Genomic DNA, 120,940 nt, shown 5'->3' with positions numbered 1-120,940 from the left:
CAGCCCAGGGAGGAATGGGAGATCTGGCCTGAACATGACGCTGACTCTCCCTGTCTTCATCTTGCGGCTGCTCACAGCATCCCTGCCTTTTTATCTTAATTCCTGTGTTTTTATCTCCATCCCTATTTTAACTCCATTTGGACCATGGCACTGCTCTGCACCATCCCTGCAGCCCAAGCAGGGAGGACGGGAAAGCAGCTCCTGGCCAGGGCTGCCTGGGGGCTGGTGAGCCTCTTCTTACACTAGCAGGGCAGATGATAGATAACCTCTATTTTCAGGCTTTCCTGAATCAGCTTAAAGCACTTCAGCCACCCCTTCACTGAATGTGTTGAGAAATGAGTAGCAACACTGGTGAGTGAAACACAAGCTGCAGCTGAAGGTAGAGGGAGAAGACTACAGTAACCCATCCCAGTAAGCCAGGAGGAGATGCAGGCTGGGAGCACAGAGGAGCAGGGAAGAGCACACAGAGCTGGTAGTAGCATGCAGCTCCTCACCATCAGTACATGCCAGCAGCTTCTCCGGGCCTTCACACCCCCATGCAGCTAAAGCATGGAGTGGGGGTGTGTCTCAGGCCCGCTCCCAGAAGAGACAATAGTGTCCTTGTGGCCAAGAGCCTGCTCCTGGGTGTGAATGTAGCAAGGGGAGGCCGAGCTGCTCTGCGTTTGTTTGGCCTTTTGCCTCCACCCAGGGTGATGGCCAGGGGGCACCCAGCTGCCCCTGAGGGCAGCACTGGGGACAGGGAGAAGCAGAGACCACAGGGAGAGCCATGTGCAGCCATGGAAAATCAGTGTCTTGGTGCAAAGATGCATCAGCACGTGGTAGCAAAGGTTAGGTCCAGGCTCACTGGGTGTCAGGGTTGTGCCTAATTATGCTCCCATACACTCCAGTCTCCTGTTCTCCTCCAAGCTGTGAGTAGGAAGGTTTAGTTTAAGGCTGCTTGAGCCAAGCTTGTGCAGCATCCATAAAACAGCATCCTCCAGCAGCAGATCCCAGGCAGACAGTGGCAGCGGTTGCAAAGCTCACACTGTGGGTTTGCCAGGTCACAAAATAAACTGGGACTGGCCCATTTCATAGAGGGAAGCTCATTTATAGCATGACTCCCAACTCCTGTGTAGGAGGCAAAGCATCCAGTGAGGCAGCCCCTTGGTCAATCTTTATCCTGAGGGTGTCAAGATGTGTCCCTGCACATGTGGGTATGTGCCTACCCACTGCAGGACAATGATATTGCTGCCTCTCCTGGCCCAAATCTGTGTCACATCATCTGAACTGGAAGAGGGGGCTGGAAATGATCAATTGCAGCAGCACGGAGGGAGACAAGCTCGCTCAGTGTTTGGTTTCACTTGCACTCACTGAGTTTGACTTCAGGCACAGTGAAGGTCAGGTGAGGTTTGCAGAGTAACCTGGGGCCTGGTGACTGTTCATCTGAGGAAGCAGACCTGGCTCCTGGGGGATGCTGGGGATGGCCAGCACATGCCTGTGGAGGAGCAACAGAGTGACTTGGGCCCCAGCACTCCCCACTCCAGATACAAACAGACTCAACATCTTCAGCTGCCACCATCCTTTTTAATTTTCTGTTGCGTATTTTTGTAAAGCTGACAAAGCCCAGCCCAAAGAAATTAAAGGAGCTGAGTTTCATCACTGCTCAGGGAGGTTATTGTGGGTGACTGAGAGGGGAGACTCGGGTGTCCATGGGCTAGGGAGGGGATGGGGGATTGTGACCCACAGATTATCATAAACAGAAAAGGTGGTTTTTTTATGTCCTCAACATATACGGCTTCTAAAGGGCAGGTGCTATTCTGCAGGAAATGAGGGACAAATGCACCTCAGCTTTCTAATTCATGTTCCAGGACAAGATCAATACTAGTAATTAAGGGACTCGGTAATTTTCAGCAATTCCCCCTCTGACGCAGAGATCTCACTGCTGTGAGCTATGGAATACACCCTTCCTCCATCTTTCCTCATCCTGTCTTGTGTCATCTCTGCGCAGCCACTGCAAGAGAGCTCACGCCCATGCCAAGAGCAGAAAAACAGTAAAAGCCAAGCAAATCAGTTTCTTAAAACTTATTTTAATATCCATCTCATCTGTTGGGTAGAGCCAAAACAGTCTGGCCTGGTTTAAGTTACAAATTCTTCATACACTTTAAGTAAATGAACAGTGTGGCAATACGGTCTGTTATTGGAAGTGAAACCCATCTTAACAAGGGAAGTGTTGCAGCCAGAATTCTACCAGGGTTCTTCTCTGCTATCAGCCCCAAAAAGCTGTCACTGTCCCCTGGCCCTGAATGGGTGTTGCACAGCAGGAATAAATGCTTTTGACACAAAACTAATCACACCCACAGAGATGCACACACTGGAAGGCCAAGAAACAATGGGACCAGGATAGAAAAAAACCCTTTTAGAATTCTCCCCAGTGTGGACAGATACCAAATCACCAGTTTCGGCAAATGGGATGAAGCACCAACCCTGATATCTCCTGACAGGGGCTTAATAAACATGTTGAAAGTCCTTGCTGGACAACTAACTTCTGGCTTAGAGCAGCAGGCATGGAAAGGGCTAAGGATGGGTGAGGATTTAAAGATGCAGTATTTCTGTTCTTGGTATAAAACATTACAGCAGTTTAGACACCACTCTAAATGCAGCTGCAAGGGAGTAAATCCAATTGAAAGCCCAAGAGTCACCACAAAAATAGTAAGAAAAATCAAAGCAGCAGAGTTCTCCACTTCCCTGGCCTGTTGCTTAATTCCAACAGACTGCTCCATTTCTCAGTTAACAGGTTCCTGATCAGGCTTAAGCAAAGTATTTGCAGATGATGGCTTACAAGGCAGACAAGTGGCAGTTCTGAGTGCATGATGGAGAACAGCACTTGCCAGGAGATGCCAGTGGGGTAACAGAGCCACCCAAACAGCCCACAGGCTGCCACAGCTGTGGGTACAATCCTGGAGCTGTCCCACAAAGGATCCTCCAGCCCACAGTGGTCCATGGACTGGGTCAGGAAGTGGGCACAGGTTGGTTTGTTTTTTAACCAGCATCCTCAATTGCAGTAGTGCAGGGCTTGTCTCCCCCCACACACCCCCCCCCCCCCCCCCCCAAGACAAGCCCTGCTCCTCAACACTGCATCTTTAAATATTTCTGGCTAAGAACTCCCGCCACATGTTAGGAGCACTCCAACCTGGCTGCCACATGTTCCATTGCTGCGCTTTTTGTGTTTTCAGTTTTCCTTCTGTAAGGGAGGGAAAAGGAAGCAGAGTGGGAGGCTCCCACTTCACAGCAGGCAGATCCAGCAGAAGGTACAAGACCCCTCCACGCAGATTACAGGAGGGAGACAACAATTAGGGTGTTTGCTCCTTTCAAGAACATTATCTCATTCCCTGCCATCTGAAATCGGATGCAGTGATGGCAGCAAGTTTCATGAGTCAGCAAGTTTGAAAACTGTTGAGGGAGAGAGGAAGCTTTGCTGCCAAGTCACCCAACAGAGAAGAGCAGACAAGGCTTCAGCTTCACAACACTAACATGAACAAGATCAATAGAGAGCTGTGTGGGCACAGCTCACACCTGTGACACCTGAGCCATACTTTAATCCCCACCTGCTCTCTGCCTGCCAGCCAAGATCAGGCTCACAAGTGCGGAGAGCAATATGAGCATGATGGGCTGGGTCTGCAAAAACAGCAGCACTTCAACACATTAAAACGGTGCAACCGTTGGGAGAGCAATGAAGCAGCAGCTGAGACCTTGTGGCAGTCTGAGCTGTGATCCACTCTGATCACAGAATGACGCAGGCCTATCCTCCCAGGGCTTCAGCACCCTCCTGAGAAGGTGAATAATTCCTAAGAGGCCATCCCAAAGGAGCAGAAAGCTGCACCAGCTGCAGAATGGACACTGCCACATACCTGCTAATACGGGTTTCACTGAGACCAGAAAACTGTTTTCTTCCAAAAAATTGTTATTTAAAAAAAATTGAAATTAATTAGGGGTAAAACACTAACTCTAGTGCCATGAACAGGCAGGATCAACTTTTTTCCCCTCCAAAGGGCAAAGAGTCATATATCATCCCCAGCTGAACCTTGGTGCTTCGAGCTTTTCAAGGAGATGTTACCTAAACTTTATTAAAAGAAAAAGAACAATGTTTAAATATCAACACTGGACTAGCCCAGTCTTTTTTCCAAAGTCCACATTCTTCATATGAAGCACACACGGCGTCCTGGATTCCCCAAGGCTGCATGTTCAGAAGTTCACAGTACATGGAACCATGTCTTTTTGTATTTTTTCTTGAGTTTCCCCTCCTTGCTCAGAGCAGCCACCCTTTTGTGGTCACTGACTGGATAAACCTCAAGCCATCTCCTTTCCACATGGCTCGGCCTAGATGCTGAAGGCTTTCTTGATGAGAGTTGATGTCATGCTCTATGGATGGAAAAAAGCAAGAGAAAAAAGCACCTGGTACAGGTTTCTTGAGACCCTTGTGGATTCCTCTGTTCCAAAGGTGTTTCTGAAAGTCTTTTTGCCGGTTTCTCAAGCAGTTTTTGGCCTATTACTCTGTCTCAGTTTGAAGAGCTGTTATTGGATGATCCAGAGGTTGATGCAATTGCAGCTCCAGCTGGGCTGCTTGTGGATACAGATTTGCGGATGTGAGGCAGCAAGTAGGGGTCACAGGCCAGCTGCTGGACATCTATCCGGTCCTCCTTTCGATAGGCCAGACACCGCCTGATGAACGCCTGCAGCACCCCAAAGCCAAAGTAAGAATTAGCTTCTATGATAGAAACAGGAAGCTTTTGATTCTTATGGAGCGGGGCCAATGTGACAACCCCAGTGCCAAAATTCCTTCCCTACACACAGCCCAGCTCTTGCACTAAATCTCATTTTGGACCAGCAGAAGCATGGGCAAAGGCACTCAGTGTTCAATGCTCAGCCTGACAGCTGCAGTAATCATGGAATCCCAGAATGGTTTGAATTGGAAGGACCTTATAGTCATGTCATTCCAACCTCCCTGCCATGGGCAGGGACACCTTTCACTAGACCAGGCTGCTCAGAGCTCCATCCAGCTTGGCCTTGAACACCTCCAAGGGTGGAACATGCAAAGCCACTGATGACTGTGTGATAGGTGAGCACTAAACACAGGACTCCTGCTGGCTTTATGAAAATCAGGAGGCTGGAACTGCCTGTGCTGCCTGACCCTCAAGCAGATTTACCTTTGCTTCTGGTGTGACTACTGGTTTTGGAGGGAACTGCACCTCAGTAGCTTTCAGGATTGTGTTCTCCTGCAAAATATCCTGTTGTGACTGGTTGTGACCGAAGGGCTATCAAAAGAAAGAAAAAGTTGTTAAAGGTTGGTGACAGGCATAAAAATCCCATAGCTCTACTGTTTATCATCACCTGACATCAGCATTTTTCCAGCCAAGCAGCCCACAGCTGCTGGGAAGGTGCTGCAGATGCCAGAGGACCAGGACACATTGCTCCCATGCTCAAATGAACAAAAGGGATCAAAAGCTGGAACATGCCTGGCTTGCCCAGTAGGGATCTCCACCTGCTTCCAGACCTTGTGGTCTGTTAGAGCATTTGTCATCCACCTGAGTTAGCAGAGATTCTCCCACTCATCTCTGCTGGGCTGGTTCCACGTGTCTGACTGACAGCGCTGAGCAGCACATGGGTGTCAGCCCCAGCTTTCACAACATTTAGTTACCAGGGACTCCTGAAAACAAGAGCCCATGGACTCCTTTCCCTTCTCTATCCTATCTTTCCTGTTGTCATAAAGCTGACAAATCACTTTTTCCTGATCCACGCTTTTCCCTTCCAAAAAGGCCATCCTAAAAACTCCTAAAGTGGGTCTACTTTTTATCCCCCCCACAGCACTTGCAGCCATCAAGACCAACAAAGACTCAAGGCATGGAAAGTGTCACAGACAAGACCAGACCAAAAACCTCAGATGACAAATGACACACCTGTCCTGCCCAAAGCAGCCTCAGTGGGAACATGCCCAGTGGAAAGAGATGTTCTGCAGAATGTCTTTTCTGAAGGCAATGCTAAAGTTAGAGCACAACACAGCCTAGTCTATGCTCCCCACTTCCATTAGCATGCACTCTGCCCTGGAACTGATGGCAAGGAGACAAGGGAGCACATTCTAAGTCTGTGGAGAAGGAAACAGAAGCCTGGGTTGCCTCCCAAAAGGTTTGGGAAACACCACTAAGAAAAGAAATTAAACACCTTCTTACCTTTCTGCCATACAGACACTGATAGAAGATGACTCCCACTGACCAGACATCAACTTTATTTGAAATCTTTGGAGGTTCTTTCCCAACCACAAAACATTCTGGTGGCAAATACCTGATTAGAAGGAAGTGTTAAGAAGTTATGAGCAGCAACTTCAAGTATTTTCCATGATTTCCTTTGGAAGAGAAAATTCTACGATCAGATAACTGGCTTGGGACTCAAGGGTCCCATTTCATTCCTGTACATCTCTGGGCCAAGATCACCAATGCCTACTCCTTCTGGGAACAGTGATCCCAAGGACTCTACTCACGCTCGTGTTCTGAGCTAGGCAGCACAGTCAGTTTCTTTTCACCAGACCATGCAAAACAAGCCCATTCACTTTTACCTTCAGAACTCATATTTGCTGTTGAAAGAGCTTGGCCAACAATTCCACAATGAAAAGCACACAGCCAAAATACATAGTTCTAGAAATACAACCCCAGATGCCATGCCCCAGTTAAAGACACTCAGTTTCACTTAGGGTACAGCTAGTTTAATTTTTAGGAATAAAACAAAGCTGTACAACACAGAATGGCCCAACAAATTTTGTTGCCCATGGTAACAGTTTGCAGCTTAGGTGACATCTAAGAGTCACACTCGGTGGCACTCACCAAGTGTCTGCTCTCAGCCAAGGGTGATACAGTGACACTTGGCACAGAAGATAAAGAATTGCTGAAAACATGACATTCAATTGAAGCTCTGGCTATAGACAACACCGTGAGATTTACATATTTTTTAAGAACTAGCTAGGGATCTTCACCTCCTAATTTCAGAGGAACACTCATTTAATCTCCCTGATGCACCTGAATTTCCAAATAGGTACAGTATTTCCCTCATCCTTGCTTAAGATGCAAGATGGAGCACTCTGGTTTGTGGAAGAGCAGCCAAGCCCTACTCCACAGCTCGCTATCTCAGCATATGCAGCTTTTCACCAGCCTTTTGAATGCGAGCTGGTTTTCAAACACTGACCTGTTGAACAGTAAAAAGCTGCCATCCTCAAAAGGAGCTATGTGACAACCAAAGCAGTTGCCAGGGTCTCAAACCTCCAGTGTGTCAAGCTAATAGCAGCACACACAGAGCTGACACACTTCCAAAGCTGTTTATAGACTGTTCTTGATCTTAACTTGCAAGTGTCCCTGGCATTGCTTACCAGTAAGTACCAGCCCCCTGCGATGTCAGCTCCATGCCATCAACTGAGTTGTAGCTGTCATCATCCATGATTTTGGAAAGTCCAAAATCTGTGATTTTTATCTCTCCACATGCAGTACCATTGACTAGAAGAATGTTACCTAGAGAGAGAAAGGAAACAGCCCTTAGGATACGCATTTAGCAAGAATAAAATTGCATTGAGCCCTGCACTGCACAAGGACAAGGGACCTACAGTGAGCTGCACCAGATGTTTTAACTCTCAAAACCCTGAACTTCAGAGACAACTTGGGGACTACCAAGCTAGAGCAGATCTGCTCATCTTGAATGACCTAATGACCTCATATTGCTTGGAGCCTCCAGATCCAGAGCCCTGTTAGCCAAATGAACTTCAAGCCCAGGCTTTGACCCCTCCCAAAGGTCTTGCTGGAAGGGCAGGTCAAAAAGGAGGATTAAGGAGATAAGTACACATACACAGTTATGACTCATTCTGCCCAGAAGTTTTGACTTGCCCTGTCTTCTCAACATGACAGAAACTCTCTCCTTCCTGACAGAGCTCCCCAGTGACTTTCTAAGCTCAACAAGGACAATTACTGCTTAGGCAAGAGTCTTTTATAAACCCATCAAGAAGTCAGATCATCACTGTTTTTCTCCAAGCCTACAATAAAGTAGCAAAACTGTGCGTGATGGCAGCAGATGAATCACAGCTCTAGGCAGCTGCAGGCAGAACTCAAGACTACTTGGGAACAGCCAGGGAGGAAATGGGGTCACTACAACCAGTGCAACAGCACCATCTCCTGTACACATTCCTCATGCTGATGCAACAAACCACATCACAAACCAGTTACACAATGCTGATGAGGTGCCACCAGTACAGGGAGACAAGCCAGGGATAACTGCCCAAAAAGATGGATGAATTTACTGGATTAGGAAAAAAGCTATGCAGCCAATATGCATCATCCCAAAATGAAGTATTTCCATTTTCTCCCTTGTGGCTCTGCCCCAGCAGTAGAAGGAAAATATACAACACCATTTGGGGAGGATCTTCTCCCTGGCAGATGTAACTGAATTAACTCAAAGGCAAACCTGAGCCGTCTGACTGTGCATCCTCAGCTTTGGGAGATGACACACAATATGAAAAACCAAACATTTCAGAATTAGCTTCTGCCATCAAATTCTCAGCCAGATGATTACAGAAAGAATAAGCCAGAAGAATGGGAACATGAAGCACACCAGTAATTGTGGGAGCCTTTATGAAGCAATAACAAGCTCTCAACAGCAGAATACAAGTAGGACATTAAGAAAACTAACACAGCCACTTGGTGGTTCAAGGTCTCATTCTTGAAAATGTTACACCTCCTTGTTATACATGTTACTCCTCCTTGTTTTATGTTCCAATTCTGGCAGAAAACACCCTTTACACATTTTCCAAACGTTCTATGCATTTTACAATTTTTTTTCTTGCTGCAAGTTAGCTTTCCCAGACAGCCCTGTTTTCTTTCTGTTTGAACAAAGGAAACTGCCTCATATTACCTGTAACCCATTACATTTCCTTAGCATCCTTAAGCATGCCAGCACAGCATACCTGGTTTAAGGTCATAGTGTATGATGGGAGGTTTGATTTCATTTAAGTATTTTAAAGCATTCACAATCTGCATGATAATGGATCGGGCCTCCTTCTCCGACATTAGCTTGTGCTGTTTCAGGTAGAAGTCCAGATCATTCCCCTCACAGTATTCTAAGACTGTACAAAACCTGAAAGAAAAACAGGAGTTGTTGCAATTAAGGCACCTGATAGAAACTAGAACACTTTGTTACTGCTTGTCTGTAACTCACCCATTTGGCCAATATATTAAATTAGGAGTCCTTCAGCCTATGAATCCCTTTCTAAAAGTAAGCTACCAGGAGCACAGGCCTCAATGCTCAACAGTACAAAGGTCAGAGATTCCCTATTAAAGACCCAGAGGCTGAAAGGAGTATCAGCTGTGGCACTTGCCCAGGGTCAAGAGCAGGATTTACCAGTAAAACACCACATCTGCGAGAATACACCAGATTAGTTCGTGAGCTGAAGTATTCAGAAAACCAGTGTATGCTGGAAAGTACACCTTGGTTATCTCTGCAGTAAAGTCTAACATCGGTGTGGACAACTTCTGGACTCTCCTGAAAAGTTTTAAATACTTTGTCTTTAGTGAACTGGTCAAACCATGGGAAAGGACAGAGCAACACAACTTACGAGTCAGTATCCAATGAGAAGTAGTCATATAGTTTAACTATTCGAGGGTGATCCAGTTCTTTGTGAATTCTGTACTCTCTACACGCATGTCTGAAAACAGCAAAGTCTGAGCATTAGTCATACAAGTGACTTAATTCAAATTTCTCCAGATAGTGAATCCAGACACACCACACAGCATCCAGCTTCAATCAAACCCATGCATGTTCCTCAGACAGCTTCAGACAAATCAAGTGAAGGAGGAAGTGCACAGAACAGCTCTTGAGAACCACAAAACTTCCAGTGCAGCTCCAACCCTGGCAATGCTACAAAATAACTCATCTTGATTAATGGTACTGCTTGCCAAAATAGAATAGCCTCAAAAATCCTTAAGAGATTCAAGACAGCTGAATACAAAAATCAGCAAGTTCTAGAATTCCATTATGCATAGCAGCCTGATTTCCAGGCTTCAAATTCAACTTAATTTGTCCCAGTGACTTGTTGCGGAATTAAGAACACAGCTTTATCTTGGAGAAAGCCTGGCTGTCACTCTGCAGAGCTGTCTAACCCATGGCATTAGGGAGCAAGAGCTACCAACAGCAAAAGGCTTCCAGTAAAGAATTTCTTCCTAAGAAGAAATTAATTTCATTTAACCCTGCTATTTTTCAGGCTGAAGCCATTCTTCCCTTGTCCTGTCACTCCAGGCCCTCTTTCTTGCAGGCTCCCTTCAGGTAGTGGAAAGCCACAATTATGATCACTTATTCAAGGAAACAAAGGGAAGGCTCCAGAGAGCACAATGCAGATGTGTTCCTGAAAGATCGGGAAGAAAAACTATTTCCCACGAAACTGCTTGAACATTTCAGAGAGAAGCCACTTCAGCACTTTTCTCAGAGAGCACTGATGCTTTAAAATGCAGAGGCACAGGGCTTATACACAACTTTGTGCACATATGCAGACATTTAAAACATTTCTAATCTGACCAGAATTTTTCCAAGTAGCTACTGGCATAGAAAGTGGCTTTTGAAATGTAGCAAAGATAGGAAAAAACCTGGCAGCCTGTTCACAGGCACTGGATAACCAAATGCAGGAGGAATTGGGAACATTGCTGGCTGCTTTACAAATTCACTTACTTGTGATAGTTTTCTTTCTTCTCATCCCTCCAGTTTTTATTTAACTGATGTATTTTCACAGCTACATATCTCTGTTCTGTTAAATCAAATGCCTGCAGAGAGAAGAGCTGAAAATCAGTAGGAATCACAGGCTCAAGTTAATACTGCAAAAGCAGACAAGCTCTAACAAACCAATATCCCCACACAGGAAATTAGCATTAAAAAAGTGAGGGAAAAGCAAACCCATATTTTGATTTGATAAGCTGCACTAATGAATTCAAGCAACTTTGAAAACAACTGAATATTCTGCAATTTGATCTGACCTTCCCCATGGGATCTAACTCACACTGCATTGATTTTGGCATTTTACTACCAGAGCTACAAAAGGACCAGAAAGACCAAATTACCAAAATATAGACAGTTTTTATCCTGGCAAAGATCCTGCTATGATTCTCCTGAGTCCAAAATTCATTTTCTACACTTGAATTAATAAAAAACAACCCTCAAAATACAGAAGATTTTTCGATGCTTTGTTTCAAACTGGTAGCTCAGCTCTCCAACTTAAAGCACAATGTTTCAGCATATATAAAAGCTGGAGAATTGAAGAATTTAGCAGAGCTGTGTGATCCTGTGCTTTATCCTTCCCTCCACTTCTTTATTATTTAAAGAGTCCTTAAAGAACGGACCTCTGAAAATGCACTCACGGAGCAATGCAGAAATCTTCTACCTTGCCTGAGGGCAGCAACAATAATATAATGATTTCCAGGTCAGGACAAAATGCTGTGGTAAGCAAACAGGCATAATGTGTGTTCATGTCAAAAGTTGTCTACTTAATTCCTAATGCTTAATAGATTGGCCAAGAAGAAGGGCTAAGCACTTCTTTGTTTTAATAACAGTTACAACTCTTAAAAGCAGGCAGGTAGGAAACACTCATTCCTTCTTGCTTTCATCTGTGGAGCCAAAACTTTCTGCTTAGTCAGCAAAGCAGTTCAAAGTACTTAGACACAGCTCACACTTCCCCCCCCCCCCCGCCCCCATCTGAGCAGTCTAGTCCTCTTAGTTTAGGTTCCTATTCTTGTGCTGCATCAAAACAATAAAGCACTATGAAGTTTCCAATATTTGCACTGGCACAATTATTTCCATTCTAGCCAAATTCAACATGAATTCCAAATTTATGAGTACAAATGGGGAATACTGAGAAGTGGAGTAGCTCTAAGTGTAATAGTCAAATAACAAGCACCAAAGTATCCCAGGTCTTGGCTGTTAAGAGTGTTGACACCAGGAATTCTCAGCTCTAAGGAATTCCCAAAACTACACACACACACAAACACACACACACACACTGCCCCCAGTCCGCTATTTCAGAGGGTAAAATGAAGGCCCAAGAAAAAGAGGCACAACAGCCTTATACCCCCAGGAAGTACAGGCTTTGCTCTTATTATTGGAGCTATTTTCACTTATTTACAGAGATGATCAGTCTTGCTGTGCCATCTCAGTAAGGCTTAGCCACTGCAGGTATTTGTGCGTAGCATCTGAAGAAACAAGTGCCTTGCTTCTCTGTCCTAACAAAAAATAAAGACTTGGTGCAATACTTTTTGACACTCATTTCAAGGAAATTTGACCCCTGAGGACAAGGCGAGCACCTGAAAATCTCAACTCGGATGTCTAATACAAGCCAGATGCACCATGAGCTTTGTACTCCTTTCTTCCCTCCATAACTTGTACAGCATTGAGAAAACAAGTATAAAAACTCTGCTTCCTGCAGATCCAGATTACACCAGATTGCCATTTCCAGGTTACCTTATATACTTCACTGAAGCCACCTCTACCCAGAAGATGTAGCAACAAATATCTATCATTTAGCGTTGGATGGTCTTTAAATCTGGTAAGAAAGACACAGTTTAAGAAGACAGAAATAATGACCTCCTCTGCACAATAAATTACAGCTACTGCACAGCTAAGAAATGATGTTTTCACTTTCAGACAGAGAAATATAATTGTGTTAATGACTGATAAATTTGATGCTATTTGATCACTCAGCACTAATGAAAGACTATTCAAGGGTACCATGATGAATGTGGAAGCCTGTCTTACATGAACTTCAAGCTATACCTGTACCACCCCACAATCAAGTGACTACTGAGTTATAAAATCAATTTTAAAAGGATTAAGTAAGAGATTATGAAAATATTGTTTCTCGTTATGAAAAGAACAAATAAAAAATTACTTCAAGTTCTTATCCCTGAATCCCATGTGCTTACTGTGAATTATCTTCATTGTGTATCCTTTTCAATTCCCTGATGTGCAGATTTCTAACCCTCTCTAGTCGTTCCAGTTCTGCCTGGATTTCAGCTTCTTCCTGCACAAGGATAAACCAAAAGGAAAACACAGCACTCTGTAAGGTACTGCAGGTAGTGTCTCCACCTGACTTACGGAAACACAAATGCAATTTTGAAGAGGTTATTGGCATAAAACATGTCTGGGAGATCAGAGAGATGGTCAGAGTCAATTTGCAGTCATGTGGCAAGTAACAGGAATGGAAACTGACTGGGCAGGTCTGTTCCACCTGCACAGACAGGAGGAGACACATCTTTACACCTCCTTGTTTATAATATTTTCTGTAATTAAGAAGACTTGTTGCTGTGGTCTTGCTCTTTCCCCAAATAAGTGCCATGCAGCTGTTTCTGAAGGAATTTCAGTTCTGGTGGGACAAGAGAAAGATGACAGCCCTCAGCAGTTAGAGCAGGGATGTCATGATGACATATGGGATGGGGCAGAATGTGGACAGGATGGGAAGTGTGAGAGAATGACATTATATTCTGCTAGTGGTAGCTGCTCAAACAGTCCAAGTGCTCCTCAATGCCATGTGGAAGTTCTGACAAAGTGTTTGTCTAGCTGGAAGATCTGGTGCCCTCAAAAATGACATGAGAATTCACATCACTCTGGCCAGGGCTGCAAACCTCAATTCAAACCTGCTCCCTGAGCAATACAATTTGTGTACGTGACTCAGGGGACACTGTTACCCATCTGTGTTGTGACTCCGCTCCTTCCCTTTCCAACTGGTTCTATTTTTAGACAAAAAGAATGAGCCAGTTTCCAAAAGTGGAGAAGGATAAGCACAGCTTCAGACAATGCCACGATCCCAACACATTACTTCATTTTCTATTAAGGTCCATTTCCAAATGGATTCCTCCATTCCAGGATGGCAATGCTATGCCAGCATAGATGGACCTGCAGTTAGAGCAATACAGGACCTGTAGAGCCAGCATGCCAGCAGCATTCTCTTGCCTGTGTCACATCTCTTTGTTCACAGGTCAATAAAGTAAAATGGGCAGGCTGCCAGCAGATTCTGGGCATGCAGTAACTTTCCCTTCCACAGAAAATAACAAGGAGTACAGACACATTAATGAGGCCTTGCATTCAGCTTGTGTGTCAAGGTTACAGGAAAAAAACCCTAAATGCAGAGCTCAAGCACCATCTGAGAAAGGAAGAGGCACTTCAGCAAGACATTTACTTCTTCCTTGGTTCATTTCCTAAAGAAAACTCCTTGACCTTAGCTAAGATCACAACTAACCAGGAAATGGCAGAAGACATTTACTTTTTTTTTCCCAGTATTTCATCTGTTGAAGTGTTCCAGAAAACTTATTTATAGGTCACTGCAATCACTTTCAAGGTAACCAACAGCTTATCTAAATATAACCTCACCTGCAGGTACAGTTTCTACTGAGGCCGAGGTATTTGAGAACAAATGTTCACTACCACTACCTGAACAGGACTGGTTTGCAACAGCCCAAGAGATTTTATTGGAGTGATAACACTGGTTAGTCAATATTGCAAAGAACTGTATGAGTCAATGACTTGCATTTTCTTGTTGTGTTTTTATAATTTTCTTCCCTTGGTCCATTCCTTACTGTTCCCTCAGGTTATATACATTCAGAGTCCACCACCAGACAGGTCACAGTGACAGAAGATGTATCAAAAAAGTAGAATTTCTGCATGAAATCCTAATTGTAAGGACAGAGAAAGCTATTTATTGAAGCAAAGAGCATCTTCTGTGAATATCACCGCCCCAAAAAAATTATTACAAAATTCTGGCTAATCAAGTGCAAAACCCTCTTGACTATCAAATGAGTAGTGACCTCTGCAGAGAAATGTTCTTGCTCACAGAATACTGCACAAAAAGCCTTTGCTGCAACTAGTTCTTACCTTTTTAAGATGACCTAGTCGGAGTTTGAAGATTTCCTCCTGTTCATGGTATTCTGCTAATGTTAACCTGCATGAAAAAGGAAAACAACACATTAGGTTTCCAAACGTCATGAAGTGAACAATCCACAGAATGCACATTGCCAGTGGAAGTAACAACTCCCCAGAGTACATCAACAGCCAGCACAAAAATTTTTAGATAAACTCTGCAACCTATATTTTTTAATAATCAGTCTAAAGGAGTACAAAACCTTAAATCTCAACAATATCCATTAATTTCAAATTCAAGTCCCTAATAACACCTATATAGGCTACTGACTGACTTTCAAACAAGACAGCTAAACCATAATCTAAACATAGAAAAGTGAAGCCCAAATATCCCACATCTTATTTTTCCATGTAAAGCTTGCTTTACTGACTCATTTTCAAATTTTTCTTTATAATAAAAGCTGGATAATTCAATCCAGCTATTCACTCTGAGACTAGAAGCACACCTGCCCACACAGCCACTGTGAACAGAGCAATGACCTGGGATTCAGAACTTTTTCCTGTTTCAGGTTCTGCCAAGTGGCTTCCAGGGGAACCTTTGGAAATTTACTTTATCATATTTTCGGCCTCACATGTAGTTAGGAGAAGCAATGGGATAAGGGGAATAATCCCTATTTTAATGATAGTAAATTATGTGCAAAATTTCTGCTCTAGGAGGGAGGCCAAAAGAAGTTTCATAATGTTTTTGACCTCTTTTCCATGTCAAGCATGCTATGTAGGACAAAGCAAAGCCTTACACTAAAACAGTGACAGAGCCCATCACTAGTGAAATGCAATGACACGCTGAGGTCTTTAGGACTAGAAAAATTTATCACTATATTATCCATCTCATTACTACCAACAAGGAATTTGGTAAAAGCATCATATGTGAACATAAAGCTATGACATGCTTATCAACTGCATCTGTTCACTCTGTAAACAAGACCTGCGTGTGACAGCATACAAATAACTTCTTCTAAACCTAAAGTGAGTTCAAAGCATATCCCAGGAGGATTTCTGCAACACCAATTATGCTCTACACAGTACACAGTACACAATACAAGGTTAGTGTAGGAGGCCTCTAGAGCATCAACATCTCAGCTTCTTTCAAGGGGGGACCGAGTCCCATGGTTGTGCAGGGAGACCTAACTCAGTAAATTGAGAGGTGAGAGCATTGAGCTCAAGTGCTCAGCTTGAAATGTCCCAGCTTCCCTCTGTTGATAATGCAGAGAGTCCAGGTACTTGAAACAAGGCCTAAAGCAATTATTACCTGATAAATTTAAGGAAAAACTCATAAGCCAGGCTCCCTATGAAAGAATCTTGAGCAGAAGGAACTGCTTATTACAAATAAAAGATACATAAAAAACAAAGCCAGTACCAAAGACTGTCAATGTTGTCTCATTTCTTGTAAAACTGCTGACAGTGCTGAGCTGGACTTGAGGATCCTTGGGAGTCCCCTCCAACTCAGGATATTCTGTGATTCCATGATTCTAACTCACACACACAGCATGAATTTTAATTAGATTCAGATAATCTAAAAGACCGTCCCAAGTGTTTAGGTCTTTGTGATTCTGTGATTCTTTGGTTGCTGTTGCTGTGTAAGGAAAAAACAGTAAACTGAATAAACCAGCAACAAGGTCTGCACATATGTTTGTGCACAAATAACAAACACCATCAGCCGACTCATTAGGGCAGAGATGTAACGAGCACCAGCAGGCTAACAATGCCCAAAATAGCTGTCTGTCCCAGCAACCATCACAAAAATCAAGGGGCTCTGAGACAAACACTGACCTGTTTCACAGAAACATGCTAGAAACACCCTATTTACCTCTAGCACAGCTGAAGGCTGCCGTAGTGAATCTCGACCAGCCCCAGTGGAATAATCTTCCTGAATGAAAACTCTTTTCTCATTCACAGGCTAGAAAACTCATTTTGGGAGAGCTTGTGTTTAAATTTGCATCACAGGATCTTCCTCTTCTTTTTAAGACACAGCAGCAGCCATAAACCACAGAGGAACCAAAAATCAAAAAGGAACTTGGCTGTCTGCTTCTCATTCAACTTTTAGAAACATTTATATTTAAATTGCCTAAAAATCAGCCTCTGTAAGAGTTCCACAATGAAAAGCCTCCCTCCAGAGGTCATAAAATTTTGTTCCTGATACACTTACTGGATAACTAATGATTAAGCAAGTAATCAGTCAGTCCAGTTGCTACAACTGACTTGCAAAAACCCCAGTGTTTTCACATAAGCTACAACACTCCACATGAACCATATCATTACCCTGGCAAGCAGTTTTTATCAAGTACATGACAAGAAGCTTTTCTAAACCATAAAAATATCATCCTAAAACATATCAGTGAAGAATGATAAACCAGTAAGAAACAGAGAAAAAGCCTTGGGAGCCCAAGAGGCTTCCTAACAGAGCACAGAAAAGCTGGATTATGCCAAGGCAGGCTCACAGCACAAGCAGAAGCATCACAGACATGACCAGGATTCACGAGGACCTGTGCTGCCCTGTCTCCAGAACAAGCCACGCTACAGCTGCACCAGACTGCTGGAGAAAAAGAAGCCCACAAAAACAGGGAAAGCTCATCCTGCCCTTTGGAAGCGAAAGGTTACCCCAGTGAATAGCAATATTTCAAAATATCCAAGTACAGACATTCCATTTGCTCCTCCCAGCTCAAACCTGGCAATAAAAAGGATGACTTTAAAATTTTACTTAGTTCTTTTCAGGCTCCCTTGGCCAGAATGAGGAGGAAATGTCTCCAACCAACTTAGTTATTTGCAGAAAGCACACAGTTCTCTCCAACACAACCCACCTGATCTGCAAGCACCTGTATCCCACTCTGGGGGCACAGCCCTGGAGCTTAGGGCACCCTGAATATCAGGATTCACATAGCCTTGTGCCATCTCTCCTGAGACTGTGAAGGCAGTGGGAGCTTTTGCTTCACGTGTCCTTTTAAAGATTAAGACCAAGAATTCAAAGGGCTTCTGGAACTTTGAGGTCAAGTCAAGCCCAGGAGATTTAATAATGAAAAATGAAAAGTGTCAATGAGGGTTACGATATTAGCCTACAGCAATAAAATGACGTCTATAAAGGGAACTAGGAGAAGGCAGGGCTAAGTCTATGACAATGTATTTCCAACTCACAAAAGCTTCTGAAAAAATAATGTTCTAAAGTTCTTTCAAGCCCCAGCTTTACTCTAGAAGACTATCAAGTCTCTTAGAGCATCAGTAATTTCAAAAGAGGCAGGGAAAAAAAACCAAAACATGAGAAGAGTAGTACTTCCACCATTTCCCTGAGTTGCCTATGTGTGAAGAACTGTTTTGGAAAACAGGCCAATGCTCAATGCACTGTCTCTATAGAGAGCATCTTATTGCTTCAGCATCCCAAACGAATTGTTTCAAAACTCTGAATTCTCCACAGTAAATATACAGAAATCAAGGCTTCTAAATGTGTACAATTTTGTTTTCCTTAAAGAAAATCACCATGTATACCCTGATACTGATATCAATTCTGAACTTACAACACTAAAGTCAGAGCCCACTTTTCAAACCTGACCACAACAGAATACTGAAAAAATTACTAGACTCATAAAAAAATAAAGTTAAGCTCATACAAAGTCTGGACTCAGCAATGATGCTTATTTTACTTCAATGAAAACTATTTAGAACTGAAGCAAGATGTTGCTGAAGGCCAGGCTAATTCCGCAACATTCATTGATGGAGTGAAGCCTGGAGGCAAGGGCAAGATTCTATTTCCCAGGAGATATTTTGCGCTCTAATCAAAGCACGTGGCTTTGTCATGCACCAAGAAGGCCACAGAACCTACGTTTCATTTTCTGCTCCATTGGTCTTGCTCTTGCGCTGCTTCTGCTCAGTGCTTGCTGGAGGCGTCTGGCCCATCGCGGGTGGCTTACGCTTTGCTAACATTTTTCGTTGTCTTTCTATTTCTTCCCGCTGGGAATTTATCCTTTCCTGTTGCCTGAAAAGCAGAGAGGGAAAAAAACATGACAGATAACTAAGGATGTGCAGTTGGTTGTCTTCAGCATCTGTTCTTACCAGATTGGACCCATGAATTTCAAATCAGTTGCACTTGTAAAATTTGTAACCAAATATTTTTGTACAGAAAAGGGAAATGTGCCAAATATGATGAGTCAGAATTTTAAAGGTAATTTGACGTAAAACGGGATTCTTTTCCTGGCTCACAGATATCTTCCAGTAAACAAAAGGTTTAATTCGTGCAGAGGACATCCAAAGCACTTGCTAACCCCATGGAAACCTAGAATCCATGGCAAGTCACTAAGTTTCCACACAGTTTTTCCTAAAAGCCTCTGTTCAAAATCTCAGATTTTCCTGTTAAAACTATTCTTGAAGTCTGGCACTGTCTGAGAAAGTATCCTTACACTTCAAAAGTACAGTTAAGTTGTCCTAAATTCTCTGGAATATAACCAACATCATTCCCAATTTCACTAAGGAACTGTCTCTCCTCCATGATGAAAAGACTATCTCAAACATTTTACAGTGACAAAAGCACTCTTGAAATTTCAAGTCTAAATGACCTAAGCATTTGCTTACCTATTTGCTTTTCAAAAGGGACTGAGACTGCAGGTAAGTATTCCAGAAGTATTTTTTCCATGATTTCCAGCATAAACAAAGGAAGAACTATAAAGTCCTTAATCTGTGCCTAACAAGAGCTGCACCTCCCTATCAGCCTAGAGAAGTGGTGTGATTTTAAAGGATCACACATAACTCTCTAGTGCAATTAATTTGCCAAGTCCTACTTAAAGGTCTAGGTGGGAATTGACTGGATATTTCCATTAACATCCTGCATAAAGGGTCTCTGATCTTCATTTCCAAGTTTCTGCAGCCCCTTTGATCACTGTTACCAGAAGGCAAAACAAGTTAAATAGTATGGATTTTCTGTTTTAAGCTTCTATACTTTCTACTAAAGGGGGAAAAGAAAAAAAAGAAAAAGTGCAAGCTAATTAGCCTTCTATGACTAATATATGCAAGGATGCAAATCAAATTGACTGACTCACAATATGAGATTTTGGTCCACCCCTCCACCCCAAGCACTACACAGCCAGGTAGGTGCACTGAGGATTCCTGACAGGTAATAACAGTTGCCCCAGAGGCCAACTCAAACCATTTCATTCCAGTTCAAGTCTCTGGAAGTTTCAGTGGAAATGGATTTCTCACTTCAGTGAGAAAAAGCTCCCCATTGTCAGGAGTTCCTATCTGATCCTTCCAAGCATCAGTCATTCTCACATTCTGACGTGCAAGACATCACACACAACTGCTAGGGTTGTTTTCCATTTCTGCCTCTGAAGTTAAAGACAATCCTGTTTGTCCTCACTTGATAAGGTTCTGGAAGGCATAGCCATCTGTCCACTGCTCGGTGAAGGATGCGCCGTGCCGCACCGTGGTGAAGTGCCCCAGCCTCAGTCGATCCTGCATGCTCTTATCTCGGCATGCCATCTTCTCCTGCTTTGACTGAAAGCAAAATAAAGCCACGTAAAAATACAAGCCATAAATTACTAGCCAAGGGCTGTGCTGCATTTTAAATCACCACCAATTCCTTCCACTTTCTATTATTTCAGTTCTGATTATCTGAAACCCAGCTGAATATCACTGACCAAATTATTGCTGGTGCTTCACACTGGTCTGGCAGGCATTTGTTCACCTCCATCATGACATTTCAGCCTCACTCTTCCCTCCTGATGACTGCCTGGGCAGCTCACCCATCCTATGATCAGCTGAGATCAGCCTGGCAGTAGGATTAAAACTGTCTCTTTGTATCAGTAGCCAAGACAGACTGCAGGCCCAGCTCTCACCAGACCCTTATTCAGGAGATGAAGAAACAAAATGTACCTTGAATCACTACCAAGACTAAGATACAGTGATCAGCCAGCTCAGTCCTTGTCTTGTACACCTCCAGAAGTGACACAATCTCAACTAGGTCACCACTCTGGAGAGGGGAGCCCTGCTCAGCCAAGAACAATCAGCTCTGTGACAAAATCAATTCAAACAGACGGCATGTCCCAGCCAGTACCTGAGTAGTTCGCCCATCCAGTACCCACAAACAATAGGTATAACTGGCCGACAGATGAAAGAGCAAACAAACCCCCACACACTGTTCAACCATCAGGAAAGCTGGAAATCTTTCCGTAATGAATCAGGCTGCATGTTGGTGAACCTGGCAATGTCCCCAGTGTGTTGTTTTCAGTGTTACACAAAGCAACAATCTCCAACTTTGCCATTTGAAAGGTCTAAATCACCTGCCCATGTCCCAGAGCGTATCTACAATTCCACTGCACAATGGGATATGCTCCTGCATTCCCAGAGCTGCACAACATTGCTTTTCAAGTGTACGGGCTTCCAAATCAAGCAATGCCTGCTGCATTTAGAGCTCTTTCATTTAAGCAAGAGATCACACTGCCACTGTGGAAAGTGACCAAATCTGAACATTGTGAACCGCTTCAGTCTTTGGATTACATTCCTGTTTGCAAAGAAGTAATTCAAGACAGAATTCCAGTTATCTTCTATCATTGAAGCAACAGGAGCAGGTTTTTACTGCTAAGAAGACAGAGATGTTTTCAAGGACATGAACTGTGGCTGCAGAGATGTCCTCTGCTCACCTTTTCTATAAGAAGCTTCTTGCTCATCGTTACACATCGATTCAACCGCTCCTTGTACTTCTCCAGCATCTTTTGCTGCTCGTCTATCTGCCGTCTCAAATCACAGTTGGCCTAAAAGTGAACAGAGAACAAAGCCTGTGACTTCAAACCACTCAGAAGAGCCAAACTATGCATCATGTAAGAAAAAGTTTCTCCAGTGAGCCATGGGGATCAGATTAAAGGCACCAAACCAGCAGGATAAAAGAACAGGTTTTGCTTAGCAAAACATCCAAGATAAACTCTTAAATTTTTAACTCACTCACACCTTAACACCCCTCTAGAACAGGGAAGTTCTGTCATCCTGGTTTACACATAAGGAACTAAAGTACAAATAGACTGAAGACATGCAGAAGTATTTTAATTTTGCTTTTTCATTAAGCATTTAAGACCTTGCCACAGCTACAAAGTCTCAAAATAGCTTAGTCATTGCTGGACTATCCTCCCACTTTAGCCACAATACTGGCAGAGTAAAAGGATGGGGGAACTCTGTATTTTCACATAAATTCTTGTTTGAGTCACTTTCCATCAGCCCTTCTACACAGACTGCTCCCAGTGGCAGCTGCTGGTTCACACCACCACAGCAGGCAGCAGGACTGTATGTGCAACCACTTTCATTAACAGAGTTAAATGTAACCATTTCCCTTCCAACTAACAGTCTTGTAAAAGCAAAAATAGTAACTAAAAATCCCTCCAACTATTTCCTGCTTCACGGATTGTTTCCCACAAGCCCATGTGCCCCATGTCTCCAATGAGCTTGACTGAGCTCCTTCAGGTGCTGAGACCAGCCACACACAAAGCCTTCCCTCTACTCCCTTTAATGTGCTTTCTAATGCTTTTCAACACTTTACAAGAGCTGCCTCTCTCCCAGTTGGTGAAAGCTAAGTCAATTAGAACTCCTCCATTAAAACAAGATTTGATTTGAAGGTATTTATCTTTTACTGAAGAATACTAATGGGTCAAGGACTTTATTTTTTTGGTTTTGCCAAAGGATATTCTCATCTCTATACACGTCTCTGATTCTTCTCAATGAGCATTTCCAAACAAGACTTCCCAGGCTACTGAGAAGCTGGTGAACATGCTGACAAACAGAAGACAGAGTCAGCTCCTCAAGACTTAGAAGAGGGGAGTAACTGGGTGGAGGGAAAAGGGAGTCACCATCCCTGGAAATGTTCAAAAAACGTGCAGATGTGGCACTTGAGGACATGGTTTTGTGAGAACATGCTGCTGGTACTATACTGATGGTTGGACTTGGTGATTTTCAAAGTCTTTTCCAACCTTAATGATTCCATGATTCTGTGAATTCTGCAGAGAAACCTGTTAGGTTAACCAGCAAAATACACAAGCGTGCAACAGATCAAAGGGAGGCCAGCACTGATGAGGACACAAACCATTGAGCTACAACAACTCTGCACTGTACAACCAGATACTGCTTAGGTTCAAGCAGGCCCAAACAGTGTCCACAAGCCAGACAATTATCCTGCTGGTAAGGGATCATTGGATTTGTTTTACCTTGCAAGTGCTGGTTCTACACCTGGTATACAAGCCCCTGCTCTGCAGCCTGGCTGGCACAAGCATTTTAAGTACCTTTAAATAGCAGCATTCAGAAGAGTTGTCCCACTTTAAATACTTACTCTTAATAAGTCATCTATCCTCCCCTCCTTCTTCTCCAAGTCAGAGTTCTTACTGTTTTCTAGTGCAGATATTTTTTCCATTGTGAGGTCAGACTGTAGGGAAAAATCACCATAAACCATGTTTAAGACAAATGGATAATGTTTCAAATAGTCAGCACTAAAGTCTCAGTGTAACCCCTGCTGAGTCTCAGAAGAACTGATCCCCTGCATCCTGACATTCAGGGGAAGAATGTTCTCCATTATTCATTTTGTTGTTGCATGGTGGGCTCCTCCAGCACAGGAGGTACAGTCAGCCAGCACAGAGCTCTGAAGAGCACAAACTGGTAACTCTCAACAGCCTAAAATATCCTCTGTGTCCTGTGAATTTTACATTTATAGCTGAGTTTTGCATACTCTTTGGTGGTCTCTATGCAGGAGAGCTTACACAGAAAAAAGGCTTAAGGAAAAAACCCCAGACCAAATCCCAGTCCTTAGCAGGAGTATCAACTTTATGATCTTTCATGAGCACACACAACCACCAGCAGACAAAGACAACACCTGCAGGCTGTAAAGTGGTCCTGATAGAAAACACAGGTATTCATCTTAAAATATTGTAACAGACTGACAACAAGAATATTGGGCACAAGCTTTTGTTTCTGATAAACTGATGTATTAGTACCAACTGGGGACAGGAGCTTTATAGCTCTTGAGTGAAAACTATCTGGAAAGTTTTATGGGATGCAAAACATCTCAAATACCTTCAGTGAAGCAGTCTAGTGAGAGTTATACCTAAGAACAGGAGACACACGCTATATTCTTTGAATATTTCAGATTCAGCACTCCACTTAAAGGGCGGCAAAGGGGAAGGAGTCAGTATGTAACTGAACACAGAATCTAAACCAGCCAAGTCAACACAGAGGAAACTCTCCAGGATTGTACACACAGATTTCACAGTAGTGGCTGGCAGGCATCTATTCCATTTCCGAGTAGAGATTGCAGAGGCTTACCTGTGGAGTTCTTATATAACTATTGTCCATATTTCAAGCTTGCCTGGAAGCCAACACCATGGAGTAAGAGACAAACCTGGCTGACTGTTACTTCTCAACATATGCCCAAGCATGGAAAAGCTCAAACAGAGCTCCTGACAGCGTGGCACATCAAGCAAGATGGGTCTAAAATCCCAAGAGACAAAGAGGCGGCCTGGGCAGGTCACCTCACCTCTGACTCAACTTGGTGCATGCTTCCTTGCCTGCAGGAAAAGCTTTGCCATGGGAGGCACCATGCAGGATGTCTGTGGAGAACCTGGTACAGCTGGTGGCCAAACAGCAAAAAGTTTCTTCAGTAACTGTTATTTCACCTAGGCAAGGGCAGAGACATACTTGCCCCGTGTCAGATGAAGTCAAGATACAAACCCTTACATGTGACTTCACCCCAAATCACCTCAGAGCACTCAGGCCCTAGCACTAACTGAAACCACCAAGGAAATCATGCTGATTTGTTTCTGGCACTGCCACAAGTGATTCAAGCTGGGAATCACTGAAGTGTATCTATTTTTTAACTCTATCAACTCCTAACAGGCCTGGGAGGGAAAAACCAAGAATCTGTACAAGAGCTCATCACATCACCAAACATCTTCCTAGATTCTTTCCTGCACATATATGCCCCACCTAGACCTCTGGGGAATATCATGAAGCTGAACACTGGAAGAAAGATTGTTCAGATAATGTCTTGGTAAGAACACAGACCTTGTGGGCGTGTTAAGCACAGAAGAAAATAAAAACTTTTTGTTTTTTCCTCCAGGTGGGACCACTCTTTTAAGCATGGGTGTTGGGACAGCAAAGAGTGACATAATCTCAGGCAGATTCTTGAGTTGTGGCATTATTCGCACACACAGACCTCTCCATGCACTGTCAGGAAACAGGGATCTTCCCAAAACAACATTTTAACAATACAGACAACAAAATGCGACCCTAGTGGCAAAATAAGAGCCCAGACTTAAGCAAGTGAGTACCCCCAGAGGGGAGATTGCTGTCCTTGAACAGAGAACTTGTACCACCTGCAGGGTTAATCGAGAATGGACCTTCCCAGCAACAAAATAATCTCTGACAGAGACTAGTGTGAGGAAATGATAGTTTAAAAATTGCTCAAGGGAAGACACAGAGAGATCTGAGATGAAAATCCAAAGAAGACTAAAAGCAGGATTGGAGAAGAGATAAACCAGGTGCACTGCAGATAAAGCTGGGCACCCTTGTAAGCAACAGAAGACAACACAGCTAAAAGAATCTCAAAAGATAGCAAGTGCAGTCAGAAGAGCTACTCCTCTTCTTAACTCCATGTCAGTGAAGTTGCTGGGAAGCACCTTCAGGAATACACCATGTTCCACCTTGACAGGACAACTATTCCATGAGTGGCCTCTGCAGAGGTCAAAGAGCTGCCAGCAAGACTGTGGTGATCTGTACTGTAAGCAATGTGATGCACCCATGACCCAGTGCCTGAACAGACCCAGTGCCATTCACAAATATCACTCAGGTTTCCTTCTCACCTTCACTTCCAGAGAGAGGAAGAACAGTGAGGATACAACAGAGCAGAAACAGACAGAGCTGAGGTGTTCCTCTCCCAAGCGCAATCACACACAGCTGACAAACGGCTCACAGCACTGACAAAGAAAAGCCTCAGTAGCAGATTGGACAAACTCCAGCAGCAGCAACTGAAAACCTTCTTTACAGGATGAGGAACAAAGCTCAGAGCAATTAACTTCATTCAGTAGTTACAGATGGAGTTGGGAATACTGGCTCTTCTCACTGGAAAAATCATGTCCACTACCAGCAGCACCCTCTAGCACAGAAGACAAGCTGCATCAAGCTTCAACCTCACATCCAAGAGCTTTGTTGTCTAGTGAGCTATACCTGTGACTGTCTGTGCTGGATGGAAATCTGTTTTTGGGAGGTGCAGGAATGCTCAGTGTTCCCTGATCCGGTAGAAGATGGGCTGCCTTGCTGGGCCTGTAAAAGAAAGTTGTGTATTGTTACATGTCCCTCAGCATGACCACCAGTGCCCGTGCAGATACATTAATCTCCATACTGGAGCTGCAGTCTGGCCTGCACCACACTTTCATGCTCTGGTTTAAGGATGCTTAAGAGATACAGCTCAATAAAAGCAGTCGGTTTCTTCCAAGAAGCCTGGTCCAACCTGCTGAGGACAAAGCTTTTAAAAGCCTGATATAATTCACAGCAGCTGAGATTAAGCAAGGCTAATCCAAACACTTCTCACAACAAGACTATAGTTCAATCTTTTGCTTTTCTGCATCTATCACATTATCCCTCAGATGACATCACTTTGATCTAGGCAAGATTTTGAGCTGTTAACTTAAAACTCATGCCATTTTATTAAATAAGCAAAGCCTGGGACCTAGAACTCTTCACAAGGAAAATGAACTTACCAGAAGGTGACAGACTGGGGTCAGCAAAAACAAGGCTGCACTTGGGCAGAAAAACTTCAAATTCCCCATCCCTTAACTAGACACATGCCTTAGGATTCAAATCTTTTCAGAGCTGCTCACCGAGACAAAAGTAAAACACAGGCCACCTCCCCTCTGTGCCAGCTGCTCATTCTCTAGCCGCTGCTTCGCCAGCATCACCGACATCAGCGTTGGCAGAGCAGAGTGTTCCTCCTGCGGCTCCTTGGCTGCGCTGCCGTCTACCCCATACAGCGGCTGCTCCACTCGCCGCTGCAACACAGTCAAAAAACAGACAATGAACTACTTTTTTTTTTTTTTTTTTAATTAAAAGAAGTGATTCTCCGACTCTGCCAAAACTGTTGTCAGTGAAGCAGCAGCTCAGGAATGAGCAGGCAGCATGGTGAGGATCTGGTAACTCACACAGGACTCCTGCAGTCATTGTTCCAATAGCAGACACCAACAAGGAAATGAAGTTAACAATTGAAAAAAACCCTAACAAATGAACACACAGCACAGATTTCCTTGTCGGTTAACACATCCTCTTCCTTTGCAAATACATGTGCTTCAGAGTCAGTGGAGCAAAACAGATTACAGGTCCAAAAATCTACATTGGGATTGTGGTCACTGCATTCACAATAACTTTTTATGTTTCTTAAGGACTCATTTTCAAACAGCCAATTTCATGATACGCTGCTATTCTGGCAAAGTAAACTGAGTCAGAAGTGCTAAATGGTAGCAACCTAACCATGTCTAGGACCCAGACATCAGGGTATGCTCACTTCTATCATTACAGCTGGGGCACATCTCCTGCAAGGTAAGTGAAGTACTAATTCATTTCCAAAATCCTTTAGAGGTCCATTACATCTCTTAAGGGCCAGCTCCTTTGTCCTGTAGTAGATTAGTTTTTCAACTGTGGTAGAGGAACTGAGTTTAACAAGAAGAATCATCTGTGCTATATCATCACAGCACACAGCATCTCAATGTCCTGGCTTCCAAAGCCACACCATCACTACTAAAACTTGGCAATCCAGGTAATAATCATGCAAGTCCTTCCAAGCTGTAACTCCAGGCCAGGCAAATGCCTCAGAGAGAGCAAAGAGTCAAGTCAGGCTTCAGTTTTTCTTAAAAACCTAAATTGCAACCTGTTTTCTGGCTAACATTACCAATTCCAAGAGGGTGCTTCCTTCCCCAAAAGAATGCTTGTGCCTGAGAGTGGCCTCACAAGAGTCTAAGACCTGCTGATCATTCTAATCAAATGAGAAGTGAGGCAATTCAAGTCAGCCAAGAGATTTGAAGAGAAGTAGTTACACCCTGAGGCCATTACAATTTCTCTGCAAGTTCTGATTGCAGAAATTTTCCAGTACAGCACAGATAAATTCAGATCAGGAGGAGGTTTGTATCATGTGAAAGACATTTTAACACTCTGCTTCCTTCCAAGATCATTACTAACACCTTCAATGGGTAAGACTCGGGGTAAGATGCAGCGTCCTCCAATTTTCACTCAACCCCACATTTTTTTGGGGATTAGATCAAAGCATTGACATTCAGTTTGTAAGAAGAGGACAGATCCTGCAAAGGCCCAGAATAGTGTTATGAATAAGCAAACATCACAGGTTTAGCTGCAAGGCAAAGAACAGCAGATAACCACCTGTGTAAGGAGAGAGACAAAATGGCCTGGCTGAAACTAAATGCGACATCAATATTCATCAGAAACACTCTGTTCAACTTTTACCTACTCGACACATACAAGCATAGAAGAAAACCAAAGGAAGAATCCACTTGTTCCATTATGGGTTATCTAATATGCCGGAATAAAGAATTGTCCGTAATCCCTCATACAGCTGCAACATTCAGAGGTGCTATTTTTTCATTAACTTCTCTTTAAAGAGATTTATGAAAGCCCATTCAATTAATAAGATCTATTTTAATTTTTAGAAACATTAAAAAGTATCTAGAAGTGTACATGAAGCTCTACCTTCAAGCAGCATTATAAAGCTTCTGAAATCTATCAACAAATGGAATTCTGAGCAGTGTTTAGTGTTGGGGTTTAGTTCAGTACATACAGCAAAGGTCTCTGCAGAATAATGTAATCACTAAAGACTTTGCATTTGGTTTTGGGAATACCAACCTTTCCCACAACGTCTCCAGTCTTTTGTGACACTCAATAAATGCTGAAAATTTTTAAACAGGGGTCCAGCCAATGGACAATACTAAAGCCCAGGCAACAGAGCCTCTGAATACTGCTTTGCTAGTTGCAACAATTTTTTTTATCTGCTCTGTTCGAAAATGGTTTAAAAACACGTGTTACTTCTTCACATCCAGACCTCACAGAAATGCTGCACGAAAAGTGGAATTACATGCCAAAAACCAGCACCAGCTGGGCACATACACACGTCTCTGGAATCTTTTGCTAATGCCCCTTGCAAGTCATGTGCACACAAACAGAAGTAAAAGGTCTTCCCAAAATAATTATGGCGGGCACATTGTTCAAGATACCCAAGGGGTCCAATCAAAATCAGAATAGCCCTGATAGTGCTGCACAAACACACAACATACTCCCAAATCCACGGAGTTCATGAGCTACAATAGAATAAAGGGTAACTAACAGGTCAGTTTCACCTTTATTAAGGACCGGCATCCCTCTGTACTCAGGCAGCACATTAGAAACATTCATCCTGTACAATTTAAGCTCAGATATTCATGACAGCTGCGGCTGGACTAGCTGCTGTCTCAGAGTTCTAGACATGGCTTCGCTCTCAGAACCCAGTTTCAGATTTAAAATGGAGAACAAGCCAAATCACTCACCAAGAGACAGAACCTTGTATTACTTGTCTGAAGCATGGCCACCAAGTTAACCGATGCCAGGCCACCAACTGTGTCCCCAAGAACACTCACCGGCAAGGGGTTGGACAGGGAATGCTGTGGAGAGGATCTGGCGACGGGCGGCACGCTTCTACCGGGACTAGTTCCTGGACCACTGCCCCCAGCAAACTGGGCACACAAACAGATTTGATCATCAGGATTTCCACAGAGATACTACATTTAACCAAATTAAACACAGACAGAAGAAACACATTCACCTTAAAAATGAAGCTGTATAGGCTTCAGGGAATAATTTACATAAACTGAAGATAAATTAAGAGGAAAACCTTAACAGTTCACAGAGTTTCCAAAATAATGGAAGTACCTAAGACAAACACTTGTATTTTCACAGAGTACGTTTTCCTTTGTAACACAAAAAGATATAAACCTGCATGCTTGGCCATAGATCAGTTATTTACTCTCTGGAATTGGGAAGCCCATTCCCTCTGAGGAGATGTGTCTGATGTGAAACACAGGAGTGGTAGGTACTGTTCATTGCCACTGAAGCACCTGTGCCAGTCACTGTTAAGAGGCACAACAGCTAAGGAGATGGGGAACTGCTCCAATTGGTAAAGAAACCCCTAGAGTGTACTGCTCATAAAAAAATGGGAAAGAAGTAAGCACTAATAAGGACTTAATTTCTGACTCCAAGTTACTCCATAAAATAAAGAACAAACTTAAGAGAAAAAGCCACAGCTCTGGATTGTGCAGACCTAGAAAAACTTCAGCTATTATGCAGTGCGAAAAGAATACTGATTTTAGAATGTTCATCACTGTTTTGGGGAGGGGTTTGGCCCCTATGGCGCCAGCCTCCCATGGGAAGTTTTTCTTAAGAGGGAACCCTGTAAACAACTCCCCACTCCAATCAGCAGGATTGTGCAGGTGGGCTCTTTTGCAACACTGGATCCTTATAAAAATTGTTTGCAAACCTAGAGATATCCTCAACTGAGATACAGGTTCCAATGGAAATCAACTTCAAACCTACACTTAAAAGAAAAAAATGCCCTATCAACCATTCAACTAACTGTTAATTTAAAAATAAATTTCTTCATATTCTCTGCCTAATCATATCTGAGCATATCAGGTTGACATCATCAATCCATGATCCCAATGACAGATCAGTAACATGTCACATCACAAATTTCTATCCACAGATTTAGCAAAATGTGAATTAAGGCAGATTTGTCAATGAAAATATTCTTACCTCAAAATAATCACTAATTTTATGTCCTCTAGGAGTGCCTTTCCCTAAAAAGGAAAGCAAAGAACTAAAATAAGAGTTGTACTTTAAAGAAGTTACCATGCCATCCTAAAAATCTCCTACATTTTGACACTCCTTTTCCTGTTCAGTGCAACACCTATCACAACAAAGATTCCGCACAACAAAAGCCCGCCCCATGGTTACAGCCCTTGTGCTGTTTTTGGGAGGCTCTACAGTGGACAATTCAATTAACTCTCAATTCCAAACATGTCAGATCCAATCAAACTGCATTTGCACTTGCTGAAGTACTTAGAAAATACTAAAGGTCTTGACTGTTGCATAGGTTCTCCAAAATTTCCCTCAAGATACAGAGTGAACAAAGGGTACTTTTACTCCTCTGCCTTCAGCTAAATTACTGCATATTAGATTTCTCATAAGCATTCCTGTAAGAGTTTGAGAGATAATTAGCAGTGTCTTAACATCAGCTCATTAAAACCTAGTCCTTTTTTCTTACTATCATATTATCAAAGCAGTCCTGTCAACACAATTCTCATTAATTTCTTGTTTAAGAATGAAAGAACTCAAAATCCACCCCTCTGCCCATTTGCTAGAAAATGTGAACTTGGATTGAACACACCAGGTTTTCCACTCAGGACAGCACTGCCTGCTTGGGCACAGCTTGTTCCTGATTTGTCATGGTGAAAACTTACTCCAAAAAGGCAGGCACATGTCTTGGAAAGCAATACAGACTGTATTCTGAAGTCTGGCTGCTGTATACGTAGCAACACAGCACTTCAGAGCAGAATACGAAACCTCTGGGCAGCCTGTCCCATAAAAATGCAAGAGTTTGTGCAAATAAACCAAGTACTTTCCTGCCAATAAGGGTAACAAGGCTCCCAGAAGAGAATACACCATCATGGAGTTTATAATAAACTGCCTGACACACCCTTGAGAAAAACCATTAGTTTCCTAGGACACTGCCTGTGCACATTGTGCCCAAGTTACCAAGCAAGCGGCAATCCCATGGCAGGGTCAGAGCATGGATTACCTTGACTGGTCTCGTAGGCTTCTGCTTTCCTCTTCCTATTCCGCTGGTCATTCTGCTTTTTCTCGGGAGTCTGTTAAACAATACTTCAAAATTAACGTTACTGCAGTTATTCCAAGATTTAAAGAAAATGTCCAAACACAATGATCTGTTCCATATCCCCAGTGGCCACTTCATTTCTCTGGTTAATTTCTTTCTATTGCTAGTACTTAAAGAAACAACTGCTCTCAAAGAGTTGCTACCTTCTCACAGATGTGCTGCAGGAGGGAGAGAATGTGGTTAACAAGAAGGTAGTAGTTTTTTTTTTTTCTATTTTAGCTGCTGCAAGCCAGTGACCTTACAGGGTTAGCAGAGCAAGCTCAACATTTATAAAAACCTATGTAAACCCCTTCAAGGTGATTGCAGTACTGGTACAAGGGGAATAATGATGAGATGTTTAAGTACTGACATCCAAATCTGCAGTCCAATCACAGTCTCTTAAGCCAATTCACTTTGCCTGCAGGCAATGCTTCTTCTCAAAGCCCACTGTAGATGGCTGCAAGAACTATTCCAGGACAGCAGCAAGACAAAGCTGTTACAGATGAAGCAATTCACCTAGACTTCTATTTGCTCCTCACCAGCAATCATTTAAGTCATGGGTCAGTTGCATGTGCCATTTCTGTGAGCACCCAGAAACCTGATTGGCAGCTGATCAGTGGATTTATGCACAATCAATTTATTTATGCACAGACACAACACAGAGCACAGCTGATAGGCTTGAGGGCTCCAGAAGTGTCATGCCTATCTGTCTGTATGAGGCTAGCAAGCCTAAACACGAGAATGGAAGAGACCCATCAGCAGGGTCACATCTGTGGCCAAACCTGCTGAAGACATGGGGAAGCACTGCTGGAAGCAGCTCACTGAGGTTGCTGGAAAGAGATGTCTTGTCATTCCCATTACCACTGTAATTTTAATATTGCCCCAAATAATTCCCAAGCTGTATGTTGTCCAATCACAGCAGCCACCACTGAACTGGGGGTGGGGAGAAAAACACTGTGGAAAACACAGTGCTGGGGGAGGAAAAGCCATGGCCAGAGAGTCGGTGGTAAACCTAAGTTTCATGCTCTTTGGAAACCCAAATTTCAAGTACCCTCTTTAAAGATCTCTACCAAAAGACTTACTCATACTGAGCACAGAAATCAATCTCCTTCCTTTAGCAGGATAAAAAGGATAAAGTTGCATCTAAACCTGGCTGTGTGTTCCCAGGGGGTGCTGGACATCTACAGCCCCATGTTACCAACTGGGAACTCACAGACAGAGTGTTGTTTTGGTAAGAGGATGGAGGGGATGTTAAGACAAAGGTGGTTATTGTGTCTGCAAGGTACTTTTTTAGAATGAGGGGACTGAAAACTCCAAAACTACCTAGAGACTTGCTGCTCCAGCCCCTCTATGTGCAAAAGTCAGAGACATTGCCTCCTCAGTGTGTAGTGAAGAGCGGCTCCTGAAAAGCGTGGGCGTGACTGTAACACCACAGGCTCCATTACAGCCTCCATGGAGCTGTGAGCACATTAATGAGAATCACTTTAAGTTGTTTTTCCATTCAAGTACTTACATAATAAAAATGACACATAACATTATCTGTTACAGACTGAAAAAGCAAGGAATGGGAGATTTGAATACGTCAGCTTGGTCAATTTATATCTCTCCACAGAAGTACATTAAAAAGAAAAACAATTAAAAGAATGAATACTCAGATTTTCAGTATTAACTACACTTACTTTATGGAGTTTAAGATACTGCATTCCCAAAAGCCCCCCATACTAGTACTGCCATATAATAGAGGGAAATATGACCCAAAACTTACCTGGTAACTATGAGGGAAGTTCATAAGAAATGCATAAGAAAATGCACTTAAATCTGAGGTTTTGGTTTACTAACACAGAATTTTAGAATAAAATTAGATTTAGATTTTAGAATAAAAATCCAAATACAATTAATTTTGCTGCTTTGATGAGCATTTTGAAATAGTTAATCCTAAAGAAGTGAAACTTACCATGGATAAAGCATCAATTTTCACCTCCCCACACTTCCACAGAGTAATGCACAAAATGCTCTGCCTTTGTATGGGCTTAGGCAAACTCACATTTTTTGATAGACATGGCAAACTTTTCCATTAATGCTCTCTGGCTTTTTATGTGCATCCAAAAATGTAGCCCAGTGAGCTGAAAACAGTTTCCCAAGCTGAGCTTTTATGAATGCTGTGATTGGGATTAGGTAAAACCTTCCTAGAATGGCGGGAAGCTTTGAGGAGGAACTTCACAGAGAAGCTGAAAGCCTGCAGGGTCAAGCTAAATACCTCCCTGGTCCCTTTCACTCTCCAAACTAAGACAACTGTCACTGACTCTCATAATTTCTTCCATGCTTTGAGATGGATCATGTTCACCTTCAACCCGAGCAGTTGTGCCTGCTTACCTCCAATTCTTTATCACTCAGAGAGCCCACGCTGCACAAGCTCTGGTTGGAAGACTCACTATTTAACGGACCCTAGTGAAAAGCAAGGAAAGACTGTTAGAAACAACTTCCCTACAAGACAGACCCATCCTAAAAAACACTCAATCTCTGGCCTAACTACAGTTACAGCAGCACCATGGGTCAAACTCCCAGACAGGGGATGGGGCACTGAGAGGCTTCAGAAGCCATTTGCAACAGGACAGTTGGATTGTTCAACAATTTTTTCCCAGGATAATGATCCAGCCTTTAGAGTATTTCTGCATCAGTTCATTTCCTAACTGGTCTATTTACCCACATCCACAAAACAGCCAAGGTGGTATTTATAGAAGCCTAAGGCTTGAGGAAGAAAACCTAATTTGTTGAGTAGCAGGAGTTCCAAGCTCAGCTCTCCAGGCAAGCATCTGCTTGACCCTGAGCTAAGCATTTAGACGCATCCTCATCTGGCAACCCAGCCATTGCTGTTATCAGATGCTGGCCATACCATTGATTTAAATGTGTAATTTTATGCTTTTTTCAACACTAGGAAAGTGAACAAGTGAAACTTGTGTTAAGAGCAGTACAACTGGTACCCATAATACAACCTATCCCACTTGGCTATTTTATGGACCCATGTATGACCTGCCTGCAGAGCAGCTGCTCCCACCAGGCCAAAGCAGAAACTCAAGAGACCAGAAAAGATTTACCAAAATTGTAACCAGATATCTCAAGAGTCTGCTGCATCTTTGCAGGCTCTGCTGGATACACATCTACATTTTTACATATCCAAGTAGTTTGAAGAGTATTTAAGATCTCTAATAAAACTGGTTTTAAAAGGAAAAAGTGAATCATGCAAAGTCACTGTTTTATCCTGACACAAAAGTATCCGCCTACAGACCTAATTTAAGAAATTAAGACAAATTTGACAAAGATGTAAAAACAAGATTCACAATTAATGATGGAATGTATTAACAGGAAGAATGCCATGATAAAGCCAGTTCTCCATTAATAACTTGTGAGCATCTTTTCCCAAGATGTATTCTATTTAAGCATTTTTAACTTTGCAGCAACCACTTCCCACCAATCAATCTTTCCTCAAAGCAAAGCCTGTGTATTATACACTTCTCATTATACACTTGAGCAGAAGTTCAAGTGGTGGAGTGGGGCAGAATCCTTAACACCACAGAGAAATCCCACACTAGATAATTTTTGAATAGATCAGTTCTCTCTCCCCTGTTTAAGGGACAACCACCACTATCAAATTGTGACATAACCTAGCTATTACTAACCCAAATTCCCAAGCAGGCATGTGCCAAAAGTAGAAGTTTACCTTCTGTATTCACTGTGAGTGTTAACTATCAAATTCAGTTCTCCTAAAACAACATGCTCAGTTGCTTAAAAAAAAAACCAAACTCAACACCTGAATAGCTCAAGAAGCTGAACATTTAAGATTCCCTTAAGGAAAAATTACAGGTTTACATTCTTTAAGCCATACTATTATCCCTTCAAGGAATCACACAAATAGCTCAGGACCAGAAAAAATGTTTCACTTCATCTCTTCAGCAATAGTTTCCTTTAAGCAAAGCAACAAGCTCCTTACCACCCAATGTGATGGCTCACAAATGTTATAGGTACAACTCTTGGTTATTCCAGGAATTTACTCCTGGGCCAACAGGACTTAACAGAAGTGCCAACACTAACCTTAGCTACATCCACATGAAAACCTCCCTGCTAAAAAAAATTGTAAAATCTTATGGCAAGTGGAAACAGAAAGTGAATCCTTTCACCTATGAAAAAAACTTCTTTATAAATTGCACAAATGCTCCCCTCTAAAACCTGTCTGTTTTCTCAGGAACTCCAACCCCAACAGCACATCTGAGGCACCACTCAACCTTCTGTGCCAGGTGAGAACTTTGTGAGATACAGAAGCATCTCTCCAAATGAGTGTTTGCTGGGCTCACACTGGGGTTCAGACACGATAAAGATGAAAGTGAAAATTGTTTCCACATTTGCTTAAATCTCGTTGCCTCCATTTTGCAGATGGATAGCAAATGTCAGGAGCAGCTGTTTCAAAAACACCACATTTGAACTTTCCATGAACATTATGATTGAAGGGGAATGACAGTGGCATACACAGGACAATTCCTCTGCAAGGCCCCTGTATTCTGGGATCGTCTGGAAAATAAACTGATGGGGCTGCTTATTGCTAGAAATTATACTAACACTTTTTGCAAAAATACAAGTTTATCTTGTCCAGTACAAGAAATCCACTCAGTTTGCACCTGAATGTAAAGTTCTGGGATGCAAGCAGCTGGAAAAATGCCTAATACAAAATCCACAATGTTTTTCTTACTTCCAGCACTACAAGTACATGCACTGACTACACTGCATGGGAAATTTTAAGCTCTACCAGCTGGAATCAAAACCATGTCTCACATCAATAAAAGAGGAGCTGATCAGATTCTTGACCAGAAAAAAAAAACCTCCTTTTTTTTTTCTTTGTTTCTTTTAAATCTTCCTCTATAACCTACACTGATGATGTGGTAAAATTCAACTCAGTGCAGTAGTAGAAAGGGTGAAAATGAACCAACTTCTTCATTATGGAACTGGAACAGAACAGCTTGCCATTGCCTACAGGTATCCAGCAATTTCACTGTCACATATATTGATTTATAAACAAATGCATAATTAATTCTTTGTAGACATGTTCTAACCCATGCAATGGAGCAAATGCCTCACTTTCCCTTTCCCCTGCTTACATCTAACAGGACTTTCCATTGACACTTTTCTTACTCTAAAGGATAAGACCTTTACAGACAAGAACTGAACTTGGCAAAGTTGGCAAAAAGTCTTGTTTTGAGATATTCTGGCGATGGAAACCCAAATTGTTCACTAGAATGTGCTGTACTCAAAGCAACAAAGATGCAATACCTAGGATGTTTCAGGAACATGACCTCGCGCTCAGTTGCACCTCTTCTCGTGTAGTACATCAAGAGAAAGGAAAAGCAAGTTTTCCTGATTATCCAGATAACATGGGGTTATGTGTGAAATTAGGCATCAGCTGCTTATAGCAACAAGTTTAGGCATGGATGTGAGAAACCATATCCCCAAGTATGTCCCTTCAGCTAACAGTCAGTTAGTGTGTCTATAAAAAATGCTTCAAATTTCTATTTTATCATTCCTGACTGTTTAACTCAGCAACTGACTTGGGATAAATGTTCAGTACTTAATTGAGCATACCATTTTTAAGTGGACATGACACAAAAGGAATTAAAGGAATGAACATGAATTTTGGAAAAAAAACCTGAAGTAAGCAAAGGACATTAACATGAGTATATTGCCAGGGAAGTAGCAGGGTGCATATTAGTGCATAATATACAGGCAATAGTTTATACAGGTAAGGCTTATTGATTTTATTCCAGAAGTTATCTGATTTTTCTAGCACAGACCACTCTGGGATAATACTGCACTTCTCTGCTCTCACTCATGCCCACTCATCCACTCTGCCCTGTCAGAGCAATTGGGGATGGGGCTCAGCAAAAATTCAAAATACCTGGGTCATCTGAAACAAGCTAATAGTTCCTATAGTGTTTACCCAAATGACAAGCACAAGAACAGCACACACTTCCTCCTCCACAAGGAATTTCTCTCCAAGATAAGCTGGCATGCTTTTTTCCCTGGTGATTCACCTATCAACTGCTGCTTCGAAGTCTGTGACCTACCTATGCACAATAAAGCCTCCGTGTTGAGAAGTGGATGCAACAGCAGCAGGCACTTTGAAGACTCCTACTCAAGAGGCAAGAATCTAAAATCTGGCCACTCACAGGAGTTGGTTAGTCATTTCTCCCTTTGCCAGAGCCGCTGGAAAGCCCACAGTGAGGCTTCAATGGCTGAGACTTCTAAAGAAACAACTTATCCTGCTAATAGCTCCCACCAGATCATCTAGAACAACACCAAGCTGACTCAGCCCCCCTTATACGATTGCTGCCTCCCATGACTTGTACATTTCCACAGCCTCCCCAAGTTCCCAGAAATGATCCATCACTCCACAACTCAAGCTGGGCAGTCTCCATTTTGTGGCTCTTCAATTCCTTATACTGAAAGGGAGCTCTAGGAATTCCAGCTGCCTAGCCAGAGTCTCTAATACAGGCTTACAACAACATGCACTATAGAATTCTCTTGCTGTCTAAATGAAGGAGACATGGAGATAGACATGCTTCATTACCTCAAGCCAGGATAACCCAAATTCCTCAGAATTCTGTAGCAGATCAATGGATTTCAAACGCAAAGAGTCAATCCTTTGTTCCACTAAAGGTTAGTGCTGACTCCACACAGGTTTACACCAAAGTGAAATGGTCAAATGGTTCTACAGTTACTCTGGCGTAGTGCTACCATGTCAGGTTTAATTAACATATTCTTTTCTTACTTCAAGCATCACATAAGTATGAGAATTACAACCCACTTCTTAACTGGACTTTTAGAAAAGCTCAGTATTACTGCTGATAATGAAATCCCCGAATCACTGAGGTCTTTTTGCCTAACGAGAAGTTAATCTACTCTAGGATGCTCACAGGTAACACCCACTCTATCAGATGGGCAAGCAGATTTGCAGCAGGATTTGCTTGGCTTCCATTATGCTTCGAGAGTTCTCTATGATTGGAAATATCGTATTTTTACTTTACTGATGGCACACTGGACAGAAGGGTCACATGAGACATCCTAACCCTCAGCTCAGGAGCAGAAATAGGACTGAGATCTGACAACTATTTCTGGGCTCTAGCAGCCAGACAACACATTTCAAGTAATGTTGCACACAGAAGCATCCAAACAATTTTCAAGTATCTGGCATAAGTCCTGGCACATTCTGCGGGAGCTGCAAAATTCAATTCTAAGTTTTACAACTCTTATTAACTGGTTCTTCTCATGGCCTGTGACACCTGTTGGGTACCACCACTGTGCAGCACCACTTCCCTCCAAGGAAGATATGATTATCCCCAAACACGAATTCTCCACATGGTAACCTTGCTGCTAAAACTATTGCTGAGTACATCACAGAACTGGAGTTGCTTAAGTGATCATGACTTCAAAACTTACAGAGAATAAGTAAAAACCAAAGTAATACAAGCAAATACTGTTCTTTATGAAAATTTTTTTGGGAGCATATATCCTGGCATTACCTCAAAGCAGGAGGAAAGAGAGCACTAGCTACCATGACCAAGACTTTTTAAATTCTGGCACAGTCAGATGGATCTACAAGATTCCTACAGCCCAGCTATGCTCCCTAGAAGTACTTCAGCCATTTTAGTTTAGAAGTGGTCCACAGAGCTTAGTTCAGAGATCTTTTGAAAACCAAACTTGTAGAAGATACATGTGCTGCTGTGAGGATCCACCCTGGTTAAGCCTGAGACAGGCTGTGTACAAATACAGTTTCACCCATCACAATTACTGATTCAAATTCTTACCCAGGAAAAGTCTGTGGAAATGACACAAATTCCTTCAAGTTAACCCACCTGATATCTTAAAGGCAGCACCCAAATAGGAGGAAGGGAGACAGAAAATGAGAACAGACTAAATTAAACAATATTATCTAGAGAAACAACTCACATTTTGCCTCCTGGGTCTCCTGACCTAAGGAAGATGTCTAGTCAGCATAATGCCTTATGGGAATATACACTTAGGTTTTTCCCGGTATGTAAATATAAACAGGAGCTAAATAAGCAAGAACAGTCAATGTCCATGTCATGTGTTAATTCAGCGATTTGCTCTGGAAATTTAGGGAAGAGTGGCACTTCACCGTACGGCAAGAATAGACATCTAAAGCATCACCAGCTTTATGAAGCTATCTAGTGACATGGGTGAAGCACAGGAGTATAACAGTTGCCTAGAAACACTCCTTGCTCATAAATTTGATTCAATGAATTAACTCCAAGCTTCTAGTGAGATATATTCTTCAGCTACTAAGTAAGAAACTTCATCACAGACTTGCAACAGAATTTTGAGGCTTTTGGAGCTGCAAATGATGTTGGTCATTGGGATGTGCCTTCAGCTACCACAGGAGGTGACAAGCACACAGTTCTTTCCAAAACAGTTTAGGAATTCTGTCCTCTACTGTTGTTACTGGAAAGCTCTTCCAGAATCCCATGACTCTGATGGCTAGAAGCTTTTTTTCTAGTTTCCAGCCTGAAAACTTGTTCCAGACCAGCTTGCTCTCATTCATACCTCCAAACACTTACAGCTGCTCTTTAACAACACAGAGGAACTGTGGGCTTGAAGCTGAAGTTGTATTAAGGTATAAACAAATGCTTTCATTTTATAAAGGTCCAAAATATACTCTGTGCTGCTAAACAGTAAAGAAAGAATCCATACACAGCAAGATACACCCAGGGGGAGGAAGGCAGGAAGCTCAGTACAACTGCCTGCTGCCTTCATCCAATCACATCTGAGATGACACTTCTTCCTTTTATGCAATAAGCAGCACCAGATACCTTCCAACCCAGGAGGATGGGCCAGGCCCTGTCCCACTAGATGGCACTCACTTACTCCATGGTTCTTTCGTTAAGCATTTCATTGGATTCAGCTAAAAATCTTAGCTGAATCACACAAAATTGTATCACAGCTTTCCCAATATATTCCCTTTAAGACAGTGACCTACCAATGCCAGTGCGGAGCATGACGGACGGAGGCTTGGGGGGGTAGGGAGGGAATTTGAAGCACCAACCTGGGAGGGAATGTATTAGCTGAAATTAATATTGCAACCAAGATTTGCTGCAACATAGTAGAGTCATGCTAATTCATATCAATGGTTGGCTGATCTATTGCAAATTAGCAAGAATGCAAGTAAATAAATATACTGTTTGCAGTAAGTGTAATGCACTTTAACAGTTTACTGGCTAATACAATGTAAAAGCGTGTAACAACAGGTAAAAATAAAACTCAGTAATGGAACAGCTTTGCTAAAAGTGAGGCCTCCAACAAATGAGGCTTTTTTCCCTGGATTGCTTTAAAAACGAGTTTTCAATATTCACCCCTACAGAAAAGGGCATGTACTTTCTGCTCCAAACATACTGGAAACAAAATTAAGATTTGCTTTCCTGCATCTCTCAAGGGTTACTCCTTTAAAAGGAAGAGTTCCTAACATTCTTTGTGAAAGCTAAGTACATTGGCACTGCTTTAAAGCTATACCAGTGTCTATGCTTTTAGCTGATCTAGTAAGCTGTTTGGGTTTATCTGCACTGGTACAGCTAAAGATTCTAAAGTGACAAAATGAGGGAAAAGAGGCAAGAAACAGGTGATAAAGTACATGAAAAGTTGTAACATTGTATGAAATAAGATCACAGTACAGTAAATGCCATCAACTTTCATGCAATAAAAAGAACTTAATATGTTAAAAGTCTTAAGAGTAGGGGAAAAGATAAAAAATCCCCACACTCAGCAACTTCAGCAACTGAAATTGTTACCTCTCAACTTCTAGTGTTAATCTTTCTTACAGCTGAGCATTTGGCTTCCTTTTGCTCTCTTCCCAGACTCAACTTTGTCTGAGAGGCAGAGCAGAGAGAAAAGTGAGAATTCAAACAAAACTCTTTTCAACTTTTGAATCGCTTTGTGTTTTTCTGAGGAACGCAGCATCTACAAGGTTTTATCTCAAAATAATTTTAAGTGGCTTTGGAAAATATCTAACGATGTGTTGCTTTACCTTCATGCTCAAAATTCAGTATCTCGCTCAAAAATGAACTCATTTTCCCTGACCTAGTTTCAAATGAGTTCTGTCACCATTTCATTGCTCAGAAAGTCTGACATGAACACTATCAGCACCTTGAGAACGTAATGCCAGGACACCAAACAATGACACAAGGTTGTTACTCAGGTGCCTTGCTTTAGATAGTGCCTGACCAAGTGGAAGCTGTACATGAGGATAAAGATGGGATTTTATTGGCAGGTTGTGGATCAGATACAGGAGAGCTGCCATGCAAACACTTTTTTTGTGTGTTCCATCTGACGGGGTAGAAAATTTTAGCTCCTGCACCCCAAAGAATAAGACTCAATGTTTCAGTCTGGTTATGTGTTGTATCCAACACACAACACTTGAAACTGTATCCCATCAGCAGCCAAATTCAGCTCTCAAAGGTATTCTTGGAGAAAGGAAGGGCCAGATGAGATTCCCACTTCCACAAAGTTGTCATGGAGTTTTTCGGCATACAAGCTGCCTTAAGATGGAACAATCCCTAAGAATTAGAGCCCAAAATGTTCTGTACAGCAAAACATCTGCGCAGAGATCCCATTTTCATTCCTCTCTAAAATACTTCACATGTTAGAGTTCAAAACACAACAAGTGAAACAGAATTTGTTTGCAAGAAAAATTATCCATGTAGAAATCAAAAAACTCAATCAAAGCCCAAGGCAGGATGGCTAAGCAGTCATACCTGTCACCACAAGTTCTCACACTCACCTTGGCAACCCCAACCCCGGTGAACCTGGCCTCCAGGAGCTCCTGCCTGCGTGGGTCCAGGCTATGCAATTCTTCCATCATTTCTGCTGCTATGGAAGAATAACACTCAGATTATGAAATGCAAGGAAAGGAGAGAGATATTTAGTATTCCATGCCACTGACAAGACTTAAAAGTGCTCGTTCTGCAGCACAACCGCGTAGAGAGCATTTTCTTGCAAGAGAAATGCACAACTACCACGTAGTGACATCATGACTTTGCCACCACATTATAGTATTTAAACCCTAACCCTGATGGAGTTTCCTCTCCTCTGTTGTACCAGCCATTTCAAGATCTCTAAATCCAAGAAACAAATTATGTCACATTTTCCCACTGGATGCTGTATTAAAACGAAAACATGGGACCAGAGTGCTATGACTAAAAGCTTCAGAGCTTTTCATCCGTGCTGCATGACTAGAAGAAAAAAAAAGCAACATTTTTTACCCCATAATTTATTTTTGGCCAATCCTGGAAATACTCAAGCTCCATGAACTCCAGATTTCACTGATAACAGTTTTGCTTCTTCCAAGCACAGAATGGGATTATAAGAAGAAAATAATGCACGATTAAACCTTTTAATTTACAAGGTAAAGCATCAGATACTTCTAAAATAACAGCAGCTTTTACACCCTGGATGTACCTGGAGTACCTCTTGGCAACCCAACACTATGGATGGCCTTATTTGAAGGGTTAAAAACTTACCCAGCATAACTGTGTAAACAGGTTAAAAATCAGGAAATACATAATTCAAATCCTGAACTGAGAAAAAATGGGACAAAATTCACTGTTCCTTATAACTGTGAATCACATCTTCCCAACTGCACCAATCAAGTTCATTTCCAGAAATGTCTGTTCCAGTTTCATTTTCTGGACTAAGGTAGAAAAAAATAAAAAGGCTAGAAACAAAAGATAAAGATTTGCTGTGTAAAGAGCATATGCGATGAGGAAAGTTCTTGAAGGGCACCAAGTGCCCTCTAGAACAGGCTGTGCACAATTGTTCCTTTTATGAACTGTCCATTTTGTCCCTGCTGCTTCCTCCAAACGCTGCGGCTCCAAGTCACAGGGGCAAAGTGAATCCATCCGGGGGCATTCTCAACTGCTCTCCCAAATCATTCCCAGGCTTCAAAAACTAATGGGATCCTAAAAGTGGTTATTAAACAACCATATTTCTGCCACAGGCTCTAAAAGCCCAACAAAGCTCTCAGCCCAGTTTTGAAAACAGGAAATCTGAGCAGCGAGGAAAATGACAGACAAGCCAAGATGTTCAAGCTCTCCCAGGGCTCTCGTCCATCATCGGGCGACCATCCGCAGGGAACTGCATCCCCACAGCGGGACACTGCTCGGGGGAAGGGGCTGACACAAGTTCCCCCCGCCGGGGGCTGCTCCGGGACCCGTTGCACCCCTCCAGGCAGGGATGGCATTCCCTCCTGTCCTCCTGGGAGGGGATTTCCAGCACCCCTCTCCTACCCACTCGGGACGAAGAGGCACCAGCCGCCAAGCGAGCAGCCTTGCCCCGCTGCCAGCTGCTGCACCGCCTCGGCCTCTTCCTCCTCCCCTCCAGCACCGCCTCAACCCTCATCCCGAGGCTTCGCAGGCCAGGCCCCTCCGCCGCCCCCGCGCTGCCCCCAGCTCTCACCCCCGCCCGCCAGGCCGGGCCGGGCCGGGCCGCGGGGCCTGCGCTGCTCCGTGCCCGGCGAGGGCCCCAGGCCGCGCTGCCTCCGCCCTGGGTCTCAGGCCGCGGCCCTCTCACCGTGACCCGGGCCGGCCCGCGGTACCAGCCCCAGCCACCGCCTTCCCCGTGGCAGCCCCCACCCACTCTCGGGCCGGGCGGGGACGAGGCGAGAGGTGTCCCCACGCTGCCCCCGTCGCCCCTGGGGGTCTCACCTGGCGCTGCCGCTCCTGCCGCCGCCGCCCGGCCCAGGGCTCCCGGCACCGCGCGGATCCCGCCGCCGCCGGGGGCAGGAGCAGCAGCAGCAGCAGCAGCAGGAGGAGGAGGGAGGGAGGGAACCTGCTGCTGCGGCGGCGGCGGCGGCACGGGCGAGAAGAGGAGGCCGGGGGCGGCTCCGCGGCTTCCACCGCGGGCACCGGGGCTGAGAAGGGCGGAGGGGAAGGGTGGCGGGGGGGTGGAGAAGGAAGGCTCCGGGCTGGGGGTAGGCCGCGGATCCTCGGCCTCGCGTGAGGGGCCTGGCCGGGCCGGAGCGTGCGCGGGCCGGCGGCGGCAGGACAAAGGCCTCGCGGGAAGACCCGGCGGCCAGGTGGGGCGGGCGGGCGGGGCGGGGGGTGCACGGGGCCGGCGGGCGCGGTGGGGCCGGGGCAGGTGCGGCCCCTCGTCCCTCCCGCCCCGCGGCGCTGGGCCCGGCCCGGCCGATGGGGGCACACGCGCTGGGGAAACCGCGCCGCGTCTCGCGAGACTTGCGCGGCGGGAGGGGGGAGGGGGTCAGAGGGGGCGTGGCTTTAACTAGGTGGGGCCTGAGGGGGCGGAGGGAGGGGCGGGGGCGGCAGGTGGGGGGTGGGGGGGTCAGTGGGGCTTGGGGGTCAGGGCAGGTCGGGGAGGGCAGGGGGGTAGCAGGGGATCAGAGTTTTACGGGATCCGGGGTGGGGCTTGGCCGTCATTTGGACCTGCGGGTCAGGGCAGGTCTGAGGGGGCAGGGGGCATGGCAGGTGTCACGCACGGCAGGTGTCACAGAGGTCTGGGGGAGCAGCAAGGGGTCAGGATGGACCATGGAGTTACGGGATAAGGGAGGGCTGAAGGGGCAGCAGGCTCAAGGGTAGTTCAGATCTAGCTTTGGGATGGGGACAGGCCTGGGGGGCATTGGGGAGTAATACACGTGTAGGGAGGAAGCAGAGGTTCAGAGTCCCGTGGGGTCAGGGGGACTGGGGTGGTAGGCACAAGGCAGGGTCAGAAGGGCCTGGGGGTCAGGGCAGGTCTGGGGGGCGCAGGACGTATGGAGGGTGGTCAGACAGGGCTGAGAGGTGACAGAATGTCAAGGTGGACTATGGGGTCATGGAGGGATGAGGGGGCAGGCACAACGCGGGGGTTGGATCCAGCCTTGGGGTGAGGTCAGGGCTGAGGGTCAGCGGGGGGGGGGCAGGGGGTGATCACAGGTGGCAGGGCTGCAAGGGTCAGGGGGCAGAGGGTGCTGGGACATGACAGGCACAAGGAGGGGGTCAGATCCAGCTAGGGCCTGGGGGCGGGGCAGGGCAGGCCTAGGGACATGCCACCACCAGGGGAGCAGAGGTTGACCTACCCCCTGTCCCAGGATGGCCCAGAGAGAGGGTGCAGGTATGACATCCCACCCTCCAGTTCCTCTCCAGTCTCCATCTTACACACCCACGAGCAATCTCACTCCCCAAACCACCCTCATCCCCTGGAGTAAAGGGTGCAAGGGCACCTTAGCACCCCCAACTCCATCCTTGCCCCCTGGGAACACCACCTGGAATGGGCCGGGCCCCTGGTTCGGGGCTGATCCAATAGGTATATCATCTGTGAGAAACAACCCAGGTGCCTCAGCAGCCCCCAAGACACACTCTCGCCTTTCCAAGGCGAAACTGCCACCACAGTTGGGAAAACAGGCCCCAAAATTAATAAAGAAAGGGCTTGTTCCAGCTGGAATGGAGCAATTCCACTGCAGTTCATTCGGCTCATTGCAGGCAGCAGGGGCAGGACCCAAAGCGCTGCGGGTGTTGCACCCACTTGCTCCAAGGCTGAATCAGCTTTCCTAAAAGCAAACAAGCGGAGAGGATTGTTGGGAAAGGAAGTGGCCAGGCCTGTCCAAGGGGAGGCAGGCGCGGATTAGCAATGGGAGCAGAGGTTCCTGGAGCTCGATAAAGGATTTGCCAGGGCTGGGAACGCAGAGGGAGCTCTGTCCCCTCCCCTTCACTACGTGACATTGAGCGATTTATGACCAAACTGGAGCCGACTAGTTTGCAAAAGAGATGTGGCGAGGAGGCAGCAGAGCATCACGGAAAAATTGTTCCTGCAAGGCGACGGGGGAAATTGTGTTATTTTAAAATTGCTAATTTATCGTACTTTGTTAAGTTGGTGCAGCAAATGGCTCTGGGAGTGCTGCCTGCTTGTGCAAGCTGCTTTTCCTGTGCTTTAATCTGTTTTTTTTTTCAGTACAAGAGCCACTCCAGTTTCAGCTCCTGCTCTGTAAGTCACATTTTCAGCACAATCAGCAGCAGAAATTTGTAAAATAAATAATTAAATAAATATTTGTTTGTGTCTGTGTTGGGTTGTGTTTTTAAAGAAAAAATCCTGGAGTAAATATTCCATCAGCTGGTAGCTAATTACAGCCATTTAGGGAACGTTAATTAGGACCACTTGCAGTGAACATTGTTCAAGGAGGTTTAAATTTCATTAGTGCATTTCAGTTTGATTTTGGGTGGAGAGAGGAGGAGTTGTGGGAGCTTTTACACCTAATAAAGGGACTGACTTACTGAATCCCCCAGCTCTTCTGGACTCCAATGCCCTAAGAAATACCTACAACTCCAAAGGGAGCAGTTCACCCCCTCAGAGTGCCAGAAGTGGACACCAGTGGCAACCAATCTATGGTACTGTCCCCCATCTTTGTGTTTTAGGGGTTATAGGGAATCATTTTGGTCTAATTTTTCCTGTGCTTTTTTGACAGCGCTTGATGGGGCAATTCCTCCTCCTTCTCTGTACATTGCTAGGGACTGCATTGCCAGGTATCACAAGGCCATCAGTACTTCCATGTTGGCCACCAGAAGAAACTTTTGCTGTCACAGAATCACGGAATGGTTTATGTTGGAAAGGTCCCCAAAGGTCCTGTCCCACCCTCTACCACAGGCAGGGACATCTTCCACCAGACCAGGTTGCTCTGAGTCCCATCCAACCTGGCCTTTTACACTTTCAGGGATGGAGCAGCCACAACCTCTGTCATTTCCTGATGGTCATTTGCTCACTGTCATTTTCACTGAAATCACAGACCAATGCCCCTCTTTTCCTTCCCTCCAGCAGGACCAAATTCCCAGGGAGAGCCTCCTGGAGAATCCACTGCAGCCAGGAATGTTTTCCTAGACATCCCTTGATGCACCACTGAGTTCCAGGCCTGTCAGAGGACCCATGGCAACAGCCCTGGGCTCTGTCGGGTCAGGCTAGAACAGAAGGTGGTGACATCTGATAAGGAACAGATAAACTGAGGTTGCACTGTCCTCCTCCTCTGACTCCCCCTCTCCTGCCCTGCATTCCTCTGAAATAATTGGGGTTTCTCTTCTCACTCCCAAATTCAGGACTGGGGCACATCCCCTTCAGCACATTCTGTAAAGGCAGCCCTTGTGTGTTGCCGTCCAAGTGCTCTGCTAGCTCAGCTCTGCTACTGGATGCCCAGAAGCTCATCCTCGCTGTACTCGTGTCCTTCCTGACACTCCTCTGCTGCACACTGAACTATGGTCCTCTCCACCTTCAGCTGCTCTGAAGAGCAGCTCAGAGCAACACTTCCAGCTGCAATTTCCTTTCCAAGCAGACATGGCAGCTGGTCCCTTTGTGGCACAGAGAGGGAAGGAATCAACAAGTTGTAACTGTATTTCTGGCTGTAAGCAGGAATTTCAGAGCAGCCTTTACGGATCCCACTTGCCGTCAGCAGAGTACAGGTAAGTACAAGGGATTTTTAGAAAAGTTTGTCAGATAACAGTAGGAAGGAAGTTACTGGATAAATTTCCCAGTGATCTCAGAACTTTTTACTCCTACACTCCATCAGGACACAGCTCTGAACAGAGATGCACTGCACAGCCCAGCCTGGTACAACACTTCCAACTGTGCTGTGCCAGCACACGTGAGACTGGGCTCCCTGGAACAGCAAAGGTCTCTCAGGTAAAAATATAATTATCAGTGTTGATACACCACACTTGGACTATTTTTTATGACATGTTCTCTCCTGGGAGCTGATCCCCCAGGGTTGGACTCAGCAGAGAATTGGTGGAGTTTGTTTTATGTTGGTGGATTTTTTGTTTTGTGGGGTTTTTTTTGTTTGTTTGTTTGGGTTTTTTTAGGGTTTTTTTTTGTTTGTTTGGTTGGTTTCTTTTGGTTGTTTTTTTTGGGTTTTTTTTTTTTTTTTTCAATAAGAAAAGCCTACTTATCAGAAGGTGCTTCTGGTCAGAAAAGGTCAGCTTATTTTTGTTCTTACAGGGAAAGGTTTGCTCTTCAAAGTGGCTGGAATATGTAAATAGGTCATCATTTTGTACAGGAAATTTTCTGATTCAATTAAAAATTCTAATGTCAACTTCTAAGATACTACTTCTAAAAGCTTATAAACCCTCAAAACTAAAACCATGTAAGGTTAGAAATCAAGATTCTATTGACCTCAACTTGATTTTTCCCATCATATTACAGTTAGGGAGCAATTTCTGAGTGTTTCACATTCCAGCCCAGCAAGAGAAGAGACTATTTGGACCTCCAAGAATTCTCATGCAGGAAAACTCCTCCTTCCAGCCCACACCTGAGTGACATATGAAACTATTCTGTTTTCCCTTTTTCTCATTAACTTTTAGAGTCCCTAAGCTTTGAACCTTTCAGAGGAGCTCGTTATGAGCAACAGAGCATGCCCATGGCTGACCAAATATTATCTCATCCATGGAGACAAGCCAGCTCTCTGCCAGCATCAGCTCTGCCAGATCTCTCCTGTCCACATCCTGCTCTCCAGGTCTGCCATCAACCAGTGTTAATGCCTCTGATTACATTGCTATCGTAGCTCTCCTCTTCTTGTCTAAGCCTCCCTGGATGTCAGTAATATGCCTAGTCCACAGCACTTGTATCATGTTTTGAAGAACCACTCAGCTGCCACAGCCATTTTCTTTGTCACTGGAGCTTGTAGCTCCCCTCCACAAGCACAGCACACTCAGCAAAACAGCAGCAAGCCCTGCCTTCCCACCACAGCTTCTCTGCTAACCCACAGGTTAGTTTAGACCAAAGCTGGGTAAGATTTTATAGAGATTTTAACAGAGCATATAACAAGTTCCTTCTGCCTTCAATTTTAAAAAGATAAAATGTCAGAAGTAAAAATTCAGATCTTTTTAATGTGTTTTTGGTGACTTTTCATTGTCTCTGCTTTCCAGGCTTGTGGAATACTCTAACTGCATTTTCCCAAGCATTTCTGTACTGCCATAAGGTCTGAAATCTACTGATATAAGGTACACAACAGAAGAGCTGAGAGTCCTCGGTGATACTAGGACACAGGCAGCTGGGGACTGGAGAAAAACAACAAATAGCCTGAATCTTTAAAACGTAAAAGTTGGCATAAGTGATCTCAAATCCAGACATTTTATAGCACTGGGGAAAAAAAAACCAATCAAACCCCACAAGAGTACAACACTCAACAGGCTTTTTAAGATTTTAGCACCATGGGATGATGTCACCATCATGCATCACATCCTGAAGAGGCCTACCCTTGTCTGCACAGCAGATATTGTTAGACCTAATGAGGCATGAACTGCCAGTGAAGATTTTTCTAGGCTTGGGGCATTCAAAACATGTCCATTCAAAACATGTTGCCCTTGTGTGGATTCTTGTCTACTAAGGGTAGGCTTCTGCCAACACTAGGAACATTGAAAGTGCCTTTCCTCATTTTCCTTGGGGAGACAACTGGTATTTGAGATTTGAGCGCCTCAAAGATAACATGCCATTGCCTAACTCCCTCCTGAGGCCATTCAGAGTCTCCACCCTCCTACACAATGGAGTTTATCTCTGAGGTTGTTCCTGCCCCTCCCTCTCTCTATACCTTCAGGTATCCCATTAGGGAGGCTTTGATACCCAAACCCAGTAGGAAACCATCCAGGTCACTCAGCCTTCACAGAAGGAGCAAGCCATGCGCAGCCCCAGAGCCCTGATCCAAGGCAACGTGTGTCCTGCTGCTGGAGGAGGAAGGCAGCTGTGTGCAAGCACCTGGAATTGTGCAGCCACCTGGAACTGCGCAGCCGCCATGGCCCAGCTGACGGGAAAAAAGCCTTGCAGGTAGGAAAGAAAGATCTCTGCATTGCCAAAGAACACACTACTGGAAACGTCCGCTGGTTCTGCAAGCATTTGGAACAATGTGATCCTCCTGAATGTGCCAGCAAGTCCTTCCCTGTCCTTGCTCACTCTTGGATTCCCAGAATACAAGAGGACTTTATTCTCAATGGGGATTGCCCCCTGCTTTTCTTTTTCCTGCATAAAATGGACAAAACTGTGGTCAGAGACAGGATGGAGTTGAGCTGCAGGCTGTGGCATGCACCTGCAGGAGCACATCGGAGCACAAAGAAGCACATGGCAGCGCAGACAGGCTTGTCTCTGCCTGACCTTGGCGGGAGGAGGTGCCTCGTGGCAGAGCCCTGCAGAGAGGAGCCTGCCAGAAGCTGACAGACGGGTGAACAGCCGTGACCACCCCACAGAAGGATATTAAGAAAGCGTGTTGCTGACATGGTGATGGGCGATAGGTCGCTTAGTGAGAATTACCGTATTAGGAAATACTGTGTCTTGAAGAAGTGTATAAAACCAGCTTGTTTCTTTGAATAAACGATTCTGATTCCCTGCCAGTCTGAGTCCGTACCTCAGTTGTTAAAAATGGCATCCCAAATTGGGACTTGATAGGCAACTAGTGGTTGCACTGGTAGTAACACTCAGTTGAACTTTACAGGCGGCTGAAAAGCAGCCTGGGAGCCGAAACGAAGCTTGGGAGCTGAAATGAAGCTCATGGTGCCAATCAACTTTTCTGCAAGACTGAGGGTAGCAGCTGAGAATGATGGGCGATGAACAGAACGTTGCAGAGACGTTAGGAGAGATTTTAAAAAAGCACGACAGGAAAGTTGAATCTACAAATTTGGACAGACTCTTCTTCTGGGTAAAAGACTATGATTCAACTTTAGATGACACCAATATTTTTGACCCTCAGACGTGGGAGACTTTTGGGCATACGTTGTGGGACCGAGTTTTGCAAGTCAATGCAGCGCTGACAAAGCTTTTGCATCTGTTGTGGACTGTGTGCAAGGCACTCATGGTGCATGCAGCACCCGCAGACTGGACAATGAAGGATGCTTGTGCCACTGCAGTAGCTGTGCTGACCCCTTCTGCACTGCCAGCAAATGACGGTAAGTCTGTTGGGGCTGATGGAGGAGAACCAGAAGATGGCTTCTGGTTCCCGGACCCACTTGATTCTGGAGGGGACCCTGATAGTATCCTAGAAGTGCTTGCTCTGCCCTGTGCCATCAGGTGGAGCCGTGTTGCGGTGAACAGCTGGAGCAAGGTGGGCCATTTGTGGTACCATGTCCCCTCTCTGTTTGTCCTCTGCAAGAGTGTAGCAGCAGCAGCAGGAGGGAGTGGGGAGCCGCAGGGGCACAGCGCTGTAGCGGCAGTGGTGAGTGCAAGGTGCCAAGCACATGGTGCCGGGCACATGGCAGGGCTGTGCCATGCTGACAAGCATATGGCACAGCCAGGGAACGGCAGCAAACACTGTGCCGGTGACAGAGCAGGTCCGGTGGGACGTGTGCAGCTCTCTCCATGTGGGCAGTAAGAAGGTGACCCAAGTAGCCTGGTGGCACCAGCAGGTGAAGTGCCACGTCCCTGCTCCCTGCACAAGGCAGGGTTTGCCCAGGGAGACTAGGGGCCATCTTCTGCAGGGATGGCTGCAAGTTTGGCATAAAGTTCCTGCTGCTGGTCTGTGAAACTGTGCTGTTTTTGTTACTCAGAATGTTGCCACAGTCCTGGAGCCTATCTCAAAGATTGCTTTTTTAACACACCACCTTGTGACCCCCTGGATTGCTCTAATTGCTTTTTGTTATGGATGCTCCTGTATTTTTAAGTACTTTTTTTCTCTTGTTAAAAACTAACTTTGTATTTTCGCTAAACTGTAGATTTTGACATGACTGTTAATTAGATTTAAGGTTAACTGGATGATGGTAGTATATTTCTGGATCCAGAATTAATACATACAGTTTTTATGAAGCAATTTAGTTGTAAGATAATTATTTAATGTTACTTATATGCATTCTTTTGGTTACATTAATAAAGGTTTGCTTGTAGTTATTTTGGCAAAACCCTCCCAGTCAAGACTTGGGCCCTGGCCTAGCCCTGGCCCTGGCTGGTTAAGAAAATATACCATCAGACCCAAGTATTTCTGCACTAGAGGTGTAATCAATTCAGTCTGACTTGCTGATTTGGTCTTAAAAAAGCTGGACCCCCTTTTGAGGCAAACTTAGAAACCTTGTCCAGGAAAAGTTTTCCAGGCCCTCACTGTGAAATAGGTCTCAGTGGTGGCAAACAGCAGGCCTGTATAAGGCCTTGCAGACTGAATTCTAACTTGGTTCGACATAGCTGTGAGAAAACGAACAGCTCCTCATGAAAACAGAAACCTGTAACGGCAAAAAACAGCGAGTCTCCTTGCAAAAGAATTCTACAGATTAGGACTGTTTTCTTGCACCTGTTTCAACAATCCCAACCATCTCAGCAAAAGAATGAAAACAGTATCTCATGAAGAACCCTTTCTTGCAGGTAGACATCTTGTTCAAGACTGACCAATTACTGTGGAGTAACAGCTTATTACTGACCAATAGGGGAGAGACATGGGAGGGTTTATAAAACTATATAAAGGGATATATAAAATAAAGTGGTAGATTTTTTCACATCTTGAAAGACTGTGTCTTGTCTCTCTGAAGCAAGGTCAACAGCAACAGGCCTTTCCAGCGATGGCAGACTGTGGGTGATGGTAAATTATTTAGGCAGTTAAAGGTATTACCTGGTTTATTTTTGCTCAGTAGTGCTTGTTTTTCTTTAGATGCATTGTTTTACTGGGTTGAAATATGTTCATGTTATAGTTGTTAAAACAAAAAAGAGGGGGTGTGGGGATGGGCTATATTCCCCACAAAGGCCTTACATGTTCTTAATTTTTACAATCACATTCAGAATGACCTAACTGCATTCCAACAACATTTTTGCGAATCACAAGCTCACTCAGACTTACTAAGAATCTTGAAAGTAGAAAATGGGAAGGACCCTTTCCATTGATAACCTGGGGGCAAAGTTCTGCTTGTGTTTTCACAGATTCCAGTCCACGATGGGTACCTGCAAGAGTGATCCAACCAGCCTTGGTTGTTCTGGCTTTATCATCAGCTCGTGGGGAAGCTGAGAGAACAAGATGAATGGAGCTTGTTTGGTTTGTGTTGTGCGCCAATGTTGGAATGTTCTAATGTTGGGAGTGTTTTGTTTAGTGATTCTTATTTGTATAAAACAAAAAAGAGGGAACTGTGGCCAGAGACAGGATGGAGTTGAGCTGCAGGCCGTGGCATGCACCTGCAGGAGCACATCGGAGCACAAAGAAGCACATGGCAGCGCAGACAGGCTTGTCTCTGCCTGACCTTGGCGGGAGGAGGTGCCTCGTGGCAGAGCCCTGCAGAGAGGAGCCTGCCAGAAGCTGACAGACGGGTGAACAGCCGTGACCACCCCACAGAAGGATATTAAGAAAGTGTGTTGCTGACATGGCGATGGGCGATAGGTCGCTTAGTGAGAATTACCGTATTAGGAAACACTGTGTCTTGAAGAAGTGTATAAAACCAGCTTGTTTCTTTGAATAAACGATTCTGATTCCCTGCCAGTCTGAGTCCATGCCTCAGTTGTTACACATAATAACATTCTACCTTACAGGGCTTTGGAAAGCCTTATTTAGATAAACTGCTCTAAGATTTGTGTAAGAGGAAAATTAAATCAACATCCTATTGTAAAGCTTGAGTTACTGCACACACTTTTTTCTAAGTATATTCAGCCTCTTTGTGAATGTCTGCAAATACATTCCAACCTTCCAAACGAGGCTCATCTCAGTAGGGAAGAAGTCACTTGCAGTTGTGGAAAAGTCAAGATTTAATTTTCTGTGTAACCTCCATTGACCTCTTCACATCCACTATTGGCACTGAATGTGGAAAAAGCTATGTGGCTGTGTAATTACAGAGTGCAGTGAGGTGGCCCTGCACAGGTACTGCTCCCCAGGTGAGGGGGATATGCAGCATGCCTTGAGCCTGTTCCCAGGGACGAAGGAGTCTGAGGGGGGATCAGGCAGTTTAATCTCCAAATGAGGAAAGCCACATCCAGTGACCCGGGGGAAAGGTGATACCTCTTTCGTTACACCTGAGCAGATCCCCTTGCGTTCCACACACAGCACAGAGGTATGTGCCTGGCCCATGTGACCAGGGACTATCAACAGCAGCTTCCCACTTCCCAGGAGCTGAAAGTAAGTTTCATATTCCAAAGATCTGGCAATCCCCCAGAACTCCATAACTTCCACATAAAATGAAATTACAAGAGCTACAAGGATCTTTATCCAAAGATAACCTGAATACAGCAGTCACGCTCCACCCCAAAATCAAGATGCTGATCCCACGCTATGTTTGTACTTGCAGTGAGGGCTTTTTAGGGTTAACACCAGAGAGCACAGTTTAGAACAGCAGGGTCCAAACCTCACCAGGATTTTCTTCTTTCCTGGAAACTGCCAACAGGCTGGGAGCTGCTGGCAGGTGCTGACATGTAAGACTTGCCAGTGAGCTTTGCCATCACTTGCTTTCCAACCACTGCCATTTCCTGCTCATCCCCACTGTGGGTCAAAGACCAAGAATAAAAGCCTTCACTGGCATGACAACTGCCATGCCATACAATCCCTGGGCAGGAGGGAAAAGCAGAAGCACACATGGTTCAGATTCCCTTACCTTTCCTTGCCTGTGTTCCAGCCAAGTGTCCAGGCCTCGCTCATGCTCTTCTGACTCATGCTGTATCCTATTTAGTTCAGATTAGCACTCAGGGCTGCCTACAAAAGTAATTTCCTGCAACGTGCCCCACTTTTTAAGCAACAGAAGCTCCCATTCAGCTAGGCAGTCACACACAGAACCTTACTGCCTTTAGCAAGGGCTAAAAGCACAAACTCCAGGGCTTTGCTGGTTAAGCACAGAGCTGACAACTCCTTTCCTCCAGAGCACCTCACTTTGCAGGAGGGTCCTCAAAAAAATTTCTCCTAATCATCATTTTCCTGGTAATTTCTATCTTGCCCTGAAACACAGTTAAAATCAGAACTTCTGCTGAAGTCAGTGTCTAGGGTCACTACATATAAGAATTTGTGCCAGGAACCCCCATCAAGGAAGAGAAATAGTAACAATAGCAAAAATGGTCCTGATGGTGGCATCCTCTCTCATGGATTTATTTTCCCCAATGTGGCAACAAACAAAAATGGTGGCACTTCTCTGACTGACAAATTAGATCCTGCTGACTTATTAGAACAACGACTGCATGACTTAGTTTCCTTTCATCTGTGTTTACAGAGATGGAAGGATGGTCCCCAAATCCTATAATAATTTGATCCCTGCAGCCCCATCCTCACTTCTAGGCAGTAAAATGTGCATCTTTCAGCAATGCTCAGAAAAAACAGTTATGTTAAGTTTGGGGCTGCAATTCCTGTAGGGAATCCAGTGGGGACAAGCCAGAGTTCATCCCACTGCCAATGACAGCAAGAAGCTTTTCCAGCTTTCGTTATGATGCAGTGCCAAAAGCTGCTGGTGTGTGCTCAAGGAGGTTCCTTCTGCTCACACTTCTATTGAAAATAATCAGGTTTCATTTATCCCAGAGCTCTAGAACTCACTGCAGATTAGAAATGGTAGTGGCATACCCAAAGAAGGCAGAGCAGAATTATTTGGGAGAGAAGATAATTGTGTCTCATCTCACATACCCCTGGTCAAAAGAATTTTTTGATGACCATTGTTGTAACAATCCAAATCACTATGGATGACTAACGTTCTCACTTTGCTGCACTGTCAGGAAGATAAGGTGAAAGCTCTGATTTGGAATTTACAATTTACTTCATTTTGAAGTGACAGCATCAGAAATACCCTGCAGCCTCTTGTTCACATCACCTCCCCTGTTCCCTCCTGCCTCCCAATTCATAGCCTGTCTGTGAAACCACAATGCTCTGAGAATGATGTACCTGGGGAGTCAAAAGCTTCTTTGCCCTTCACTGGAGCCAGTGAAGGCAGTCCTCAGCACCACGGCTGGATCAAAGTCTGTCACCCTGGTTCTTTGAGATTCTCTAAGCCTTCTGATGTTGACATTCTTGTGGGGAACTTTCTCACACACTTTCTGTAAACAACTCATTGTTTTTGCATTCCTCTGTGGAGGAGGAGAGAGTTGATAGACTGTTGGTTAAACCAGTGTCTGTGGAGAGGTGTCACTGTCACCCTCCAATCCACTGTCACCTTTGTAAAACTATAAATTTTGGAGTCAGAAAATAAACTACCTCTTTTCTTCTTCACCCTGAGAGTGGTGTGTGTGTGTGTTCTTTCGTGTCCTACAGCGACAAAAGTCCTTTCTGAAGGACTAGCTCTAAGTCCAAATCTAAGTCACAGGCTGGACGCCATTATCACTACATGAAAGAATTATAAGAGGGGTCACAACAGGTGATGATAAAGTTCCCTTCCAGCCAAAACATTCTATGAATCTCCAAGGAAATTCACCATCTTCTGGCAAGACTGAGGACCAGATTTTCCAAAGTGTAAGAATGCCTGGCTCCAAGATCGCCAGGGCAGCGCATGTGAAGAACTATGAAATCATCTCTTCTGCTTGGCAGGTTCATCAGGCCACGCTGGCATTGCCTGTAAGCCACAGACCAAAAGACTTGGAATGCTGGGAACAAAATCAGAGCAGAAATGCTTAGAAAGGCTTTAGAGTTAACATTACTCTGCTAAGAAGGAAGAGGGGAAAGAACCTCCCAAAACACTAATGGCACCTAACTTGTCTTTTCAGCATGGTAAAAGTCAATGTGGAGATTTCCTTTGAACATGCTGGAAAGCTTGAGCAACCCAGACTGCTCAGCAGGCCCAAAGTAGGAATGGCAGAAGCTGCTGCAAGTCAGAAACAAGGTACTTGAGCAGAGCTGTGTGGGAGGCAAGGCCTGGAGTGGCAGGAGAGCAGCAGCTTCTGAGAGAAGAGGAGCTGGTAGGGATTAGTTAAGAAAGCTCAAACAGTATCTTTCTGTAGGAGGCCTGGCTCAATTCGAGAGCATTAACTTGTTGCTTTCTGAACACCACCAAGAGGACAGGAAACAAAAGCACATCTGCCCAGCATGGGCCCTGCTGAGTGACTGCTTAAATACTCCAGCAGAACTAAGAGCATTAAGAAAGGCAAAAAACCACTTCAATGGCTCCAGGCTCACAGGGCTGCAAGTTTTTGCTTGAAGTTGAACTTAAATCAGGCAACTAGGATAAAGCCTTGAAAGCACAAATAAATAAGCCTTCATTTTCTCCCATTCAGGAGTTTGAATTTAAAGGGGAGTCCATCAACTTACATAAATTGTGTTTAAATTAAAAACATATTTTCCTGCACTGCTTACAAGCCTTTGGATGATTAATTAATAAGGCATTTTTCAAATTACTTTAATTCACACTAATTATGCTGATTGTGTACCCCAATAATTTTTTCTTGCTGGGAGATAAAGCTACCCCAGGAGGAGGTCTTCCTTCAGGGACCAAGACGGAAAGAGGGAAAGGACCCCAGGGAACTGCTTGAGGCTCCACTAACACAGAGGAGGTCTGTCACTGAGGTAGTTACATGAGTCATGTCAAGTCTAATGCTCACAGGGCTCTTGCTAAGCCTGACTCTGCACCTGGATAAGCTGAGGAGACTTCAGCTTGCTCACCTGCTGCCAGAGGATTTGAGCTGTGTTTTGCCTAGACCTTGGCTGAGGCCTCAGCCTTGCCAGGGAACCAGACTTTATAAGTTTAGCATGAAAACATAGCAGTGACTGCAGAGCTTCTGGGGTGGGTCAGGCTTGTGCTCAGCAGAAGCCAAATAGGAATTTTTACCTACTGGATTCCCAGAGGACAAGAGCTACATAACCACCACGGGACCTTCAAAGGAAGACCAGACCCTTCTACAGGATCACTGCTTCAACAGAACCACATCTATCACTTCAAGAGGACTGCAGTCACCATTTAACAGGACCATGACCAACAGGGTGTCAGGTCGTATCCTGACTCTGTCAGGTTAAGCCTGTGTTTCTTGCCTTTATCTACCTTCCCTATTAAACTGTAGCTCTGACCTGGGATCTCCCATTGGCTTGTTTTCAAACTAGCACAGCCTCTCTTCTCTGGTTCAAGATAGCAGTTATTTCATAATCTATGTGGCTCTAGAGGTGACAATGTCAAGCTCCAAATATGAGTGTCTGGCAAACAAAATACAGGGGAGCTGCGCTTCAGCCAGCAGGACACACACAACATATCTTGATGCTTCATGTACTAAAATACGGCAAGAGATACCAGCCAAGGCTTTTTCTTCTTCAGCTAAAGGGCATGCACTAGTGAGACTTCTAACAGGAGAAGAAAACTGTAGTTCTGTAAGGGTGGCCCAGGCTCACACAAGCACACGAGGTTTTTTGTGGAATACGAGGTTGTAACTGTTAAACTGTTGAAATTGCTAAGGCTTATGCTCACCAGGCCCTGTGGGAAGGCACAGCAGCAGGCCGGACGGGTGGGAGGCGGTTGAGGGGCGAGAGGCAGTTATGAGCAGGAGAGAGTCACTGAGTGACAGCTGGGAGTGAGGTTGTGATTGGCTGGAGGAACGCGTGGGCAGTGTAGGAGCAGGAAGCTGATTGGGTGACAGGATGTGTGGCCAGCAGCACTGCGGCCGAGCCAGCCAATGGGTGCCCTCTTTCTGTTAAGTTCTGTTAGGCCTGGGCTTGGTTTCAGTTAAGTCAGGTGGAGATTAAAGGTATAAAAAGGGGCGATTTCTACCATAAAGCAATCTCCTTTGGATGCATAAGGAGGTACGTGTCACTTTGTTCCCCATTGCTACAGAATGGCTGGCCTGAATCGGGACCTTTAAAGTGGTGCAGGGTGTGTGTTATTGCTCTGGTAGCAACTCCCACTGAGTTAAGGGATGGGCCGGCTGGGAAGAGTCTAAGAGGGATCCAGAGGAAAGGATCCAGGAAAGTTTGGGAAAGAACTCAAGAATCAAAAGTGCATGCACCTCAACCTAGCATAGGTGAGTATACCCATGTGGCAGTGGGGGTTTGAAAATACTTGGTCTCTCCCTGCCTATAGCAGTGGGGGTTTGAGGAGTGTGTTTTCTCTCTGTCTGGGGTTGTTTGCCCCCTGTCTTGCCATGACAGTTATAATAATTCCAGATTTTTCTCTGTCTATCCTCAAAAATCCTGCCCCTGTAGATTGTCTGTCATGACTTGTTACACCCCTTTATCTAGAGAATTCGCTGTCAGTTACGATTTTTCCTTTCTGCCATTGGTCTGTGACTTTCCTGCTCTAGGCTATGTTTACATTTGTCCCCCCCAGTCTCCTCCTAGCTAGCCAGACAGTCCTTTCCCAGGATTCCATTCCCCCCTCCATAAAAGACACTCTTTGTCTGTTTCCCCACTCTCTGCCACTGCCCCCTCTTCGAGCCGCTCAGCTTTCATGCCCCACCAGCACCTGTGCCCTGCTGGCACCCATGCGGCGCAGCTCTTTGCAGCTGGCACCGCTCTCCGCCGTGAGAAAGAAGAACACCCGCGTGGCATCAGCTGCTCCGCTCCTGCTGCGGCAGAGATCGCTGTCGCCCACGCAGCCGTGGCTCCTGCCGCAGGAGAGATCGCTGCTGCGGCCACCACCGCCCGCGTGGCCGCCGCTGCCACTGCCCGTGAGTGCTGCGTCACCTCCCTCGCTTCGGCGCTGCAGCTGCCGCGGGAAAGAATAACTCCTGTGCCGCGCTGCCGATTCCACGCGGCGGCGCCCCGGCACCGCTTCTGCGTGGGAAAGAAATACAGCAGCTCAAAGAAGCAAGCAAAGATTCCTTCCTTTTTTTCCTTTGCACTGATCCTTTGGCGTTAGGTCCGCATTTATTGGCCGTTTCTGGTCCTCTGGATCCCAGCCAGTGGCCGAACCGTGATCCTCCCTGCCGGTAGGGCGCAGCCACTCCTGGGGGCCATGCCGATCGACCCCCGCGATCGGGACGCAACATCACACCCGTGGAAAGAATATGGGAGGTGGAATATCCCTGGAACAAAGCAAGAGCTTGGACCAGCTATGGCGGCTCCTACATCAGCAATCTATTAATATGGCTGATGTGAAACTGAGCACCCTGCTGCACGGGGTGTCTAGTAGTGTTAAAGCTTTTCCCTTTAACAGACCCCTTTCATCAGACTGGCAAGCGGTGGGGCAGAGACCTTTTGATACCACCAAAGACGGCTATGCTGAAACTTGTGAGCACCTGGTCATATGGGGGACAATCATGGTGGCCATTAAAGTAAATTGTGTGAATGGCAGCCATTATGCAGCTTCAGAAATTGATTTCCCTGAACCCTCAGTGCCATCAGACCCTGTATACAACCCTGAGGTTAACCCATACTCTGCAGAATTGCCTTACCCTGAGATTAACCCAAGCCCCAAAGAATTGCCTTACCCTGATGGAAATCCTTGTGTAGTTGATCCCCTCAGTGTGGAGTTCCCGTGTGACAGGCGGCTGGCAGGCTCTCTCCCTGCCCAAAATGGCGACGCAGTAGTCCAGCATTGGCAGAAATGCAGGGAAGCCGCCATGAAGGAGGGCAACTTGGCGGTTGTTACAGCCTGCCCAGTAATACATGTGTCAAAAGAACACCGGTGTACCAAGAGCTAAACTATAAAGTAATTAAAGAACCGAGGACGCTAGTGAAAGAAAGGGGCATATCTTCCCATCGCACCCTAAGATACTTAGAGACTATCAGTACTACGTTTGTCCTCATACCGCATGACTAGAAAAGCATAATGAAAATGATTCTAACAGCGGCGCAGTTTGCAGTCTGGCTATTCAATTACTGAGAACTGTGTACAACTGGCGGAAGCACTGTGAGACAGAAATCCAGCAATTGTCGTTGCAGCTGACCAGGGCGGGTGCAGTCCCTTAAGCACAGGCAGGCTACCCATGTGATGTGTATGATATCATCACCCACCCAGCTTTGCAAGCATTGCAGTGACTCCCAGGGAGGGGTATCAATTCTAACATGTTGTTTGCTAAGATTTTACAGGGTCTGGAGGAGTCGTTTGTGTAGCTCCCTGACAGACTACAAGCCGTGCTCTCCTGGCAACTTGATAATGAAGCCAGAGTTACTCTGTTGAGGCAGCTTGCTTTCACAAACGTGAATGAAGACATTCTTCGTTCGTGAAGATATGCCTAGAAAGGCATTGCTCGCTGTTCGCAACTCACATACTTGTGACATAGCAGATATGGTTAGAGCATGCAAAAATGTGGGAACTACTGCTTACAATACTAAGTCTTAAGCAGCGGCTTTAGCTGCACACTTCCAAGTTTTCGACATGCAGGCGGGGGGTTGTTTTAAATGCAGTTCCATGGGTCATTTTAAAAAGGATTGCCCTCAACAAAGGGATGGGATAAAAATACCACCTAGAGATTGTCCTTGGTGTGGAAGAGGGAAGCATTGGGCCACTGAATGCTGCTCCCAGTACCCTGTAAAAGGGAAAGCTACACAGCCAGAAAGCTTCTGGCAGGGGGCAGGTCTGCGCACCCCAGAGAACTAAAAAAATGCAAGGCAAAACATTTGACAAGAAAGCTCCTGCCTGCAACCACAGAAGTGTAGGGCTGCACCTTGCTTCCAGAGAATTAGTAACTCTTATGACATCTTCACTGCACATAGTTCCTACTGGAGTGTGGAGAGCCCTTGGTAATAGCATCCATGCTTTGCTAATAGGGCATTCCTCTGCAACTAAATTGGGACATTTTGTACTACCTGGAGTTGTTGATTCGGATTATGAAGGACAAATACAAATTATGCTATGGACTCCTGTGGCACCCTTCTTTATACCTGCAGGTCAATATATAGCACAGCTTATTCCCTTTTCCAACAAAACCCCTAGTGGCAAGGGTAAACATGGCACAAATAACTTTGGTAGCACAGGTCAGCCACAGGTTTTCAGGACAAGCTCTATTACAACAGCTCAGCCAACCTTAATTTGCAGTATAGATGGCAAAAAATTTAAAGGGCTTGTTGATACTGGAGCTGATGTCTCTATTATAAAAGCAAGGAATGGCCTAGTAATTGGCCCACAATCAGCCCCACATTGACCCTAATTGGGGTAGGAGGAATGCAGTGCCCTAGACCAAGCGCTCACCTTTGGCTTGTCCTTGGCTCTGATAGGCAAACTGCCCAGATTGCCCCATTCATTGCCTCTATACCATCCACACTATGGGAAAGAGATGTTGTGGGACAATTTGGAACAATCGTACAAATAGTCTCAACCTCACCGGAGAACCTTTTTGCATAGGGGCCATTGATCAACCATTCCAAAATCAAATACTGGACATATGTAAACTCACATGGCGGACTGAAGACCCTGTGTGGATCAACCAATGGCCCCTACGAAAGGAATGGCTACTAAATTTAAAACAGCTTGTGGAAGAGCAATTGTCCTTAAGCAATATCTGCCCATCTTCTAGCCCCTGGAATGCCCCTATATTCTGTATACCTAAGCAAAATGGCAAGTGGCAATTATTGGAGAATCTACAGGCAGTAAATGCACTTCTTGAACCCATGGGGGCTCTGCAGCTTGGGCTTCCATCACCCACAATGATGCCCCTCAATTGGCCCTTATTAATTTTAGACCTAAAGACTGTTTTTTCACCATCGCTTTACATCCTGATGATGCACCTTGGTTTGCCTCTTCTGTCCCTACCTTGAATCATGCAGAAACAATGAAGAGATTTCATTGGACCGTGTTGCCAGAAAGCATATGTAACAGTACAACTACATGCCAAAGGGTAGTCAATCTTGCCCTACAGCCTGTCCATCATAAATTTCCTGCTGCAACCATATATATTTTATGGATGAGATTTTACTTGCAGCTCATGCTCAATCCATCTTATGTTCTATCCAGGTAGCTGTCATGCAGGCAATTCAAAATGCAGGACTCATTGTGGCACTTGAAAAGCTGCAACATGAGTCCCCGTGGCATTAACTGGGGTGAAGAATTACTCAACAGACCATCAGCCCTCAGCCTTTACAGCTTTGTGTTAAAGACACCCTCACTTTCAATTAATTACAGAGGCTCCTAGGTTCCTTGAATTGGTTGCATCCTGTTTTGGGTCTAACTACAGAACTTTTACACCCCTTATTTGACTTACTCAGAGGAAACCCCTACCCACATTTGCTTTGACAGCTGACCCCAGAAGCTAAAACTGCCTTTGCAAACAGTGCTCAAGCACTAGAAAACTGACAAAATTGGAGGTGGGATCCTGATTAATCTGTGTACCTTGTTATAATTGCTAGCAAATTTCAACCTTTTATTGCTCTGTTTTAATGGTTTGTTAATGATAAAGACCCTTTACATGTGTTAGAATGGTTATTCTTACCTCACACAGCAACAAAGACTGTGTGGACTGTTAATGATATGTCCTCTAATTTAATTAAGAAATGCAAAGAGCGACTACAAATTCTCAATGGCCAAGATCCACATACTGTTTACATACCTGCAAGTAAAGGCATGGCAAGAAATTTTGCATAATTACTATCAGAAGACACTAACTTTCAAATTGTACTTGCAGATTTTTCTGGACAATTATCTATCCATTATCCCATTGTTTATGGACAGAGATAGGTAACCTCCCCTCGTATGCAAAGCATCACTGCAGCATGACCCCCTGTCAATGGACCAACTGTTTTTACAGACACATCAAGCAAAACCAACGAAACTGCAGTGATTTGGCGTGGAGGTGACTCTGCCCAGTGGCATAAAAGGATATTAATGTTAAAAGATGCTTCTGTATAAATTTTAGAATTGGCTGCTATCTGATATGACTTTCTGTTATTTCCACAGGAACCACTTAACATCACAACTGATTCCTCATATGCTCCCAATGTTGCAATCTATTTAGAATCTTCCTATTTAAAGCATGTTAATAACCATCTTTTGTTTACAGAGTTAAGAACACTGTGGACTTTGATTTTTATGTGCTACATGTTTGCTCCCACAGAGGTTTACCTGGGCCTATTGCAGAAGGTAGTAACTATGCAGATATTACTGTGATGACAGGTGTGGTACCAAATACTTCTACTCAGGCCAAGTTATCTCATGACTTTTTCCACCAGAATGCTCGTTCTCTTCGCAAACAATTTCAATTGACCTCCTCACAGGCTCATGATATGCTGTTGTCTTGTCCCTCCAGTTGTGGGATTGCTCCTGCTCCTTTAGCAGAAGGTATTAACCCCTGAGGTTTAACAGTTGACTCCATTTGACAAACTGGTATTACCCATATCCCAGAGTCTGGTTGTTTGAAATATGTTCATGTTTCTATTGACACCTATTCCCGTTTCCTAATGGCAACTTCTCATAGCGGAGAGAAGGCCTGAGATATCCGGCACTGGTGTACCAGTTTTACCACTCTGGGCCTTCCCAACACCATCAATGGTCCTGCCTACACCTCAGAGTGAGCTGCTAACTTCTTGCAGCAAAGGGGTGTGTTTCAGCATATGGGTGTTCCCCACTCTCCCACAGGGCAAGCTATCACTGAGCATGCCCATAGAACCCTAAAAACCATGCTTGAAAACAAAAAGAGGGGGAGTTGCGTTTCCCTCATGGCAGACTAGCTAAAACCTTGTATGTCCTGAATTTTTTTAAATTGGGATGAGATGGCAGAAACTGCATGTGAGAGACAGTATTCCTTCAACACAAAGACTCATCTAAGACCTCCAGTAATGGTAAAGGACTTTGGTAAAATTAAATTTAATGTCAAATGGTAAATTAACTGGACAGTGGAAAGGACCCCTGGACTTAATGACATGGGGAAGAGGTTATGCCTGTGTCTCCACAGGCCACCAGGTAGAGTGGATTCCATCACGGTATGTGCGACCTCTTGCTGCACCATTCTGATTCCATGTGCATATAGTTACTATGTTATAAGCATGTTACAGTTTTTGAAAAGTTTTTATAGTTATTATGGTTGTCACTGTTATTAATATTTTAGGAGGTGTTTAGGTTTTTTCTAGTAGGTTTTTGTTGCCTAATTAAAAAAAACCAGGCGTGGAGATGTGGGATATGGGGTTACAATTGTTAAAGTTGCTAAGGCTTATGCTCACCAGGCCCTGTGGGAAGGCACAGCAGCAGGCCGGACGGGTGGGAGGCGGTTGAGGGGCGAGAGGCAGGAGAGAGTCACTGAGTGACAGCTGGGAGTGAGGTTGTGATTGGCTGGAGGAACGCGTGGGCAGTGTAGGAGCAGGAAGCTGATTGGGTGACAGGATGTGTGGCCAGCAGCACTGCGGCCGAGCCAGCCAATGGGTGCCCTCTTTCTGTTAAGTTCTGTTAGGCCTGGGCTTGGTTTCAGTTATGTCAGGTGGAGATTAAAGGTATAAAAAGGGGCGATTTCTACCATAAAGCAATCTCCTTTGGATGCATAAGGAGGTACGTGTCACTTTGTTCCCCATTGCTACAGTTTTTGTAAGCATGATTTACATGAATCAAACTAACACTGAAAAGTATGAAACTTACTCTAATATGTCGTACCACACCCTAAAAATAACAGAAGAAAACAAGCTGAGATAAAAGGTATTTGCTGTCAAAGACAGGGAAATCCCTTCTGAAAGCCACAGCGGTGGCTTTCTCTTAAATTAAACAAGAGTGCAAAAATTAAACCTCCTGGAGATTTCAAATTAAAGAAAGTGTCTCATGTGTTTTGGTTTAGCACATCACCATGGCAGGGTAGTTTGTAACCTGGGAGCTGCAGCCAGTAGGAAAAGCAGGTAATTCTTTATAAACCCTGGTCCTGTTAGCTGCTTCTGATCTGCTGCACTCTGAAGGTGCCCTAAAATCAGCATCAGCAGCAAACTTCTGAAAACCTGAACCCTGCCTGAGAGTAATTTTTAGCATCTAAGCTATTATTTGCTGATTCTCTGGGAAGACATCCTTGTGGACAGTGTGGACAGAACAGCATCATTTGCTTTCTCCACACCTTGAATCATCCAGGGAAAGCTGGTACAGAGAGACTCACATAGTCTCAGTTCCTGCGCTCAGATCAATGTATTTTTACTCATGGATTGGCACACCCCTGAATGACTAGGAAATAGCTGCACGAGATAAGCTGGCCAAGGGATTCATATCAGCAAGCAGCTGCACAGAAGAGCAGGTTTACCCTTTGTATGTTTGTTGCTGAGACAAGAGTACACAAGATAGGGATAAGGTCAGAGCTCTCCAGTTTCATGTGGAAATCCAGAGTATGAGCAAGTAGCTATTCACCTTGCTCAGCTGCTTTAAGACCCCATGACCATCTCTTAGGTTAAAACCATAAATAATTTTTAAAATGCAGACCAGTAGCATGACACTTAAATGGCACCCTTCTCAAACCTGTGCTCTTCAACATCCACATTAATGACCTGGATGCAGGACTTGAACAAAAACTTAGGAAGTTGCTGTCTGCACTGAACTGGGAGGAGTGGTTGAGTCTCTCAGGGGCCGAGAGGGCCTCCAGAGAAACCTTGACAAATCAGAGAAATGGGCAATCACCAATTATGGAAAGTTCAACAAAGGAAAGTGCTGGATTCTGCATGTGGGAAGGGGCAAGCCTGGATGTGTGGGTGGACTGGGGAATGAGGCTGAGAGCAGCTGCAGGAAGGGACTCGGGAGTCCTGGTCCATGGCAAGTTGAACATGAGTCAGCAGTGTCCTGGCAGCCAGAAGGACATCTGTGTCCTGGGGCATTAGGTAAAGCATTCCTGGTCAGGCAGGGGATTGTCCTGCTCTGCTTTGGGGCATCCCCACCTCAATTGCTGGGGGCAGTTTTGGGCATCACAATATAAAAAAGACATTAAGCCACTAGAGACCATCCAGAGAAGGGCCATGAGAATGGTGAAGGGCATTGAGGGGAAGATATATGAGGACTGGCTGAGGGCACTTGGTCCGTTCAGCTGGAGAAGAGGAGACTGAGGTCAGAACCTCACTGGGATCTTCAACATCCTCCTAAGGGACAGCAGAGGGGCAGGAACCAATCTCTTCACTCTCCTGACCAGGGATGGGACTCGAGAAAATGGCTACAGCTGTGTCCAGGGAGGGTTAGGCTGGATATCAGGAAAAGGTTCTTCCCACAAAGGGTGGCTGGGCACTGAACTGGTTCCTCAGGGAATGGGTCACTGCTCCAAGGCTTCCAGAACTCAAGGAGTGTTTGGACAACGCTTTCAGGGACAGGGTGGGATTGTTGGGGTGTCCTGTGCAGGGCCAGGATTTGGACTTGATCTTCACAGGTCCTTCCCAACTCAGTATATTCTGTGATTCTATGACATCTAAAATGCTTTCTTCTACTCTCAGGGCATTCATCCTTAGCAAAACTCACTTGAAGTGATGCCAGGCATGGTACAAGGCACTGAGGTCATGGGTGTGCAGAATGGCATCACACACATGTCACCAGAAGGAGATGAAGGGGCTCCAGCCCAAAGTCCACATGCCTCATGGCTGAAGGGTGGTGGGTTTGCAGTACTTGCACTGGATCCACACCCGATACATCGTCATCTGTTTCCCACGGTTCACTTGCAATCGCCGATCAACCAGATTCTGGATTTTTTCCAGCCCAGCTGTAGTGAACAGATGATCTAATTCATCTGGAAGCAAAGAGAAGGAAACTGAGGAGACCATAGCTTTTCTTTAACTGATACCTGCTCACAGGTATCAGTGAGGGCTAAGCTAAGCTGAAAGATGGGCCAGAGGAAACCCACGGTCTCACCCTGGCAGGGAAATGATCAAACAAGACTTAACTACTTTACTAGGGGAGTTTAACATCACAGTGTTTCAAGTTTTCCTTCTAGCAAAGAAGGAAAGAATTATGTGGAGTACATCTAGAACTAGAGACTTGACATAGGAAACAGCAGCAGTTTCAAATAAGCATACTGCTTGTAGTAAGCAATTAAGGAGCATCTTCTGGCAAGCTGGGACAGAGCTATTCCTTCCCCCTTGCCCAGAGGAATTTCAGAGTCCACAAGAGTAAAGAACAGGATCAGACCTATGCTTTTAAATAGTGGCAGTTAGATCTGTGCTGCCTAGGCTGGAGGGGAATGGGATTCATTAAGGTTAAATTTGGGGGGAAAAAAAAAAATCCCTCAACCCCACACCCTGTTGGGGCCCAATTAAAGGACTAAGAGCCCTTGAGGCTTCAACAATTCCACTGGCAGGTGATCCTGACCAAACAAGTTAAGTCTCAGAGTGCCCCAGTCCTGCTGAGCAGCAGAGCTTACTCCCAGAGCACGTGGTTTGTCTGGAGTTTCTGTAGGAAAAGTCTGACAGGTCTCAGCTTGTGCTTCTTTATCAGATGCTTTCCACTGTGAGGTGTTTGCCAAACATGCATTAAACATTAATTTTGTTGTGCCAAAAAAGACTCGTGCAGTGGGGAACAGTTCAGTTGTGCCGCTGCTCTAGAATGACTGTGCTCAGAGACCTGTAGTGGAGGAACTGGAGGTGCAGCTGGTGATAAACTGGGAGAATAACAATTGCTGCTAACACCAAGCAGCAGCAGAACTGGAGGGCCTGCCTCAGCTCCATGCTGAACCACACCCTTTTGATTTCCTTATAGGAGAGCAGGAAAATTAAGGGAAGGTCTGCTAAGTGGTATCTATCTCTCTCCATCATCTGCAGCCAATATACAAGGATAGCTCCTCCAATCCCACCCCTCCGAGGGTAGCAAACACAGCAGTCTTCCTCTTAAAGGATTTTCTACTTAGGAAGTTGACTATGTCATGCTTGCACCAGAAGCTGCCAAGCCCAGGTCACTGTTTAATTGGGAGATACTTAACATTTCACAGTGCTCCAAGAAAGAGGCTGAAAAGATCTAGTGGCCAATCTGGAGGGCACACGGACAAGAAGTAGTGAAGAGAGTCAGAGGGATGTTTTTTGATGGTCAGAGGCATGTTTCTGGCCTCCTACCTTGTGTGAAGAAGTAGACTCTGGTGCCATCACCTCTTACATAGAAGTTATCAGACAGACATTGACCTAAGAGAAGACAGATATGAACAGTTACCAGCGATCACTTAAAAATCAACAACTGCCATCCAACAACAGGCCCTTCTCCAGCATTACGGAATTAATGAGCTGCCTCCAAACAGGGCAGACACAGCTCCAGAGAAGCAGAATCTACTAGCGATGGGGCAAGAATTCCCAGGGGAAAGGAAATACCTTTCTTAAACCGAAGCTGGGCGAGATCATAACGGCCATAATCGCGCAACAAGATCATTCCCCCTGGTTTCAGAAGGCGACTCAGTCTGGTCACAATGCACTGCATTCTGAGAGAAGAACAAACCAGGAGCACTCAACAAGCTGCAAAATCATGTTTGTTTCCTTCCAAAAAGACGGAATAAAGTTCTTTATGTTTCAACTTCGTGTAAGGAGCTACCCAAAGCCAGCAGCATTCTGAGCTCTCCCAGAGTCAGGTGGGTTCATTTTATTTGGCCTCTATTTTTTGACATTGCCTGATTTTGCTTTTTTTCCTACAAGGATAACATCCTGCCACAGCAGGGATTAACTGCTCTCTCTTACGGGTTACAAAAGGATCTCCACTGGTTTCTGCAAAACAAGTAGTAAGCGAACTTGAAGTGTTGTGAAGTAAAACTAAAGGGAACAAAAAAAGAGACTAGTGTAGGTTGTAACAATTATCACACTAAGACTACAGCACTTTCCTTACATTTTTTCTGAACCTGAACCCTTCTTTCTTGCTGCCTCCCATGTTAGAAATTAATCTACCCTCTGAGCCTGAAAATCCAGCAGAATACTTTCCAAAGTGAGTGCTCAGTGTGGCTAGGGCTCAGAACAGTGACCCCAGCAATGATCACCTGCAGCCACTTAAAATCACCCTGTCCTCTGTCAGAATTGGTTACAACACCAACTGCCTGCAAATTTTGTTTTATGAGGCTTCATGGAAAACTGGACCACAAACAGAACAAACTTTAATTTTCCTTGATAGGAGATTATTAAAGAACTCCAGTCATAGAAGAATTATCTTCTGCAATCAGAAGGAATTATTAAAACTTACTTCTCTGGGAGAATTGCTGAGAGGACAAAGATAAGAATAACAATGTCAAGACTCTCCTCTGGCATTGGGAAAGGACTTTGGTCATTGCACAGGTCATGGACAAATGCAAAGCAGCGAGAAGAATCATATTCTGCATTGTTCTGTATTTGAGGGAGAGAAATTAAGAACATTAGTAGCAGACTCCGATCCCAGTATTAGCTGGACTATATGGATTATTAGTATTATATGGAGTATTTTAACTTTCACATTATCAAGAGGTGTGTCCAGAGATATGTTTCAGACTCACTGGACTTTTGAGTCAGGAATGTTCCTTGGTCAGGCAAGGAACAGGGGTGAAATGTGAAAAAATATTTACACACAGGAGATTTACAAAGAGCTTTGGTCTTCTTCCAGTCAATCAGCACTGAAAAAAACCGCACCAGGGTTTATAACAATTTTAAGGTCAGAATTTCCACTAACAGTGGCAAGAAATGAGAGATTTATACTGATAAATTGGAAACCTTTACATAAGTGAGAGTGTCAGGGCACATCTCTGCATCATTGAAATCAATATTCATTTCATCTACAAGCAGATATTCCCTATACCCCAAAAATAAAACTTCATTGCTTAAAGTTACAGTTTTAAAAATCAGATTTAGCTGCTGCTACAGATTGCAGAAGCCTCTATGAACAGTGCTTGTGTCACATCCAGAAGATGAAATGGATGCTGACTGTGGTGCTATGCTCCCCTGTCATCTCAGGAAGTGACTGATTGCATTTGATATTTCATATATTCTTAGTACTCCCTTGACCAGAAATTTATGAGTGGTATTTGTCCTTTGACTAAACCCCAACCTCTTGCACCACAAACATGATCCCTCCTCAGGTGCTAGAGCAGAAGCAATCAGACCATGTTCACAGAACTGTGGTGACAGTAACACACACAAACCAAAACCACTTAAAGTTCCTATTAAAAAACAGCCTGAATGTTTTCAAGGTTTGAGTTTGTTTTCAAGTTACTTAGCCAGAAGAACACTGTATTGAGAAAAGTACTGCCAACCACAGGGGAAGAAAATCTGACTTGTTTGCTGCCATTGTAACATTTTGAGAACTTTTACTTCCCTAATTTTTACAATCTGTGATGGCTTATTTTCCAGATTTCCCAGTGCAAGGGTCAGCACCAGGGCTGGCTAAAACCAGAAAGCTGCCAGCACAGCCAGAGAGTCACTGGCAGCTGGTATAGATTTGTGTTAATGGGCAACTGGCCCCGGATACTTCCCACATTTTCATAAGTCATCACTGAGATTACCTGGACAAGATCCACAGCTGCTGTAGAAAAATCACAGCAATAAACGAACAAGCCTGGGTCACTGCAATAAATCAAAGAAACTCATCATTTATACTGAGGAATTAAGGAGTGTTTCAAATGCACAAAGCCCAGAAATCCTAGGCTTTAGTTTTTGTGCAAAATCTGGTGAATTCCATAACTTCTTTATGCCCATTATTTTCATATGGAACCGACTGCTTCCTTTTTATTTTGGATCTAAAACCAAGGGCTTCCAAGCTCAAAACACAGTAACATGAAGCTGGAGATGGCAAAGATACCATTAGGCTCTTCTCTGAGATTGTCATGGAACATTTTTCCAATTGTTTTTCAGAGGCTGGTATCTCATGCAGGTAAAAGCCTACTGAGAATTACTTCACAGAATCCCAGAATAGTGTGGGCTTGGAGGAATGTTAAAAGATCATCCAGTCCCACCCCTGCAATGGGCAGGGACACCTTCCACTAAACCAAAGTGTTCCAAGCCCTGTCCAACCTGGCCTTGGACACTTCTAGGAATGTGGCAGCCACAGCTTTTCTGGGCAACCCATGCCAGGGCCTCCCCACCCTCAAAGGGAACGATTCCTTCCTAATATTCCATTTATCTCTGCCCTCTGGCAGTGGGAAGCCATTTCCTCTTGTCTTGTCTCTACTTACTTGTTGGTTTGTAAAATTGGGAAGACTGTATTCCCAGCCCCACAGCCAACCTGCATAAACAGAGCAGATGTATACAGTGAAATAATTTCTTCAGCATGTACATGCAGATAATTTTCAATCATCTCTCTACAGCCATGTAACAAAGAGCTACACACGAGGAAAGCTGAGAATGGCAGTGACCATTCTTAAGTGTCCATGCAAGATCCAAATGTGTTAAGCTCTGAGGAACAGGATTACATGCGTGGGAAACCACTAAGCAAGCTCTTGTCAAAATCTTAATCACAAGCTATACGTTGTTACTCTTTTGAAAGCTGTTTTTGCTGGAATCCCAAGCATAGCAACCAGTATGAATCACTGAAGCACTGGCAAAAGCCGTGGATGAGTTACATTCACTTCCATAGAAAATCAGAGCAATGGAGAAGTTAGGTTTGCTTTACTCTAATTACTCCTTCTGCTTGTTCTCATTTGAAGAGATGATGGCTCACACAACTGGGTGTAGGGAATTTGCCTCTGAATGTTTAAAGAATCAGTAAAATTGAAACAGACTGAGCAGAAAACACCACAGAGGGTTTGCAGTGACAAATGTTAAAGAGCTCAGGTGAGATAGGAAACGCATGTTGAGAACACCGTAGTGTGAGGAAACCTTAAAAGTGTCAAATTAAAAAATCAGAACAGTTCATACTAACTCTCCCTAGAAGGGCAGGACTTTCATATAATACTAAGTATTAAATAAATCCAGTAACATCTACAGTGAACAACTAGAGGTGACAGAGCAATAGATCACAACCAGCTGTAAGCTGTCCAATACTTAAAATTGCCACAAACTTCTCTGGGACAAAGCCTGTATCAGTTTGGGATTCCCTGTTATCACAAGGGCCCTAAGGAACAAACCCAAGAGCATCTTTACATTCTTGGCTTCATTGCTTTGTTTCCCACCTCCCAAGGCAAACAGGAGTCAGCACAAATATGCAGAAGATAATGACAAGGTGTCCTAGGGTGACTATATGACGCTTGTATCCCCGTTTGTCAGTTCTGTTTATGCTGGATGTTAAGTTCTGCATCTTTAAGACTGGTTCCAAGAGCAAAGGGGGAAAGAAGAAGTGTGCAGTTTGTCTGCAGAAACTGTACTTGCTCCCCCCAGTCTGTATTCCTTCTCATGGATTGTGTTGTCTGCAAGACAGGCAGTGGGAGAGAACCCTCCTTTACTTTTAGTTATTAGCTAGCTGAGGTAGCGAAGTTCCCTGGACTGTGGTTTTTCTTTTCCTTGGAACTGATCGACCCTGCTCTGGGCTAAAACCCCAGAAGAACACTGGGAGCACACATCTGTGGCCCACCAGGGCCCAGGATGCAGCATTCCAGCACTGAGGGACTGATAACAGACTGAGTGAGCCAACCTACACGCCATGACAGGGGCTTTCTGAAGGTGCCATCTCTTCCAAACAGCAAGAGGTTTTATGGTTTAATATTATTAATTTTTTATGCCTATGAATACTTGGCTTGTTAAATAAGCAGTTTTTTTCCCCTTTTCTCCTAGGAAATATTTTCCTGAACCAGTTAGTGGAGGGGCCACTTGAATCTGTTTTCTAGAGAAACCGCTTTGTAAGTTTTCTCCTAAATTTGCCTGAATCAGGACACAAGGGAAAGCTTTATACAGAGTAGAAGAATCAGCTTCTTCAAAAGATTACTTTTAAATGCTTGTTTGAACATGTGATAGCAACTGTTTGGCTTTTAAACTTGTAAACTTATGGTTCTTGTGCTCTGCTAACTCAGAGTCTGAACCAAAAGAATCCCAACAGATTTAGTTCAGTTCTAAACCGCCCTCTAATTTTTGCATTTTACTGACTGAAAGTAATCATCCATTCCCTTTCTGTTTGGCAGTGACACACATTTTTATGTCCCAGTCGCACTGACACAAGGGAGGCTTTGATGTGTGACTTTGATTTACAGCTCTTACCTCTAATATACGGTAAGATGCAGCTGATCCTGGGTAGTGCCCATCACGCTGACTCAGCTCACTGTCTTTCTGTGCAGCCAACTCCTCCATGTAGCCTCCAGGTGGGCTTTTCATCAGGTTTACCTGTCTCTCTGTCCTGGTTTCCAATGAGCAATGGCAATTTTCACAGCTTCCCAGCCCTTCCTTTTTGGATTCTTCCCTGTCACTAAATCCATGCACAGAATCTCCATTTTGGCTTGAGTTCCTGTGAGGTGCCAGCTCAGGAAATTCAGTGAACAGCCAGTGCCTGTCCTTGAAGAAGCCATTTTCATGGATTTTATAGAAGTCATCCCAGTATTTCTTAGCATTCACCTCATATTCCTCTGTGAACACAAGCAAAAACATCACCTGGCATCAAGGTCTCAGGGTTTAATTAGTTCAGAGAGTGAGGGATCACTGCAGGTACCTATGCACCAACCTGCTGTAATAAGTGACATTATTGACTGAAAATCACCTTTATTTAAATTTGCAATCCCACACCAACATTCAGCCTATGTCCTCACAGTCACTTTGTTAGGACTTAAAAAGGGAAAAGAGAGAATGTCTCTTGGTAGGATTTAAAGGAAGCTGGCAATAGAAAAAGTCTCTTTGAAGGAGACTGGATTAAAGAAATCCAGGTTTTACTTCCATCTCTAACACTGACTTGTTCAGCTTACTGGAACAATTACTTTGGAGCCTGGTGAGGTTAAGCGTAAAGCACAACTCGTAAGGAATTTTCTGAGAGCTGCCTGGAGCTGAAAGCTCCTGTCCAACACACTGCTCTTATTTTCAGGTGGAGAAACCAAAAAATGAGTCAGCTCTCCAGGCCTGGCAGGAAGCTCAGTTAGAATTTATGCAATCCTGCAGGTAACAGGACAGCATGTTTTTCACATTTTGCTGGAGTCCAGTCCAGATAACTTTGCTTTCCAAAGTTCTGTGCAAGTCAGAGCATCACACATTTATGAACTACAACAAATAAGGGGAATCAACAGTGACCACTGCATTAAAGTACCAGTGGAGAGCTAAGGTGGACAGGCTAAAGATGAACAGAATTAATTTGAGCAGCAGCCCTTTCACATCAAATGGTTCATTTCAGGAGCAAGAGGAGTATTACAAGGAGCTGGAATAGCTCTTAAAAAGCCATGATCAAGTGAAATTTGAGTCACCTGCAAACTTATTTCCACACACTTTCACAGATTTCAGATCAAGTACAGTCTGGGGGAACTATTTCTTCCATGGGAAGCTACAAATCCAAGTGACTTTCCATGACTTCATCAATGTGATGAGTTCTTTGTCCTGGGAATTAACGCCTGGTTATAGCATCCCGTGCTTGAAATCACCTCCAGACATTAATATCTGTGGCCAGAAATCGCAATTGCATGCCAATAACAAGTAACTCCTCAACTGTCTTTGGATGGCAACAAGTGCATTACTGAATAAAAATGATTGGAGGGCATTATTATCTGAACTGCTGTTTATTTCTTTGTCTTCCTGAAGAACATAAAACTGTTTCAAAGTGAGATGGTAAAGTGAACCTAGAACACCTGGAAAAATATGTAGCCTCAGCCAAATACAGACAAAAACGGCTTTAACAAAGAAGCGCTAATCAGTCATATGTCTATTTTTAGTAGGATATATCCCTGCAGCCCAAAGAACTATATAAAAAATAATCTCTTTACCTCAACTACACGAACTTTCTCCTTTTAAGAAGCCTGGTTCTTAAACATCAAGCTGAAGGAAACTTTAATGTCTGGTATTAGACACAAGCACTAAGTTTGTGCCATGATCTCACTGTAGTTCACAGTGAGCAGGGCCAGGTTCACCATTTGCATGGAAGAAGTCAGTGACTGCTGATGCTGGAAGAAGTGCTATTGATCCAAACCCTTGCACACTCTACCCAAAACTGTCTTTCTCCCATGTACTAGCAGGAATATGCAAGGCTTCTGAGGCTGAAGCTCTCTTTTACCTCACAGAAATACAGATCCTGATTCCTGCTCATCTCCAACAATCCCATGACAGCCTGACTGCTGTGGAATGCTTACCTGAGACACTGGACAAAATTCCAGCCCAGCCATTTTGGATTGCCCATATTTTTGCCACATTACACTGGTGAAGAAGACATTGTACTCTTCCTTTGTTACATTAGTGCATAATTCTGTTGGATGCTATTGAAGAGCTGTCATACTCCAAACCACATGTGGGGAAGCTTTATTTAAAGCTCATTTACCTTGGAGCCTGCTGTTTTCAAAGCCCTGAACAAAGCCCTGAATAAAGGATCAGTAACAATGTAAATATAAAAAAATCAAGGGCCAACTGACAAAGATCATACAAGAAACAGATTTAAGCAAACATATGACCATGTTAATTTTTCAGGAAGGCTTCCTGCCAGAAAAGTTCACATCATACTTGTTTCAGGCCCTTTTTGGGGTATTAGCTCACAGTGCCATCAGTGTGCAACCAGATTCCTCCAGAGACTTTCCTGATACGGACTCCTGACTTCCTGCTCACCTTTGTAAGCACACCCCCAAAGCCAAGCCCATGCTCACCCCTTCACTCTGCAAAAGAAGAGCAAACAGAAGTAACTGTTCAGAAAGACCAGAAGAGAATCAGGGACCTCCTGAATTGCAAGGGGGCTAATTATGGAGCCTCAAAAGGAAACCAAGAAACTTGGATATCTTTCTTTTCCCAGCCAGGAGACACATCTTCCACATACCCACAGAGCTTCCCTCCTTCAGAACAAATCCTGACATCTCCAAGCAGTCCACAGAATAATACAGCCATAATGACCAATATTCTGCCTTTGTTCTCCTCCTTGGATATCCTGATTCTCAAACTACTAGACCCTTCAGGCACATTTTCCCTGGGCTGCTTTCCCTACTTTCCAGCCATCCCATTGTCTCCACACGCTTCCCAGTGAATAGCAACCATCAACATTTGACTGGCCTCCATTGTTCAGTCTGGGAAATACATCATGGAGCTCTGACAAATGGCTCCAACAGCAAATTGCTCCACAATTTCCTAGTTGTATATAGGTTCTCAAAGCATGACAGACAGCACCCTTTAATGCTAACCAGATTTTAAAATGAGCTCAATACAATGGGTATCACAATGGAAAACTGCTGGATACCTCTAGGAGTCCAAGAAATTAGGAGGGTTACTCTTTGGTGTAATTATATTTGCTATTGTGAACACAACTGGAAGCTATATGGAAGTGTCTCAATAGTTCCAGTGGTGCTCAGCATCATCTTATGGGTGACACGCTTGAATTAATTTGAACAAAAGGAGCAGATACGCCGTAGAGCTCACCAAGGTATAACAAGATCATCATCAGATAAGTTTCTTATCACACCAAAGAACCATTTCACCAACATTTGAGGGACTAGATGATCTCTACCAGGTGTGGAGAAAATGCATTATTAACCATCTCAGAATGGCTTCAACCATGACAACCAAAGACCTGAGTACTTTGAGTTTGATTCAGAGACAAGTAAGCTCTGCATTTTGGATTGATAAATATCCTTTAAATCATACAAAATAAAAACTTTGGAATCCCTTTGCTGTCAATCTGAGGACAAACAATCAAGATAAAATAATTTTTCTTTCTCTGATTAAATTGTTCTCATGAAGTTTGTTTGCTTTGTAGAGATATGGACACTACTTTCTCAGACCCTTTAAAGAGAAAATCAGCTTGGATCAGGGCTCACTCCACAGCAAGTCAGCAAAAACTACTTACTAGCAGTTAAGCTTTAAAGAGCAAAAATAAGCAGAGGCAACAACTCTACGCTCAAAGAGGTTTGTTGAAAACGAACATTAACAAGTATTTAACATACGCAACATGACAGTGAAGCTCAACCCAATCTGACTCCTCCCAACCAGCAGGAGTCTCTAGTGAAGGTGGAAGAGTCACAGAGATATAAATTAAGAACAGAAAGGTTCCTCCTCCTCAATTTCCCATTATCACAGCTGTGTTAATGCCTTCTGAGTGACTGGGAGAGGGGGAAGAGAGGAACTGATGATGTTGTGATGTGGCTCTGGCCAGACTGTTCCATTCCTGGCACAAAGCCGACTCGCATGAGGACACTCTCCAAAAGTACCTTGTTTATCTTGTGGCAATAGTTGTGAGCTGTTTTCTTGAACTTTACTCCTGGCACTGGCTTCCTGCTCTTCTGACCATTCCACATTATCCCTGTTGTGAAAAATAAGATTAACTAGAGCTAAGCATGGTAGGAAGGAGAAAGGTCTGGAGAGCCCTCCAAATGGAGAGGGCTGTAGATGTGATCCCCAGTTCCAGCCCAGCACCAGCACAACAGCCTAGTCAGCATGTGCAGGTCCTAGTTCTGAAGGAACTCATGGAATTGCAAATAGAAGGGATCCTAAATCTGTCCCATTTTGGATGCTCAGTCAAATTTAAAGGGAAGAGATTCTTACTAAAACCATGAAGGCACTCAGCACAAAACTACATAGTCTTTCTCAAGTTAAAACAAAAAAGGCAGTTGGGTTATTTGGAAGGCAACTGTTAAATGAAATCAAATTATGAGAAAATTACAGGAAGCTTTAAAGCATTAAGAATTATTAATAACTTCAATGCACATACACAGCAAGGCAGTCATTAAAGTGATTCACTTAGCCTTTTTTCATTAAAACAAGTCAATGAAAAGCAGAGTACAAGGCTCAAGAAGCAGTTCTTGTCTCAAAAGGAATCAGTCTTCTGATTTTAACTCACAAAACAAAGGCTTAAATATTTAAGTCTGTGAAAAAACAGATTACTAAGAATTTCCACAGGAAAACTAAGGATACGCTTTTGTAACATACCTTTTGTATAGAACAGTCTCAAAAGGAATGACAGAAGGAATGTGTCAACATATATTACTTAATTACAAATTAAACACACCCGATGCTTAACATAGTATAGCAGCCAGAGACCAAAAGTGGATCTATTTACCCCAAAAATGCAAAATACCTTAAGTTCCCACCAAATTAGAGAATTTAGATGTTTAAAACATGACTTAAAACAACTTCTGCATCCACATAAAGAACTCCTGTTCCAAGCACACACTTGGCACAACCTTACTGAAGGAATGTCAGGTTATGGATTTCTGACAGAAGATAATTTATCTTTATTAACCACAGCAATAAAACAATTGCTACAACCACAGGAGCCTGAGGAATGCTACTGCTTCAGGAGGGGTTGAGAATGGCTCAGAATTCCCTGTTGATCAGTGCTGAAGATTCAGGACACTCTGGGGATCAGGAGCCCCCAGAGAATCAGTCCCCAAGGCCCATAACCCCGCAGGGAGCAGTTCCAAGTGCTCAGGACCCCCGGGGGCAAGCACCGGCCACATAGGGCAGTGCCCTGCCCGGGGAAGCCGGTCCCCGCCCGGCCTGCAGTCGCTGTCCGGCCGCCAGCCCTACACCCACCGCTCCCTCAGCCTGCTCCATGCCCTGAGGGTGTCCCTCGAGGCGCGCCCGGAGAAGAGGGCGGTCACCGCGGTCAGGGCCCCGTGAGACGGAGCGGGCACGGTGAGACTGGCCCATTACACAGCGCTTGGCCACAGACACCGCAAATCGGAGAAAGATCGGTGAGCCCGCCCCGGCCACCCCAACCCCACCGCCGGGCGCGAGGCAGCACCACAGGGCAGCAGAACCCCGGGCGGCTCACGGGGGTCTAGAGCGAGCAGCGGCGGCAGCCCTCACGCACCAGGCGTTGTGCTGGAAAAGCCGGGCGGGGTCGGTGAGGAGCCGTCTCCCGAAAGGCCTCCGCTCCCCCGCCTCGCTGGGCGCCGCCATGACGGGCCGGCGACCGCCGGAAGCGGAAGCAGCGCCGCGCTGTCCGACCCGAAGGAGGACTGCGGGCGGCGGTCACGTGGGACGGGCGGTCAGGTGAGGCGGTTCGGCCGGACAGTGTGGGGCAAGGGTCCCGCAAATGTCTTTTTTGGAGTTTATCTCGCATTGCAGGGAGTTCCGGAACGGGACTGCAAGGGACCACAGGGCTTCCTCTGCTCCAGCCTTCTTGCTCCAGTAGGGTCATTCCAGAGTACATGGCACAGAATCCCAGAATGGTTTGGGTGGGAAGGACCTTAGAGACCACCCAGTGCCACCCTGCCATGGCAGGGACACCTTCCACTGTCCCAGGGTGCTCCAAGTTCTGCCCAAACTGGCCTTGGACACTTTCAGGGATCCAGGGGCAGACACAGCTGCTCTGGACAGCCTGTGCCAGGGCCTCCCCACCCTCACAGGGAGGAATTTCCTCTTAGCATCCCAGCTACCCCTACTCTATCAAATTGAGCTTATTCCCCCTTGTCCTCTTACAACGAGGTGTAATGGGTTCAAATTCAAAGGATTTGAATGGATTGCCCAGGACTGCCTCCAGACAGTTCTGGAGTATCTCCAACAATGAAAGCTTGACATCTCTGGGCAATCTCTTCCAGTGCTTGGTCACTGCACAATGATGAAGTTCTTTCATACATTCAGGTGGAACTTCCTGGGGATCAGTTTGTGCCTGTTGCGTCATGTCCTATTGCTCAGCACCTCTGAGCAGAGTCCAGCTCCATCTTCTTGACACCCTTTTAGATATTTATTTATTTGGTCTTCTGGGAAGAGGAAGGGAAGTTGAAGGAGGAAGGACAGAAGCTGAGGAGGCCACCAGGATGATCAGAAGAATAGAACACCTCTTGTACAAGGAAAGACAGAGTTGAGATTGTTCAGCATGGAGATGAGAAGCTCTGGGGTGACCTGACTGTGGCCCTTTCCTGTACCTGAGAGGTCTCCAAAAAAGATGGAGAGAGACTATTTACAAGTGCCTGGAGTGATAGGACAAGGGGGAATGGCTTCACACTGACGGGGGGCAGGGTTACATGGGATATTGTAAGAAATTCTTTCCTGGGAGGGTGGGCAGGCCCTGGCACAGGGTGCCCAGAGCAGCTGTGTCTGCCCCTGGATCCCTGGCAGTGTCCAAGACCAGGCTGGATGGGGCATGGAGCACCCTGGGATAGTGGAAGGTGTCTTTGCCATGGCAGGGGTGGCACTGGATGGGCTTTAAAGTCCCCTACAACCATTTTTTGATTCTGTAATTTTGTTCATAGCATGCAAATGGAGGCACAGGGTGACTTTCCAAATTTTGTGGGCCATCTTTCTGCAACACTTGAAGGAGTCTCCATCCATCCACACTGGCTGGTGGCATCCCTGAGCTCCTGTGGGTGGCAAGCAGAAGACAAAAGTGAGAGACATTGGCTTGTGAAACAGCTCAGCCCCACGTAGCACCAGCTGCTGCACCCATGGCTTTGGAGGGACCTGGTACCTGGGGAGTTTAAACTGCACAGGGGTGTGACATGCCCGTGGTGGCACTTCCAGCAGTGCCTTTGCAGAGCAGATGGCAGCCATGCAGATGTTTCTGGATGTGCAACCAGAGAAAAAGCTTTTCTGGAAATCTCATCTTGGGGCCCCGGTGTTTTGTGTAAGTTGTTATATAAGGCACAAATACCCGAGTAGACAGGGGCACTCCCCTCTCTGGCCCACAGAGGCAACTCCCCTGATAATCTGAAACAATTCTTCTGGTGCAGAGTTGCCAACTCCACCCTTTTCCCAAGTACTTTGAGGTGGAGGATTCCTCTGGTAATTGTAGCTGCCCAAGGAATTTTTCCTGTGGGCTGAAGAGAAGAGTGGTTAGAGCTGTGACTGAGCCTTGTCCTGCTTTCACAGAGCTCAAAGGGAGCAGAGATCCCAGCAGCCTTGAGAAGATCTGGACGAGTTATGCCATGGGGATCCATCCCTATTTTTCACACTGCTGGTTAGGTATCTGGCAGGGAGGACAATTCCCTGCAGTTTATCATTAGCCAGAAAAGGTAAGGTTCACTCTTTCTATGTTCCATCTGGTAAGGGAAGAGCTAGGCCTCTGCTCTTGTAGCCAGGAACATCTGAAACAAACTGGGAAAAGGAAAAAAGTGAGTCTGGACTAAATCCAGGGGCAGAAATCCCCATCATAGCATGATGCCTCTGTGGCACCTGGAGGTACAAAAATAAGGTATTAGACTCTGCTGAGACAGGGGAGGATGACTTTACTGCTGGAGGAGCCATCAGTCCCTCATCACCAGAGACTTGCTTCCATATGTGGTTGAGAACCACTGCAATATTTTAAGGGAATCAATGGCTTCATGTTAACATCACATCCCTGTCATCTGACAAGCACCAGTACAGGCATGCAGGAGGCTTTTAACTAATCTTTTGGTTTCCAAAGATTTCTAGGTTTCCTCCAAGGTAAAAAATCGTAGATACCTAGCCTTACCTTCCTCTGTCCTGAGGCTTCCAGCTTTCCTGGCTGGTCAGGTGAACCCTGCTGGCTGTGGAGCCCAGGATGGAGTTGGGGTCCTGGGTGTCACCCTTGTGCCCAGGCAATGTTTGAGTGGAGCAGGGAGTGGTACCAGCCCTCCAGGGAGATTTCAGGCTTTGGGAGTGACACCAAAAGGGCAGCTGGAGAGACTCTATCCACAGAATCCAGACTTGACACCTCCCATGGCTCTGGGGTCAAGTGAGTCTCCTCTGTGACCAGGTCAAAGCCCAGATTATCCACAATGGTTGTGCTCTCTGTAACAAGAAAGTGTTGGAAAACTACCCTGCCTGCTGGCAGCCAGCACAGAGAGACTTGCCAAAAAGGGGTTATTAACAATAATAATAGTGTCTCCTTTGCCTTTCACCCACTCCTTCCATCTCAGGATCTGAAGAAATGTAGCCACAATAATGCAATGAAACTCCCTCCCTCCCAGCAGGGTTGGATGCTGAGGCCAAGGAAGATTAATTTACCTTTCCATGGCCACTCATAACCCATCACTTCCTTTAGTGCTCCACCAAGCATAGACACAGCCCTTCCTCCTATGCCCTGCTGCGGGGTGGCACTGCTGAGATACACTGAGTTCACACTGTGCCTCTCTGCCATATAATGCAAAGCAAAAATTCAACCCAAGATGAAGGGGAGTGTAGAAACAGAGAAAATTTAAGCTGTGCTGAGTGCATGGTGTGTCCCATGCCAGAGTGACCCAAAGAGAGTTGCAGAGACCCAGCAGCCTGCCTGTGTTTCTGTTGCTGAGTAGCTGAAGGAGAAGCCAGGTAGGAGCAGAGAGCAAGGAGGAGAATGCCAGTCTCCTCCTGTGGTGTGTCCTGGGCTTCCTGCAGCTCCTCGCTGGCTAAGGGGATAGCTGGAATCTACATTGTGGATGTCAGCCATGTCCCCAGGACTGTGGGGGAAGGTGGAGTTAGTCACTGGGGAGATATCATAGAGTCATGGAATGGTTGGGGTTGGAAGGGATCCTAAAGACCATCTCATTCCACCCACTGCCATGGGCAGGGACATCTTCCACTGTCCCAGGTTGCTCCAAGCCCTGCTCAACCTGGCCATGATCCCTTCCAGGGATGGGGCAGCCACAGCTGCTCTGGGCACCCTGTGCCAGGGCCTCCCCACCCTCACAAGGAGGAATTTCTTCCCAATATCCCATCTAACCCTGTCCTCTGGCAGTGGGAAGCCATTCTCCCTTGTCCTGTGACTCTAGGCCCTTGTAAAAAAGTCTCCATCTTTCCTGTCAGCTTCTTCAGGTAGTGCAAGGTCACAGTGAAGTCACTCCAAAACTTTGTTTCTCCAGGCTGAACAATCCCAATTCTCTCAAAAAATATGTTTGGGGAAGGGGAGGCCAAAATACAACAACTGCAATTATTCTGTGATTTTGTGCCAAGGAAAATGCAACATTTTGGCTTTTTGTTTTTAATTTCAGCTCTTTCTTCTTCTCCAAATCTTAAGTTTTTTGCCCAGCAGATGCTCCAGATCCTGAACTATCCTGAAGTGCCGATGTACTCACCATCTACAGTCCTGTTCTTCAGTACCTCCTGGAGACTCTGTTCTGTAAAATGGATTTCCATTGAGACTGTTGGGACTTCAGCACTCCAACATTGACCTGCTTCCCTAGAATTAATGGGGAGATGTGTTTCATTTCAGAAAATTCCCTAGACATGTAGAAAACCACTTTCTGGGTTGTGAATCAGAAAAAATGCACCTTTTATCATCTTCTGTCAGTATTGGAAGTGCTTTGCTTATTTTTGGGGTTTATTAACAGATAACAGTTTACAAAAGGAGTTGATGGGATCCAAGGAAAGAGCACTTCAGCGCTTCCAGGCAGTAAAAAGAATTCTGGCCTTAAGTGGTAGGAGCTATGTCAGTGGGATGGGTTTCAGGGTGTCCCCACTCCCTGGAAACCTCCGTGGGGCAAATGTCCCTCTCCAGCGTGGGAGATGATCACTCAGCAGCCCAGCAGGTGGAAGGCTTGGGCCGAACACGTACAGACACCACCACCTAGTGGTGCCGGGCTCCAACAGCCTCCATGCAACCCGGAATTGGCACGTCCCGCACAGTTGGACCTACTACCGCTCCCAAATGGCTTCTCCCAGGGAGCTGAAAGCAACCACAAAGTCCACGCCCTGCCCCAGGCGGGACCTCCGGCTGCTCCCTCTCCTCTACTCCGGCCGGCACAGCGACATTGGCTTGATTTTGGGGTGAAAAGTTACTCCTGACTCCCAACACCTGTTCCGTGTGGTCATGGGCTTGATCCTGCAAATAACCATACCCCCTGGCATCAAGGGCAGTGAACTGGCATAAACTGGGGTCTTGCCTCATCCCACAGCTCCATGGGAAATGGAAGTCTCCTGCCTGAATAGCATATATGGAATCATTGGAGTTTCTCCAGTGGAAGCAGCCCCAGGCAGCCTGAGGGGAGCTCATCCTGCTTCTTCATGTTGCAGCCAGGCTCTGCCTTTGCCTTTGCCTGAGCCCACTGGCAGACAAAATGCTCAGCCTGGGGCCAAACGAAGCTGGGCCTAACTCCACTCAAGCCCAATTCCACTTGGGTGCTGGAATCACCCACTAAGCCCCTACCTGGCGCAGCGGGGAACACTGAACACTGCCCAAGGTGCCTGAATATAGTGTGGGTTGGGAGCACCTGGTAGCACGGGGCGTTTATGGGGTGTCAGAGACCCAAGCAAACAGCATGTTGCATGCTGGGGTTCACTCCTCTTGCATGGGAGTGAGGTGCTGCCAGTACCATAGTCTGCAGTGGACTTTGGCTCTCTTGTGCCCCCCAACTTGTTATTGACCCTAAGGAGGGAACCAGTAACAGAGCAGAGACCCCCATGGGGAGCCCACAGGCCTGTTTGCCCTGGTTCTGCCATCTGTCAACCCATCTCATCTCAAACAACCTCCCCTAGTTGTGCTGGGGTGTCAGGGGCTGCCCTCAGGGCAGAAACCTGGGCACAGGCTGAGGATCACACTGATAGTAGTCTGAGTGGTGTTTGGGGTGTTTTGCCTGGTTTTTGTTTGTTTGTTTGTTTGTTATTATTTTTATTTTTGTGATGTGAATCACTGGCACTCTGGTTCTGCCCATCCATCCCTGGCCCCCCCATCAGGGCTCAGCCCCAGATCCCACCCAGCACCAACTGCTGCCCCTGCTCCCACACTGCTGGGACAGGCCAGCCAGGGAGCAGGGACACAGGGCCACCACCAGCTCAGCTAACACACTGCTGGAGCCATTGGGGCCAACCCCACAATGAGAGCAAGGTCACTGTTGCTTTTTGGGCCAATTGAGGGGAATTAAGCCATGCGCTCTGGCAGGGCAGAGACCAGGCAGTAGCACTGTTACAGCCCAGCACTGCCCCTGGGACAGCTCTTTGTTTTCCTCCACAGGAACACACAGCCCCAGGCAGCAGATCATAGCCTGACCCCTGCCTGCTTTTCCTCAACCCCAAGCCACATAGAAGTCCAGGTGTGGTGCACAAAAAACACAGTAAGGCGAGAGAGGTGGCCAGGGTCAAGGGATATCAGGGGTCATGACCCTCCTGAAGCAGCTGCTTGCACATCCATGTGTGCTGTGGCATGGGGACAGCGGAGGCAGACAGGAGGAGCTCAGCACCATCCCAGGGCCTGAGCCAGGCTGCAGCTGGTACCAGCACAGCTGATGCTATACGGAATTAGCAGGTGGTATAGACTGAATGCATCGGAGGGAGCGAGGGATGGCACTGTTGTGCGGGGCACAGATTTTTACCACCCTGGGTCACAGCGACACCAGTGACATATGGCTGCAAGAAGAAAGGAGCTGTTGGGCTGCTCAAGCAGTGTCCTGAACCCCAAAGCCAGCGATGGCTCCTGCCTGCTGGCAGCTGCCCTGTCCCAAAGGAGAAAGTCCCTATGCCCAGAGGGACCAAGGCCAGTGCAGAAGGGGACTCCAAGCGGGCAGACCTTCACCAGCACGGACTGTGGAGGAGAACACAGCTCAGCATGTGGTTCAAGCAGCTGTTCCTGAAATGCCCATGGCCCGATGAGCACCAAAGAGTTCACAGATTGACAGAGATCATCCCATTTCTCTGTGTTCAGTGTATGGGGGGGCTGGTGGCTTTGCGAGCGACCTGCTGAGGTAAGGACCGAGGTTTGCCATGGAAAGCACGCCCCTGCAGTTACAGTGGGGTGACAGATAATAGGTGTTGGAGGCAGTCAGGGACTTGTTAAATCACATGCAGTCATTCACACAGGCAGACACGAACAAGCTCTTCTGTAAACTGGGTTCCAGGAGATCCCAGGGATCATCAGCTGATCCCATGGCCAGTGCTGGATGTGGCATCCTTACATGTTCCCACGGTATGTAATGTTGGTGAAGGTAGATGTGGCCTCTTTATATAAAGGGTTATGGGTCTGGAGGAAGAAAGAAGATGAAAAAGAGCATCATCACTTTGTGCTTGGCATCAGCATTTGTTCTGTTAAACATCTGGGGTAACTGAGGCACTGTCTCAGCATGGAGTGGTGGATCCCTGTCTCCACCCAAGGCTTTGGATGAGCAGTTTAATGGCTTCCCATAAGGTTTCATGGGGTAGAATAGGGAAAAGCTGCTGTGGAGGAAAAGAGAAGTAGCTCAGGAGGATAGAGACCTCTTGAAAGAGCCTCCCATCCCATCCCATCCCATCCCATCCCATCCCATCCCATCCCATCCCATCCCATCCCATCCCATCCCATCCCATCCCATCCCATCCCATCCCACATCATCCCTTCACTTTGTGGGGGGGTTAGGAGATAGAGGAGAGTTGGGGGACAGGTATCAGTGCTGTCCCAGCCCCCTCCCTTGTGCTTGGGGTTCCTCAGTGCTTTCCAGCATCCTGTGGCAGGAGGGACCTTCTGCCTCACTCATGGGATGGGAACACTGCTGTGAGCAGTGTGTATTGGGGTCATGCTGCTGACAAGTGCTTTGGATATGCTGGAGGGGGGAGAATAACCTAGGATATCTCCTATCACCTGTGCACAGCCCCTGGGACCACAGCAGGCTCAGGAAAGTGGTGTCCTGGCTGGCAGTGTCACCTTGAGTCCTGCTTGGGACACTATCCCAGGCTTTAGAGAGGAATGGGACAAGCTGGCCCTTAAGGACCATGTCATGGGACAACAGACAGCAGCTGGGCTCTCATGCCAGGAGCACTGGGATCTGGATCCCTCAAGGCAGAGGCTGTGGGATTTTGGGACTCTTGCCCAGCACACCCAATCCACTGCTCCTCACCGTGTCCCACTTGGCTCTGGCCTTCTCCTCCTCAAAATGGGCAAACTCACGGCGGTCGTGGATGGTGATGAGGAGCTTCCATATGAGCAGGGCAGCAAGGCCGATGAGCAGGATGGCACCTGTCACTGAGAGCAGGACCACCAGGACATCTGGCCCCTTTGGACAATCTGGAACAGAGATGAGGGCAGGTTGGGGGGAGCTCAGCACCCCCAGGGCAATTTAAAGCAGCTCTGGGGCTACCTGGCCATGGGTACATGGAGCTCCTTTGGTCTCAGGAGGGCATCATCCTCCTCTGCCAGCAAGCAGGAGCCTCTACCCTGAGCATGGCAGGCTCTGTGAAGGAGGATCCCGTCCATGGGGCACCCATGCCAAAATACTGGAGCACCTATCTGTAGGGTGGGGGTCTGCACCCAAGCCCGGAGCTAGACCAGGGGCATCACAGGTCCCACCTGCAGTGGGGGATGACACCAGAGACCAAGTCCTTGTGCTTGTGAAGTTTGCCCCAAACCACCAGACCACTGACACCCTGTTCCAGCCTCTGGCTGTGTGTCAACACTGAATTGGCAAATGGGGGCAGGGATATCCAGTGTGAGCCTCCGCAGCTCCTGCTTCCCCTGCACACTGCCTTGGGCCATGTGGCCACTCCAGCCTTTGCCCTGCCTCTCCTCTCCCATCTGGCTGTGGGGCTGGGAAGTGTACCCTGCCCATGGAAGACAGCTGCAGTGAGAGCTAGTGGCTGTCTTCATGGCCCTGCTTCTGAAGGATCTGTAGCCACACAGCCCCAGGCTCAGCTGAGGTCAGTGGAGACGCCGGGGCTGCTTCCCAAGAAAAATAAACCCCACAAAGTCAAACACAGGATGAAGGCAGTGGGAAGGTTGAACCCCCATCCTTGGTCTCAATGAGGGGATGAAATAACTTAGGAAATGTGATACCTGAGAGGCAGGAAATCATGGCCTGCTGGCACTAAGCAGGGGACAAAGAAGTTCTTTAATCCCTCTCAGCCCCCAGCCATGGTCCCCCATGAGCCTGGCTGGAGTGGGAGGTACAAAGGGAATTCAACATTCACCCCCCTCCCCGTTGGCACAGAAACCCAGCACAGTACATTCTGCAGCCCCCAGCCTAAGCATGGCAGCTGTGTCTTACCAGGTTCCTCGATGACATAAAGGATGGACTTGCCACTGGAGTCCTCGTAGTACTGGAACCTCATCACACAGTCATTCTCATCCTTATAGGTGCAGTTCACAGCATCCTTGCCCCTGTCACCTGCCAGAGGGAGAGGCTCAGAGTCCTCATGCTGAGGGGTGCACACACAGGGGGAAAGCATGTGGCATATGCAGTCCCCTGGATTTCCACGTATTAGGACAGGGGTTAGGGCTCCTCTTACTCAATTCCTGCACTGTCTCAATCTCGTCACGGCACATGCGGCTGCAGGACTGCTGCTCCACTAGCTTTCCCCGCTCAAACTTCTTGCATTCCACACAATCCCTGTGGAAGAGGAGGGAGGTACCATGAGCTTTTCCAGGCTCTCCTCAGGCAACTGTCACACCTTTCAGTTTCAGGTTGTGGAAATCACAGCAGTCCCAACCCTACTGGGCTGCATATAGTGAGAGCTCCTGCCACCAGTGCTGCCAGCTCCATGATGGGATATGACCCTTTTCAGCTCTATGCCAGCTCCCCTGAATTCCACTGAATATGACCTATCCAGCTCTCTGCCAGCCCACAAAAAGGTATGACCTGTCCCAGCCCTCTGCTCTTTCTCACTTTTTGATGGTGCAGGCGTCCGGGCAGGTGGGGCACTTCTCACAGGTGTCTCCGTAGGAGCCGGGCTGGGTGCACTCACAGCGGCCGCACACGCAGGAGCCATGACCGCTGCACACCAGCCCATTGCTGGACATGCAGGTGTCTGTGCGTGTGGTGCAGTTGCAGTAGTCTCCTGTCCAGTCTGAGTTGCACAGACAGTCCCCACAGCTGCACTGCCCATGGCCTGGGGACAACCAAAAGGCATCAGAACTCTTAAGTGTCTCCACAGAGCTTGTTAGCAATTTCCCATATGGATGCCTATGACCCAGAGTGGCAACTCATCCTCTTGGGCACTGCAAGGCAGACCGGCCACCTAGGACAACTCCTTTGCACTGTCCTTGGGGTGGGACAGTGCAAGGTGTGAGAAGCTCAAACCAAACCCAGACCTTCACCATGTCCCAAACATTCCTCTTATCCCACCCAAGCAAGAACAAACAACTGCATTTCAGGCTGAGCTGCCCCAGCTCCAGCAGCAGCAACTGGAGATGCTCCATCAGATCTGTTTCTGAGCAAGTCAAGTTCTTTCTGTGGCTTTGCATTTCAGATTGAATCAGGACATCTGGTCAAGGCCCCTAAGTCTGACTCCTTTCTCAGGCCTGGACCAGACAGGGAAAGCTGACTGCTGGTAAAAGCCCGACACACGTTCACTGAGACTGGTTTAGTCAGACAGGCATGCTCAAATCCTGCCAAACCCTGGAGCTATTTGGATTGTGGTTTATTTAAGCTCAAAGATGAGACACAGCAAGTGGTGGAAACACTGTGGAGCTGCAGGCGCTGACCTGTCCTGAGCCCTGAGCACAGCGGGAGGGACACGTTGGGAATGCTGCTCCCGGTGGGGGATCGGCTGGGCACTGTTCCAGCGGTGCCCTTGGAGGCACCAGCATGTGAAATAAATGTATAACCCCATTAATGAGGAACTTGGGTTGAGTCACAGGAAAATAATGCCACGCTGGGTGACAAGGCATGGAAACAGACGGTAGGTTGGGGAGAAGTGGATCAACAGGGTCAAGAGTTCAGGTTAATTAACACCCCACCCTGGCCAGGGGCAGCTCTTCATCACTGCCCTTCATCCACCCTGGGGATCTGCAGCCCTTGTTCAAACAGGAACAGGCTCCTTGAGGGCATTGACTACTCAGGGTGGGGGAAACCCAGCTGTTTCCACCTCCATTTTCAGCAGGCTGTTAAGATAAAGGATCAATCTGAGCAGCACAGAGGCAGTGTGAGTCATGAAGTTGGCCTGAGGGGCAGGTGGGATCTCAAACTCAATTTGGGGACATCAGGGAGCAAGAATGGAGTGTCTTCTGGCCCCAGGTTTCACCTCATCCAGGCTGGGCGTCAGCAGAGTGGAATCAGCTTTGGCCACTGATGTTTTCCTGGGGATTTTTGGGATTTCAGCAGGGAAGTGGTGTCTTTTTCTGGCACTCTGTTAGCAGCCACCTATCCTGGCCTTACAGAGGGAGGCTGGGGTTAGGAATGGGAGTGGCTACCCCTCTCCCATTCCCCCTCAAATCAGTTTTGGGGCGCTCTGCTCCTCGAGACGATGTGCCACAGTTTCATGCCTCATTCCTACGCTACGCACTGTCATCTCTCTCACATCCCTTAAATACGTGAGATGGGCAGAGCACTGCAATTCACTCAGACCTGCAGTGTTTAATGGAGATGTGGGTGGAAGGAACCTTACATGAAGGTTCCTGGTAGGTAAGAGGCCCTGGCATATCAGGACATTTGGAACTGCTGTTGGGATGGGGTTTCTGCAGGAGGGCTTCTTCCTTGGGAGGAGAACCAGAGAACCCAAGGACCTGGTCCTCTCTTCCAGTACTGAGAGCAGGTGGAATGGAGAGGGGGAATCTGGGAGCATGTGGAAGAGATGAATATTCAGGAGGGGAGATGCTGTAAGGCCAGTAAGGAGGGAGGATTTAATTCCCCAACACTTTTGCCAATATGAAGTCTTCCAGAACTGGGTGGAGGATAAAACCCACCTCTCCCCACCCTTCCCACTCCACCCTAGGGTTTCCTCCTGCAGAGCAGTACTTCTGATATGTTTGAGCTGTATGGTTCAAGCAAGGTCCCTGCCCTGTACACCCCAGAGCTGCTTCACTTGGTCCCCATCAGCCCCACCAGACCTCCTTTTTAACCTTCTAGTCCATCCCCACTCCCAGCTCTCAGGCACAGGAGGTGATATCAGTGGCCAAAAAGGTAGTAATTCTCCTTGCATCACTTCAGACCAGGGCTGGTGCAGGGAGATTCATGGCTGAACAAGTCAGAAGTGGGGACAACTCACAGGACAAGCCACAAAATGACTGGATCTCAGGCAGCCTAAACAACCCCAAGCCCAGCACTCACCCGAGCACATCTGGCCCTTGAAGCGAACACAGGAAAAGTCGTCGCACTCGCAGTACTTGCCCGTCACCTTCCCGAAGTCACTGCTGTGGCACACGCACTGCCCGCAGATGCACTCGCCACGCTGGCTGCACAGGGGCTGGCCTGGCCGGGGGCTGCAGTTGTCCTGCTGGGAGGGGTTGTACTCCTCCTCTGAGCACTCGCAGTGGGAGCCCAGGCGCCCGGGGTTGCAGCGGCACACGCCGCACTCCAGAGTGCCATTGCCATGGCTGCAGGACAGGCTGTTGATCTCGGCATGGCTCTCACAGGAGCACTCGCAGTCGAACTTCACCACCACCGTCAGGCTGTCCTTGAAGCCCACAGGTTTGATGGTGAAGGATTTCTGCTGCTCCTGGGGGCAGCCCCGCACTTTGGCCTCGATACTGAAGCTCACCTGGAGGGCAAAGGTGTGTGTCTGGATGTCAGTACCTGCTCCAGTCCATGCCCCAGCTTAAGGAGCTGAGAAATGGGAGCCACCAGGTCTCTTTGGGCTCATCAAAGCTTATCAAAGCTGTCCCAGCACAATGTGGGCTAGATAATGTGCTTGCCACAGTAACCAGGAAAATTTTAGGTTCGATATTAGGAAAAATTTCTTCACTGAGAGGTTTGTCAGGGTCTGGCACCGGCTGCCCAGGGAAGAAGTAGAATCATTGCCCTGGAAGTGTTCAAAAACCTGTAGATATGGCGCTTAGGGACATGGTTTACTGGTGGACTTGTCAGACATCAGTCAGTGGTTGGACTTGATGGTCTTAGAGGGCTTTTCAAGCCCAAATGATTCCAGGTTCCCATGCCCTGTGGTCACCAGCCCAGGCTGAGCTAGAGAGATCACAGTCTGCATCCAGCAGATTCTCCTCCTTTCACTCACCCTGCTAGGACCTCTCTCTCTACTGCTGAGATTCCAGGGTCTGTGTCAACTGGGAGGTCATGGGACAAGAAGATGGTGCTGGTGCAGAGCAAGAGATGACCTGGCAGTGCTGCTATGTAGAGGGGAGAAAAGCCAAACCCATGAGTGGGATCCTCACCGTGTCCCCGATCTTGAGCCCCATGCAAGACTTGAGCCCAGGGATGACCTCATCGTTGAGGCAGGTGGCATTGAAGGTCAGGGACAGCTCTTCAGGGAGGTCACGCACCTCCAGCTCCACTTTGGATCGGATTTTCTAGGGAAGGAGAGAGGACTGATGAAGACACAGGCTGGGCAGGGCTTAGCCCTGGTGGGGTCTTCCCCTGCCCCCAGCACCACAGTGGTGTTCCCATGCACATGGGAAAGGAGCCAAGTGCCGCAAGTGTTTCTCAAGCCTCAGCTGTGTCATTCTCTACAGGGAAAAGTTTTCAAGGCAGGAAAGGACAGGCAGTGAACACAGTGATCTCCCACCCTTGGGGTGCCTACACACATTGGTGGAAGCAGATGCTCACAGCTGTTCCAAGGAGGATGCTTGGGACTGGGGGAGCTGACAAATCTGTGGGTTGTTGGCAGTGGGAAGCCATGGCTGTTTCATTATGAAGAGTGCTGTTGTGGGGCCATCACACTGCACACTCACCCCATAGGAGTCCACTATGAGCTGCAGGACGTTGCTGGAGTCTCTGGACAAGGTGCCCACGGTTGTGCCTGGGATCAGCTCGCTGTAGTTCTGTAGGAGTATCATAAACAAGGTCTGTTTGTTATGGGTAAATGTGCCAATGGCTGGGTGAAACCCTGTCCAGGAACATGGGAGCTTTGGTAGGACAGACCACCAAGCCATGTCCAGCCACCCATGGCCCACCAGATCCCCAGGAGGGTGGCTTTGCAGCTGGTACCTGGTAGAGGCCAACAACTGTATCTGTCACAGCAAAGATCAAGTTGATGTTCTTCTGTGAGAGTTTCTCAGTCATCAGGCCCAGAGAAGGATAGTCCTGGGGAAGAGGAGAGCTATAGCCTAGGAACATGTAAAGCCTCCCACCTTGGTCCCCATCATGCTCTCCCGCCATGGCTGAAACACCTTTCCCATCCCATGGGGACCCAAGACGTGCTCTGGGCTCCACAACCCCATGCCTGGGTCAGGCTTTACCAGTTTGGTGGTGGCAGAGTAGAAATTATCCTTGTCGATGTGGCACTGGGCATCATTGGGCTGCACAATGCCAGCCAGCCGCCCATCCAGTGCGATGTGGGTCTTGGCGTCCGTGGTGAAGACGAGCAGATGGGAAGCATCATTCCTCCAGCCAATTTTTTCCTGCAGTGAAAGGCAGCTCCCAGTCATGTGTCAGCACAGGCTGAGGGCAGCCCCATGTGCCAGCACCCTACTGCTGCCTTTGTGCCAGGGGGTCATGGCTTGGCCGTAGAAACCAACCTCTGCATAGGAAAGCAAGGCAATTGCTCTCGCAGGGAAGTGCTGTGGGAGTCTGGAAGGGGGGCATGGGCTGCTTGCAGGTGAAAGATGAGTTTATTTGGTTAGAGTGTTAATCACCGTGGCTAATGACTCAGGGATGCAAGATCTCCAGCAAAACCAAGGTGAAGGCACAGGAAGTGTTGTCCCTTCTGGACTGGTCACTGCAGGGCTGATATTGGATTGTTCTCGAGCACCTGCTCTGCTCCTCTCCCCTACCATGATCCCATGAGAATCCTGCTCTTCCCTTGACTATTGGGCTGGAAATGTCTCACTTGAATGTTCACCTTCTCCAGAAATCAGTCATACAACAACTCAACAAGGTTTATGATCATGTCTGGGAAGAATTGATTGGTCCCTGCCAACCCGCCTTGCCCAGTCTGGTGACCCTGTCCTGACCCCAGCCAGGCTTTCCTGCCCCTTACATCACACACGGTGGCCTGGATGATGGCATCGAAGCCACCCTCAGGAGCATCACGGTTCCGGGAGACACTCTGCTTCCGCACCTCCTCGTTGAAGCGAGTCACCTCATCCGTGAGTGACAGGACGTGTTTGTACCCAAACATGGGCAGGCAAGTTTCCCCGATCCTGTAGGAGGAGAGCACTCAGGGCACAGGGCTCATCGGGCTCTTCTAGCTCCCATCCCTGCCCTACAGCCATCCCACATCCCATGGTACTGCCCAGGATGTGCTGGAGGGACCCCCCAAGAGCCTGAGGCTGATGAAGAACCTTTTAAATAAAATGAATGTTGTAGGGATGCTGGGCTCAGGTCAGCTCCCAGCCTCAGTCCTGCTGGAATTTTTAGGAGTCATTTTCTTCCAGCCTCAACATTTCTTTTGAAAACATGATGCAATTTTTTTCCCTCAAGAGCTTTCCCTTGATAATGATATTTCTAATTTAGACCTGCTCCTCCTCCCTGTGTCAGCAGAACACAGATTGCACTGAGGTTTAAACCCTGTACAGAATCAGGCACCCACTTTCTCCACTCCCCTCTTTTCCTCCCAGGCTCAACTGCCTACCCCCCTCCTAGTAGCACAGAGGAACAGGGAATGGGGATGAATTCAGTTCCTAACACCTCTGCCACTCCTTCCTCCTCACACTCTTTCCCTGTTCCAGCCTGTTGTCTTTCCCTTGGGAGACAACCTTTCAAGAACCTCCCAAACACAGGTCCTTTCTATGGGCTGCAGTTCTTCACCAACTGATGTGGATTTCAGCCACATTGCAGTGGTGTCCCATCCACTTCTGGCCCTTACAGGACTCCCTCAGACTGGACTTACTCATAGCAAGGGTTCTTGATGGCTTCTGGAGGAGATATGTACATGTAGGGGGAAATGGGTTTATCCACAAAGGCCCCGAAGCCGATGCGTAGGTTGCTGGTGAGCTTATGCATCTCACTGGCCAATTTTGTGCCCAGGTTCTGAATGTTCCTCAGATCATCCTTCATTGAGTTAGACAGGTCCATGAGGTAGTAGATGTCCACAGGGTAATCTTCCACTTGACGCACTTGCACATGAAAGACCTGGGAGTCATCTGCAAAGTGACAGGGCAGGAGAGTGAGATCTCGTCTCCTGGAAGGGGGAGGGGGGCTCACCACAGGATTAGGGAGGAGGGGTCAGCAGGAACCCAAGGAGATGGTTAAAGCTTCTCGGAGTAGAACATCACCCTTAGACAGAGGGGCAAAGCCCTTAGTCAGGGGCTTGCATAGGAGATGCGCTGTGTACCCCTTGGAAGTATCCAAGGCCAGGTTGGATTGAACTTGGAGCAGCCTGGGATAGTGGAAAGTGTCCCTGCCCTTGGCAGGGAGTGGAACAGCATTGTCTTCAAGGTTCCTTTCAACCCCAAAACCATTTTGGAATTCTATGGCAGATGGGGGTTATATCTCCTGTTCTCCTAAACTCTCAGTGCTGGGACATGAGCAGATCTTCCTGTCCAGGGTTGACCTCTCAAGATATCCTACAGGAACAGCTGGATGGAGTGAGGGAAACCCCCAGTGTGTGGGCAGCAGGTGTTAAAGGGATCACGTGGCAGGCTGCAAGACTTCTTTGGACTTCTCTGAGCTTCCAAGGACTCTGACCATTTTCTGCACTCTCCCCCATCCCTGTTCCTTTCCTCTCCTCTTGGGTCTCCTAGTCCCTTCTGAGAAAATTTTTATGAAACATTTTCCATTGAAACAAAAACCTTAGAAAGAACCTTCTGGGAAACATCCCAGTTTTGATGACTTTTGCACATTAAAAAAAAAAAAAAGCTGAAAACACTTAGGGTTGACCTTTTCTTTTTCCCTTTTTAAGAGACACAGGTTCTTTCTTCTGATCTTTGAAATGGTTTCTTTGAAACATAACCCAGGGCACAGCTGCAGCCTTGTTGGAGCAGCTCACATGTTGAGAAGAAAAGGCCTTAACTGAGCTTAAGTTATTATTGTTTTTACATTTCTGTCTAAATCTCCATGCCATGTTCTTACAGGATGAAGAAAATTTCAACATTTATGACAGCCCGAAAAGCTCCATCCCCTCTCCAGTTGTGCTGGGAGGCAGGGGTCCCATTTTTGTGCTTAGAAAGCATTTGTTTGTCCTCACTGAGCTGAAACCATGAAGATTCTGAGCTTGTGGAACATGAGCTGTGACCTGTCCTGCTTGTATCCTTTGTGATTTGGTATTGGTTCATGAGTCAAGGCAGATGACTTATGCCAAACTTTCTTGGTTCGGCAGAGATGGCATCAAGCTGGGGGTCTCTCCTCTTTATTCCAAAGAACAGGGATTTGCAGCACTCAGAGCAGCAAACTCCCCTTCCTTCTGACAACAACCTTTAGAGCTAGAGAACAAGGGCCGCTTAGAAGCTCCATCTCTCAATTGCGGGGGGATTCCTCTGCCTGCTGTCCTTCCAATGGGGCAGGACTCCTCCTGCCCATGCCCAGGGATGTGCACAGAGGTCATGTGTTCTATAGTTTTGCCTCCTGCCTGGCATCCTTGAAACTCCTGGATGCTGGCAATTGGCTCCAGCCTGCCTGGCTGAGCAGAGCCTGGGATATTACAGGGATCTGGTGGCAGCCCAACCCTAATAGCTGCTCTGCGGCTTGTTAGATATGAGCTGACTTCCACCCAGTCATTCTGAGCACAGCAGCACTGCCTCAGGTCTGAACAGCTTTATAAAACACTCCATGTGTTGAAGTCACATCCTATCCTGCCCCTCAAATACCTCAGGACTGAGGCAAGAGAACAAACACTGCGATCAGAGAGCTCAGCTGCCCACCAGAGATGTTCTGGAGGATTCTGTGCTGCTGGCAGCCTGGCCTTGTCCCTGAAGGACACGAGACCACCTTGGCCAGTGAGGCAGAGTGAAGGCTCACTCAGTGCCTGAGCCCTTTGGGTTATTCCCACTGCATGTCCCCCTTCCTACAGCAGTCTGGGGGCTCTTACCTGGCCGCAGGTTCAGCTGTATTCTCTGGGGGCTCATCTGGGTGGTGGTGGACCCCCCCGAGCCCTTGTTGCTGAGGGGCCGGTCCTCCAGGATGGTGACACTGCTGCTGGGGGACTCGATGTGGTCCTGCCCGCAGCCGTTGTGCAGGAGGTTGGCACGCAGGTCACAGCGAGGGGTCGACTGCGCCCAGACCTGCGGGGGATGCACACAGTCAGGAGCCTCCCAGGACTATGCTGGGAGAAGGAGAAAGGCCCCCACCTTTAGCCTGGAGAATCCCTGCTTTATCACCCCCAACTCCAGAAAAGGATTAAAGGCTTCTTGGGGCACACAGTCTCTTGCCTGAGGAAGGCAGCAGACAGGGGATTTGGGATCAGCAACTCCTGCAGGAGCCCATCAGCGCTTGCCAAGGAATGACGGATAACACATCCCTGCCAACCTCCTCCTGACTCCTAGCAGCTGGAGCCTTAGGTCTGGGTTTTGGCAGAGCTGAAAGGAAATCCTGTCTCTCTGGGATGGCTGGAGGAGGGTGTGGCAGGATGTGAACATGGCAAGCTGGGTAGAAGCAGTATGGGACTTTTAAAATTATTTATTACTTTGACAAAAGACAAATCACCTTTCCCCCCATTTTTCCAACATGGGCCCTTAGAAATCCTGCCATGAGCAAGAAGTGTGTCCACTGTGGGTAAGCTCATTGCACAGAGCAGTGCTCAGTTCCTGTCTGGAAGTGGATCAGACTTATCACCAGCTCTCCAGCTTCCTAATGGATGGAGCTGACTGGGGGAAGGAGCACCAAAAAAGGAGTGAAAGAGTCCAAAGGCACTGTGGCTGCGGGAGAAGCCTTGAAGAGCCTGTCAGGGGTAGGAAGCACAAAGTGTGGAGTCATGGTGAGCTTCAGCCTTGTCCCTCCTTTCCTAGAAAGCTTCTGGTTCCTCGTCCTTATCACAGAACATTCAGGAGCGTTCCTACTCCTTTGGTTGCTTATGAAGACAAATATAGGAAGAATTTCTCTCCCAGCCCAACACTGCTGTGATCTGCTGCCTCATGTTCCTGCTCAGGGAGCACCCGCCCTCCCCTCCAAAGGAATTCTGTCTCTCCCTCCCTCAGCCCAAATCTTTCTATATTAGAGTCCTCCAGCAGAGGACCACCACAGCCTCTCCCCGCAGCAAAGGGAGGTGGCACAAATCCTGGTGGAGCTGGTTCAGTGCCCTCCCTGCTCCTGGGATGCTGGAATCCACTGCTGAGCTTTCTAGTGCTAGAGAAGTTCCAATGCAGGATATCAACTGCCCTGAACTGGGTTCAGGCTGGTTGAACCCAGGGATGAATTTGTATGTTTTATGCAAATGAGTAGAAAAACACAAGTGGTGTCAGGAGGTCCTGGCTGGCCCACAGCCCTCTGGAAACTGTGGCCAAGCGATAGCCAAAAAACACATCAGCAGGCGTGGTGTTCCTACCCTGCCCCCGCCTGGGCAGCGTGCTGACAAGACAGGAGGACGAGTCATGCCTCCAAATTAGCTCCCTCACACCCACCCACCCATAAGCTTGCTCAACAGGGCTCCCTGCTGTGGGATGGGGTGGCTGGTTCACTCCAGATCCCATCAATCATCATGTACATTCCTGTCCCAGTCATGGAAATCACTGGAAAAATATGTGGGCAAAAAGCATGCTGGGCAGGTGGGTTTTAACCGTGGTGCTCAGTGATACCTGGAGATCGTAGGGAGCTCCCAGGACCTCAGAGGCCTCATGGCACCTTATGGGATTAGCAGCATCATTCCTGCTGTGAGATTTCCATGGAGAAGCTGTTTAACTCCAGGGCTGCATCCTTCCCCTTTCTTTGGAGTCCTAAATATAGTGACTGACTGAAGACTTACAAGAGCCTCCCCAACAACAAAAACTACCGCAAAAGTGGGACATTTGGCTACAAGGCCCTGGCAGCCCCCAGTCTGTTTTTGACCCTGGGCTCTGCCACTTTGCTGACACAACACCTGGGGCACAGCCCTAGTTAGGGGTGACCTGGAGGCAGCCCAAGCTTGCTGGTAACAAACTCACAGCACAGGGATTTCATCCATGAGAAACCCATTCCCTGTCAGCACAGCCCTGATGGCACCAGCTCCCTACAGGGAGATGTGTGCACCCTCTCTATCCCAGCCATCCCACAGCCCTTCCCAGACACACTCGCCAGCTCTCCCTGCCCTGTCCCACTGCAGAGCGGACATCTCCTCACACTCCCTTCAGAATGGGAAACCTGATTATTTTATCCCAATCACTGCCTCCAGAGCTGATTAGTGAGGGCAGGGTCAGACAGGGCTTTGGCAGAGCCAGTTCCATCCCTGAGCTCCCAGGGCGGAAGCCTGTGGGAACTTGCGTATTCCCCAGGGCATCTCTGTTTTCATCTTGGACACAACCACATGCAGCATCAGCTTCTCTGCAGGACAGGTCTTGGGAGTGCTCAGAGCACAGACACCTCCACAAATTAAGCTAAAACCTTCCAGCAGCTTCTCTGAAATCCAAATCTGGTCCAGTCTAGCCTCCAAGAGACCCAGAGTGGGTGAAATTTTGGGTGGGTGAGACCCTGAAGGATCTGTCACAATAATCTCCAAAGGGATTTTAGAGATTTGTCTCAGTGTTACAGCTTGGCTGGCTTTTTCCAAAAAAGCAGATGAGAACATCTATTTATTGGTAAGAGTGGTCAAGGTTTCTGAAAAATAAATAAAACTCAACTCTGCTCTGCATCAATGCTCGGGGGGGTCAGTGATCACAAGAAACCACAATGAAATGCTTCTCCAATCCAAAACCAGGATGGAGCAGGAGTAAATCATCACCCTAGGCTCCTTGGGAAGGCAGTGTGAGTGGAAAAGGGCTGTAGTGGGAGCAGAAGGAGCACAAATATGGGCACTGTCCCTTTAAAAACAGGGGGGGTACAGTATCAGAACCCTCCCCCACCCTAGGGAAATTAAACAAACCCGCAGAAAAAAGCCTCATTTGCTAAATTAAGACAATGTGGTCCAGATGTTGGAGGCAGAGTTGCTGAGCAGAGTGCACAGCCCAGCTCTCCAGGGGCTGGGTCTAGCAGCAGGATGGCTCCCTCACTCTTGCCTGGGAGCACAGCTCAGAGCAGCACTGGAAATATTTCCTTTTTTGGAAACCTTTGCTGTTCTGGAGGAAAAAAAACCCATCATGGCTGCCTCTGCACCATCAAGCCATCAGTGCAGCCCAGGATCAGTGGCTGGGAAGGAAGAGCCCAGCCCAGCCACCATTCCCTCTCGGAGGGGGGAATGGAGAGGGAAGCCAGGCCCCTTATCAAGCTGCATGTTTCAGCCACGCCTTGCAGGAGATAAGATGGGCACAAACATCTTTATTCATGCCACATGCCAAACATCAGATCTGATGAGCACAGCAAGCCAGAGGCCTCCCCTCCAGATATGCATTGACCCCAAAGCATTAGATAATTGCTGGCATGATCCAGCGCTTCCAGCTTGGATCCTTTTTTCAGGTCTTTTCCAAGTCCCAGAGGGCATTATGGGCACAGTTGCAGCTGATAGAAGTGGGTCTTCAGGGATAGAGGAGGAGAAAGCAAGGAAAGCCTTGAAGGTTTCATCACCTCTCCCCATCCCCATCACCTCCCTCCCTTGTCTCTGCCCCGGGGGTTCCTCTCCTATTCCCTTGGGAAACTCCCTCCTCTTACCCAGTGGATTAACCCCCAGGGCAGCATTTTTTGGAGGACAATGTGGCAGATCTGCTTGGCTCTCACCTACCCAAACAGGATGAGAGCCACAGCTCAGCACTCCCATCCACTTCAGCTTAGTAACCAAAAACAGGCACCTTGTCTTCTCCCCTTATTTCTAATGAAAAAGGCTTTTAAACCCAGCCTTTAACTTCTGATGAGTATTTCAAATTCCTCCTTGCAGACCTTCCAGGCCCCCTTCCCTTCTCACCCCTTCCAGGAATTAGGGTCCTTCAGCCAGTGCTTTACAACAGGTTTTCAAGAAGCAAACCAAAAGCAAACCAAGTTTTTAAATGTACATTATTTGAAAGATAAAGTAAATTCCTAGTGGTAACACCACAATTTCCCAGCCAGCTCAATGTAGCTGCCACTAACACACCCAGATAAGGGGCATACTTTTGGAGCAGGGCAGAAGCAGTGCCCACTGACCAAGTGCCTTGAGCAGAGGTTCTGAACCAGGTGCCACCAAGGAATCTGCTTAGATACAGTGGGAACAGATGGAGACTGAGCTTGTGGCTGTAACCTAGACTTATCCCAAAGATTTTTCCTTCCTTTACATCTCCTGCCCTTCTCAGGGCCCTGCTCAGCCCCCAGCTCTTACCTCAGCAGAGCACCAGGCACAGAGGGGACTGACAGCCAGGCACTGCTTGCAGGAGTTCACCCCACGGGTGGTGCAGATGTTGCCCCCTGAAACAGCAAAACAGAGCAATTACAGCCCACAGAACCCAAACTCACATGTGTGCTCAGCCACCAGCTTCTGAGCAGCCAAAACCCCACCAGTGCCCTTCTCTATCCCTTTTCCCACCTGCAAACCCTGGATGTTGCCTCCTTGCTCTCTCCAGCCTGGTATGAGCTGGGCTTTATCTTGCCCAAGGCTGAGCATCATTCCCTACCTGCCAGTTCCTCAACGGGTCCTCTCACCCTGCAGCATCACATGGGTATTGGAGTGAAGCCCCCTGGCAGGGAGTTCATGTATCCTTGCAGACACTCCTGCAGACGCCTTGGGGCAGCAGGAGTGGAAAGGGTGAATTCCCAAGGGTGCATGCTGGTACCCACAGCCCTGCCAAGGATTGTCTGCCTCTTCCCATCACCTTGACCCAGGGTGGTTGTTGACACCTTGAGCAGACACTAAACTCAGTGGCTGGTCTTGGCTTGGCTTCAAATCCAGGGAAAGGAGGGGAGTGAAAGGGCACAAGTGCAGAAATGTGCTGGTGGTGGTTGGCACCAATGTGCCAGGAGAGCTTGGGCTCTGTCAGTGGCTGTGGGGACTCTGGGAGATTCCTGCTGCTACCAGTCCTGAAGGTCAGAGGCTGGTGAGCCTGTGGGGGAGAATTAAAGGGCCACAAAATGCCTGTGGAGCCCAGGGGCAGGAGGAGCTCCTCTGACACAGAACAGAGTGGGTGGCCCTGTGGTTTCTGCTGCCAACGGCCGATGTGACAAGTGGCTGGGACACCGCTGCCGTGGCGTCACCCTTGGCTCTTCCTCCCTCCCAGGCACAAGCACCTTGGCAGTTTTAGGATTCCCTGGGCAGAGAAAACTGCAGCCAAGTACCCACTTGGCTGGGACACACCGCAGCCTGGGAAGCCTGGGAGATGCTGGCAGGGAGCAGTGGGCACTAGGGCCTCCCCCTCTGCCCTATGTGCCCCCATGGTTGTCCAGGGCTATCTGAGCAGTGTCCCACAACGACAGGAAATGGAACACAAAGCAGAAAGAGGAAATGGTGAAACAACATCATCAGATCTTTGAGAACCACAACCACAGCACCGTGCACTCCTGCCTGCTGGCATGTAGCCAGGGAGTGTACACATGTTCACACCTGTGTGTGTCTATTTGAGAGTGGTGTCCCAGGCTATGCCTGTCCCAGGGGCCAGCAGCTGCTTGGGGATGTGCCCCAGAGCATCCCCATCGCACCTCTGACACCTGCAGTTCCCACTTGTCCCAGACTAAACTGAAGGCTGAGCCCAAGTGCCTTGCTTAGCACCAGTTCTGGGGCGGCACCCACGCCCAGAGCTCTCATCATACCCTGAAAGACCCGGCTCCATGTGAGGATGAGACAGATTTTAAATGTAACATTGCCCAGAAGAGTGACAGGTTGTTCTCCAGTGCTTCCTGCACCTCAGCAATGTGCCAGCAGCAACACTGATCCTTGGGTGGACAGGGCTAGGAAGAGGGAAGGCAAAGGGCTCTCTGAAACCAACAACAACACCACCTCCCATGACTCTTGCTGGCTCCTGCTGTGTCCATGTGAAATCCCTCCTGCCCTGCCAAGTGCCAGTGGCTGCAGCCAGAGCACGTGCCATGGATTTGTGCTGTGCCGTGCAGCTGGGCGCCAGCTCAGCCCTCTGGGAAGTAAGGAGGCACTGCCCAGACAGCCCTCAGGGATGGGACAGCCCTGGCAGCTCCAGGTGCTCTGGACTAAATCCTCAGAGCTGCCAACCCCGGGGCCACTTGCCTGAACACAGAAATAGCTTCCAAATCTGCAGGTCCCTGGGGAGCCCTGGTGCTTTGATACGTGCACCAGGATGACAGCCCTTTGTTCAGGGATGGGGAGAGGTGCCAAGTGCCCACCTGCCACAAGCCAGGGGTATCCCTGCTTTCCACTCTTACATTCCTCATGTAGTGGCCATGTCTAGCTGCTGGCTTATAACTGTTGTTGCTCAGCTCTGCTCAGGCAGTTACAGCACTGAGTGCCACCAGCAACACTCCTGGTCCAGGCTCCTGTTTAATGCCAGTGTGGGTTTTGTCCCCTCATGGTGGGTTTTATCTGGTTTAGTCACCTGGCCCTGCCCTAGCACCCACCTTGCTGGGGAAGGGCATGTCTATGGGGACTCTGGGGCATGAGACTCACCAGTCCAAATCCTTCCTCAAACAGGTTTTCCCTGTGACTTGACCCGGTTCCTCAGCCACTCCCTGCCTCTCCTTCTGCTGCCACCCCAAAGCCCAGGGGTTCCTTTATCTCGTGTCCCCTCTCTTTGCTGGGGATGTAAATCCAGTCTTCTGGTGGATTTTGGAATGAGGGCCATAGACCTAGGCAGAGCACTGTCATGGCTGGGGAGCTGCACATGGGATCAGGTGGGGCTACAGCTGGGAAGTCCCTGTGGGAGGCATGCTGCCATTCCCAAGGCGGCCCTGTCTGATGTCACATCATGTCACCGTGCCATTGCTGGTGGCTTTGCCTGGAGGGTCCCTGGAGGTCTGTATCTGGTCCCAGACACACACAGCCCTGTGCTCCCTATGATGTCCACCACTCCATGACCAAGATACTTTGCTGGGGATGGAGGACCTTTCCCTTTTTGGAACAAATCTCCAGCACTGTACAGGGCCATTCTTGGCTGCATTTCCATGGGGCTGGATGGAGCAGGGCCTGGGCAGTTATGACCATCCAAACATGAGGCTGGTCCTGCTGTGAGCAGACAACTGCACACCCCCACCATGGGGAAGTGTTCCTTTTTTGGCATTTCCAGCACTGGTTGCATGGCTGGATACAGGGATGCAGTGTTGGGAGAGTTTTGTGGGAGCAGGGACCTTGTGAGGATGTGGGAACAAAAGCACAGATGGGTGGAAGTGGAGGATGTGGAGGAGGTAGAGGATGTGAAAGATGGGGAGGATGCTGCAGCTAGAGTCCTCTCAGGTTTTGGCCCTGTGAGTGCCTGGCAGTCCTTTCCAGACTCGGACACTACCTGGCTGTGAGCAGGTCAACACCATCCCAGTACAGCCTATACTAAGAAATTCTGTGTTTTTTAGTGACTTTTTTTCCCCATCTTTGGAGCTTCTTTCCCTAGCCATAAAAACTAATAAATCCAAGTACAAAACTCTTGTTTCTAAACTGTGATAGCAGCTGCTCTCACACAATGAGCTGATCCTAAAGACTCCAATTTTTGAAAAAAAAAGAAATCCTGAAATACAAGGAAATGGGAGATAAACTGCTCATAATGATAGGAACCACCCACCTGGGGCAGGGCAGAGCTGTGGTCCTGAGAGAGGTGAAAGCAAGTAATCCCAGACTGGTTTGGATTGGAAGTGACCTTAAAGCCCATCCAGTTCCACCCCCTGCCATGAGCAGGAACACCTTTCACTAGACCAAGTCGTTCCAAGCCCCATCAAGCCTGGGACTGAATTTAGGGAATTCAATGAAATTCCCAGACGTTCCATGTCTCTGAAACACCCCAGACGTCTGTGGCTCAGCATCACCCTGTCCTGACTGGAGAAAATTACTCAGTCCCAGTCTGCAATCAGAGTAACCTCCGAGTGGTGCAGGAGCGGCCACACTTTGTTTTCCCCCTCTGCCAAACTGAGCAAGAATGAGCACAGAGAAAACCTGATATAGACATTTGAGGAAACTTGATAAAGGTACAAACCACATCCTCTCCAGCCTTTCCATTGACTAAGTGATAAGGATCTGGACTTTCTTGGCAGATCCCCACTCTACCATTCTGGGGGTGTTTTTCTTTCAAGCCTCTCCCTTCCTGCCAGCATCTTCCTGGGAATGGGATGCCCCAAACTGAGCACAGGCACCAGAGATATGTGCACAGCCCCAAATTGCAGCTCTATGAACTCAAACTCTTGCAGGGGTTATCCCATGTCGGGTACTAATGACAGCTCCATCCGGCAGCAGATCAGAGCCTCAGGCTGTTCCTGGGAATTCACTAAAGTCTAGAATTCTTTAGACAGAACAATGTTGCCCCAAACCCCAAGTCTGGCCGTGAAAACAATGTGACCGATTTATAAATCACCATACTGCAGTTTCTAGATTTCCTTTGAGGCCTAGTCACTAGGAACACACCTGGGGAGGAGATAGTGCTTTTCCGGGCTTTTCTGTACTTCTGACATTGGAAAACTTTTTAAAAATACAAACTACACTTATCCTGAGATCATATGATGCCAGAAATCAGATATCTTAAAGAAAAGCATAAAAAAACCCACGAGAAAAATAACACAGGACAGCAATGTTGACATAAATGGCCCCCACCCCCCCTAAAATGTACTGACACAGGAAGGAATTACCTGACGTGATTTCTCCCAGTGAATTGCCCAAGTCACACCAAAGTCCTTGCATTACAAACCAGTAACCAGAGCCAAACACAGAGTAGGTAGATCCAGTAAGATCTACCACATCCAGTAAGAATAACCCACCAAAGTATCTCTTGACTCTATAACATCCCTGAGAAGTTCCTAGCCCAGACGCAGACGAAGCCCAACCGGCCTGAGCAGCGCTTCCTACGTAGGAATGCGCTGCAGTTCAGGCTGCCAGCTCCCCCTCCGGGTGATTTTCCCATGAAATCGCAGACCCTGGGAATGCAGAAAGGATTTGTCCTAGGATTTGTAGAAGTAACAGGCAACATCTTCACTAAATGGCTACAAGCAGTGACAGGAGCGACAGAGTAAACCTACCCCAGCTGCCAGCAGCGCAGAGCAGGAGGATCCCGAGGGTTACGGGGAGTTGATCCATCTTCTCTGAGCCCCGGGCTGGGGGGACTGCTCGGACCGGCCCCTCCACGAGTGATGGGCAGCGGCCCCGGAGTAACTGGAGGCTTTTAGCGGCTGAGATGAATCACAGGGCTGGGTGAATGACACACATGGCGAAGGGGCGGCCGGAGGAAACTGCTGCCTCGTCACTTCGGAGTCCGGAGTGTCCCCGCCCGGTCTGCCGCCAGCTCCTTATGAGGTTTTCTTTCACTCTCTCGGCTTAAACAAGGACCTAATAAACCCTGGCAGCGAGTCCTCCCTCGGCACTGGTGACCTGCAGCCCCGGGGCTCGTCTCATAGGCTCTTTCCCATAGGCTCTTCCGCCTGACTTTAATTCCTTACAAAACCTTGCTCACTCCTTCCTTTTATTAACTCTTGAAAGGCAGCTGGTTTTAAACCCCGTGTGAGCTGCTGGAGTTCAAGGATTTAGGGAGAAATAGAGCAAATACACACTAATACGGAAGTGTGTGTTCTCAGCTCCCTCACCAGAGAGGGAATATCCCTGCTAAAGCAGAGCTGGGAGCTGAGGGGGACCCAGCCAGGAAGTGCACTTGATGGAACCAGCAGTTTGGATATAAACCTGGACATCTCAAAGGGAGGGAAGCTCAGCTTGGGGTCACATAATTTGGACCTTATTTTCTTCTCGCTTGTATTGTTTTTTCCTTTTGTGTCCTCAGGAATTGATCCTGTGCTGAACAAATCCAGGGATTGGGATCTGCATAAGGACTGCACCCACTAAAAACATCAGAACTGCCTGTGGGTGTCTCTCAAAGGTGTTTTATAAACCTTTTGTTCCCCTGCAATACCAGGGTCATAGTCAGAGCTGGGGAAACTGCGGCACTTGGAATACACGTTGGGAGCAAAAGGGAGAGAAGGGCTGGAGTAATTTCCCTGGGATGCTCTCTCCCACTGGGTGACAAGGGTTGGGGACAATAATGACACAGCCCTGGGTCAAGACAACCCAGCACACAGAAATACCAAGCTGTGGAATATAAGTTTTTGTGGGTGCCAATAGCTGCAGCCACATCCTGGAGATGCTGGAGGCTACAGATGCACAGAGCTATACAAGAGCCATGGCCTCATGCTGGGAGATGGGGATAACAGCACTTGCCCCAGACCTGGCAGCTGTACACAAGAGGTAAGTTTTTGTGAAAATGAAGTAGAAATATAGACTCTTCCTAAGGACCTGGGGACTTTCCTTGGCTTTAAAAGAAGTTTTGTCACCTCTTTGCTTCTCCACACCGTCCCACCAATCTTGAGGATCCTGCTGTCCTCCTCAATGGGGATCATTGTCCATCTGGGATCCAACTCCCTTCCTAGGGCTGGTTAATGAAGATTTGGCAAAGGGGACTAGTAGAAGCCCATTAACCCTCATGCAGTATCAAATAGGGATGTACCTTGGCTGACACATCAATACAAACCCCAAAACTGTTTTTGGGCATCTCTAATCTTGCCCTGCTTCAGATCCTGGAGCCGTATCTCACTGCAGACCCCATTAGCCAGTTTTAGGGCATCCAAATTCCTTATTTTCCTGCCTGGACATGCTGCCTATATGGCCTTTCCTGTCATGTGGGGCTTTCTGCCCACAGAGTTGCCTGTCCCCATGTGCTGCGCTGTGTCATCCTGTGACTGAGTGTTTCATGGAAAGGAAGATTAGTCTTAACTGTCTGGAGAGGACAGTTGGCATCCTGTTTGGCTCTGCACACCCCCAGACCCAACCTGCCATCCATGTCCCAGGCCCTCTTCATCAGGGACTCACCCTGCCCAGCACCTGGCTACTCAAACTGGCAAGTGCTGCTGCTCCCAAAGGACATGTTGCTCTGTGTGTCCTGGAATCCCCTGCCCAGTGTGGGCTGTGATACTTTCAGTATGGTGCAAAAACGCTAAAGAAAAAGGGAAAAGTCTCAAAATGAAGTATTTGACCAGCTTTCACCTTGCTGGGTTGGTCCTGTCTGAGGACAAGGATGGAATTAACTCAGTCCAAGATGTTTGGGTGGAATTTCCCTGCAAACTGCAAGAAGGTGCTGCTTGTCCTAAAAACATTGCTGGGATATGAATTGTGAATGTCCCATCCCTGGAAGTGTTCAAGGACCGTTTGGACAGGTCAAGCAGAAGATGTCTTTGCCTATGACAGGGTGTTAGAATGACTTAAGGTTCTTTCTAACCGAAACCATTCCAAGATTCCACAATGTTACCTCCAGGCACTGCATAATAGGCAGTGGGATGCTCCAGATTTTGGAGTCCCTAGTGGGATGAAGGAAGAAGCCAGCGAGGGAGTGTTTGGGAGCCCTGGCTGACCCATCACCACAGGCTGTGACCCAGGAGCAAGGGGTGCAGCCCAGATCCATGCTGGGGTGTGCTGGGAGAAGAGATGTTGGAGCTGGAACCACCAGAGGGAGCAGAAACTCCTTCAGTCTGAGAGCATGCAGGGAGAGAATCCCCAGTTGCCAGGCTGGGGCACTGGGGATGCTCTCATTTCCCATGGGATTGTCCCAGGTTAAACATAAGCAGATGCTCCTTGGATCAGGGTTTTCCCCTCCTTCCTGCATAACTTCTTCTTCAACTGCCCAAGCAGAGTGGGCAGCAACCCGGAGAGAAATGCCAAATTCAGAACAAGGAAGAAAATGCAACAAGTAAACCCTGAACTGAACAGGTCTGAGCCCCTAAAGTCACAGCAGCAGGAGTAGAAGTAAGCCTGACAAGCTGGACACCCTGACTCATGGTGTCACTTTGGAAGCTTATGCAGACACAGAGAGGGGAGTGATGGTGAAACTTCCTGTGGAATTGCCTTGGTGGGGCTAAGGGGCCTGTGACGCTCTGGCCCTGGATGCTGCAGTGACGCTGCTGTGGGACCCAAAGCTGGGGATGGAGCAGAGATCAGGGTGCAGTGCCTCCCTTTGGAGGAGCTAAAGTGAGAAGAGGAGGAAAGGGAGACCATGTGCCTGGAGGAAGAAGCCCCCAGCCAGAGGAACATAATGCAGAGAGGGGCTGTATCCAGCTCTTCTCTAGAGGCACAGGACAGGCATCACCAAGCAGAGCTGGGGGTGGACTGGCTGGATAGGACCACACTGCTTGGAGAAGGAGTGGGTGGCACAGAGCAGCAAGAGATCGGTGACAGTAGTGCTAACCTGAGGCTTACCGGAGCCTTCAGGGGAACAGGGACCAGCCAGCAGTCCAGGATGAATACTCACCCTGCAGGATGCTTTTGGGAGCAGGTGGGAGGGCTGGAGGGAGGGATGAGCTAGGTACCACCCTGCAGGGCCTAAGGGGTCAGCCCCCACCTGGGGGTGGCACAGGGGTGGGTGTGGGCATCAGTGGCAGGGCAGAGATGGGGTGTGCAGCATGGGAAAGGGGTGGGCAGCAGGGTGAACATGGAGGGGGAGGAAGGCGGGCCTGGGGGGAGGCTGGAAGGGGGTGGAGTTGCTGTTTTTCCTTTGAGCACGGTGAAGACTTTAGCTTGTAACTTGCATTTGTGAGCTCCCAGCCGGCAGACACCAGCTCTCCTTCCAGAGGGAGAAACCCCGGGATCTGGCAGCACTGCTTCGCTGTTTGGGGGCAGGTTGGGAGGGCAGGGGGCATGGGGTGGTCCCTGGCTGCCATCCTCTCCCCCAAATCCCTTTCTCCTTTTCTCTGTCTCTCCTTTTGCTTGTCTGGGGGCTCATGCTAATGCTCTGCCAGGAGAGATCTGGGATCCAGACATCTGTCGGCTGCACGGACCGGCTTCCCACCTGCTCACAGCCTTGAGGAAGTGAAGGGTGGACAGGGGGGCAATAAGCTTCCCTTTTACCTTTCCTGAAGATTTGGGGTCACACATAGACCATGAATGGATCCTTTTTCAACCAGACTCTCCTGGAGCAGGCAGCTGACCCCAACAGGACTCAGGGCTTGGGGATGCTCATGGCCTGCTGCAATGGGACCAGCACGGTGCTGGCGACTGATGGCGGCTCCTCGGTCCTGGCATCCGATGAGAGGAGCCTTTTCATCACAAGGGTGGTGCAGATTGCTGTCCTCTGTGTCCTCTCCTTGACTGTAATGTTTGGCATCTTCTTTTTGGGCTGCAACCTGCTCATCAAGTCGGAGAGCATGATTAACTTTCTGGTGAAAGACCGAAGACCTTCCAAGGACGTGGGCGCTGCAATCATGGGACTTTACTGAAGCCACCGGGCTCTTGTAGGCAAGTGAACTGTATGGACCTGGTGTTGAGATGCACATTCCCATGTGTTTGGGGCAACTGGGCGGAGTGAGAAGTGGGGGAGGGGTCTTTTAGGCTGTCTGTGTCCATGGGAAAGCAAACCTGTTTTTCCCAGTCAACAAAATGTGGTGGCAAATGGGAAAACCACCCCAGAGCTGTGAGAAGCACAATAAATGACCAGCATTGTGTTGCACGCAGAAATGGCTTAAGTTTTGCATGAAACTTGCAGAAACAGTGATAGTGTGGAGATCTGGACTCCTTACTGCTGTTACCTAGGATACCGCTACCTGGGATTTAGGGCTAAAAAGGAAAGGGAAATAAGTCGTTACAAAAAGAAAACAAAAGAACAAACTAATGGGAGAGCAAAATACAGGGTACAGACCTCATCTTTGAGAGGGGAAGGGGAAGGGAAGTGTGGGTCATAAAACAAAGTCTGCATGCTAAAAAATGTCAGTCTGTTGTGTTTTGGACTTTTAGCATGCATCTTCTGGTAGTTTTGTAACAGGGAAAGCATGTTGTTCCTTATTTTCCTGACCTATCCTGTTAAATAAACTGGTACTTTCTTCTTTTACGCTATGGTGAAGGAAGAAAAGAACACGGATAAATATAAACCCCTTTCCCCCCTTAAAACAAAAGCATGCTTGTTTTTGTACACACCATCCTCTTTTTCCAAGTGCTACATTGTTACAGTCTTTGAGGTTTTGTAATTTTTGAAAACTGGTGAACATGCAGGAAAAAACCAACCTGTTTCAAAAGAATTTTGTGCTGTCTTTATTATTTCTCTGTGTGTCTGTAGTTCAGGAATTTCAATCCTAGTTCCAGGTATAATCATCTCACCTTGAAGTGAAGTGTAATTAGAGGTATTTCTTTAAAGCAGAAACCACTATCATTTTTTGCAGGCAAGTATCACTTTCCACTAGCAAATGAATTAATCAAGAACTGTGTACTCCAGGCTCGTGTTGAATACCTGCACAGTGCTGAAACAGAGACTCATAAAAATGCTCCGAGTGCCTCTTGCAAAGCAATATTTAAGCCTTTGAGTTAAAACCTCTAGCTGGTGACCTGTCAAAGTTGAATTATGTGAGAGGAGGAGGACTCCTGACCTTTGTTCTGTGATGGAGTTACAGCTCTGGCTGTGAGTGTGAGGTAGAAATAATTTGTGTTTTGTTGCACCAACAATATTCCTGCTGGGTTCACTTCTCTAGTGGGAAAGCAATCCTGGATACTGGAGGAGCTGATGAGCTGAACCACTTGGATGTAAATCTAGAGGAACAGATCTCTGCCTTTCCCAGAGGGAAAAACATGATTAGAGAATTTGTAATTAATCATTATTTGCTGAGTACCTTCTCAAGGTTCCCACACGATGCAGAGCAGGACCAGTGTCGTGCTGTCTCTGATTGCTCCCACTGACCTGTTGCATGTGTCAGCCTTAGAGGCACAGTGACAATGTGGTAGCAGGGGCAGAATTTGCGATTCAAAATTTGAAATGTCCTCTTGGTGCCAGTGGAATAGCTGAATAGGCAGCTCTGGTTTTTATGAGCAGTTGCAGGTCTGCAGACCTGAGCCACCTTCTTAGTGCAGAGGGTCTGCTGCCATGCTGCCACATGTAAAGTGGCCTCACACAACAGCCTGGAAGGGGATTTTGGTGTGTGCTGCTGTGAGGGGTGTTGTGGCCATTGATCTCCTGGAACAGGCTGCTCAGAGTGATGCCTTGGATGCAAACTGGCACAGGTTGCCCAGAAAAGCTGTGGCAGCCCCTGGATCCCTGGCAGTATTGAAGGCCAGGTTGGACGGTTCTTGGAGCAGCCTGGGATGGTGGAAGGTGTCCCTGCCCACAGCAGGGGTTGGAACTGGATGAGCTTTTAAGATGCCTCCCAACCCAAACCATTCTGGGATTCCATGATTCCATGGTCTCTTTGCTAGAGTGCAGACCACTCCTCTTGCAGGAGCACAGCCTGGTCAGACGTGAGGGTAAGACATGAAAAACCCCAAAGCATGCAATGACCCAGTTCTGCAAATACTTGGGCAGTACTTGTGTTTGTAACCTAAAGGTGTATCTGCATCTCCAGGCTGCTGGGCTGTCACAGGATAACCCAGATGCACTCACTGAACTCCCCTCCCATCCTGCTTTCAGCTGGCATTTGGTCCCTCTTGCCAGTCCATCCATCAGCTGGAGGTCCTCAGAGGAAGCAGTTGGTGGCACCATCCACCTTTGCCATATTACAGCACATATCCTCATATGCTTCTGCCTTCCTTGTGCAGGGTTGAGATGCTTGAAACACTTGCACACATCCTTATCCAATTAGATTCCCAATAAAAGGCTGATTACCCCACTGAGCAGGAATTATTTGTGGAAAAGAAGGCTGGCGTCATGAAGGAACCCTCGGATCAGAGGTTATGGGTCTAAAGACCATCTTGAGGTGAAGTCGTGGTTGCTTAAGGGAAGGTACTGAGGGTACCACAATGCTACCCAGATCTCAGGGGAAGAGCTGTGATATCAGATTCTGAAAACCCAGCTGTCCTGTCCCAGAGACATGAGTTCTGCAGCTGGAGGATGAGGTTGCTACTGAAGGGCTACCATAACAGCTCTTTCTGCTGCCTCTCCCCACAAGTTGTAGTTTTTCATCTAACACCTACTCATTTAGCATAAGCTCACAAGTGCCTACCAGCTCCCAAGAAAATGCAAACAGTGTTTTTGTAACTGTTATTTATGACTATGTTTAAAAGGTTTTTTTGGCAGTTGTTACTTGTAGCACAATAACTTCCAGAGTGCCACTGGGATGCCAGGAGCTGTTCAAGCATGACTGAGAGACACTGCTGGAGGGACAGGGAGGGAAGGGATGTGCTTAGATGGATCATTCCATCAGTGGAAGACTGAGGACCAGCCATCAAGTCTCATCTAAGAACTCCTCCTAGCAGTGGAACACAAGCCCATGGGACTGGTTACACTGGTCTGAATCACTGGTCCATCTAGTCTGCATCCCTTCTCTGGAAACATCCATGACTTTAGGCAGTACATGGTCTCGGAGGTCCTTCCCAACCTTAATGATTCTTTGACTCTATGACTCTGTGGTCAGTCAAGTTGTCCTGCTCACCAAGAGCAACCTACCCTGGATCTTCACCATCCTCCTCCAGGCACAGCTGCTTGTCTCTGGGCTGGTCCCCACTTGCTGTGATTCTGTTCCAGCTAGAATTTCTTCTTTCTAGACAGGCAGCAGGGAGACAGCAGAGAAAGGCAAGTGATAGCATTTTCCCCTGCTGAACTGCCTGCAAAGGGAAATCCTCTGATTATGGACTCACTGGCTGTACAATTGCAGAAATAGAGGTGGCTTGACCCACCTGGAAAACACTGGTCATACAGATGTCCCTGTGGTGGGGAAAACACCAAAGTCCCAGATGACACCCACCTCTTTCCCCTGCCTTGGCAGTCTGGACTGAGGGAATGGAAGAGTTAAACACGATGAGACAGACAGATTGTGGGGGGAAGAAGGATCCCAACCTGAGCTTGGCATCAGATGCACCAGAGCACCTGCACCAAACATACACAGTATTTAATAATTCCTGAGAATCACCATGGTAATAAAGCACAGAGTCGGGTTGTTATGGTAACATTTTGGGTGTTTTTTAGGCTGGGAGGCATTACTCAGGTTGTAATCTCAATCCAGACTGAACACATTTCTGAGAGCTCAGAAAATAAAAAAGAAGTAAAATGAAATCAAATTAGATAAATAGCAGTTTCCTGTCTCCTTTCTGGCAGTCCTGGGTTTGTTCTGTAGATAGGTGGAGGGAACCAGGTTGTTCCAGACACGGTGCCCTGCAAAGCCTTAGGAATAGCTGGCGTGGATCTCTGCAGGTTTAAACTGGGTGCTAGAGGGGGTGAGGGGCTGAACCCCTCTCATGGTCTGGGATGATGGCCTGCCACACCTTGGCTCCTTGCCACACCTCTGGCCTAGGTCCAGGTGTGTCCCCAGCTGGCTAAAGGGAAGGACACTCTTGTCTTTGGAGGTGTGCACCCACAAGGGAGCAGTGATGGACAAACCCTGGTCCTAGATGGACCCACAGCAGGGTGCTGTGGTCCCAGGTAACAGCCTGCCCACCTCCCAAGTGATGTATGTCCCAAAGCTGGTCTCCAAGACAAGACAGGCTGGAAAGGGGGTTGGAAAGGGGTAACAGACCATTTTTATAAATCCCCATGACAGACCTAAGAAAAGATCACATGTTTCCTGGGCTCTGGCAAGGTCTCCAGGCTGCTGTGCTCCCCAAAGGGGCATGCATTAAAAGAAAGATGGAAATTTCCTGTGTCTCCCTCCTGTCCTCCCAGCTGTGGGCAAAAAGGCACTACCACCTTTCCTCCCAAGGCAAAAAGGGGCTCCAGCCACCAGCAAGAGTATAAGGTCTGTCCAGCTGATGCTCATATGGAGTTTTAATTCAGTTCTGGTTAAAGCAGCAGCTTTGTGACCTGTTTTCTCTGGAGGAAGCTGAGGCAGTGCATGTTGGGTTCACTTGGCTTGACATCTGCAGTGCCTTTACTCAGGAACATCACTCCATAAATCCACTACCCTCAGCATGGGTCTCTTGTGTCAACTGTGCAAGAGCCATTAGCCTCCAGATAAAGCCTCTATAGCCCTTTAGCTCTGCCAGAGAGGGACAAGTTGATGCCATCAGTCAGTGATTCAAGGGAGACTGAGGCTAAACAATGACAGAGTTCAAAGCCAGCTTTGCCTTGTTGGAGACTTTGCCTCCAGTTTCTCTGTTTGAAAGGGAAATGTTTCCCTCTTTCTGTGTCTTCTAGCTGCTTTGCTGCTGAGGCTGCTGAACATGTTTTGGCATGGAATTCCTTGCCAGACTCCTTGCCCTGGCCTGGCCCCATCCTTGAGCCTGACTGGAGCTGCCAGCCTGGCACTGGGCTTGCTCTCTACTCAGGTTTGCAGAGCACCTGGTACCCACCAAAAACCTGGGCCAAAGAAAGCTGCTTACTTCCAAATAAATGTGATTTTGCCAAACCAGAGAAGTTTTGGGATTGTGTGAACATTTAAAGCCATCCTTGGAATAAAATGGATCTTACAGCTCCATCTGTGCCAGAGAGATGGAGAACACTAGGAACATTTCTGGGCATGGGAACTTGACTGATGGTACTGTCAATGTGTAAGAATGGTTCTGATGTGGTTCAGACCTGTGCGAACAACCCGACCTGAACAGCCCCTGGCCAGTGGCAAAATGACAGAAGCAAAAGACCACAGAGGCTCAGGGACATTGCTCTGGGCTTTGCTGTTTGTGCACAGGGAGTGTCTCATTAGATTTTGCAAGTGTAGATGCCTTTAAAGCAGTTATTTGGCTTCCTGAATCCAACTTAGTGTTCTTAAGTATGAATGAGGGATTGGAAACCTCATTTAATTTTAGTCCAGAGAATATGTCTTTGTAAAACAGTCAACACAGGGAAGAACTAAACCTCAACAGCCTTGAAAACTGCCCGATCCAACTTTCTGTTGGAAACACCTTTGGCTTCACACTAGTTCTGCCATTAAGATGACTTAGCCAAGCAATTCCCCATCAATCTGGCAAAATTTGTGCTCCTGTGATTTTAGAGACAGACAATTGCTTGGACTTGTTTGTTCCATGAGCACAGGGTTATGGAAACATGAGTTAAGAGAAAATCAGAGCATTGCCAGGAAAGAGTATGGTTTGGCACATCCCTGAAACTGTCACTGTCAGTGTGCTGGGAAGTGGTGGAGGCACTGGCAACACTCAGAGACATAAACATGTATCTAAAGTAACTGTCTCCAATCTGAAAGATGCTGCTCACCTGCATGTATTTCAGGTTGTACGTGAAACACAAGTCTTGCTTCGGAGAGGCCTTTGCTGCTCTCTTCCCTGCCAGAAGCTCATTGGTGGGGACGACATTTTCATACCAATAATTTAAGGCAGGTTAATCAACACAAAGCAAAAATGTCTTTCTGAGAGATGGGTCTGCATGGCAATCTTGGCTGTATGTCACAGGTGCTTTCAAGGTGAAGGCAGGAGTTTTGTCACTCTTTGTCAGCCCATGGCATTCAGCTGGGAATGAGCACAGTAAAGTGTTCTGTGCTGGAGTGCAGTCAGGGACCAGCTTTTAAATAAAATTGATACCCTTTTTTGAATTAATAAGACCTGCCTGAACACGTCATCTCAGAGGAATGGGGCTCTCCTGCCCCAGTGACAGCCTTTGAAGACACGACCTGCAGCTGGATTTATTCTCCTAGCAGGGAGCTGTGAGACCAGAGGACTCAGAACCAGAATCCACAGTTGGATCTGCTTTTTCCTTCCATGTGGGCTCAATGGCTATTTATGAATTTCAGCAGCACCAGCTGTGCCAGCTGACATGTGCTTTCAGGGAACACCACTACTTCTGGTTTTTGGAGTGACCCTAGAGGGAAAGGAGATAAAATCAGCCTTCCTATGATGCTCCACTTCTTCTGAAAGGATCAATACTGTGAGGCCATGAGTTACCATTTCCATCTAACTGCATGTGGGACACTGGAAATGATGGGCAAGACAATAAGCAAGAAAAGGAGAAGAAAAATAAACAAGGAGAAACATCTACCCCTGTGGTATCAGGCAACTGGAGTGGCCTTTCTGGAAAAGGGGCTGGAATTGCAAAGTCAGACAACTCTGGTTCTCCATGAAAGAGCCAGTTTTGTTGCCTTGGTGTGTGTTGATTTTGGAAGCTAGTACACATGGGTGTGAGGGTGGACTCAGGTGCTTGTGCATCTTCCAGGAAAACAAGGTGTGCATGAAGTAAGCCCAGGGCACTGTTCCTTTTCCCATGGCAGCTGCCTGACTGCTGGATGCCGACTCTCTGCTCTGGCATGGCTCAAGCTGTCACACATGCAGAGTTAAATCCAGAGTCATCCTTTTTGGCAAGCCCCACAAGCATTCCCATCTTACTGGTTTCCAGGCAGCCGTGAGTGCTCCCCTCCTGCTTGCATCCCCAAATGCAGGTTTAATAGGACAAGACATGAAGAACTAGTCAAAATGTAATTAGACTTTAATAAGCTAAGTTCTTTCTCTTTGATAATTGAAAATCAGACTAATTGGTTGCAATGAATTCCCAGAGCAGCCATTCATGCAGCTTGGTGCGTGCTCTGCCAGCTGCTACAAGGACCAGCCTAGAAGCAGAGCACTGCTCCCCACTGCTCTGCCATGCTCTGCAGGGCCCAGCTCCTCAGCTCCAGAGAGGTGTTAAAGGCCTCAAACCTCTCAGGCTGAAGCCAGAGAGGTTATTGACCCATGGGCGCAGTAAGGCTCATCCTCCCTCATCCTGCATTTCACAAACCAGGGAGCACACACGGGCCACTGAATCTCACACCCCCGGTGGGACATGCCAACACTCCCGTGTGACAGGACATACCCTTGGACATCTGCAGCAAGCCAGAGGGTCACAGCTGGAAAGGACAAGGGATTTAATCTTTACTTGCCCCCATCATGACCACAGTGTGCAGGCAGCTGACTGATCTCGAAGTCTGGCTGTGAGCAGTCATTGCTGAACCAGCTGCTCATCACTACTCCTTCCTGTGCTGCTCACTCTGCTCAGTGGGGGGGTGTTCCAGAAGCTCTGGTTCAAGTGGTAGCTGCCCTACCACTAGGCTGCAAGTTGGAGGTGGCAGTGACACTTCTAGATCAGCCTTGGCAATGATGTCTGGTAGCAAACCACAGTTTTAGTATAGAATCACAGAATTGTTCAGGCTGGAGAGAGCTCCAAGATCACCAAGTCCAACCATCTACCAGCACCACCATCATGTTCATCACTAAACCATGTCCTCAAGTACTTCATCCACATGTTTTCTGAACACTTTCAGGCACAGTGATTCCACCACTGTCTTGGGTAACGTGTTCCAGTGCTTGGCAACTGTTTCCATGGAAAAATTTTTCCTAGTCTCCAATATTTTCCCTAATTTTCCTTGATCTTCCTGCCACAACCTGAGCCTTCTGGCTCTGCTGGAGCTCCCTTTCACATGAATGAAACTAAAGGTCTCCACCATAAATGTTGATTAGACAAAGTGAAGCACTTTCTGGCTGAGGAGCTTCGAGAAATAGGTTTCTTTGCCCAGGTGCACACAATTTTTATAGCAAATCCCTTTGAGACTCCACATCAGTTTCATGGAGCAAAGGCTTGGTCTCTGGTATAGATGGCAATTCCCAGTGGCCAGGAATGGTTCAGGGAGGATGCAAAGGTAGGAAAAACCTCATGATATTATTTTCATTGCAATGCTTCCAAGATCATGCCTAGAAAAATGCTGGACTTGCTCTGCATCCTTGGCTCAAGTTTCCCTTCTCCCTTCTCTCTTGGCAGCGTGCTGTGTGCCAGGTGGCTGCATTTCATTACTTAGTTTATAAAGTTCCTGGGGAAACAAGAAATGAGGAGATGAAAAATCTGTACAGAAATGTGATGATCCCTGGGCTGGGCAAAGGTGCACAAGGGGAGCACTGATCACATTTACATTCCTATAGGTCATGGGTTTTTTTTTTCACACCTCCTTCTGCCTGGGCTGCATCACTAGGGATATTTCTTTTGATTTGGGGTTAAAACAGCTTCTAGTTTTTGTGCTTCCCACATGACTGGGAAGGAAAAAGAAAGAAGGCAGCTCTGCTGTGGAAGGGAGCCCTAGATAATTCTATTTTCGAGTCAAGACCTGACATCTTATTTTTCCTTTGGGTTGCAAAGCAATTTCAAAACACTCTCCTCCACTGATCACAATTCACAGAGGTAGAGGTGGCTCTGCCCACTCATACTCATGTGTTTGAGGTGCTGATTTCAAAGCACTTTGCTCTGGAGCTGAATTCTCCAGCATGGCTGGATGACCCACAGCAAATATTGTCTGGATCAAAAATAGTGTGGCAGCAGGACCAGGGCAGTGAGTGTTCCCCTGTGCTGGGCACTGCTGAGGTCATACCTCAAGTTCTGTGTTCAGTTTTGGGCCCCTCACGGTGAGAGAGATATTGAGGGGCTGGTAAGGGAACAGAACTTGCAAGGGGCTGGAGCCCCAGGAGCAGCTGAGGGAGCTGGGGGGAGAGGGGGGGAGGCTCAGCCTGGAGAAAAGGAGGCTCGGGGGGACCTTCTGGCTCTGTACAATTTCATGATAGAAGGGTACGACCAGGTGGGGGTCAGGCTCTGCTCCCAGGGAACAACAGAACAAGAGAAAAAGGCCTCCAAGGGAGGTTTAAGTAGGACATTAGGAAGAATTTCTTTATGGAAAGGGTGGTCAGGCCTTGGGAGGGGCTGCCCAGGAAGGTGATAGAGTTCCCCTCCCTGGAGGTGTCCCAGGAAGGCCTGGACATGAGCTCAGGGCTCTGGGCTGGGTAACAAGGTAGGGATTGGTTACAGGTTGGACTCAGTGGCTTTGGAG

The 120,940-nt window shown here is 46.9% G+C and overlaps 4 protein-coding genes and 1 long non-coding RNA gene across 12 annotated transcripts; 2 read left to right on the top strand and 3 right to left on the bottom strand.

Moving 5' to 3' along the window:
* Positions 1-3,102: 3,102 nt before the first annotated feature.
* On the bottom strand, positions 3,103-45,101 carry TLK2 (tousled like kinase 2). 8 transcript variants are annotated; one of them, XM_084222123.1, is made up of 23 exons: positions 44,623-45,101; positions 42,702-42,790; positions 40,908-40,973; positions 34,241-34,312; positions 31,793-31,862; positions 30,748-30,791; positions 29,577-29,672; positions 26,784-26,951; positions 26,131-26,226; positions 23,246-23,338; positions 21,576-21,686; positions 20,294-20,430; positions 18,767-18,919; positions 14,911-14,977; positions 12,966-13,063; positions 12,505-12,586; positions 10,726-10,817; positions 9,620-9,709; positions 8,972-9,141; positions 7,391-7,529; positions 6,204-6,315; positions 5,184-5,291; positions 3,103-4,709 (listed from the first exon to the last, which is right to left on the bottom strand). In XM_084222123.1, the coding sequence occupies exons 2-23, from the start codon at positions 42,780-42,782 to the stop codon at positions 4,536-4,538; spliced, it is 2,319 nt and encodes a 772-aa protein (XP_084078249.1). In that variant the 5' UTR covers positions 42,783-42,790; positions 44,623-45,101; the 3' UTR covers positions 3,103-4,535. The 8 variants fall into 8 exon arrangements, with proteins under 8 accessions (XP_084078249.1, XP_084078251.1, XP_084078250.1 ...); XM_084222125.1 differs by having other exon boundaries at positions 42,702-42,787; XM_084222124.1 differs by lacking the exon at positions 44,623-45,101 and adding an exon at positions 44,375-44,504.
* Positions 45,102-64,217: 19,116 nt separating this feature from the next.
* On the bottom strand, positions 64,218-80,456 carry LOC311163514 (tRNA N(3)-cytidine methyltransferase METTL2-like). Its single transcript, XM_084222425.1, has 9 exons — positions 80,356-80,456; positions 78,752-78,843; positions 74,640-75,001; positions 72,686-72,735; positions 72,017-72,077; positions 70,729-70,868; positions 69,876-69,982; positions 69,627-69,692; positions 64,218-68,311 (listed from the first exon to the last, which is right to left on the bottom strand). The coding sequence occupies exons 1-9, from the start codon at positions 80,442-80,444 to the stop codon at positions 68,160-68,162; spliced, it is 1,119 nt and encodes a 372-aa protein (XP_084078551.1). The 5' UTR covers positions 80,445-80,456; the 3' UTR covers positions 64,218-68,159.
* A 41-nt stretch (positions 80,457-80,497) lies between these two features.
* LOC311163276 lies at positions 80,498-84,708 on the top strand. Its single transcript, XR_014616780.1, has 3 exons — positions 80,498-80,537; positions 82,356-82,498; positions 84,416-84,708. It is a non-coding gene; the product is annotated as an uncharacterized lncRNA (long non-coding RNA).
* Positions 84,709-86,898: 2,190 nt separating this feature from the next.
* Positions 86,899-107,448, bottom strand: ITGB3 (integrin subunit beta 3). The gene is made up of 15 exons (XM_084222113.1): positions 107,291-107,448; positions 102,501-102,586; positions 98,178-98,370; positions 96,042-96,294; positions 95,190-95,352; positions 94,450-94,611; positions 94,199-94,294; positions 93,943-94,032; positions 93,427-93,561; positions 92,369-92,798; positions 89,987-90,209; positions 89,610-89,710; positions 89,369-89,488; positions 88,226-88,392; positions 86,899-87,375 (listed from the first exon to the last, which is right to left on the bottom strand). The coding sequence occupies exons 1-15, from the start codon at positions 107,346-107,348 to the stop codon at positions 87,307-87,309; spliced, it is 2,346 nt and encodes a 781-aa protein (XP_084078239.1). The 5' UTR covers positions 107,349-107,448; the 3' UTR covers positions 86,899-87,306.
* Positions 107,449-111,184: 3,736 nt separating this feature from the next.
* RPRML (reprimo like) lies at positions 111,185-111,520 on the top strand (the record flags this gene model as incomplete). Its single annotated transcript, XM_084222077.1, has 1 exon — positions 111,185-111,520. The coding sequence occupies one exon, from the start codon at positions 111,185-111,187 to the stop codon at positions 111,518-111,520; it is 336 nt and encodes a 111-aa protein (XP_084078203.1).
* Between the last annotated feature and the right edge of the window lie 9,420 nt (positions 111,521-120,940).

This window comes from Fringilla coelebs (genome assembly GCF_963513975.1).
Source record: "Fringilla coelebs genome assembly, chromosome: 27".
Classification (NCBI taxonomy): Eukaryota; Metazoa; Chordata; class Aves; order Passeriformes; family Fringillidae; genus Fringilla; species Fringilla coelebs.
This window is presented reverse-complemented; position numbering and strand designations above follow the sequence as displayed.

Bases quoted from the DNA above. Each gene is read 5' to 3' on its own strand.
- ITGB3 (XM_084222113.1), bottom strand. From the start codon at position 107,348: ATGGATCAACTCCCCGTAACCCTCGGGATCCTCCTGCTCTGCGCTGCT. The intron at 95,353-96,041 runs GTAAGTCCAGTC...CTCCTCCTACAG, and splicing joins ATCAAGAACCCTTGCTATGA to GATCGGGGAAACTTGCCTGC. The intron at 94,295-94,449 runs GTAAAGCCTGAC...CCTCTTCCCCAG, and splicing joins ACTCTGCCACCACCAAACTG to GACTATCCTTCTCTGGGCCT.
- LOC311163514 (XM_084222425.1), bottom strand. From the start codon at position 80,444: ATGGCGGCGCCCAGCGAGGCGGGGGAGCGGAGGCCTTTCGGGAGACGG. The intron at 78,844-80,355 runs GTGCGTGAGGGC...TTTTCACAACAG, and splicing joins CTTTTCCAGCACAACGCCTG to GGATAATGTGGAATGGTCAG. The intron at 69,693-69,875 runs GTATTTCCTTTC...GTCTTCTCTTAG, and splicing joins CCAGCTTCGGTTTAAGAAAG to GTCAATGTCTGTCTGATAAC.
- TLK2 (XM_084222123.1), bottom strand. From the start codon at position 42,782: ATGATGGAAGAATTGCATAGCCTGGACCCACGCAGGCAGGAGCTCCTG. The intron at 21,687-23,245 runs GTAAGTATTTAA...GTTCACTTTTAG, and splicing joins GGATAGATGACTTATTAAGA to GCCAACTGTGATTTGAGACG. The intron at 4,710-5,183 runs GTAAATCTGCTT...GGGGTGCTGCAG, and splicing joins TAGTCACACCAGAAGCAAAG to GCGTTCATCAGGCGGTGTCT.